The 144,179-nt window shown below is 37.8% G+C and overlaps 1 protein-coding gene across 1 annotated transcript; it reads right to left on the bottom strand.

The window, feature by feature from the left end:
• Positions 1-61,510: 61,510 nt before the first annotated feature.
• pcdh1a (protocadherin 1a) lies at positions 61,511-138,778 on the bottom strand. The gene is made up of 5 exons (XM_072375527.1): positions 138,249-138,778; positions 130,677-131,491; positions 127,590-129,776; positions 80,952-81,171; positions 61,511-65,436 (listed from the first exon to the last, which is right to left on the bottom strand). The coding sequence occupies exons 2-5, from the start codon at positions 131,469-131,471 to the stop codon at positions 65,066-65,068; spliced, it is 3,573 nt and encodes a 1,190-aa protein (XP_072231628.1). The 5' UTR covers positions 131,472-131,491; positions 138,249-138,778; the 3' UTR covers positions 61,511-65,065.
• Positions 138,779-144,179: the final 5,401 nt, after the last annotated feature.

Genomic DNA, 144,179 nt, shown 5'->3' with positions numbered 1-144,179 from the left:
TGAATAGCTGGCAAGCCAAGTATAAAGTGAAATGAGGTAATATTAGGAGCTTTAATTAAGTGGATTAAATCATATAAAAATAAGCCTACCTCAACAGGATGTGACAGTAAATAACAGTTTTGATATTATGTTTAACACATTTATGTATTGTGTTGCAGAAATGCAGTAAGTCAGTGGTTAACAAATTGTGTTTTTCAGCACGCCAGTGGGGGCCAAGGCAATCCCTGCTTTCTTACATCCAAATTCAGTTTACTCCAACAGCAGTATATTGACACTCGATTCCCCAAAATTCACTGCTCAGAGTGCAATTTTAGTCCTCTTTAGCTAATACTAACATTGTACCAAGCAAGCTGAAAGATAACAAATACGATTTTCAGGTTGAGAAATCTTCCCCTGTTTCAAACAACACTTGGTCAAAGGCTTTTATTGCAATTGAATACACAGAGTCATGTGATTTATCACAAATTAGATTTTCAATTGCTTCAAGAGTAAAGATTCAACAAGTTAACTGTCGCATGCACAGCAAAACGGTGGTTACACTGAGCAATGGAATTCTTACTTTGCAAGTTCCCTTCACACAACTGAAATAAATAACTAAATTGAAATAAAGAAAAAACAACTAGACAAAAATGAAGAAATTAACTTAACTAAAAGCATAGAAAATGAATAAATTAAGGCCCTTAACAGCACTTCTTTGAAAAAACAAAAAAATCTAACAAACAAATATCATCAAAGTTAAACGGAGGAAACACTTTTCTGTTCCCAATCGCTAGTTAAAATCCTGTAGTCTTTACCTGTGTAATTCTAATTTAATCCATACTGTTTTAAAAAGTATGCACTTTAATCTAAATTGTGATCTTCCCTCAGTTCTGACTCTCACTGGAAAGACACTGACAACCACAAGGTAAAGAGGGCATGGGGAGTGTATTCAAATCAATAAATGACTGGTCTAGGCATTAATTTACCATTAACCGTAAGAGGCTGTTTTTTTCTTTTTTTAAATAGCTGTTATAAAAGCAGCTGGTGGAGAAAAAAATATCTTGATGCCGACAAACAGAAAAGAGACAATAACTTTACTATGCTAAATAAATACAAATCAGTTTGTAGTTATTATTTGACATGTTGCCAATGAAGCTCCCATACAATCACATGTGACGATTTGTAAAAGGAAACAATAAATGTTGTATACGGACAATCACACAGACAGCCTGAAGGACAAATAAAACATTGCTTCCTTTGTAAGATTAGTGTTTGCACTGTTGAAGGGAATCAAGTCTTTGTATATCTAGTACATAACGCGATTCCTCATAATAATAGAGATATTTGATGTCTTTTATCATGAGTTCTGATGTCTGTATAAAGCAATTTGTTCAAGTTATTTGTTTACACTGTCATGTCATTTCTTTTTCTTGTTTAAGGCATCTTTCACATTCTTGATGAACACTGTGCAAACAGAACATCAAAAAATTACAGAGCGGCATTAACACTGACTAACACAGCATAGCGGAAAATGGGAGAAAGAATTGCCTCCTAGCACTTTCACAGCCCTAGGAGATTTAAATAATAAAAAGCACTGGGCCTCTGAACAAACAGGATAATTATGGCCTACAGTCTTCCTGTCGCTCGTCTGGCACGACCAAGCGGAAAGAAACATGTTATTACCACTCAAAGGTTCTGCAAGGAGAATTAGGAGAAATAAATGTTTCATCCTGAAGGATGGCTTCATGGAGAATCCCTCTGACCAAATCAACAGCCTCTGTTTATTGCTTTCATTAATTTTATAGGAAAGGGAGAATAACAATAAACATACTACATGAAACCCACCTGCTTAGAAAACTTGCAGTGTCAATAAGGTTTATAAGTGTATTCACATTCTTATGGTAGAACTGGTATTCTGCTATTGTTTACTGTCTTTAACACTTCAACTCTGTCAATCAAATTTAATATTGGAGCATGTGAAAAGGTTGTTAATCAGCCTTGAGATGACTCAAAGGATTTTCACTGATCAGATGAGCAAATTAAAGCCTTTGTCATGAAATAGCTGTCTGTGTCAGGTTGTCACAGTTCACAGGGACCCTCTCTGGTTACTAGGACTAGCTCCAACATGTGTGCAGCTGCCAGCAGTACTGTTCTGTAGAACAGATGGTGTTTGAATGGAAAGACCTTGTCACCATTAGGTGCTTTGAGTTTCTGTAACAGTCATTCAAGGTAGCCATCGCTCTCAGATAGCCACACTTTAAAACGTAACGATAGCAGCGCAATGCCATGTAACCTTTATGTCTGAGGCTGCAAAACTATCCGCATTCAAATGAAACACTTCCCTGCTGATCCGTTCCTTTATTCCTTCCTCACTTTATAATTTCAATTACAGCAAAAATAAAAATTGTGCAGGTTTTCAGCACTTAGACCTTAATATTCACTTAAAAAGTGAATTAAGAGTACCTTATTTCACTATGCCTATTAGTTGAGATATAAATCTTCTTTAGAAAGTATTAGCCCAGTTAATTTACCTATTTGTCTGTAAGTTTACACAGCTGGTTTGATGGATGGTCATACTTGAGAAACCTGATTTTCATAATGAGGTTTATAATCATGTACTTTAGTCTCTTTACTTTACTTTAGGCTTTTAGTCTCTTTCATTTAGTGACAAGGATGTGCACAGAGAAATTACATTTGGCCACTACATTTTAATTTTAATGAGCTATGCTGCATGCTCGAATTCAAATGTCATATTGCTGCATTCCTTCTTTTCATGTTTAGCTTGGGTAATGCAGAAAGACCTTTCAATCAAAAAAGCCACCTTCCACCAGTCTTTGTGTATTAATTATGAATATGCTTTCAGGGCAAGGCCATCCAGATGTCTTGTGGCAATTCGAAAACCTTTTTGCTTTTATTTTTGAATTCAGGTTGTGGGATTCCTAAATGAAACTCGGGAGGCTGGTTCCTCAAGTCCAATTACCGTGTTAAGCAATTAGAGAACCAAAGAATCCCAGACTAATTTTCAGTTGAGGGTATTTGAACCTCCTCCTTGAAAGCATACTGTGCAGTGGCATACATGCAACAAGATGGAAAATACACAACCAAAGAATTACAGGAATTTAACTTGTTCAAGAGAAAAATAGAAAAAAAATAATTCAAAGACCAAACATTGCACCATACCCATAGGACATGTAGTAAACGTTTTAAGGTGGTATTAAAAAAAAAAAAAAAAAAAAACATATCTTCTACCTGAATATCCATCACAAATTAGATTTTATTGGTTATAGTTAATAGACAGCATTTTCATCTTCTTGGACATGATTTTAGAAGCATAATGTGTCTAACACCTTCATACAAACCACACCATGCAAATTAGACTGTATCAGATTATGTGTATAATACAACCTGTCCTTAAAATCATGTGGCAGAAACAATAATAATAAAAATTTTTTAAAAAGATTACATGTCAGGGCTCAAAGTAAGGCTTGTTTACAGTGGTAATGCACTAAAAAGAATGCTTTTCTTAAATACGAGGAAAAAAGTATATCACTTAGCTCCCATCCGGCTTGTGTCTTCATAGAATGGCAACAGAATGTCATGATAGAAACACAATTTAATGAGCATCATCTCGAAATTATTAGAACTTTCTTCATGGTTCTTCACATAGCAATCTCAAAACAAAGACATGTTGTTTCTTGATAATTACTTTTTTGATTGCCTCCCGACAGCACTCCAATAATCCATTGGAAAGCCATGTAGTTGTTTTGGTTCAACAGACAAAAACAGTGATTTCAGACAACACAGTTAGAAACATGTAAAATCCAGCTCTTTTGTTTAACAGAGTAGATAACTCTTGATAAATGACCCAGCTGTTACAACAACAACACTCTGTTTTCTTAACCACCCTCTAAACCCTTGTTAAAATGCTGGAGCAGCATCTTAGGTGTGTCCTGAGGCTAAAGCTATTTGCCACCAAAAATCAACTGCCGTCTAAACTACAAATTTCATGCCTACAACAGTTACTTTAAGTTTAAATCAAACTCTTGTGAAAGTAGCAACCGTAAAATGTGTAACTTTTTTTCATGTCTATGTTCAGGACTGTGAAAAACTCCTTTATATATTGCTTGGAAAATGGGAGATATGTGCAGCTATTCATTGAAACATGTGCAAACATTAATGGAAATACAGAATGCAAGGCTAAATCAGAGTATGCACAGTTCTAATGACCTCAGAACCACCTTTATTATTCAACACAGCTCGAATCCTTTCAGGCAAACTGTCTCGTAATTTCTTTAAACTTCAGGAATAGTTGAGTTCACTGGAGAGGCCAATCCATAGCTGGTACAGGAGTGTTTCATTGAGTGCTTTTCTGTCCAGGTATGTTTTCCATTGCAGTGGCAGTTTGGGATCATTGTCCTGCTGATAAATAAGGCTGTTGCCAGATGCTATTGCATAGTGGATCAAAGTATTTTCAGTACTTTTCTGGCCTTTCAGTAGATGGATAAACTGAATGGCCAGATGCATCTCTCAGGTCCTGTGATGACTTTGATGGGCTTTTCAGATATTCTTCATCTTCCGTTGATAGTTTTTTAGGATTTAGATCTTTAAGGAAACACTGCACACATTTGTGAGATACACCAAGTTTTCAGCTAAAAGGTCTTTGGGCATCACCTTTTGGTTAAAAAAGATAAAGAAAATATATTTCACGCTAGTCTAACTGTGTTGTTATTCATACAACTGATGGAAGGTCTGACTCCTTGTAGGTAAATTATGAAAGAAAATATTTCAGCCTATTGGCATTGGACCTGTTACATCACAGACAAACACTTTAACTGAGTAAACTGGAAGAATGTCAAGCAGGAATAACTTGACTTCCATCCATGTTATCTGTGTTTTAATACAGCTTTGCGAAATTACATGTAGTACTTTTGCTAATGTCCTAAAATGTTTATATTTCAAATCTCTTGTTTCAGCTCTAACCCAATAATTAGATTTTTTTTAAAAGTCATGTAAAAATACAGTGTCCTACCCAATTATACGTCAACACATTGTGGGGTGTGAGGGACCAAGCTGGTTAGATATGAGGACACTGAGTTTCCAGAAAATGGATTTTAATTACCCAAAAAAATGCAAAAACACAAAATCAACTAACTACATGGGGCCCTTAAAATAGGTCAAATGAACAAAACTGAACTTAAGTCACTACAATAACTCCAACAAAGTAACTCCAAACTAACTGCTGAACAAAATCAAACTGACCTAACACACGGCAAACAAAGGGGACTTAAATACTGTCTGATGTCTGTCTGACACAGATAATCTAACAAAGAACTGAAACAGTTAGTTTAACAGTTTCTTTAAGCTAATTCTAATCAAACAAGATTAAGTAAATAACTCAGAAATCGAAGAAAATATAAAACATTTAAGACAAATTAACGCATTATCCCCCATAATGCAACAGCTCTTGGTATAGCCCCATCAGCTCTTCATGCATGCCACACTGCTGCTCCAGAAGCCTCTTATCCGAGAGGTCAACTGTTACAGCACCTGTAACAGAAAAATAAATTAACAAAATTGAACATCCAAAAGCCAACTAAATGTGCATGTCACAAATAGAACTTATGCATTTCAAAAAATGTCAAATAAATATATGTACAAAATAATGTGTCATAGCATATGAAAATAAGTCATTGTTTAAAAGTGCTCAGGTGCATGGGGTTACCGACCTAGCTGTATAACTGCAGGTGCGGCCATCACATGGGGCTAGAAATCAAGATACACATCTTCTGATTAGAAGACCCCTATGACAACACCAGAGCCATGCTCACTTCTGTATAGCTGCTTTTATGTAGGATTGTAATGGATACAGCGATCCACTTCCGAACCCATTCCATCTATGAATGAATGTTGTGTGACGAGAGAAGGGAAAGTGCAAAATCCAGCAAGTCGGCTGTGCACTCTTTACTGAAGTTAAAAAAAAAGTTTACTTTGGCGCTCTGCTCTTGATGACATGTTGGCTCATCCAATCTGAGAGAATCTGGCAGATCTCAACAAAATCACCTGTTTCAGACTAATTGCCAGATGTTCTATAGTTGCCGGCTGTCTGAAGTTGGTTCCCATTTTTCCCATCCCCATTTTCCCTTCTCAGTATGTCTTCCAAGGCTGTCAAATCTATCTCTACTTAGCCTGGAGTACACCTGAAAGCAGTCATTGCACAGGTTTAGCTGCTAAATGAACCTAGTCCCAAACTCCTGTTTTACCTTAAGACAATAGGAACCCCCCCTCAGCCACTGCTTGTCTCCTCCTCCTCATCAGTAAAAAGTATTGCTTGTTTTTTTTTCTGACAACTTGACGCATACATCCTGCATTCAGGTCTACAACAGGGAAAACAAGGTACTTCCTGAATATATTTTGGTCGCCTTGCAACTGGCACTGCATCCAACATCCGATGTACATCTTATGTACAAGCAGCTCAGGGTTCAGGTCAGGTGGTAGAAACTTGTCAAACACAGGCCATGCTGCAGTGTCTTTTTTCTTGTGTCTGTTTTGTTTTTTTTAGTTTTTGTTTTTTTTTTTAGAAAAGAGGCTTTCTACTGACAACCCTTTCAATTCCATAGTTGAGGAATCTTTTTTTTTTGTCGTACTATCCAGAACTTTAACATTTAATGTGATAACTGAGGCCTGTAGAGAGTCGGAAGATTGACAGCGTGTTCTACATTTTGGCCTGGTTTTTGTTTTTAAATATTGACATAGTGCAATATGTCATGTTTTGTTCATCTAAGGTTGCATTTACCTAATTTTAAGGTAAGAATGATTTTTTTAACTACTTTCCAACTTTTTATGAATGTACTTCCACACCAAAACTTAGAGTTCAAAGAGGGTTCTTTTCTTTATTCTCTGTATGTTTATGTAGAAATACATAGAAAGAAAAATGATCATAAATGACATTTTACAGTTTTATATATGATATCTGAAAAATCTTCAGTGGTTGTGGTGGCCTAACACACAGGCTTGGTTTAGTCCCTTTATAAATAAATACGGTGTATGCTTGTGAGTGTATTTCATCAGATAAAAAAATGTAAATTAGGACTGAGTGCTGAAATGATGGCTGTAAGCTGAGTGCTTTAGACGGCGAATGTAGATGGCGCCCCCCCACCTCATTCTCTGTCCATCCCGAGCCTTGTTGCTCTCACTCTACATTTCCTGCCACTGTCCTTTAAAACAGGCTGTACTATTCAGAGAAAGAAGCTTTTAATTGCTTTTTCATGTAGGTGTTTTCTGAGGGTGTCATTCCCAAGGCAGAAGGAAGAGTGCTCTGAGACAAGCTTTACATGCTCAACAGTGCAGTCAAGCCCTACCAGGGGAAGTGCGTCAGAGTCGAGAGGTGCTAGAAGTGCAGACAGCCCTGTAGGGACACTTGAAAAAGCCATAGCAGCCAGAGTATAAATAAATGCATGGGGATAGCATTTTTCCTCGTGGATGAAATGCCTTTAACCTTTTAGTCTGTATAAGAGAAGAAATCATTATGTGACATTTGACTTACATATTTCTCTTTTCTATCTTGGATACATTTTAGCTTCCATAGGTAAACCAGCAGATCATCATTGAAATCCAGATTTCTTGTAAATATATTCAGTCTATCTCCATTTCAGTGAATTTACATTTTGATGTTCCGGAGGACAATCTCTGATCAATTCCTAATTCTGTCTCTTTGCAGTTACTGTAACATGGATAATCGCCCAGCACTGCCTCCTACTATGAAGCCATAAATTATAGGAAACAGTTTTGTGTTAGTCCCAATCTAATGGAACACTGATGTATAACTGATTTGCAAAAGGACAGAAAAATAAACCTTGACATAACCAGAACAGTGTTTTGATACCTAATGATAGGCTCACTGGTTTAAAGAGATTTCAAAATACAGAAGAAAAGTTATGGGTCGCATTTTTTTAAGAATACATCAATTCTAGGTATTTTCAAGATCTGACTGACAGCCGTGTTTTTACATTGGTGTTTCAGCCTCTGGATCAAAGACGTATCTATCAATTTGACAGTTATCCATATCTGGATTTGTTACTTTTAATCCTGGATCAAGCCAAAGTTTGATTTTTTTCTTTAGAATAGTACAGCAGTGATGTCCAGAGGTCAGCTGATCGATAGAACCGTGCTACATTTGAAGTAGACAGCCATGGGAATCATGTACAGTCACTACAGAACAGCAGCATAAGTGCTTATCCAGTTTCATGGGATAAATAACGTTTAAAAGAAATCCACCCAGTCAGTTTCACATCAACTGAAGTAGAGGAACAGCTCCAGGCTGTACATCAATGTGACATCACAGATCATAGACATAGATCTCTCAGGGCTCATTTATAAAGCTTGTCTACACTGAAGATACACCCTAAAAACTGTGCAGAACAGCTTCCAATCTTAGGCCGAGATTAAGAGAACATGAATGAGCCCATATGTGTTCATGGAGAGGGAATGACCTGAAAACTGAATAAAAACAAAGACGCATACTCTTAAAATGATGGAAATTATAGAACACTTGTACAGAATTGTGAAAACTAAATATGATCTTTGGTTCATTTGAAGCTTCAACATTTGATGATACTGTATTTATAGTATGTTATGTCCTCACTCTAATTAACAATTAAGAAAGCACGAGTGCCAGTCTGAGGCATTTTATTTTTTCATACAGATAATAGTCCTCCTAAATGAATGGTTCCAACAGGTTTCGGTGACAGAGAGGATAAATGCTGAAATTGAGCTGAGCTTGTAGAAACCCACAGGCCAGCAAAAGCTGGGCAAGCAGTGAGTCATTAATATCTGACCAGGCCATTGTTCTACAATGAACACGATGGACAAAGGTTTAATCTGGGATAATATAGTGTAATATGAGGAATATTATATATCAATGACACACAGTGATATTTTTACATTAAAGTAGACAGGTGTTTCTGCACTAAAACAACAGGATGAATCATAGCTGTGTGATTTTAGTGTTGAGGATTAGGACATGAGAGGGCATTTAACAGAGTGGACAAAATTATAACATAGATAAAGCATGAGTGTGTGGGACATTTGGTAGTGACACACTGTGTGGGAGAGTGGAAGTAGCTATTAGTAAGGTGGGTGCCATAAAACACAGAAAAAAATATTAGAATAATAATTTGTTATATACAAAATAGCCTTTACAAAAAGACCATCAAAATAGGTTAAGACAACATGTCTCCTGCCTTGAAATATCAACCGTTTCATTTAATTTGTTTTAATGCACTACAGACTTGTCACGTGCACCAAAAGTATTGCACAGAAGTTACACCACAGCAGTCAAGGACTATCATATGTACATGATAGATCATCATGCATTGTAGCCTGGAGTAAGCTGCTAAAGAGCTGAGGAGGGTGCAACGCCAGCTACAGCTAAAGTTTGCAGCTCGTTATTGCAATATTTTTACCAGTTGAGATTGTGGACAAACATTACTACTGAAACATCTCAACTCTAAAGTGGCTAACTGCTTTATGTGCTTGAGACAGAATTTGACAAATCATTTATAAAATATGTACGGGGGCCATATGATCAGTCTCAGCCAGGGATCTAAAACTCCGGGCCTCAAAGGCAGCTGTCCTGCAGGTTTTAGATTTAGCTTCCCTGCTTCAACACACCTGATTCAGATTCAATGAATCTCTTCAACAGATTCTTAAATTCTGTGCCAAACAGCTGTTTAATCATCGATCTGAATCAGGTGTGTTGAAGTAGGGAAACATCAAAAATCTGCAGGATAGTGGCCCCCGAGGACCACAGTTTGAGATCCCTGGTCTAAACAGTATGACAAATCAAAGAGAAGACACATACTTTGAATAATCCACTAGAATGGCTACTAGATAAAAAAAAAACATTATTAAAAAAAACTGTAATCACCACGATCTCTGAATTGATTATTCAAAAGATGTGGCTGATCTTAATTTAATTTTCCATAAGAGAAGAACTCAATAATTTCCTTTAAAAAAAAAAAAAAAACACAACAACACATCTATGGCCAGGTAAGCATTATATATTTTTGCTAAACATTTTGCAATCAAATTTCTTTCTGAAACTACATTGGCTGGTGTTACCTACAGGGCACCATTGTAATTTAGATGCAGGACCAAGACAATAAAGTGCGGGCTCTGGTTTGATATCACGTGCCATACTTAGCTACATTTAATGTTTTTTCGTTTTCTCTTTTTTTTTCTTTTACAAACATGTTCAGCACATTGAATAGGAGAGAGAGGAAGACACATAACTGATGGACCCATGTGTGAAGAAAGTAGGCAGTAATGGTCAGAAATTATTAAGAAAACAGTCCTGCAGTAGTACACCTTGCAGGCAAGCTCGGGAAAGAGTTATAAAAGCCCTTTGCCTGACTTAAGAGTGTGCTGAGGAACTGACCATACGTGACGATCGCATCCATGTGGAGTGACTTAATCTCAATTGGACAGCACATAAGTTGACACCTGGCTTCAGCATTCATTCCCACAACCAAAACCTTATTCCAACTGTGATGCATGGTGGAGGGAGCATTATGGTCTGGGGCTGCTTATAGCCTTGGGTCCATTTAACTGAAGGAGAAATCAACTCGATATTAGGGCAACACTTCATAATACGAAGCTTCGGAGAGGTAGGGAAAGAAAATATCCCAAGCATACAAGTAAATCCAACAACAGAATAGTTGAGAAAAGAGAAAGATTGATGTTTTGGACAATCTGCAGGCAGAAATGGACGATAACTTTCTAAAGAAAGGAGCAAAAAAACAACACGTGTGAAAGGTTGCTGGAAAAGAAGCTCTGACAAATTTGACTTCCTTTACCTTGCCTGTACTTAGAGTAATACTACAGTATTTGTAATCGATAAAGAAATTGGATTGCATGAGTGATCAGATCAGAATTATTTCTAATTTTAAAGGGTTAACAAACTTTGTAGCTATATACTCTATATGGCTTTTCACCGCAACCCTAAACATTATATATAATATACGATCAAGGTCAGCTTATTTAAAACTTTGAAATATATCAATATCTAGTGGTTGTACTATAGACTCCTCTATACAGATCTAAGTGTGCCGAGCAATTTGTGAACACAAAACGAGTGTTCAGGGTAAAGTGAATTATTTCTGCCTACCTTTGGGAATTACTTCAATCCTGGCTGGCTACTCTCCAAAACAGGTGGTTGGGCAGTCACATTCACAGGAATTAATCACAAATTAAATGAACCGACCAGAAGTGCATTCACAGCAGTCAGACAGTTTGTAAGATTTAATAGAATATTCTTTCATTCTGGTCCGTAGGAAAAGAGCTCAAAGAAAAGGTAACTTTCACCATTATCACAATCACTGTTGACAAGAAGAACACAAAGCAAATATGTTTCATCCAGTATGCTACAGGAAAAAGGAATAAAGCTTTTCATCATTATTTCAGTGTTTGACCACTACCTAATCTTGTTGATTTGAAAAAAATGTAAAAGGGAAATTACATTGTGCAGACTTTTGGATTACTGTGTATCTCATTAAAGACACTTAGGTTTTTCTGCCATAGTCGAAAACTGTTCTGAACACTGTTCTAACACGTTCAATGAATCAATTAATTGTGAAAAAATATTGACATAATGGTATCAAATAGGTTGAATGCATTAAAAGAGCTGAAATCAAACATTTCCATGCTAGAAATTATTTGATCATGACTAATCTTAATAGAATATTTAAAGTATCGCAGTCCAAGGAGTTAATTGTGGATGTACTTATTCACTTTAGAATAAATTATTCTGTACTTTTTGTCATTAGTCAACATTTTCTGCCATTCAGAATGGATTTCATGGGCACTACAGAAAACAGCATTTAAACATCAATAGCATCTTCTCTTTGACAATATAAACTGTTTGGTCACTTAGTTTCTAAAAAGCTGTCATTTTTTCCCTTCCTCTAGATCACCCCCTGCTTCCGTAGGGATATCTGTATTGCCAGCCTCAATATGATTCTCCAGCAATTTATTTTATTGTTTGATCTTGCTGAATTACCCATGTATGTTCCAGAAAATGTCAAAGAAGTGTGCTTTATTAAATAACAATGCAGTTCACAGTGTGCAGTCTTAGCTGTTCTCTCGTCTTGCTGCCTGGCTGGCATGTCTGCTTCTCTCTTTGATGTTTGCATTGAAAAAAAAGAGACATGAATTTGTTCTGTTTTTGTGCCTTGGAAGGTTTTTTTCTCACAGAATGCTCAAGAAGGCTTATTTTCCTCTCAGTGTCTCAAAGAACAACAGTTGCTGTGTGTGAAACAAATGGCAATAAAATTGTCTTATTACTGGGTATTGTAAACAAGTCACAAAGCCACTGTAACGCTCTTTCCAGTGTTTCCTCATCTTCACTACTGTACACCAAGGGATTTTTTTAGACAGCACAAATATCTTTCATAGAGCCCTTATAGCCAGGAGGCACATTTGAGTAAAAGAGTCCTAAAATGCTAATTGTATGCTGTATCTGATTATACTTTGTTATAGCAAGATTCATATTTCTCACCTGATTTTTCCTCCTTTCTCCCCGCTTTGCCAGCGGGCTTTATCATTCTTTCAAACTCTATCTGATCATGTTATAAATAGCCAGGAGCATAAGCAAATCAGTCATTTTTGGTTGTGAATTCAAAGATTAAAACTGAACAGGAATATGACTTTTTATAGAAAGCAGACAGGGTATTGTGTTCTGGTGGTCATGCAACAAGAACACAATACCCTGATCTCATAATGTGCAAATTAATAACAATATATAATAGCTTGGGGGTGGGTTACAGTTGCAGCTACAACCAGAGACAGGTGAGAAATTACAGGAAAAAGCACCATCATCTGTCTTAGTAAGGTGTTAAGCTACCAGAAACAGCTTTAATACAACTTGACATTGATTGTGCAAGTCATGGTACTGTGCTGGAGGGAGAGAGCACAGTTCTTCCAAAAGATACTCACTCATTTGATGTTTGAATGATGATGTTTGAGAGCACTGTCAAGTCAGTCCACAATCTCCAAGTGGTGCTCTGCTGGTTTCAGTTATGGTGACTGCAAAGGCTGCAGCATATGATTCACATCATTTTCATATTTATCAAACTATTCAGTGACCCCTCATTCCCTTCGTACAGAGGAACTGTAATCCCAGATATGTCCACTCCTATTAGATTGAAAATGTTTCTTCACAATGAGATCACGCAGAATAACTTTGTATTGTATTGCAATGACTCTTCTCTCTCAGGGAATAAGTGGACAAAAACAATGCCAGCAAAATGCCCACAGCCTCCCTCCGTGAACTCAGCACTATTCTGTTTCCGTGGAGTTCTGTGTGCAGTGATTATGCACACGCACACGCACACACGCACACACACACACACACGCACACTTGCTAGAGGAAATTATGGAGGATGGCTCAACTGACCACATCACTTTTTTTCTGCCATGCAGTGTTTATGGTTCTTGCATCACTAAACTCATGTATATTCATCTTTCTAATTAGATGTTTATGCACTGCAACCCTATTATCTCCAACTGTCATCCAATTGTTTTTGTTTACACAGTCTGATGACCTGAGGCCTGTACCATGAAGCAGGTTTAGTGTCTTAGCAATGTGACTTCAGGTTCAAGTTTGGCTTTTCAGTTTCATAAGATGGTCCATGTCTTATTGGGTTTTATTACCATGGTAACTTATGCAGCATCAATATGCCCTGTACCTCGAGTAGAGAGATCAACACATGAGAAAGCACTGCTTCACAACTAGTCACCTCTCTTACAAAATTAAGAATTTAAAGTGATATTGATGCATGGACAGTGAGTCCCTTCTCCCCTAAACCTCTCTTAATGACCATCAACACGATTTCATTTTAAGAGAGAAGCATTTTCATGTGGGATATCTCAGCAGAAGGGAATGCTTATGCAGCCATAAACAGACTGATTACTTTAAAGCTCGTTCCTGATGACTGATAAAGACTTAAAACAAAGAACGTATATTCTTTGTTTCATTAAAATCTCAAGAAAAATGTCCCTCTTGTTTTCTCACAAAGTGATTTAGATAATTCTTTGTACCATTGTGATTTAAAAATTTGAATCGTCTGAGTCTGCTCAGTATCTTTACACACAACAAGGAGCTCGATTGGATTTTAATTGCTTATTTGTGCCATGCAGTGCACCTGAGTGGAAATATTTGTTGAGTTTCTATAATTTTTTTTTCTTTTAATTTGTCATCCATCTGGAGATGAAACATTGCATCTTAGCCCGTAAGCTTTATCATCTGTTCTCAACAGAGTCTTGTACTAGTAAATGTGACATTTCCATTCAGTGATATTCATAAAATGCAGAATGACAAATGATAAAGCATCCTCAATAGTCTCAGCCAGAGGCATGTAACAGAAATATTCATGTTTTGACAACATCCACAAATGTTTCTGCGTGACATGAACTTTTCTGATCAGATGGTTGAAATCACCAAAAGTCAAATGCAAATGAAGCCTTTCTGTAAATCACAATGGTTCTGGAGTACACATTTGCTTCGACTTTGGTAAAAGCGGTGATTTATTGACAACACATGAAAATTTTGCCATTTGTCTAAATTTCACTGTCATGGACAACGAAAGGCTATTAATAGATAAAAAGGCTTTTTTTATTACCATAAAATCAACAATTAAAAGACTTGATTAAAAAAATAAATTAGATAAAAGCAGGGGATGGGCATCAAAGCTCACAAAAAAGACATGATACTACACTGATACATAAATGTAAAGTTGTGCTTTACTGTGTTCTCTTTACTTACAGGTAGAGTTTAGTGCCAGAAAGCATGGTCAGCAAACCCTACATTTAGGGGCCTAATGATGGAAGATCAGAGCTATGGTTAAAGGTTTGTTTTAGCTTCAGGAAGTTCTTAACATAGTGTAAGTGGCAGCATGAATTCTCTAAATATGTTTAAGTGCTCTTTCATTTACTGTTTCTTCTGTTTCTACACTGGTAAACCGCTTACAAAGAACTGAAATAATGGCAGAAGATAGAGAATAATGATATCTCATAAAACAAAATATTACTGTGTGAATCCCTGAAAGAATTGTATTATTGCTTAGAAAAATTTACTTTAAAAAAGCAGATGGATTGTGCATTTCAACTTATTGTAGTGGAGCTGAAGAAGCCTCTGGTTGAAGGCACCCCCCCTGTCTACTTGCTATGTTGTGGAGATGATGTGCATCACATTTAGCAGCTTGTGTAGCTTCCTTCTTTCAATAATCAGGTTGAGTATTCAGAACAGAGCCGGACTTCTTTAACTCTTTGCTCAGTTTCTTCAAATCGCTGGCGCTGATCCTGCTGCCCAACAGAAGATACATACGATCCTCCAGCAAATTTAAAGGACACTAAGCTTTTTTCAAGAAGTAGATTCTGCTCTGTTCCTTCTTGTAGATGCCTTAAGTGTTGGATTTCCAGTCAAATCTGTTGTCCAGGCTATGTAGTCCTTCAGCTTCTTCAACTTCTCTCCCAGGACAGAAATAGTTTTCAGCTTATTCCCTCTTATCAACAATCATATTCGTAGCCTTGTACATTTTTAAAAGGAGATTACCGTTCCCATGCTATGTCTCAGTGTTGTCCACATGTTCTCTGTATTTAGTCTTCAGTCCACCACAACGACACTCAATAACTGCAGAGTCATCCTAGTTGTCCAAGAAGTTTCTGGTGTATATAGTGAGGAGAAAAACAGGAGTCAATTCCTCTCCTCTTGAGAGGTTGACCACCCACTCAATCCTTAAGTCGTACAAGTAGTCTGTGGTCTGTCTGTCAAGTAGTCAATAATCAAGACGACTGTGCCTGCATCGTGGTGGTCGTATAATTCCTTGAGAAGAAAAATATTCTAGTTTATATAATCAGTACATTGACAATAATATGTCTGTCTTTCTAAAATTAGCATCTGGTCTTGAGTGTTAGCTGATTTAGTGGATGGTAAAAAAGGTAATCAGAACATAATCAGAACATAATCAGAACGGAGGGAATAACATGTCGTGCGCTGTAGTTCTATCGTGGAGTTTTCTTTGTTTAGCATAACCACCCATACGACTAAATCAAGCACACAGTTGTTTTTTGACAATTTTTTGTCAGTCATAGAAATAAACACAAGGTAGACCAGATTTATGCACTCACTTTACAGAACCATGAACATCTGCTTATTTTGTTTTGTTTCTTTTTCTGCCTTTATTAGGAGTTTAATGGCTCTCACAATCTGTTTTTATAGTCTTAAGGGATATTCTTGGGAAAGTGTCCCAGCCCTATAAGAACACACACAATGGGGAAGTGTATTTTTGTTTATTTCTTAATGCAGGAGTCAGTGCCTTCCCAGACAACAGATGAGATATTTGTCATCTATTGATAACATTAATCCACTGAAAGCTTCGTTTAGAAGCTTTTCCTCACCCCAATTACAAAAATACAGATTTCTCTATTATTTTTTAATGTATTAAAACATTTCCTCTCTCCTCTGCGCAATTCTAACTAACTCTACTAGACGGAATGCATTGACAGACCTGAACCCAATTACGATCATCCATACTACAAATTACCTTTTGCTATGGATGTGTAATTTGTCTAAAGCAGTAATCAGAATAATTACACTCTTCGTTGGCTTCATTATCTGTTGACTGTTATATACAAACAATCCAAGCAACCCCCCTCTGGTTCAAGGAAAAAGTGAAATTTTTGTTTCATCACTTTCATAAATGCTTCACATAATTTAGGAATTTAGGAAATTTTAAAAAAAATACAAAAAAGATAGAGCCATGAATATATTTAACCTTCCTTGTTGTCACCAATTTTGTATTGGTGGAATAAGAGTTATCTTGAATACATGTAAACTGAATGTACAGTGGAAATAGTAGTTTTTAAAGTTTTGCTCTCAGATCAACATGGAACATGATGTCTCGTTTAAACATCTTGTCTTTACCCCATTAGTACACTGTAGCAAAGACATAACATTTAATCACCATATTACCTACATCTTTATTTTCCCATTGTTGCATTATCAATTGCTATTATGAAGTTAAGTGCTACTAATTGTTTATTGCAATCTATTTTGTTTAAATCATTTTATGTTTTCATTCTAGATTGCTTTTCATATTAATTTAACAGTGAGTGCAGCTGAGAAGAAAAAAAAATCATAAAATGTCCTGGGAAAGGGTATTGATGTAAACCTGAGTGTACCAAATATTGTTGGGTTCACCATCGTTCACTATACTCACTTAGTTCAGGAGGGGGGGGGGGATGAATTAAATATCTGTACTTTTTTCTAAAGATTTAAATGTGGTTTTTCAGCAAGATGAATATTTCAAGCATAAAGGCTTTGATAGAGTGCATTTTAGAGTTGGTGCATGTTGTGTTTCTGTACAACTGATTTGGTGGGCTCCATGCTTGGAGCACTTTGGCTTCAGAGTAGCAGAGTGAATGGCCTCCGTCCAGCTGAGATAATGGAATTGGTGTGTTCTCCCTGAGCTGTGCTTCTGGCTGGAGTTAATTCTGTTAATAGCACAAGCTTCTACAGTCAACCTTTTCGCTGGCTTGGGCAGTGCTTAGTGAACAGAAGAGGTGGTTCCTGTAAGGTGGCTGATGGATGTATAATGGATTAACCAGAAAGCAGCACATACAACTTACAATTGTTCTCAAAGCTGCTAATGTCTAATCATGAAGGACTTGGCTTTTCATATGTAAATCTAAATGCTTTTTATGCAAGGCCATCATCAGCATGATGACATCCCTGCATCGCTACCACTCCAGCTCTGCAAGCAATAGAACCATTTTGATAAGTAAAGACTATCTATAGAGAGCAACATAATAAACAGGGTCTCCTTGGGGTATATAGACCCCTTCAGCAAATAATTACACATGCTCTCTTAGAGAGAAGGTAGAACTCCCAAAAATCTTTAAAACATAAGGAATGAGAGACAAATTACAAATGAAAGAAAATATATCCCACAGATGGTGAAGGATGCAATTGCAGCTGTATGTTACCCTGAAAAGTATTTGCTCTTACTGATGTTGATGCTGTACATTTGACTTGGAGACTAAAGCACACATTTCTAAGTATTCATCTGTCTCTAAATAAATTCAAAAGTATTTGTTTATTTTTTTCATTACATTGAATTCTACCAAGGAGCAGATTAAGTTCCACCTTTCAAGTGACATTCAAGATACTATTCAGAATGACACTATATACTCGCAAAATGTTTTATTAGTTACACTATTTAATTGTCATTAAAATGAATATCTAATGAACTAATCACACTGAAGAAATTATATGCATTCAAGCAGGTAGACATAACCCAGATCTGCTAATGTTAAAACCATGCATCAGATAGGAGAAGAAAGTTTGAATGTTAATCCTGTTCCCAAATTGACTGAATTTCAGATACACTTGGGTTTTCACTTGCTATCATCCCAGTGTGTTAACAAAGGATGGTTTAAAAAAATGGGGAAAAAAACAACTTTCCACCTCCTGGTAAAGGCAGAGGTCAGATAAAAGGGGTTGAACTGGTTCAAGCTGACATAAGGACAACGGTAACTCAAAAAAAAAAACCTCTCATTACAACTAGCGTATGCAGAGGAGCATCTCTGAACGCACATCGACTCCAAAGCAGAAGATGACTGCACCAAGTGCCACTTATGCCAACTAAAAAAAAAACTCTTTGAAAGTGAACAGACTGGAAAAACTTTGCCTGGTCTGATGAGTCACCACTTCTGCTGCAGCATTCAGGTGGTAGAGAAAGAACTTGGTGTAAACAACATAAAAGTGTGGATCCACATTGTCTTAGAACAACGCTACTGGATGCTGGTGGTTATGTAACAGTGTGAGGTAGCTTTTTTTCTTTGGCACATTGATGCCTTTGGCACAAATTCAATTGCCACACCTGAGTGCTGTTACTGACCATGTCCATTATTTTATGACCACACAGTTCTCATCTTGTAATGGCTATGTTCAGTGGGATAACACACCATGTGACAAAGCTTACAGTGTATAATCTCAGATTTATCTCTTGAATATAGCAATCAGTTTTATTGTACCCTTGTAGCCTCCACTGTTACCAGATCTCAATACAATAGAACACTTTTGTGATGATTTGGAACAGATGCATCATTAGGATTCAGTCCACAAATCTGTAGTAACTGTATGCTGTTATCATGCCAGTTTAAACAAACATCTCTGAGGAATGTTTCCAGCAATTTGTTTAATCTCTACCATGCACATCATGGTATAGCTCGCGTTCAACCGATGCCGATGTTGAAAATGATAATTTGACCAATAGCGTATAACAATATATATGTTTTTCGCATAAATTGTACCTCTAAGACCAAGGACACAATGAAATATGCATTTTAAATATAAATGAACATTTAAAAACAAACTAAAAAGTATCTTTGAATAAGCTTAAATTATTATCAGTACTTACATGGTTCAACATTTTTTCCCCATTTTTCCTGTTGGTCGGTACTATTTTCAGTATGTCCAGTTGTAGCCAACAAGCTGAATATTGTCCAACATCTCTGCACCACTAATGTACTGACACTAAACAACAAAAAAGATACAACTGTAAAGATATTTTACAAATACTTTTATTTTAGTGTACATCGATCGACCATGTAATTATCACTGGAAGGTTAAGTGAGTAACAGTGCTCTCCTTGTTACAATTCAATTTTTTTTTAGAAAGAACTCAGAGAGCATGACAAAATGCAAATGTGTTTACCTCAACTCCAAACTCACAAAACACCAATCTGATAGGATCTCTGGGAAGCGAACATCCACAATGAGCCCAACCCACAACTAAGATGACCAACAGACTCTAGTGTTAACTTTCCAAAACAACAACTGCTCAGAGCTCTTTTGGCAGTATAAGGAGGACATACACAATCTTAGGCAGGTGACCATAATGGTATGACTTACAATGTTAAGTCCAGCAAAGCACACAGCGTGAGGTCACCTCTACATATTTCTGTGTGCCCAAAGACGTGGCAGCCTTGAAACTTTCTCATGATATGATAACCTAAACCTATGATAACCTATTGGCCGTAGAGACAGAATTTGAATTTTCTTTTTTTCCTCTTTTTAATCAGACAATGCATTGCCATTAAAATGCATTGTCTGATACAATAGCCAAAATACATTTCAATGACAAATACCAGCTGGGTAGATTACTGTGTAGCTTTAATAGCTGTCAAACCCATTCTGGGTTGAAGCAGAAGGCTCACTGTTTTGGGCTTAGGTCAGAATATGAATTCTGTATGATGTGTACACACTACAGAGATCTCCCATAATCTTCACCTTGGGTTAATTACTGCAGGCAAACATTATGGATCACCAGAGACTCTTATCACTGACTGCTTGAATACCAAGGAAATTTGCCCCACATTTGATATTATTTAAACCTAAACCATATTTGCAACAAAGCAATCTGTTCTTTTTTCCATTTATCCTCTTTCCTATGAGTAGATCTTAAAGTGATGGATGTATGTTCTTACTAATTGCATCAATTATTACTCTGTGGTGTAACAAGCGCTCAAACAATTACCCCTTCACCCTTTCCTCTCTTTCTCCCACACAGTCAGTCGAAGCATTTCATTGCACAAATATATGTCTGCCATTAGACTAGCTCATAAGAGAAAAACTGCAAGTATATTATTCATTAAATTGTTTACCAGCATGGAAACTAAACAAAACCAGCACTAGAGAGCCAAGTAACTTCCTGCTGAGAACAAGATGTTGGGATGGTGACACTCTCTATTATGCAAAATTTACAAGACCGCTGACTAAACTTGTGTTTATGGCTTACATGCTCAGAAAAAAATTACCACCTGGAGTGCTGAAAGGCACCCACGTTAAGATATAGTCAACTGTCACTGCAAAGGCAGTGTTCACTAAACTAGGATTCTTCGTCGTGATTTCACAAGACAAGTTTGCGAAAAATCCTGGACTATTTACAGCACTAGCTGTAGGTTGAGGAAACAGGCTGTGTGTATTCACTCTCACAGCTGGGAGCCTCTATGTACAAACACTACAGCCTTGTCTTGTTGGCCTCAGAGCAGATCTAAAGCAGCAATTTGTTGCTCTGCTCAGGGGCATTGCAGTCGAGGTGGATGACAAGTCACTCCACTATCAGATTTCCTGACCATATTTTCAACTACCAAAGCGGTTTCCATTGTTTCGTGCACAAGCTTGGTATTTAACGCAGACCACTGCACCATGCATTGCTAAAAGTCAGCTTCTCTCTATATCCCTTTAATATCAGTGTTTTAACACACAGTGTTTTATCTTTTATATGCGATATTATATATTTTGTTTAGAAAACAGCAATCAAGAAGTGATTACTCTGTGGGAACACTTTGATTCTCTTCAGAGTACTTCCCTTCAGTTACAGTCTCTTTTCTCCAGCCAGGATTTTGTGTGCCACATGCCAGCGACTGTGGCGGGTCTGTGGGGGAGGGAAAAGTAAGCACAATGGATGGCGGCATGTGTGGCACCTTACATCCATTTTTCCCTACAGCTGTTATTGTATGAAAGTGCTGTGGACAGCTTTTACTCTGCACCATGAATTCTCAAACAATGGCAAACTTGCCCTGCCTTTTCCACATGGAAACAATGATGCCTGACAAATGCAAGAAATAGCTCAGCAAGGAATTAAATACTCCCTTCCTTACTCGAAAAACTCAGTTTTGTCATTTACCAAGAGAGGACACTTTTACTGTAAAAATTACTTTCAGTAATTATGTTCGCTGGTACTTTGTTTTCTTTGACTCTTCAGGTGGTATGAGAGACGTTTTGTTAGTTAAGTTCGGAATTAGTTCTGAAGTAGAACTGATGCTTGTGACAATTAAATAGAGTAAAAAGTCTCATGATTGTCTATTACTTTCTTAAGATAAAATGAATGTAATCAGATCGTGGATAAACATAGGTTACTAACATTCTAAAACCTGTAATGCAAATTAAATTTCCATGGAATGTTTTAAAGTAATGCATGATTGCTGTCTTAGCCAGAGCTAATGTTCTTTTTCATTAGATTTATCTGTCAATACATGTTTGTAGGAAACAAAATAAATCTCTGTGCAGTAAAATGTAAAGAAAAATAACAGTGACTTATCCAGCGTGGCATGTGTAAACAGCTTGTTTTATCCCGACAATCTAAAATGAAGAACCGGATTGGACATATGAACTGATTTGTAATGATATTTATGTGTTGTTGTTGTTGTGTTCCTAGATTTTTTATTTATTGATTTCATTGTGAAATTCTATAATTTTCTATAAATTACTAAAACTGGCAGAAACTGATAGAAGGTATTTAAGTTCACAAAGTGTTGTGTTCAAATTGCTGAATCAGCCCAATAATATATTATATTTTACTTAATTTAGTCATTTTGTAAGTTTAGAGAAGATTTTCAAAAAGGGTTATGCTACTTCTTTGATTTTTTTTTTCTTAATCCTCTCATTCTACTTTATATTAAGTACAAATCGTTGTGTTACTGTGTACAGCTGGACTTGACCTTTTAACCCAGATGGATGAACACTGCCTCATCCATCCTTTTGTCCCTGGTTTACATTGCTGCCCAGATTGTAAAGGATTAAAAGATTTGCCTTGTGGCCTTCTTTTCCAATTTCAAGACTCAAAGCTTATGATGTAAATGTCCCTGAGATTTCAGTATTTTATTCTTCCTCTTTTTCTTTCTTTTTTGATAAATCCTCTCTGCAGCTTTCCTTATTCTGAAAGCCAGTGTCACAGTAAACTGGACAATTGTCTTTTCATGCCAAGATATAAACTGTTGTCTAAGGCCTTGAGATTCACCTTCAGCCTAATCACACCATTACTGTTTCCCCACCTGTGCAAATGTGCCTGTTGATGGGCTGTCGAATGTGAGAGCTTTGGCCAGGCCTGGAAGAAGTCATCCACTCACCTCATTTGGTCGCTTCATTGCACCCTGGGAAATTTTTTATGAGGTCTAAGTGACTAAAACACACAGTGAGCATTTTTTATCAGATCTTTACAATTTAATAAGTTGAGATGTTTAAAAGTCCGAAGTTGAGGAAAGAACGTAGCTCACTGTACATTCAAAGACAGAACAGAATGATGGGTTTAGGTTCATGATGAAATTGTGCCCATATCACAGTGCAAATGGGGCATAATGGAACAAAATCTGATAATAACACCATGGTCAAAGCAAGATTGTAAAACACTGCTGTAAATACTGAAATTTATATTATTTGAGTCATGTACCACTTACAAGTAGGTAGGGCTTAGCATTCAGTCACCAGATTGAAAAAATGATATAATAAACTATTTTCTAGTTAGAAATCAGTGAATTTGATCTGATAAGTATGGGTTTTTCATTGAGCCTGTACTTATACATACTAAATAAAGAAAATTATGAGTGGTTGGTTTTACCACATTTATGCATTTATTCTACAAATATTTCAATCTCAGCTTTGGAGTTGTGCCAACCTTTACATGACAGTGATGAGCCGAGGCCAGAGCTGATGCTGTGGTTTGCTGGGGAAGACAATTAAGTTGCAACCTACTCAAATAGTTGTCGTGATTCGGTTTCTGATAGCTGGCTTGTCATTGTCATTGTACGTTCAAAACAATTTCTTTTCAAGAATGAAGATTTTCAGTTTTAAAATAATTAAACACTATGAAGTCAACGCTGATGAAGTCAGACAACATTACTACTCTGATGTCCAGAAGATGTAAGGAGGACGAGGAGGAGATGGTTCTTTTGCCATCATCTTGATGATCTAATGGATTTAGAAAGTTTAGCCACAAGCTCTTCGTAATACTTTTTGACAGATAATCTTTCGACAGATAATCCACCCAAAATTGTTGAATTATGAAAAAAAGAAAGAAAATAGATTGATAAAACATGGTGCTACACAGTTTTCACTCATTAGTGACAGAATTTGAGCATAGCTCAACTGCTTTTTCTTTATGAATCCCATAGTTTTACTGCAATGTTGTTAGATGAATAAACATTTTTTTTTCTCTCCATTTGGAATTTCTATAGTATAGTATTTAGAAGGATTTAACGTTATTAGATGAAATCATAAATGGCAAAGAAATCTATTAATCTATTCCCTATTTTTTTTTCCCTTTTTAATGCAAACGTATGTCCTTCTTATTTAAAGTGGTGCTGCATTACACTGTATAACATTCACTTCCCTTTTCAATAATCTGCAACTTTCTCTGGAGCTTTTTTTTTAAGTTTCCATTTGTTTGATATAATCTTTGGATCTCACTACTTTAACAAGTCTTATTTCCCTAAAGCTCCACTTACAGCTTTTGAAATATTTAAAAAAATGCATGAAGTATCATGGGATAGCTTAGATTTAGAGCATATCCCATCAGTAAAATAAATACCATGGGAGATTCACTCACTTTCTTTTCAAGTGCTCCCTCAAACTTACTTTCTGGAGCGAATTCAAATATAGGTTATTGGACAGCTATATCTTTGAGAGGTAATGTACTTGGAATAAAATAGGTGTACACCTTTGGGTGTACCAGTCTTCATGTGGAGACAGCGCCTCCGATCTAAACTGTTGACTATTCCAAGTCATAACTAAACTGAATTTAGAAGTAATCTTCATCACCAAAATTATTTGTTATTTTACAGCTTCAAAATAAAACATTTTTTGTTTATTCAAAGTGAATTTGAATTTAAAAATGTCTGAAATAATCTAGATTATAGCATATGTGTATGTGTACCCGGCATATCAAGAAGGTTGGAAATCATTAAGTTATCACAGCTTCAAATGATTTCTGTTCTATCAACAAAGACGTTGTGGTGATTAAACACAACTGATAAATGTGTTAATATAAAAGTCAAATTAAATTAAGAGAAATTTCATTTTTACTCTTTGACCATGCATTAAATTAATATTATATTGTAAAAAAAGGACCTCAAATAGTTCTTGTGCTTTTGGGCTTCTATGACCTATAATGTATCACTGCACTGCAAAAGCTTTCATGATCAGTGAGCTATGACTTGATGAATGCCAAGAATAAGCGGCAGCAATTTAGAATAATTCGCTATACTTCTCCAAAAGGGCTTAGGTTAAAAGAGGAGATTACCCTAAATTGGATAAACTCAAAGTCTAAATCTCTGAAATACAAAAAAATCATGTGTTTAGGTTCCTGTATGCAACCGTTTAGGGAACAAGGCTCAAAAGTGCTTGGCTTAGTGACAGTTATTAACTGGGATATTTACCAACTCTATCCTTATGCCAAACTTTTCATGTTATCAATGCCATTGTTAGCGTACAGGGGTTAGGTACTGAAGCAGCAACTTGATGACCAAATACCTATCATACAAATAATATAATATATAATAATACATTATCATCTGTAATTGCAGCAATGGCTGAAGGCACAATAACAGAGCCTGAGCAGAGCGTCAAGCAAGAAAGTTTGCAAATTATAATGAACGATGATCAATGTATTGTTCCATGTGGGTCGTTGAATTTGATAATGGTGTCCACAAAATATTCTACAGTACTTGGAAGTTTATCCAGAAACTATCAAATTAATTCATGTTAAGTTGCAGGAAACACACTTGAAATTACTTTTTTTATATGAGATTAAAAAGTCAGGAGAATGCTTTTGCTCTTGTGCCATAACCAGGAGCATAAACTTAAAGTTCTTCACATATAAGAGACAATCAGAATGTACAGATGGAGCATGTTCATTAAAGTAAATCATTGATATCTCACCCTTAAGCTTACCAAATGATCTTTATTCTTAGCGTATCTGTTGCCAGGGACACCGTGACTGAATCAAAAACGCCTCTCAACATAAAATTTGGCAATAATTTGGCTATTGCAGAAGATATGAGTGAAGCTACACTTGTCTTATGTACAGCCTATACACACATTTTTCATGAAAAGAAAAAATCTAACTCATAGATAAAGAATAAATAAGAATATCATATTGAATTTACTGGGTAAGTTTAACAGACCAATGGTCTTTTGTTTTTCAGAGAGGTGTGGACCAGCAGTGTGTTAAGGGTATACCCCTCCTCTATCCTGAACACAACTGGGATGGAGCCAAGCTCCAGTTACTTGTTGACAGAGCAGAACTATAAGATCAGAGAGACAAATCTGTACACCACTTGAATCGACCGTAGGAACGCTTCGGACTTGATGCCACACACATGGATTCTGGGATGCTTGTAACAAAATCAACAGAACCATTAGAGCATTTTCCAGGAACTCAACTGGACTGTGGAACAGAACTCTGGAGCCTGATTCAAGGATAATGTCCCCAGTAACCATCAAGTGCTTTCTCTAATCAGTAGGGATGTGGAAAGCACCTGTCATTTGTATTTGTTGAGGCAAAAAAGACAAAAAACATTTCTGTTTGGATTTTAGTTAAATTAGAATATCAATAGGAATGTTATCAAATAAAGACTTAAAAATTTAGTTTTAATTTTTCATTGCACGTAAGACTCATGTAAGTACGAGTGTCTTAAAAGTAGGCATAATAGTAATTTAGCAAACTTAAATGTAACATAGGTTGATGTTTTTCATGGACCCAGCGATATATAAGTGTTTAATCATGTTTATAACTGGATTTATTCTTTCAGTCATTTCAGACTGAAAGAATAAATCTATTTTTATATAAAATATTCATTTATGTTAATGGCACTTTCAGGCGCCCACAACATATTTTCTCATTGCACACTTGAATAAGTTTGATGTTGGGCTATAAGCCTATCAAAAAACAAACTAACTAACAAAATAATAATAATAATTTCCCCAAAAGATTTTTAAAACAAACATATTAGATGGACATTTATCTCGCTAAAGCAAATGAACATGAAAACATCCTTCATCTTTAGCCCCTACAGAGCTCTGATCATAGGGCCGAGTTGTATGAGAATTGGTGCCATTTTGGTACCAGTTTACTATTTTTTTTTTTTTTTTACTGCACATTGAATGAAGGCATATGATAAATGTTTTTCTATTTCCTAAGTAATATCAACACAACAAAAACAATTATATGTATGATAAATCATACATATCAGTTGATCAGTTGATCAGAGATCATTTGATCTCAAACAATGCCTTTTGATGGTTTGTTGACAAATATTTATATATCTTATACTAAATGATCCCATTGTTTGACAAAAATTATGTATTTTCTGTAAAAAGAAAGGAGAGCATGACACACAGAAAAAAATAATTAAAAAACTCAAGAAAAAAATACTCAATTACAAGTGAAGATCAATATCCCTGACTGATGACTTGAGTTTGTTCATGAATGTATCACAAGTAAACAATTAATTCCAACTTTTGTTCTCACAAATCTTTAGTATTTCTGATGGTAATCTTATGTTTAATATAGTTGCTTTATAATATCATAATTACGCTATATATTCAGAAACCTGATGGAATTCAAAGAAGAGGAACTTGTGAAACAAGAGGGCTTCAATGGAACATCATCAAATTTGAACAGCAGAAATGTGGGGCATTCATTACTGCAGTGCACTGCTGGAATATGACTTTGATGTATGTATGATGTGCAGCTAGAAAGGGAAAGAAGAAGTGACACTGGAATGATAAGTACTCTGACAACAGAGCCGAAATCCTGTTGAGAGAGCCATCGCTTTTCATACTCTCCAATTACATGACTTTGCAGCATGGCCATCATGAATCATAGAACAGATCATGATCCTTTAATGGAGACATTGAATTACTGACAAGCTGGGCTTGGTTGTTTCCTGATCCTGTTATTCTCTGCTCAGTGATGTAAGGAATGGACTGGAACGATTTTTGCTTTCCTCAAATGTGTTACACAAAGTGAAGTGAAGCACATGAATTATGCTTTGATTGAAAGCGTGATTGCATGAGGAACAATGGACTGTGATGGAAAAATTTAGCTTCTAATGAAATGAAAAGAAATTGTTGGGCAGTTATGTAAAAGGGTCAGCAGTTAAATGGGTCTGGTTTTTATTTTTATTTTATGTATATTCCACAAACTTGTGGGATTTGCTGTTTAATCAGTGTATATGTCAACATACTTTATCTATTTGTATTAAACAGCAGCAGCTTTCTGTAGTTGTAATTGTCTTCTCACTGCACGATAGCCCTGGGTTTGAAATATGCAACTTCTTTTGTGTTTTGTTCATGTATTCTGGGAGTCCCCCACCATCTACCATTTTCCTTCTACCCTCTGAGGACATACAGCTCAATTCAGCTGGCAGGTAGCTGCGTGCATGTGAGTAAGTGGGAATAAGTCTAAATCTATGTGTTATTCCAGAAATTGATTTAAAACCCTTGGGAGTGTTAAAATTGGCAGAACAATACTTGAGTGCTTATGTCTCCTTTGGACCAGAAACATCAGGATGAAATTTCTAAAATTAGAAGTAATTTGAATTATTTTCTAAATAACAATTCTGAAGACAAATGAGACATGAAAATGTGGCATAATATTGTGCATATTATAGTGAAGCGCTGTGGTTTAATAATTAATTTAACAATTTCTCAATTTCTACTCACTGCCATTACTGTTGATCATTTGTTTTATTCTTATCATTTGAATGTGTGCGGAATATTTTTTCAAATTATTCTATAATATTATGATTTTCTTACCCTTACTTTATGAATGAATTATATCCTGCTTATTGATACTTGTTATGCTATCATCGTATATAGCCCACACTGACACGTGCATGACTTTTTATTTCATGTTTATGATTTTGGCAACACATGAAATAGTGCATTCAAAGAAAGATGGAGTGGTTGCTGCCATGTCTGCTAGTTTTCAAAGAGATAAACATTGCTCTATAGTATGGCCGTGTTTAATAGAATAAAAAAATAATAAATTCCGCTATCTCTCTGAACTAACTATGACTTTGTTCATGTAAAGTTTGCACAAAGTTCAGTTAAAAGGAGTTATAAAGGTCCTTAGAGAGAGCGTAACTACCCTTTATCATCACTCTCAACAGTTTGAAAGCATCAGGCACTGACATGTCAATTTGATGATGGATATAATAGGAAGGGATAAAACGTATCATGTTCACATTAACTGACAGCCCAAAGTAAATAATGAAATAAGAGCTAATGCAGTTCAATTTCTAAACATCCTCAATTTAACAACCATTAATGGTTATCAATATAATACTGATAAAGTCAACCTGGATATGTAGCTTGAAATCTTAGCAAGACACCACAATTTCAGCCACCTAATTAAATTTTTACACAATTATTTACACTTTTAAGTGGTTTCACGTAACGATCAGCAAATCTCTGAAAATATGTTGCCATTTTACAACTCTGGAAACAAGAAACACATGTAATGTGCATGTTCCATGCGTAGGTAATTCTATCTTCATTTTTCTTATGTGTGTGTGTACATTGTCTACATGCGTTGTTTAAGTGGGCTGCCATGTAGTTTCCAGATCCCTGACCCGACATTTCATATCTTTGACCTTAGAAAAAATGTTTTTCTAGACTTAGCCAAGCTTTGGTTTGAATGTGAAACCACAGAAAATGTTTATGAACGTTTGTGAAAAAACTGCAAGGACATGACTTACCACAGGTTGTCCGCTCCTTTACAAATCTAAAACACCAACATATGAAACTACTTTCTTGTTTCCAGAAATGTATTTTGCTATGTTTTAGTAACAAAGACATAGTTGGCTGAATTGCTCCATTTCCTTTTTAACAGTGAAGGTGAATAAGGCAGCGAAGCAACTGTTCGAAACACAAAGTGCATTTTTCACGTCACTTGAAGCCGCTCTGATTTTTGTCAGTCAATAACAATGCAGATATAGGCACAAAGTGAAGCTTTGAGCAATTATCAGTCGAACACTACAGGCAAACAGTAAAGTACTGCCTTCACACTTCTTGCAACCCACATAATAGTTTCAGGAAGGACTTGTTTATTGTGAGACAGCTGTGTTATTTTGCCAGCTGAGGAACAAAAGTGTAACACCCAGTAGAAAAAAAGAAACAAGCCCTGACAGCCATGCAAAGACATAAATCAGTCATAGTGTACTGCATATCTGTATGTCAGGCATGACTCCTAACCTTATTCACAACAAGCATGTTGATTTCTGGTGTGGCATTCTTGCTACCAAACACTTGTTTTCCAAGACTGTTTTTATTCATGGTGTGCTTGAGTTGTGTCTGTGGTTTCAAATAAGGAAATCCTGTATGCACCACTGACAGAGTAAGAACAGCAAAGCTGGCAAATCTTTGTTGAGATATGAGTGTCAGAAAATCTCACAAGAACTCTCACTGGGGTATGTGTGTATATATACAGTATGTGCATGTGGATATATATATAAATAAACATAACATATCAAATGTTCGGATGTGTGAGTAAGTTTATCACTTGAAGCAAGACTAAGAAATTAATGCCTAGAGGTTTTGGAGATAGAATCACTTATTAGAGACCTTTCAATAACTACTAATGCATCTAGTTAAGATCCAGCTGAGCTGGTTTAAAATGTTTCTGGTGAAACACTAAAAGAAAGTGACTGGAGTAGGTGTGCAAGATGTATGATGTATTGTCTGACAGACAATTAGCTTTTTTAGCATTGTGAAGATGTCCAAAACCCCTTTTAGACCTCTAAAAGTAAAACCAAACAAAGAGATATGATGCTCTGCTTCTTAAAGATGTTTATGTTTACCGAGGAAGCAAGACTTGTGTTCATTTGGAGCACAGAGAGGAGGTGGGTTTAAACTCTTTGACAGAGCCATGTAATATTTCACAATATTCCTGTCAGAGTTTCAGTTAAGGGCTGCACCACCTTTCACTCAAAAACTGGCTGGCATTCTAGTCAGAGGCTAAACATTTTAGCCTGTTGGTTTCCAGGGAAAACAAGTTTGTGTGTGTGACACTTCTTTCTAGAATCACATTTTTGTCATTGTTTACATTTATAAAATGGCATTAAATAATTGAATTTAATACGATCTAAGACTGTGTTTCATAGAGAAGTGCAATAGTATGACTCAAATAACAGTGGGTGGCAACTGTGAATAAAAAAGGAATACTTGAGTGGCTTTAGGTTAAAATGGCAGTCTTGCCTGACATATTCAGTGTCAGACAGTCGAGACCTTGGGTTTTGCATGTGTGCATAATCTTACAGTGACTGATATGTATAACCTGCGGCAAAATGATGAAGCGAGTGTATTTTCCGGTTTTGTGCATATCCATGGTTGTTTAGCCTTGAAACAGTGTTATGCGCCTTATCCCAAAGGCTGTAAAGAAAAATGAGCTGCATTAGATGAAGAGGACAATGTGGATAGTAATGTTCATTGTAATGAATGCAAGCCCAACTTTTCAATTACAATTTAATGTTCAAAATATGTTTGCTGTACTTGACCAATAGAAAACAATATGAAGAACCAGGCGGTATTTTGTGTGGCCCCAAAGAGCAGTCCTTCAGTTCCAGGGTTGGTTGCTATGGCATACATCTGCATTCCACATTTTTAACAACCCAACATAACACTAAGTCTTATGTTGCCACTGCTTGCCAGTGGTGCTGTAGCAGGATGCTATCAGTGTATTCAAATATTTACAATGCCAGTAGTCATACATGAACAAGTAATGTGGTTATGAGTTGAAGTTCTACTTGTTGCTACATATTCAGCTCATCTCTCACTCAGGAATGCTGTTGTTTCGAATTTCACACACCACACACACAAACACAAAGAAAAACAGAGAGCAAAAATAGAGGCACGAAAATAGTACAGAAAGTCACTCAAAGAGACGAGTTAAAGCACAGCGTTTCAAAAAATTTGTTTTAATACACCCACAAATTCAACTCTTTGAAACACCTGTCAGCAATTCTGAGTTTCTGCCTCAGGGAATCAAACTCAGTTTCGAGCTGAATCTCTGAAATTAAAAGGCCCAGCGTTCAACATTGTACACTGACTAGTGAAGGCAGGGAGTAGCGCTTAAAAAAGCTTGTTTATGGATGTACGAAGTCAACCCTGACAGTGTTTATCAGTTAAAAAAGTAAGTTGTCAAAACACAATGAATTAGCTTTTTTACCAAATGTCATGTATTCAACCAAAGTATGAGAGCCGACACCCATCTGACAGTAAACTGTAACCAAATTCTTACACATAAAGCTTATTCTGTTAAGAAGATTATTTTCAGGTGTTATGAATATCTTATTAACTATGTTTCAAGCGACGCCTTTCTATACTTCTCTATATGATTGAGGTTCTCCAGTCCTGTGCATTCTGTGGGGAAGAGAGCATCATGGGGCTAGCTTGACAAGCTCATCCATCAGCACAGCATGCCCAAGTCCCCATCAAATGCCTGCACCGCTCCATAAAGTGGAGGAGGAGAGGTGTCACTCCCTAAACAGGATATATGGTCTCTCACTGAGAGACAAATTAGACGGTAAATACATTAGAGTGGAAGTAGCCTCTTCCACCGCAACATGTTTGTAGTGCTCCTGTGCCAAAAACAACACTGCAGGACTATTAGATGTGGATGCTTGCCTGCCAATAAGACATTCGCATTTGCATTAGTTTACCCCCAGCATCTTACTCACATCAGATGGGAGCATTTACAAAGTGACATCTTTATCCAAAGGAAAGTCAAACATAAATTACCATTTCCCTTTTAAATTCGGTGCAAAGATCTACAGTACATTCTATGTTTATTATATTAAACATTGTATTGCCACTAAACTTGATACTTGGTTCCCTCTGAGAGGCAAACACCTCCCCCCTTTCTGTAATTTGACACTGACAATCACTTTGTGCACTTTTTGTATATCATTAAACTGTAAATTGGATATTTAGATATTTCTTTTATACATATGTAGTTATATATATTTGTATATTTTGTTCTAAATTGATGTTGTCTGTATAATATATGTTGGAACATTGTAACGAAAATAATTTCCCCCTGGGATTATAAAAGTATTTCTGATTCTGAGTCTGTACTGTAGTCATGATCATTTTCAAACAATACACACAGGTAGAATCCAGTTTGTCATAAATTGTATGTATGGTACAGACAATTCCCAGCACAGGTGACTTGATGCATACATTCTGCTAGACACAGTTTTGCTTTTTGCAGCTTCTGGTGAGAAACTGTAAAATGCACTGGAGGAAATTTGATCTCCCACCTCAACATCATACACACAGACCAAAAAAATCTACAATGACACAATTCCTCATTGGTTACCCATCAGTGAACACAGCTAATAGTGTTCTTTGGATGGCACAACTGGGGAATGAGCCCACTGTAGGTGTCTGCAGTGATGGCAAGTGATTTTTTTCCCCCTTTGTACTACCTATACGATACAGCCTCTGAGCCTTGCCGTGCATTGACGGAAACCATTAAACATGGACAGTCATCTGGATAAAGTGAAAAAGAAAGCCAGTTTGCCTGGAAAGGTAGACTGATAATTGGAATGGAGCATGCAACAAAGCAGAGCATGGGGAAGTCATAGTCGCTATTTGTGGCACAGCTGAGAGTCTGTGAGTTTTGTGAGGAAATTACCAGTTCCGGGGCCAAGGAGTGAAATATTGTTGTGGAGCTTGAGGATGAAAACAGACAAAGCTCTCCTTTGAGTGCGTAATGTAACAGTGTATTACAAAAACCAGGACAAAAACCAGGCAGGCATGAATATGCAATCAACGGTAAAAAGAAAACTAGATTCGGGAAAAGATTTATAAAACTGAATGCTCATAATTACACTTTTAAAGGTTTTACGAATACATTTGCAGCTGATGTAGATATTTCCAAAATAGTGACACAGAACAGAATTATTCACTGTTGAACAGCCAACTGAGGGCCAAGTTTGAATCTCTTGAGGCAAAAGAGTTTGCCCCTTTCATCTTATACAGAAAGCCGCAACTCCACCTTTAGGCTGGCTTGTATGCCAAGCATGTTAGGAAGCATCTGTTTGTGTGAACAAATGTTCTCCGTGATGATGTTCAACAATCATCTTGCAGGAAGAGGAAACCAGGTATCTATTTTTTTTTCAAAAGGTGTTTGTTGTCTGACAACAGCGTGTTATTTCAGTAACAGCTTCTACACTTTGCTTTTTTTCCCAACTGTGTGATCTGAGTAAAGTCTTCAAAATAAAACTAAAAGGGCAGCATATGCAAAATGAGTAACATCAAACAAAAACATGTAGAAGCTCGTAACTGAATGTACACCATTTTGTTGAACTGATAAAGATGGAAATATTGGTGAGGCTTAAATTTGCAAAGAGAGATGCAAAACTATCCATTTCAAACTAAATATTGACAGGACAAAGCATTGTCTGTAAGATTGTGTGAGATGACGGAAAGGTCAAACACCTGACTTCAGCCTACTTGATCGTCGAAAGGTTAGTGACTGTGCCAGATAGTTACAAGCTGTCAATCTACAATCAAATAATTGGCTCATTTGAAAATGTCACAAACAGGGTTTATCAAGCACTGAGATTGAAAATCTGTGCTTTCTTTACTAAATCTTTTTTTCTTAACATCAAATTGACAGAACATACTCTTTGTGATGTGACGGTTAGATAGTAAGTTGTTTTCTGCCATTCCAGTTGTTGTCAAATCTGACAAGAATATTCAGAGTAACAGAATCTGTCAACGCTAAAACAGACAGAGAGGAATGAGCATAGCCACAAGAAGGAAATCAAAAGGACCGAGTTCAGTGGATGTCAAACAGCAGGAGAGCACCCCCCATGTGTGACTCATAAAAAAGAAGTTTGCTAAAAGATACCATTTGGCTTGACATGTTTCTTTATATTTTAGAGCTTAAATGTAGAGAGAGATTACAAGTAAGATTTATAAAATATGTTTAAAACACATCTAAAAACAACAGCCTACAACCTATAAAATAAAACCTGAATACAGACTGAAGAAATGGCTCTCAATGAATATCTGTTCCTTTTTTAAGAACACTCCATTAATTTTGTATTGCACCCTCACAGCATTTTTAGACTCAAGAGACAATTAAGTATATTTAGCACATTTATTGGACTGAGCTTTGATTGTCTTTGTCTTCCTTAATGATTTCAAATTGATTAAACCAACAGTCCTGATGTAGGTCCTAAGAATTACAAGTCTTATATGCTGAGATAAATTGCAGTGATATTCTTTAATAACTTCAATCAAGAGGCAACATTATGTGATAATATATATATTTAACACTGAAACGGTATGTAGTATTTTAAGATAGTCTGAGAGACTATAGAATACAATCTACTAAAGGCAGTGAGGATTTTAGAAATCACCATATTCATGGCACAGGAGGCAATTTGCCACCAAATCAGAGGACTGACAGGTCACCAGGGAGACTTACGAATTGAGGTGACAAGTTGGGTGACAGTCTGATCAAAAAGAGAATAGCCTTCAACTTTATTAGAAAAGTTTTAAAGGTATCTTTGTGACACATCACAGTGTCGTGATCATTTACTAGACTATACACCTTGAAACACCTTGTTTAGATACAAACTAAAAATATTTCTTTGCAACTTTGATTGGTTTTTATTTACAATTCATGATAAATTCTGGGGAATAGAGATAACACACAAACCAAACCACTGGGTTCACATTTTGTGCTGTGCTGTCTATGACTGTGGTTCTACTGTTCTACTTGTGGTTTCATTTCAATGAACACAATAAAAGAGAAAAACACATCCATCAACACAGCTCAGTCGATTCCAGTTGTGTTGGAGTATCTAATATGTTAGATGATGTTTACTTAATACACTGAGCATGGATCTTGAAACATTTCTGTGTGAAGTAATGTCATATATTAAAAATCATTTTGTTATGTGTCTTTAAAAAAAAGACAAATTCTCAATGTGAACAATCATCAAAATTATTTTACAGATAAACAGGATCTATTCATATCAGTATTTACTGATAAATGTATGTTATGCCAATGATAATCACTAATTACCACAGAGAAGACTGTCACAGTTTATGTTTTGTTAAATCTTGTTTTAGGTCTTTTCATGTTTTCAGGTTCTTTGTCATGTTTTTAGATTCAGTTCTTGTCATGTTTCTCCCCTGCCATCAGCTTCACTCACATCACCTGCGTTCATTATCATCAGCTGCACTCATTCAGTAATCACTCCCTCCATAGCATTTAGTGTCCTGGTTTTCTCTCATTCATGGCAGAATCCTCACTTTCACCAACCCTTCATGTCATGCCACAGTTGCCAAAGTTAAAGCTTGTTAGCCATAGTCTTTTCTCCTCTGTAATTTATAGTCTTGTTTTGTTTGGTTATTCACAGTTTAAGTATTTTTGATATACGGCTCTGCCGCGCCCTCTGTTTTTGCCTTGCTCCCTGTTTTTGTGTCTTTGGAATAAACCTTTTTTGATTTTGAAAGTGCATCTGGGTCCTACCTTCACCTCTGTTCCGTGACAAAGACATATTAAGCATTTATAATGTATCCAAGCAATTTGCTTGAGGCACAACCATGAATTTCTTAACTACTCTCACAGAGCATAAAGGACGGTTTTCCACAATACTAGAAGACACAGATGGATGATATGCAGCCGCCTCTTCCTCCTCCGTTCTTTCACTGCATCCCCCTTGGCTACACCAAAAACACACCAACAGGAAAAAAAATGAGAAAGGGGTCATTTCAACTTTAGTCCTCTGACGCAGTCAAAGACCTTAAGGTAGAACCATCTCATTATTAAGCTACAAAAACAACACTCCTTCCTTTAAACTCTGTGAGCTACCAAGAAAAAAAACTGTGTTGCAGCATTCAGTATCACGAAAACATATCAAGTTATAACCAATGTGTGCAAGCAAATCACCAATTATGGCAAAAGGATTTGTTTTGCAATATTTTCACTATGTTGTGATTTAACTTGAAAATCAAAATAACAAGGATTGTTGGACTCTTTTCCACTGAGGAGTCCAACATTCATTGTAACTTCATTTTCTTTCACCTTCTTTCTGTCAACAACTCTGTATTGTTTGAAATAGAGAGTCACTTTTCAGACATCAGTTTTATTTGTTCCTGTGTACCTCTTTCTCATATTAAGTGGAATTGTGATAACAATTATTTGGCACGGATATATGTTCTTTAACATTTTACTGGAGATGTTTTTACTCTTCAGTGCTGCTTTTTCAGGAAGCAGCCCTTCACTCCTGATATGAATCTCATTTTGGCAGAGAGGTAGCACAGCTTTGCATGATTGGCTGTATTGCTGTCCTCTCACACTCCCACAGACATGCATTTCATTTGTCAGCAGCATCCAAAGTCTTATCCAAACACTGCAAAGAATCTCTGAGTAAATGTTCCCTTTTGGCACATTCCAGAAGCAAGGAAACAAGCTCTTCTTCAGACAGATTCTCTAAGAACCTTTCTCATGAAGAGAGATTAGAATGCACTGCAGAATAAAGAAAATAAATGATGTGAAGATGACTTGGCATGTAAAAACATGCGGACCATGTTGCGGTATTACCATACGATAAGAGGGTTGTGGAAAGTTTTCATTCAATCCTTTCTTGTGAAAAGAGAATGAAAGAAAGCAGGAGAAACTTAAGTAATTGGCTTCAGAAGTTGCAGCTTTCTTGCCTTCCGTTTCTAGAGTGAGAGGCGGAAAGCTGCCATGCTTGTCAAATCTTCTTGTCTCTCAGTGTGATGGCCAGAGAGAGCCAAAATGGCTTCCATCTACTGTATATGAGTACAGGGGAGATACAGGTTCATTTGAGTGTGGAAGAATGTCTCATTACGAAAGTGAAAATATGTGGCACTGGCAGCTACTGAACAGACATTTTAAAAAGGTATTGCAGGTTGAACAAACGTAAACTTTCACAACTAATTACACTCGTATTTGCTCTCTATATTTTACAACAACATAATGTGAGATGTTTTAAATAACAGTGAAGGTGACAACATTTGCATTTGAGAAAAATGTTCTGTCTGGCAGTGTGTCATGTGGCATGGATGTAACAAGATCTGATTTATGGTCTGACCGCAGTAGAATCTGTGATAGTGCTGGTTAGAGACAAGATCCCAAATGACTACAATCACCAAAGAAAAAATAAATTTTTCCCTCTTTACTTGTAAAAAGGCTTAAATATTTGGGCAATCAGACACAGAGAAAAATTCCCCAAGATGGACGACAGCTGTCGGTTGTTGAAAATTGATCTTTAATTTCTTATGGATTCAGTGCAAAACAGCAATGCTTTTTTATAGGAGATGTGCATACATTAGTATGTTGAAGTTTGGAGCACTGGAGTTCTTTTAATAGGGAGAGAGCCTCAGGGAACACACTTGTGAAGGACAGATATTTCACTGCAAAATACCACGGTATAGTGTATTACGCAAAAGTCTCGAGCTACCCCTCATTTCTTTATATTTTGCCTCCAGCGTCAAACTTTCTTGTAATCTTTAAGACTGGTCTTGAGCAAAAGTTCACCAGGCTTTTTGAAGGTCCTCAAAGTTTTCGTTTTAGACACTAGCTGTTTTTTCTCTGATTTTCAGTTGAGTCCTTATGCCTGAGTATTGTCAGAGGAATGGGTTTTTGTTTATCAAACCATTTAACATTGAGCCATGAATCATTCAAGCATTAAACAATACACCAAACTCAATGGAAGGATCAGTGTTGTGTCTATGCATGACAACACAGCAAAGAATCCATTTTTGATTACAATGAATTGCACTCCAATTGGCTTGTATTGGACTATATCATTGAAGTGCCTTGATTATGGCATTGTTGTAATTTGACGCTATATATATATATATAATTGAATGGAACATCCAAAGAAGAGCTTTGGAATGTCTTCAGGAAGCCTGGAGAACACTTCCTGAAGACTACTTCGAAAAATTACAAGAAAACTTGTCTAAGAGGGTTCAGGCTGTGATGAAGAAGAAAGGTGGTCATAGCAAATATTGACCTTGAAGCTCGTTCAAATTGCCTTGTATTCGATATTTCCATTTGTGTTTTCACATGTTTAGATTAATCTATGCTCCTTTCTTTCCCTTCTTTGCAGCAATACAAAAAAGAGGGATGGCTTAAGACTTTTGCTTGATTTGTGAAACTCAAGTAAGTATGCATCTGATGGCTTTTTGTATAAAGGAAATTCTACTCAAATTAGACACCAGTACATTTTGAGATTAAACTGATCAATACCTTAACAAGGAAGGAGGCAAACAAAAAATAATTTTGTTTCTAACAAATTCTATGGATTATTAATTTATTATTATTAGTGCCTCCCAATATCCTCTCTCCATGGGAAAACGTTTGTCCTTCTTTTTCTGTGAGTCTATCTTTGCATTTAAAACATCACTTTTTTTCTACTTCAGGTTGCTTAGTAGAATCCAAACAGCAAACTGTAATTTTTGTAAACCAAAGCAGGTAGTTTTGAGATCTCTTCAACTATTCACATGTCATCACTGTTTAAAGATTAAATATTGTTTAATGAGTTATCACTGGAATAAGCAATTGCCAAACGCACTTCGAAATTCGGGTCTGTATATCCAGGAATACTTGTAATCGACTGTGTTCTTATTTCCAAAACTGATTAGCTGCTACCACTCAGTGTTTGGCAAGCAGTATCCCCAACTGTTCATCTTTCAGAGTTGTAGCAATATATTGGATTTATTGTGATTTTGTTTTGAAACATAACACACTCCAAATGCTTTAAGAAAGTCATATTGCATCAAGTTATCCTTAGTAAAATATGCAGTGCAAATCTACAAGCATGAACTTGAGTCAAGCTCATTAGGCAGCAAAAAATCTTTAGCCTTAAATAAATCCATTGGGAGGAAATGTAAAGGTAGATTTTTCACTTGGCAACCAACCAGACTGTGTGGCTTCACTGAAATACTTGCTGCACTGTAGGAGATAAACAGTCAGGCTAAAGGATGTGAGCAGATGCTGCAGCCTAACATTACATCCTGACTCCACTATAAACACAGCCAGCCCTCCACATGCCCCCTACACCTGCACTACACAGAGAGCAAGACTCAAGGGAAAGCTCCAAAGTAAATAAGTAAAACTATGTATTAGTTTTGGAACTTGGTCATAGAGTGGATGCTTTTGCTGTAAAACCCAAATAATGACTTCTTTGACATAAAAATAAAACAAAGCAGTCAAAGCATCTTTTGCATTACACATAAATCCAGTATCAAATCACTTGTCAAGTGCTATACTTTGAAATTAATGCAGATTTATGCAACTATAACAAAATAAATATTGTTTCCCAAATATCACTTAACTTAATGTACTGGACATTTGGTTACACTTAATACACAGGCTCTCTTATTTTTAAGAAATAATCTTTTGTAATGTCAGTAATCATAAAAGTATGATATATGACGGCAGAATCATTCACTCTATCAAGCTGAATCAGTGCGATCTCTTTCAAAACATTTTCATAAATGAATTGTACATGAAAAAAATTAAATGTTCATGAGGACTGAAGATAAAGGACTTGATCAACAGCAGACTTTTACCATTACAGAATTTCACATCATATAATATTGAAAGAGAAATACATTCTTCATTCACTCTGTTATTGTGGTGGATGTTCTTCTGGGAAAAACTTGGTTGTAAAAAGATGCGGTGCTTCAGTTCTCCTTATTGCATCCCATATGTGCAGGGCAACAAAGGAAAGACCTCCTGAGAGGAAACAAGAACACTCGGTGGTGATATAGGAAACAGAGTAATGCTGAGTTGTTAAACTTCTAAAGACTACATTTAAATTGAGGAAAAAAAGAGAAAAAAGTTGCACCGGGGAAGTAAACAAGATAGAAGACCCTATTGGCTGAGGTGAGAGTTGTGTTGAGGAAGCGCACAACAAACTCAAAGCCAGCGGGAGGTGGGGGGTTACCACAGATGTGAATACTTGGGGGGGGAAAGGGGAAATGGTTTATTTAGTAAGGAACAGTAAGAAAAAAAAAAGTGAGAACTCGGCACATAATGTGACAGAAAGAACAGGATACCTTTAATTAGACAATATTGACAGTGAGAGGTTGTGAAGTCTAATTGGATATATTTAGAAAAAGAAAAACACCTCTGAAAGAGAGATCTCTCAACTGAATAATGTACTTCATCATAGCTAAAAGAAACCAGGAAGGTGAAAGAAAGACAGTAATTTTGTTTTAAATCACTGTGGGCAACATTTTAGATTACAAGTGATCAGCTCTTTTGTCTGTTTCATTAGCAAGAGAATATCCTGTCAATTAATTTCTGTGATACTAGGCCCATCATTTTGTACCCAATCAATAAAGAGTTGATGACCTTGTAAAGTCGCTCTCTCATTGGGCACAATCAGGTATTTTCCTTTCTGCAACCGTTTGGTAATTTTCTCTATGACATTAGAGGTAGCAAAATGTAATGCTGAAAAAGGAAATGTCAATACAAATTGGGCAATTTGGCATCAAAAATTGTCCTGAAAATGTTTTACTACAAAGACTGCTTTATTTCCCTTGATTATGGGGATGAAAAGCTTTAACTGAGAGAGAGCATGTTTGAAAATGTAATGCAAAAAGGCTTTTTTGTACAAATTACTGAAGCAATAAAGAAAATCAAAGTCCATGTGGAAACATTATGTTTGTCAGGATCGATGGTGCAGGAAGGAAGGACCCTAATGCAGTACTTCTCAAAAATCAAAAAGGTTTATTCCAAATGCAAAAACATGAACCAATGGCACGTCAGAGCCAGATCTCAAAAATATTAAAACTGTGAATAACTTACAAAACTATGGAAAAACAAGACTGTGAATTAACAAAAGATTATGCCCTGACTGTGACTGAACCTGGAAACTAAATGCTGTGGGGAGGTGATTGGTGATGATGTGCAGCTGTGAAACGGAAAGCAGGTGACATGAGTGAACCTAATGTGACAGGGTGAAAAACATGACCTGAAACCTGAAAACATAACCAGAAACATAAGAAATGACCTGAAAATAAGAATATTAAAACAAACTGTGACAATGTTATCATAATGAATTCATCAATATGCCTGATTTTTCTTAATTGCTTAATTATTGAATAAACCATTAAATGACACGTGATACATGTCATGTCATACATATTCATAAGAATATCACAGATAAAGAATCGGCTGCCCCATCTAATGTTCAGTTCAAACTTAGCCAAACTATCATCAAAATGTCAAAATTTCGCTGCATTACAATAGATTGACTAAATAACATCAGTAAAACTTCTAAAACTGGTTTACCACATCTGATTAAAAAAAAAAATACGTCACACACACTAACTTTCCCCTTTTTACTCAAATTTAAAGTGAACAAAGAATAATGTTCCTATCATTCAAAATTGCCGCAACATACATTTTGCTGTTATTCAACTGTAAGTTTGAGCTTGTAATGCTCCAATGACTTCTTAACTATTGTAGACTGCATCAGTAGTTTCAAACTAACGAGTAATAACTCTAACTAACTAATAATAAATTTTGTTGTTTTTTGTTTTGGAGATGTAAATTTGATATAATTGATATGACTATGTGGCTTAGTTCCATGCAAAAATACTCAAAAGGAAAGGTTACTGTACTTTAAATGGGGAAGCTGAATCAGTTAGACAAAAATTGATTCATTTGCAAGAAAAGACAAGCAACAAGTGTATTTCTTACATCCATTACCTTTTCGAATCAATAAAGCCTATAACAGTAGCAGTTACAAAGCAACATTAACATTTGCTCAGAGTCATGTTTCTGCCAACCTGCTAACAGAGAAATTCTACTGTTCCCTCTTTTACAGCTCGGTTTTTGGTCTCCTCTTACCATTTGCAAGCAAGTCGTCTGTCCAGGGAACTGTCTAGTAGTTAAATGTCTAAAGTCAAATGCTCGCTATTCTCTAGTCACTCACTTGAAACAGAGCAAAACAGCATAGTTTTAGACCAGAAGATTTAATCCATAAGCTGGAGAAAAGCTCCTTAGCAATCAGGTAATTCCATGTGGGCTCTCCTCCAATGATCGACTTTCACTTTACAAAGATATTAATCATTGCAGCTTTAAACTGATGTCTAGCTGACTGTAAGTGCTACATGGCCCACGTTGTGACTCATTAAAGTAAAATAGGGGTTAGGCTACCAAAGCCATAGAAAGTGAATGACTGTCAATGTTTTACATTAACAATACTCTCAAATCAATCTTGAATTCTAACTAAAATCCCGTCACAGAAGGAGAACATCACAATGTTTTCCCCATTTGGGATACTCTCTTATTTGAAGTTTAATTGAACTGGTTAAAAATTTCAAAGTAAAATGAATCTAGTTCTTGTTTCCCTTTAACCGCTGTGGTGTTCAAATAAGTTGAACCAGTCATTATCTGTAAATGAAGTACTGAAATCTTTCCCCACAGTGATTTCCAAGCAGTGACTTCAGTAAACTTACTTGATAAAAGAGAGTAATATCTCAGGGCTTGTTGATCAATACTTATACTTTAATACAGAGGCAGCATTCACCCTGAATGTGTTCGTAGCGGCAAATTTGGAGAAATCACTGCAAACCCAGCAGTTTGTATTCTTGACAGAATTCCTCAAAGGGCCTCAATATATCGCTCACATAGATCTCCAGATCAACACAATTTTCAGTCAATATGTAAGCAACTACTTACTTCTCTCTGCGTGAATAGAGCTGACTCATCCTTCCACGATCCCACTGTGCTCCCAGGGCTCCATTCAATATTCCAAACAAGGGTGTTCTACTCAGACTGATATTACAGCCAGAAATAGCCTATAGCAACGATAAAGTTAAATAAATAAAGAGACACATGAATAAATAAAACTGTATAAATGAAAATTTAACAAAAGCAATTGCTAATGCTCATTTTTTATTTTTTTTATTTGCAAAACACTGACCCTGCTGCACTCTTCCTTAAAGGGGCTCACACTGTTAAGGGAGGACACAGACACGCTTGTTAGCTGACATGAAAACAGAAAATGGTTCACACAAATATGTATTAACACACACTAGCATATAACTCCAATATATAGAACAGTCACATCTCTCTCTTTCCCTCCATATCCTCTCGGGCTAGAATGTATTGCCAAAAATGTTTCCACTGCATTAACTAAGTCCACAGCCAATTAATAAAATCAGGCGGAAAAAAAATCTTGTGCCAAACACATCCACTGCAAAATCCTAGAAACCAGTCGTAAACAACTGACTGCAGCACCAGAAATAAATTTCTGATCATAGGACCAGAAGTAAACAGCTGACTACGCAACTGGAAACAAACAAGCAGCAATGAGACTAGAAAAAAAATGACCGACCCATGGAGCTGGAACTAAACTGGTGATCACAGGAGGGTGGATAGATGACCAATTATCAAGCAGTGAACAGGCAAAGCTCCAAGGGCTTGACAGTCATGAGATATGTGCTTACCAACCCTCCATCCAACTCCCCTACCCTTACGACAAGCCGATGCCCTTTCAGCTGCCTTCTAAAAGACTTGTTCTCTGTGAATTTCCTGTCCACACTGATTGTTCCCAGGGAGATGGGTCAGTTCCACCTACATTCTGTGACTTTATGGTATAGTAAGCTGGTGATCACTGTACAGTAGTATGTGGTAAGAATTCAATTAATTATCTCTCATTGTTAAAAACAAAAAAAATCCAAATCCATGATGTTTAGATAAAAATAAAAAAATATGTGTTGTAAGCACAACTATCTTCTTTACCTAGAAAAAAAAATAGATCCACGAGTTTCCTCTGAGTCTTGATTGATGAAAATTTGAGAATTCTCAAATTTAGTTTTGTTTGGCAAACTTAAAAGCTCAGTTCATCTGAAGTATTGATTATCTCTTTATTATAGCTTAAATAAAACAAATAATACAGGTACCCTGTATCCTGCAAAAGTGTTTAGAGAGCTTCTTATCTCATTGACAGTACATTCAAAAGATTTATATCAGGATTACAACAGTTATCTGCAGGTTTGATCACTTCAGTCAACTCATTCTTTTAATTTTCAACATAAATGAATATCAGACTTGAGTTTTCATTTAAAAAGCATTACATTTACCTGCTTCTGCCATGCAACTATCGAACAGTTACAGAACAGTACTTAAACTGCTCTTCAGTCAACTTTTCTTATGAATTTTAGATATAGGCCTTGGACATGTCTGTTAAGCCAACCTTTTTTCTGTTCTTATTTCTTTTCCTGTAATCAAGGGTTGTTTGTACTCAAAGGATATGTTAGTGAGTACACATTTATTGTGTTACTGCAACCAAATATCGTTAGGATAATGAGACGATTAGTTATTTGCGTCTGCTCAAGATGACAGTCGGCTCTCACTGCTCAGCAAAGTCAACCCGCTGCCTGGAAATGTCACTGGGTGTTTCTGTTTTGCACATGATTCCACTGCCATCTACACCAAAATACCCTGAGAGAGGCAAAGACACACCGAACAAAGGGGAACTAACATCTCCCTCCAAGAAGAAAGTGAACCACAGCCAATTATTCCATCACCTAAAGGCCTCTGTGAAAGGTTGACGGATTGTATGCGGCAGGTGATTAGTTTTAAGTGTCAGATGATTGGGCTGCGAACCCTGCACTTAAAGAACTATTACAAGCTCTAATGGAAGGAAAGCTAATATTCCCCCGAAAAACTCCCTAACAAGCTTTCTTCCACTTTTTTAGTTAAACATAATGAAACACTTCAAATGTTGAAACAGCTCTCTCTGTCAAATACCTGGAAACCCTTTTTTGCATCACAACCCATGCACTAGGCTTAACAGTTAACAGGATAACTTGGAGTTAGAAGTGAGAACATCTGCCATACTTATATTGCCACATAAGCCAGATAATGTTAAACTGTCTAATAACCACTGATGTTGCGAACTACTAACAAAGAAAAATTCTGCTTATTAGAGTTAATATTTGATTACAAACCTCGGCCTGTACCAATATAATAGACCAACACTATCTTCCAACAGCAGACTGCAATGCCCTGAGGCATTACTGTGTTCTAGACATGGCTCTTGGTTAACATTTAATTTGCTGTGAGATTTTTCCAGTTTTTCAAGTGACTTTGGATGTTTCATACTGTGACCTATTTGCATGTGCATATATCCATAAAGAAGCAATCTGCAATCTTGATTTTGGCTGTTTAGTGGGTCATTAATCCCCACCATCATGCAATATTCTTCTTCTTCACAACAAATACTTGCATTTTATCCCCCCTTTTCAACCCATGGTTTTGTGAAAAGCCTATGGCAGGCGGCACTTATGTGTATGTTTCCACTCCAGCTTATGATGCACACCTCTTCCAATCTATCTAGCATTTGTTTCCCTTCTATTCCAGTCTCTACCTGGTTTGAATTGGGTGACATCAGTCTCAAAAATATTTTTCCTGTAATTGCACTTGACAAACAACCCGCTGGCCCAAGTAACTGTTTATTGACTTGTCTTTTTACACAGCACTGCTGCTTCTCATGGTGCAGTCACTGTAGTTGCTGTAGACGCATATAAAGTACTGGCTTGCACTCATCCCCACCCAAGCGCCACAATGTGTAAATGCAATGATCAATTTCAAATTTCTTGTGAGCTGTGGGGAATGCCGACAGTTATAAAGGCTATTCCAAAACAAGAGAATCTGAGCCTCTGTTCCTTCAGCATTTTCCCTCAGCTCTATTGGGTAATGTTTCCCCTCACTTCACTCTCATTTTCTGTGTCCCTCTGGCAGAAACAGCTAAAAAAAAAGGGGCTAATAATAAGATGAAGAAAACAGGCATTTGGAAGCATCTACAGTATGTGCTCTGGTTTGCCTGCCTACTCCAGATTAGTCCAGTTGCATAAAGCATGTTATTGATATGCTCATTACTGTTTTTGGATAGTTTGCAAAAGTTCACATTAAAGGGAAAATAAAAAAAATCAGGTCTTGATCAAACGCCATGAATTTTGCAACCATAAATTTATGTCTATAACAGATTTGACTGGATTTTTTAACTGGATTTCTTCTTAGCTAACAGGCTAAGAAGAAAAAAAAGAAAATTCTCCAATAACCTCTTAACCCACAGAATCAATTGCTAATGGTAATGAGGAAAGGTGGAAGCTGTTAATGTAGTTTAGATATCCACAGACATCTATGTATATGCTGAATAGATCTTATCAGAATGCAAACTGTGTTAATGCCATTTGGACCCATAGTGGGGGCTCATTAGATTACTGCATAAATGTCATGTTTATCAGATTTTGAGCACTAAATGGAAGAATTAAATAGATCCTTTAAGACTACAAAGAGTTAGCATGCAAGTCTCCTCTGGCAGGCAGAGAGCTTGTGTATAGTTTGGAACAAAATTTGTAGCTGACTAAAATCCAATACTGATTGCTACTGGCCTGCATGCCTTTGAGTGTGTGGGTGGTTTACATTAAAATAAGTGAATATTTGGTACCACAGTCAGCCCAGACAGTATTTGGACAATGAAATACTGTTTGAGTTTTCGTCTCTATTCTCTCTCTAATTTAAATGTTCAAATAGATGATGCTAAAGAGGTTGGTTCGTTTCCATTTTAGAGTACATTCACTTTCAAATTAATATTCAATGAAGTGCTTGTTCTTTTCTTTTCATTTTAGTGTTGGAGCCATTATGTGCCTGCGGTGCCTGGAGACACAAGTGGCTCTCCATAAACAAGGGGCTCGTTGTGAGCCGAGGCCAGCGGCACTGAAGCACCGATCACCTGTTCAGCTCAATAGCCAACTCCTCTCCTCTCTGCTCTGCCAAGCTACACCACAACCAGCTGGTGGCAATCTTCAATTACAACACCTGAACCGCATTAACTTGTCAGGCCCGACCCTGAAAACCAGCAGGTGTGTGAGGGAGAATTGCAGAGGCTCACTGGGAAATGAGGACTAGAATTAGCCTATGTGAAAGGAAAGGAGAGTTGTTTTATTAATTTTCCTTGTTCAAGATTTTTGCTCACTGAATGCACAAATTAGAGATTAGTCATGAAAAATTGGGCTCTTAAAGAAAAAGTGCTATAAAAACAGTTGAGTTTTGCAGCTTCGAATACTATTTCTCTGAAACACATTGTTAATACTGATGTTTTAATGTGCAAATTAAATTATAAACCATCACAATTTGAAGCGTCTGGTAGAATTTTATTACTAATTTGGATGTAATACACACCCCATTTATCTAACTGATGTTTCCTACTACTGATGTGGTAAATTATATACTGAAATTGGAAAATTATTAGATATTATTGCCTAAAGAAATATGAATTTTGGCATTATAAAGTGTTTGTTTCATTTTTTTGTTCTAATATCCTCAGGGATTGTTTTTATTTAGCTTAAGAGGAAAATGGTATTTTAATGGTATAAGAGAAAAATCTATAAAAGGGGTATTTGTTTTTTCTCTCTGCTACATTCAGCATTTGGTCACCTGTGTCATATACAAAAAACCTTTTCTGTTACATGTAACAAACATGTCTCAGGTAAAATAAATACAATTTGAAGTGATGGACAGCATAAGGCTGCGGTTTTGGTTTGAGGACCTGTTGTAATTAACATCTTTCTCCATAAAACTGACATAAATTTGCACTGCATCCACCTACGCAAGCACTGACTGCAGCGGTAGCTATTTAACAACTGAGTGTACTAATAGTGAATTAATATTACCCACACAAACAAATTAAAAACTTAACTGTTAGTAAACAACTGTTACAGCCATGGAGAACCAATTGTAGCTGGCAGTCAGATATTAAATTAGTTAATTGATTAATAAAAAAAAAAGTTACAAAACCGCTAACATGTTTTACTGTTTAAACTGAACAACTAATAGTTTCAAATGTGGTTCTACTATAATGCCCATATGTCTGAAAAGTCCTGCTACTCAGACAGAGACAGAGACTAACCACTTTATAGTTGTGATGTCTCAGGAGTATTTTTTGCCCACCAGACATTCTCATTGGGTAAGAAAATCCACTAAAACAAGCTGCAAACATTCGCGTCAGCTAGAAGTAGCTTGTGTTGGCACACTTGGCTCCTGGCTCCAAGGTGCAGTATATGATGGTCTATTTCCACTACTTTTAAAGCATGGGCGTTATTTTGCTCTAGATTTTTACTCTGAGTCACTCATGCATAATACACTTGCACAGACTGGGTTGGTGTAACATAGTCCTTATTGGTACATGGTATTGCAAGCCTGATTCTGTTGGAACACACAGCATCCAAAGCTTGAATCTGTAGAAAAGTTAAATTTTCAGCTGTTTCAGTCCTCGCTGCTCTGTTTTGCAAAACTATGTACTTGGTACACTTCTATGAATTGTTATTGCGCTATGATAGGGCAGGACTATGACTCTATAAGACTGACACTATACCTCACTTCATGTCCTGTTCAATCTCATGTTAATCCCATGTAAATCCTGTTTCCTGTTGCTTTCCAGGCGTGTCTGAATGAAGTGGGAGGAGCATTAATGCAAAAGCCATTAATATTATGTTTGGCTTGTCTGAAAAAGACTTAAAACTCATGAGTTTGTCTGCATGACTACCCCATAAAAAAAACAAAAAAACGTCTAATATCTCATCATTTTTAACCCTGAATTGTGACATTAATATATTTTGGACAAGCATAGCTACAACAGGTTGTCTTGTTAGACTTGACTGTTCACAGTGATATGATATGGTCATTTACTTTCATCATAATAGAATGAGTGCTGTGTACTTCTGAAGAGTTTATTTTAAAGAATACTAATATCTCTAATTAACGTTAACCTTCTGTCCTTGAACCGCAAATCTGAATGTTCCAACAAATTAAAATTCAGTCTCACTACAGAATTATAGCAATTCTTCGATTTTGGTGCCTCATCATTCAAATTAATTAAGAAACACCACCAGTTCTCTTAAGACTAATTTGCTTAAGTAAGGTTTTGAATAAGGGATTTCATTTCTGATATTTTGTCAAAGGGACAGAGTGACAGCTGAATGTTTGCAGAGAGGATTTGGCCAGAACTCAGTCTGTCTCATGTGTGGTATAGATTAAGTTTATCTATGGCTCCAGCTGGTTAAAGTCTTCAAAAAACATCAATTAGCAAAACATGTTTTGGAAATTATGTCTTGAAGATGTATGTTTTGTGGTTTATTGAAATATTTAAAAGTCCATATTATTTAAATTATTCTGAAATCAGCAGACAGGTTTGATCTGAGCTGCTTTAAGAAATTGTGGTTTGATTTCAAAGGGTCAGTTATTACAAAATCATATGCAAGGATTCCATTTGTGCTGACAGAGTTATTTTAAATACAAATAAAATAAATAAATGGCATAAAAGAAATTAGATTTTAAGAGAATAATATTCACTGAAGTAAAACAATATCATCTCAAAAGTAAAACTTGTCAACAGATAATTTGTTTGAATTCCTCATGTTTTTCTTGCTAACGTCTCCTCTGCGTCTCCCTCACTGATCAGACTTGTGCCCTACTTGTCAGCCTTGTGGTTACGCTGCCAGCTCTTTTGTTTGTGTTGCCTGACCTTCTGCTGCTTTTCTGACACAAGCTTTATTAGCTGACAATTTTTGTCTTTCTTTTCTTTTCTTTTTTTTTTTAGACATGCAACCTCTTGGCTTGTTTTTGAGTTTTTGTCTTCTTGGATGAATCTTATCTTCAATAGAAAAGACTCATCGCCAGTTTTGCTACCCCCCATAGAAATACACAGAGTGAGTGGGAGAGAGGAATAGAGCGTGCAGGTGACTGTGTCACCACCCGAAGCAAGTCAGCGTAAATGGTGCAGTAAAACATCGTAAAATGGCACATGCCTGACTCACTTTGACTCTTCAAATGCTCACAAGCAAGCTAATAGAGGGCTGCATTTCAACTTCGCAGTAGGCTAAATGGGAAAAGTAACACTGAGGATGTTGTCAAGGACACATATTTGATAACAGAAGTGTTTATATACCTAATGTGTCTGCTTTTGTAATATAAGAGTATTTTTGTGAATTTTATTCCTCAGTTTCATCCAAGACATAATGACAACTGAACTTAACCTGACATAAATGTACTGTGTACTGTGAATCACTGTTTACTTTTCATTGTTTAACAGTTAAAAAGTAATTGATCATCTATGTCTTTTAAATAAACGTTTTTTAACTAACTAAATGAGGTCAAAGACAGAAGATAGGGTGAAGTTGTGTGTAGATGGGGAAAAAGGCAACCACACTGCAATGAGAATCTGACCACATTTACACCAACTGTAAATTGCAGTACCAACACGTTTTTATTTCCAACTTGTCACTTACTAATGTTCGGTAGGATCCTTCAAGTCACTTTTCAACACACAGGGTATTGCGTTGTAGTCACATTTTGAGCCAAAGAGAACAGCATATTGCCAGTTATCCTTCTGCGACGGAAAGTGATGTATTGGCTTCAACAAAAGCGAATGGCGAACATAAAAGTTGTGTTCGAGTCACACTTTGAGCTGTTTTTCACTTCCATTTGAATTGATAATTATTTTTTTTATTATTCTATACTTTGTTCATTCTAACTGCACTGTCATGAATATAGAGTTTGTGATTAAGATTTGTGATTGAAAATATTTCAGGTAATGTTGGGCGTCATGGTTAGTTGTTAACATCAACAATATAAAGCTGACATTTTGCTGACATTTTCAACATTGCAACTGTAAGCCAACTTGTGACTTATGTTCCCAGTCTGGGATAACGTGGTAATCCACAAGTGATGCACGTTTGCCCCTGTCTAATTGTCAGTAAGTGAGGAGTTAGGACATGCTTAAGGGTAATTTAATTAAATTAGGAACCTTCATAAGCGAGACTATTTGAGCCCAGCCCATCTTTAAAAAAATCTAAATCACCTTTTAAAAATGGTCAGAAATCCCTACAAAAATCAAAGCACAAGTGAGAAAAAACAAGTAGCTTACAGTGAGTGCAAAGGTTTAATCAGTGTTTTATTTTACCGACTCAAACCTGCAGCTTATTTTGTAGTGTGAGCTTGGGTGGGAAATATTACAGAGTAAATGATGGATGCACCTCTTCAAAGACCGATGCATTGACAACTTCCAGTGTCTGCTCACGTACAGAGTGTTTTCTTCTCTATTTTAGTCCTGCATGTGTTAGGGCAGCTTATGGGCAAGATTAAATTAATGATGATGTTTTACATGAAACATAACAGGCGCACTTCTCCTGAAAACTTTTCACTTAGAGAAAATGTCACGTAATGATCATTTCAGTTTAGCTCATCAATTTTAACGCAGAAATAACCTGCAAGGCTGAAGTAAAAACACTGAAGAAATATAAAATGAGGACTCTGAGTAGGCTAAAGACTCCAAATAGCATTTCATTCCAGTAATGTTGGAGCTAACAATCACACCTACATAAATGGTGTTGAATAGATGAGCAGAAACATTGCTTTGTCTTGTCTTTGTAGCTGAGGTAGTATTGCGTAGACAAGGGTGTATGATCTTTCATGCTCTTTTAATTTCCTGTGAAAAAAATCATGACAATGTCTTGAACTTTTGTTTTTATGTTCTGTTTATTTAAGCACAAAGCACTTTTGAAAAAAACATCACAAGTAACCATGCAGCGTGTGATCCGTGTTACCTTTTATATTCACTGTAATAAAAGGCATACATTTTTTAAATAATTCATTTGTATAGCAACCATATACTGCAGCCTTTTATAAACATATAGGTCCCAGGTGCATGGTTTATTATATAGAGTACATGTAGCTTAAAGAAAGATTGCTATTTGAAAGTATTTAATTGGAGACTGCATTTCAACACAGCCAGCCCTGTCGCTAGTTTTATTCTAATTGCCAGCAGCAACGCACTTAATGAAGCGAGTGGTGAAGAGTGTGGGTAACAGAGTGAGAGTGAGCAGGTTTCCACGGCAACAGCAGCAGCAGCTGAGTGGTGATTTCATCTTTAGGAAAAGGCTACAGAAGAGCAGTGTTTTCCTGCAGTACTTCCCGCAGCTCCATACTAAATATCTATACAGTAATAGATGGGTTTGTAAAAACTGTTACAGAAAGGAAATTCCCGAAAGGTCTCTACAATCCACAAGAGGAACATTTTTTCTCCAAAGCCCACACTTGTATAGGCCACTTCTGAAGTGCACCAGTGCCCCAGCTTAAAAGTAACTCTGCTGGGATGAGCTTTGATTTCTTGCTGTCTTAAGGTTTGAACAAAGCTATATATTTTTTTTTTCCTGGTTATCTTGCTGATATATATCTCTCATGGGCGTTGCAGCTGTGCGTAATGTGGGTGTTGTAACACTCCCACTTTCATTGAAACACTAGGCTCCTCCAGCTCCAACCCCACTTTTTGTGGGATTAAACAAAACTGGAATATTTTTAGAAAACGCTCCAGTGCAGGATTACTGAATCTGAAAATACAGAGAAGTTAGATTGATTGAACCAGTCTGGCTCAAACATGTGAAATAAGCATGACTTCCTTAAACTGCATCTCACCGTGGCAGAAGCTGCATTGAAATTACATGCCTGTACCAAAGAAAGTGACAAGCTTCTCCTCCAGTGACATGGCTACCAGGGTAACGAGTCAAAAACTATTGGAGATTTTAAATATGCTTCATTCAGAGGAGAGCAAATGTCCAATTTTTCAGGTATTGTTGGGTTGAATAATTCATAAGCTTTTTCTGAACCTAACTTTTTATTGCCTAATCCTAACCAAACTGCTACTTGAAATGAAGTATAAGATATGTTGAAAGGTGGCTATCTAACAACACTTTTGCTAAGAAATCAAATCAGGGTCTCTTGAAGATTTATGGCTTATGCAACTCCCTCACCATCAGACTGAATTGATCAGCAAGCTTCAGTCAGATAAACAAATTCAAACTTTTAAAGTGAGTAACGTTTGATGCATGAGGTGAGGGCCTCAGAAGATTGAACAAAATGCATTGTATCAAAGACCATTCAGAATTAATAGGGCCAACCATAAGCTACCATTGTTTTTTTGCACAATGGGGAAAGGTACAAGATTTTCTGTACACATTTCTGTACTCTTTTAAAATCACTTTACAACACATGGCTTAATATGTGTTTATTTTATTGATTCTTGCTTATTATTCCTTTCTTCTGTTCTGTCATTTCATTATATTAACACTATGTGCATGAGTATGTGTTATTTATGCATATATCTGTTTACATTCTTTATTTGTTTGCCTTTATGTGAACTTTATACATGTTTACCCATGCCAGTATAGTTTTTTTCCAGTCCTTCATAGTATGGTTTATTAATGATGTATGTATGTCTTTACTCTTAGTCCCTACCTTTATTTGTGTCCCTCTGTATATTTCTCTAAAGTTATCATCTAGGTATTGCATTATCATGTACAATGCACATTGTAATTCTTTTTAAAGATTATTATATTTCTCTATTACACTCCCTTTGCATTTTCTCCAACTATTTTTCCCCAAGACCATTTATTTGAATGTTTTCTTGGTTACATTTCTCTGACTGTATACTTTACATTCCTGTATACATTTCTGCTTCATTATTCAGAGGGGCTGTTTTTAAGAGCACATCATGACCTTAACATCTCACCTACTGGCTGATCATCAGGGGAGAGTTCCTATTTTACAAAATGGATGAAAATGGCTGCATACAAGCAAAATGTAAATATTTGAGAGGGAAATTGCCTATCATTTTTTTCCTCCACACTGAAGTCTGGTAGTGTGAGCTCTCAGGCTAGGCAATGTATACCATCTGATATGGTAATACTGTCTATCAAGGGTTATTGAGTGTAATTTGTGTCTGAATTTTATATATGTATGCCGGATTTCAAGTAATGATCAAATAAAACCAAATGTTACGAAGGGCTGTCAAAGCAGGGGTAAAAATGGAGTTTTGATGCTCTCTCTCTTTTTACCAAAACATATAAACGACATTTCATTAAGACCTCAGGATATTGTGGGGGGGGGGGCTTGATTCTTCTTTGATAAAGGGCCATTGGCTTCAACTTGTAATTATCAAAAGGGTGATAATAGAAGAGAATTCCTGCTGCAGGAAAATGTTGTATGCTTCCTGGGTGAAAGTGCATCCACAACTGGCTGCTTAGCCAAAGTGCATCATTCAAACAGCAGGAAGTCCCTAATTGTACTTGGATAACAGCTGGCACACTTTTGTTATTTTAATTTGAGGGTGTCATTTTTTATATTTAATCAATAAAGATGACTTTTGTTTGACTTCTTTCACTGAATATGTATTAAGCTTGCAGGATAAGAAAAAGAACAGCTTGCTAGATTACTTTGTTTTTAAGTGTTTATTGTGTTTGCTCAAATTGAAAGAGATCGAAATCTGTGCTCTGTAGCATCTTAACACAAATATACCTTAATAACTGTCACAAACAAAAGAAAATGTTGGACAAGCTGCATGGAGTAATTGCAGCACTATAGTTTCTTGTAAAGTGTAAAACAATATAAGATTACCTTCTGGTTGTTATGGTTGATGAATGTAGCCAGGTTAAATTGAAGTGGTTGGTCAAAGTAAGATCAGTTGTGCAGAACTTTGGTATTTCATTGGCATGTCTCATATCATGGTCTTCTTTGTACAGCCAACTACCTTTTCTTCTCTTTAGTTGCCTTAGGTTAACATCTGAATAACTCTCAGGTCACATTTATCATGTATTGCCTTTTTTTATTTTTGACTTTCCTACCCTATAAAGTAGGGTATGTAATTATAATGGTAGACCAACGATTATTCTTTTTTGTTTTTGATTCATGTCTTTTCACATGTTCTACCGTACTGGCTATTAATAGAACCACAACTGTAATTTTGCTTTCTGGTGAGATAGTTGAGATGGTAATAGAAAAAATACATATGCGTATACATAATATGTATAAAGTGATGAAGTAATGACGATGATCTTTCCCAAACAAGTAGTTGTAGCACATAAACCTTACCAGAAAATTTTCTTACATGAACCTAACAAAACAACAAGAGAAACTCAACGTAAACAGCAAGTGAATAGAAAAAGGAGGACATAAAATTACTTTCCAAAGCTCAGGTTTCATGATTGTGGGTTATATGACTTTCCACCAACCTCCCCTCCAGCTGCCTTATGAGGACCTTGTCCTCGCTACTTAAAATTACTTCTGGTATATCAGCTGTCAATTTTTAATATCTCATCAATTGGTGCATCAGGTACATGTTGTCCATACAACAGAAACAACAGAGGTTTTGGTTGAGCGTTGCTGCTCAGCATTTGACACCCTGAGAATGACAGCAGGTCAAGAATTCAGCTTGCTGACCTGAACTCAATGACTCTAATAAAGTATCATGTTTGTTTAATTGTTCATTTCTTTATTATTAACCAACATGATGGGTGGGTGGGCGAGTGATGAGGGATGGGGTCCTCACAATGTATTCAAGTCTGGTTACTTTGAAAGAAGAAGACATTTTTCTTTCCTTTCATCCAATGGTTTCCATTCATGTGTTTCAAGTAGGATGCACCATTCCCAGCAGAAGAGGAGAAAGGAGGGGGGGGTGGTAAAGCTGATGTGTTGCACTTGCCTAACCTAGTAACCAATAGATTAAATAAAGCAAAAAACTGCTCAAGGGAACAAGTCAGAATCTACATTGATTTAGGGAGGGCTTTTTCACAAGAAGAACATTATGACCTTCTATAATCCATGATCTTGGCTGTGCTAAGATTTGTGAAGTTCTCTGGGGAAAGATGCTCAGCATTAAAACAAGCCAGTATATATCCAGTTTGGAGAAAATAATTTAATTGACTTCCCGTTTATTCAACAAATCTATTTTTGTTTCATTTGTTTAAAGTACAGTCAAACTGAAGATATTTTAGTCTGCTTCTTTTTAAATTTTTATTGAATTGTATGAGAGTCCATAACTGTGTTTCATCCAAGAGTTTGTAACATCACAAAACATCCCATAAAAATATCTTTCTGCAGCCAAAATGGTTCTCGATGCTTGTGGATCAAATTAAGGTAATTCATTGAAAGGACACAGTTTGATAACCACATTTTTTAACAGTAAAACAAGCTCAAATGGTACTTCAGTTTATGCCAGCCCACTTCACTATTAAGTGAACATGATCTGTAAAGCTGAATTATAAGTCAGGCTGCTCATGAGATATGTATGCCATTATTGATTCATTTTAACATCTTCAATTTATCATCTTACTGGCCTCATTTTTATAGGGTTGTCAATTACAGCATGATCTCAGATCTCTCACATTTGTTTCGAGGTGACTCCTCTGAATAGCAAAACACATCCATGAGTCAAAAAGCAGATAATAACCATAATACTAAGACAGAACATCCTTCAAGTAAGATTGTCTCCAGTAGACCATAGACACATCAATAATTGATAGACAGAAAGCCAGCAGACACGACAGTGCTGAGTGGCCCTATTGCCTGTCACCGGAGAAATCCCTAACAGCAAATGGGTCCTGCGGGCGCTAGTTATGATATTGTTCACTTAAACAGAGAAGCGAACAAGTCTAAAAGAGTAAAAAATTTGAAAATGTAGCCCCTTACCTTAAGTTAGAATTCAATGAGGAGTGGAAATGTTTTGAAGCTTAAAGAAAACCTGTATCAGGATTATTGAGACAAATATCACAAAACATATCTGATTGGTAGAAAATAGTCTTTAGTTGAAAACTTATAAAAATAAGATGTCCTTCACTTGCCAGCTTTCCATAAAACATTTCCCCTCTTGATATTTCAACAATTGGTGTGTAGAGAGTGCATCTCCTACTCAACTTTTAACTCATACATGCAACATCAAAAGCTTCATATTCTACCATGGCAGTCCCTGTCCAACTGTAAGGTTAGATGCTATCAATAATATTGGCTTTCTCTCACTCTCTGGGACACGAAGAAGGCTAAAATTAGCAGTAAGTCAGAGCATGGCATCAGAGCAGATAAACTCAGTGAAGTTACTCATGCAAGTTATTTTCCAGCAGTTAGTTGGACATTTTCAAGCTCTTGAAACACTTTCACTATCATCCTGTTGCTTGGAGTGAGACACTATTCAGATGAGCTTAACTTAAATTTTAGGCTGAGTCACAGTTATTTACACATTTCAGTTTTAATCAAACTTTTTTGTGAGTAATGAAGAACAACTACAGTGATAAGTGTCATTTAAATTGTCAATGTATATAGAAATTTTGCTGGGAAATTATTGTTTTTCCTAATAATTTTAGATATATTTAATGGTAAAATACTAAAGTGATTGTTAAACAACTTCAGATTTGTCCATAACTGCACCTGCGTTTATGTACTGGTGCTTAAAGATTCAACTATGTGCCAAAGCCTTCAGTTAAACCCATCAGCTAAATCACTCACAAATGATTTGCTACTAAGACACAATAACTACTTGCCTTGTCTTTGGGTTTAAGGGAAAGGGACGTTTGCTCTCTTGGAACATTCATGTACCAAATCAAACTGGACTGGAGTTCTGCCACACTGTGACTAAACAATCCGTTATACACAAAAGCACTCTAAGTTGTTCACTTGGATACTTTTAATCCTGAATATCTCCAAGAGGAAAAGAAGACATGTTTTTAGGGTCTGGGCATGTAAAAGGCAATGTTGCGTTATCGCAAATTAGTGACATGTGTTCCTTTCTTTCGATAAGCCATTTTGTGCTACTAAAGAGTCATCATCAATTTACTAAGTGTAAATATGTTCTTTGCTGTTTATTGGAGCTGATCCTCATATATGTACTTAACAAGAACTGATGTCAATTTAATTGTGATGTGTGTATATATATATATATATATATATATATATATATATACATAGATATATTGGAAAACTTATCATTTTAGGAAGAAAAACAATGATCCTTCACAAGACTCGATTAAATGAAATGAGCCATTTTTGCGCAATCATTTTTCATGGTCTCATGTTTTGTTTGCATGTGTGAGATGCAAGCAGATAATTATTGTCTATGCAGAAACAAAGCCATACATTGACTGAAGTCTGAGCACAATGTTCTCTGGCAGCTATGACTGAAGACAATGTGACTAATGAGTGTAGATTAAAGCGATTATACAGGGAAGAGAGTGCTTTAATTTCCAGGGGAGTTAAAATTTTCAGGCCACTGCAGTTGCTCAACAATCTCAACTCTGTTTGATCTTCGAAGTGAATATTCTATGGACACACTAGCACAGTCCACTCTTATGAGGGTTTGACCATCAATCTCAAAGGCATGAGTGCTAAGTATCTAAACAATGTTGAATAATTTGTTCTTAGCCATGCTGGCAGCAGGACAATCCTGGTTGTTGGACCAATAACTTTGTTTTATTTAATTCGATTTCATCCCAGATATTTTTCCCTTAGTCAGAGTTAAATTAAAATTAAAAAATGGGCTGCATGGTGGCCTTTGCTCTCACAGGAAGAGGGTTCCTGGTTCAAATGCTGGCTGGGGCCTTTTTGTGTGGAGTCTTCATGTTCTCATTGTCCAAAAATATGCATGTTGGGTTACTTAGTGATTGACCCAAGGAGTGAGTGTGCGTTTACATGTGCAATTTGTTGTTTTATTACTGTGTTGTGTAGAAGTGTGTGCAGTCTTATCCATTATGCTAATCTCTGGTTGTGTCTGTTGTCTAGGTATCTGTAGCCCTCCACCACCTCATCCTTCTGTCCCAGCATGAAAAGAGTGTTTGGCTTGTTCCTGGTCCTCTTAAAATCCAATATCATGCCACAAAGTGATTGACCGCGTACCTGTACTCTGTCTCTTGTTTGTCACTGGCACACTCCACAACTACAGAGTCATTTGAATATTTCTGGAGTTGACAGGACTTTGAGTTGTAGAAAATGAAAAAGAAGAAAATGTGTTAGAGTGCAGACCCCTGGGGTGCTCCTGTGCTGCTGACCAGTGAATAATCTGGGTGGTTGTAATGCATCCCCCTATATTGCTTTGAAACTTCCTATATAACAGTGAAGGGTGAATTAAATTAAAAACATGATTCTTATTGTGGTGCCTGCTTTGTCCAGATACATGTGGGCTGTCTCAAGCAAGAGTATGATGGCATCTTTAACCCCAACACCGGAAAGATAAGCATACTGTGGTGGGTTCAGAAAGGTGCTGACTTGATTACAGAGGTGAGCCAATAACAGTCTCTCCAGGACTGTCATGATGCTGGATGTTAGGGCGACTCAACTGTTGTGAGTCAAGGAAGATGGATGAGATTTTTTAGGTCCCAGAACAATATCTGCTGCATAGTGAAATTCATACAGCTGGCCATGATATACAGAGGGTGAATCCTAATGACATTCCCTAGCTTTTATACTACCCACTGATCAAATGGATCTGTATATATCATATATATCATGATCAGTTTTTCTTTCTTTAATACATGCTGAGCCAGAATTGTTCACTCCTGTGGGACTTACTTTCATGAACTTTTTACTTCCAATAATATTTTTATACAGAAAGTGAAGGTTTTTATGGAGATTTATTTCAGATCTCATTAATAGTGCAATTTCTTGAACCACATATTTCTAAAGACATGCCTTTTTCTACCTCTAAACAGCACTTTCTTATCTATGGGGTACAAAAATTTTAATCCTATCTGTAATTTTCTCTAATATATCATCAACATGTAAAAAGGCACCAGGGTCCTTTGACTGAGGGATATATATAAGCAATTTGAAAATTGCTGAAAATCACAGATTTTTTTTTTTCTAAAAGTATTTCTTCTAACTTTTTTTTTGTTTTGTTTTTAACTTCAATGTGAACATTTTGATTATTTTCATTCTACTGTTGTTGCATTGCAAAACTCACCTCCCTGCAGTTCTGACAGGCAGATCTTTTATGACTTCTGTAAAGGACCATCCACCCCAGTGACTTTTCAAGGATTTTACTTTTTGTAGTGTGATTATACCTCTGAAACCCTAAAATGAGTGTTGTCTTAAAATTTAATAAGTGCAGTAACAGCAGCAGAGACTGGACAGCATAATGTCATGCAGACTTACTGTTTTTTTCTCATTGGAGATAGCAGTCAAACTTTTTAATCACCTCTATTGTATTAATGTAGTTCACACATGATTACATATTATGGAATGTGTGCAACAATGATTAGTCCAATTAAATTTGTAGCTTATGCACCAGCAATCAAATATAGCAGGTATGAAATGAGCGTAAACATCCACACATTGAATGGGTCTTAATTGAATGCTTTCAACCGAGCTACTTTTCCACGAATAAAAAAAGTCTGTCCTCTCAGACGTCTCAAAATTAACATTACAAGACAGCAGGCTTGTAAGTAGGCCCTGCACGAAACATGTAGCAGTATAGAGCTCATCAGTGCTTTGAATAACTATTGTGTATCCAGATAAAAGCATGATGGAGTTTGTTTTCCTCGTTGAAGCGGTGAACACAGGCTCCGCGACTCTCCTACTCCAAAATCCTGAATACTTCTTTCTCAACATTCTAGGGCTTCCTGACTCAGAAATGAGGTGCTGGTCCCTGCATGACAAGAATACTAGTTTGTCTTAATTAGCTCTGGAGCGAGACACATTTTTACACAATATAGCTTCAAGGCTGCGAAACCTTTTAAAGAACCAAACAGTCAAAAGTAATGAATAATAATAGAGAATGAAAGAAAACACTGACAGCAATCCTTTTTTTCCCCTGAAGTGATTTTATTACAAAGTTCATGAGGACTTACAGTATTACAAGAGAATTTGTCAACATGCGGAAACAGAACGAAGCAGAACACAGGAGTTTAACAAACTGGTAAGATAAGACAATCCACTGTTCACAACAAACAGAAAAACTGATTAAGTCCTCAGGAGGTGAGAGCCGGTGAATGACTACAGTGCAGGCATAGAACGGCCACATTCACACTGACTCAGCAAAGGTCAATCCAACCAAGGCAAGATGTGCACATCTCAAGAAAACATGTTACAATTTTTATATGCCATCGGCTTTTCTCAGAACTTTTAGAAAGCTTCACTTGTATGTACATAAAACTGTACAAAAACATGGCATCACAAGCATTTTATCCTATATAAATATACCAACAATTAGGATAACAACTAGATTCTCTCTTGCAAAGACATATTTTCAAGGCAATTGTCTTTGTTCTAGATGAACTGTGAAAAAAATGAAATGATCAGTCAATTTCAGTTCATTTGGGAGCGGGCCTTTTGAAATATGAACCAGCACTGACATTTCAGAAAGTAAAATTAAACGAGTAAACAGTTTCTACCAATCATCTTTGGAATTCATGCTAAAATCACCGTCTGCACAATAGCAGACTTGTTGTGAAGAGCTATGTACACTACACCACCAACAGATTTCTTTATTTTTTTCACACAACCAGTTTGCCGAGAGTCTTTGATCAGTGAGGAAAAAAAAAAGTCCCTTGCCAAATTTCATTACAGCAATTTGTCCATCTGTCTACAGAAATGATCACCATACGATACACAGTACAGAGGCAAAAGATACTCAAGTGAATTCAACATTAAATCAATGTTAAGTACAAATTAAACATTAGTCAACACACTTCAGAGTGTATTTAGGTGCTTTGTGACGGCCTCTTACTTTATCAAGAAGAACAGCTCTGTGTTTGGGAGAGAGGTAAACACAGCTCATTCAGCATGAGTTCAAAACAAAGGGTAAACTTGGTGATATATCCTTCCAGAAGTGAGCAGCAGGAGGTCATTACTGGCCTGGGCTGAAGAGTTCGACCCATCAACAAAGAGGCGGGTGGGTAGAACCAGGCTTGTTTTTGTTTTGCAGAGGACTAAGTGTAGATCAGCTTCCTAAAAAGACTATGAATTATCTGTTAAAATCGTGTAATTGCGATCAGAGACAAATTAGGGGATGCATTCTAGATTTACTGAGGTGATAAGTAGGTTTGAAATGGGTTAAGATTTTACCCCAGAGCTGAACCTGGATGCAAAGCAGCTGTGAATCTCAATAAAGTCAAACAATTTAAATGTAGTGATTGAGGCTATATGACACTGGTTTTATCACTCATTTCTATCTTTCTCACTCGTCATTAATTCCAGGTCAGTAATCTTGCCCACTGCTCTTGGTTAGTGAAGCGGCTATCAAGAGGCCTGAGATGGGTGCTGTGGGGGGGTTGGGTGGGGGGTTAATCACAGTGTACCATGGCTTGTTGTTTGAATTTTACTCCAGTTGCTAAATGGCTTTGAAAATGGCATAATGTGCTTCTGTCACCCTCCAGGCAGGAAATTCACCAAGCTTATTTAATCATGGCCATGTCCAGTAATTTCCATATGTTTTCGCTTTAATTATTCTAAACGTAGTTTTAAATGGCAGCATGATGAGGTAAGTGCTGATAAAAATACCCCTTTTAACTGATTGTAGCTCAGTGGGTGGATTTGCGTTATCTGGTGGGTTCCTTGTCCCGGGGGTGTGCTCACACATGCCCCAACTCAGTACTCATTACTCAACCTAATTAGGAAATGTCCATTCTAGGCTCCTCCACCCTTACTCAGAGACACACTCACAATGGAAATACTCTGTAGAGGTGAAAGGTATCTACAAATCTAATCAAATCGATGTTAAAATCAAAGACACCAACTGGCGCTACGACGTTATATCGCAGGCTTCTGGAGTCATCATTAACATCCAATTACCAACTAATACATAGTGTCCTTCAGACATATCCTTCAGATTCACTTGAAAAATCTTTGCAAAGATAAATGAATCCCATAGGCATACCCTATTTTTATTCTCTTTTCAATAGCCAGAGGAGAAAACATGCCTAATGACTTATTAAGCATGTTGTCCTCAATACAAATAGAATTATACTTAATTAACAAGACTTGCATAAAGCCAAGTTTGAATCTTACTGTTAAACTTTCTGTTTATGCTCCACACGCGTGTTTGCAGGCAGCAGTTACTGACATTAAACTAAATATTATTTTCACATATTGTTTTTGTGATCTATAACGAAAGGTCACCACTTAAAAATATAAACTAATCTGGATTTAGTGCACCTATCTAGTTTATATTAGCTTGATATTAAGTTCCATAAGCACAGACTCTTCCCAGTGGTCCTCAACACTCAAGTGTCCTTTCATTTAAATAGTTTCCCACTCATTAGATCTACATACATTTTTATGGATTGTGAGGGGAAACAACTACAAGCTGTGCTGGGGCAGACTTGGACTTACACTTAGAGCCCATCTGATTGTCAAAACAGAGAGGAACCTTCTAGTACACTGATATAATTGCACCGATGGAGTAAAAGCCAATCAGAATGTGTCTGGTGAGTACTCTGCGTCTGGTCATCATGACCCTGGGGTTCTGTGGCCAAGTCAACCATTTTCATGATGAACGACAGGTCACAGTGCTGCGAGTCAGTGGAACATAACGTCAGTTTAAATGCTGCCACACAGCTCTCTCCATCAGTGGCAGAGCTCTACAGGGAGCAGTGGTAAAGGCCATTCTACTATGATTAGGGGTCAAAGGAGAGCGTGTGCTCTTGTGTGTATGTATGTGTGTGTATATGGGTGACAGCGTAGAGCAGATAAATGCCCTCCACAATATCAAGCTCCACTCTGGGAGATGGTCTCAATCAAGTTTAAACAGCAGCAGTAAAGTAAAAGCTTAAATATGCAAAAATTCAGAGGCATTTTTTTTTTGGCTTATGCCAGACAAAAATATATGTAGAACACACCATTCAAATGTATTTACAGCTCTGTACATTAAGAACGACCATTTCATTTGATTCTTGGTCAAGTGTTATGCCTTTTGATGTGGCCGGACTGGCTGTCTATTAAATTATATCTAGAAATGGCACAAGAGCACTGATCACAACTTTCAAATTCAAGAGATCACTTCACAGGATGGGACTTGCCTAACTACAACAATTATTAGTTACTACTAAAGTAGCAGTTTCCATTTGCATTTCCTTTTAATCTTTCTGAATTGTATTTGTTGAGATTTTAAACAAATATATGAGTGAGTGCATTAATTAACTTTGTGGAATCATTCATAGATATGCTGATAAATTAATAATTTAGGTAGGAAATGACAAAGTTCATAGTTCACAAGTGTTCATGCCAGTGATTGGATGAGTCAGAGCCTATTGTTACCTACAAAACGGCCGTTGGCTTTAGCACATGGACGGCCTGTTTCTTTCTCTGAAGTGGGTGTATATTTTCTTCATTAGAGTATCAATCGGATAAATATATTCCTCACAGGTAAATTTCTCGTTTTGGGGTGTGGGCAGAAGGGGACGTGGGGGGGAACTCTGAGGCTACGCTCAGGGGCATCTCGTCTAATGGGCAGTCCTGATTGGCGTCATGACCACTGTTGGAATAGGCACTGCGGGAGGGCGGAAGGCGAGACCGGTGCTCCTCGCCACCCAGCCTGGCGCTCCCATTTGCTAGGCGTCCCAGGCTCCCTCTCTCCTGGTAAGGCACGAAGGTGGAGAGTTTCGGGGGGTTCCTGGTCTTGCGTACGGGAGAGGGATGCCCAGGCATCCAGCAGGCGTCTGAGTGGCCCAGTTCGCTGCACTCGGTTGTACAATTTCCGGTCATTGCCACATCAGGGAGCGAGCGGATATCTGTAGGCAGGTGAGAGGAAACAGCACATCAAAGAATGCTTCTAGTAGTAAAGATTTGAACTGTACTAAAGAAAGTTGAAAAAATTACATTTTTGCGCAGAAATGGTGTCATCTGAAACATCCCATGAAACCCACCTCCCTCCTTGAGGTCTCTGCAGCTGTTGCTAAGCAGTGAGCAGCAGTTGCTATGTGGCTGTCGCTATGCACTGTGTAATGAGCGCTAGTGTGTGTCTAGTCCACAAGCTGGTGTGGTAGATGCAAGAGACAGCATGCTGTGTCTATGTCATTTAGAAGTACCCGACAGAAGTTTGTCTGGCTTCATTGTAATATATCATCATATAGTTAATATGTTCAATGGTAATACATTTTAATTACATGTCATTTGCATGCTGTTAATAATACACCAAATGTGTATCAACACAAAAAAAACAAAAAGACTTGGACAATAAACAATAAGCAAACACACTGGAGACATGCAAGGTTTTGGTTACAAAGGGAGTAGCTGGATGCCTTAGGGAAAAAACCATTGCTGAATGAGTTATTGATTGACAGTGCTAAAATGAGTTTCCTGCCCTTGATTATCATCCATTTTTTATTCAACTGTTTCTAATTAAATAAATGGGTCCACAACCCAGTGACCTCATTTTAATGTACAGGCTGAGAAATCTCCAAAATAAGTTTGCTTAAGCTATCACTCAAGTATATCACACACTTCTAAAAGTACCAGACATTCGGCATGTTTGTTCACCAGAAATGTGCATCTGGCAGCCAACAGACTTGCTAAGCAGCGCACCTGTTGACAAGCTAAACATACAGCCCAGATTAAATGGAAATACCACTCAATTTATCTTTGTTATCCCTTCAGCCTCATACTGGGACAGGCGGATCAATGTCTGAGAGAAGAGCAGACCAATAAGATCTGTGCATCTGTGATGTCATTGAAATGTAAAGTTCTGATTGCTGTGATGAATGCATTACTGTAATGCCACAAGGCTGTCCACACCATGAGAGAACATGTCCATCATGGATGCTCTGTCTTGTTTTGTGGCAACGAGACAGCGTGTAAATGAGACTAAATGTATTCACAGAGAGGGCTGAGAGCTCAGTGCTGCACACAAACACACACACACAACAAATGGAAAGATGTTGCTGCATGTGAATGATGCAACCACAAGATATGACGTATTCTAGGCAGTGGTGAGCGTTCACAGTTAATAGAAAGAATGCCAGCTTGACAGTAAGCCTATGAGACATACCATCAGTATTGTGTTCATGACCAGTGGCAAGATAATTAGCCCACAAATGTCAGACCTTTGACAGTGGAAAAACTGCTTCTGATTCACCACGGCTTCAGTCAATCAAAGGACAAAGTAAGACAGCATTTGTTAAGACTTTCAACCCCTTTACTGTTCGATAACATGGAATGGAGGCTATTTATCTTTAATTTCATTGTCCCGTCTGGTTACTATTTGTTTCTCATGGGTAATCCAAATACAATTGTCCCATTGTTTATTGCAGAAATAATGATTAGACAAAGAAAAATGGATAACTTGAGCTATTGTTCCAGTTAATCTCATTGTTCCTGTAATCCTAAATAGCTAGATGTTTAGGCTGTTTAATGCATTTACTTCACAATTGACTAATATTCTGCCTTTTTCATGCTTAATTATCCCATTATGCGTAAGTAAATTATTCTCTCTGCTTACTAGGTCATTGTCATTGAGGTAGGATTCTTTTCAAATGAAAGACTTATACTTATATCCTTAATTTAGAACAAAAAGGGTAAACTGAAACAGGAGATGGTGGAATAAAAAATGAAGACACGAGATGTATGTGTTCTTTCATTTTCTCAACACTACTAAGAGAGTCGTCTGTGAGCATCACAGCAGAGGAATGGACTGCAGAGAGCGCAATAGATGTTCATGGAGTGTAAAAGAGAGGTTTGAGAAGTGTGCTTCGAAGCACAGGCACAGCCATGTAGGCATCTAACCCAAAAGGATTTCACACTTGATTAAAACCTCTCCACAGCTTTCAGGAGGTTTATGCCTCACCAAGAGGCCCCATGTTATAATCAGCGCAGCTTCACATCTACAGTTCAAATCAGTGTACAGAAACAAAAAAGGTATATTCATAGAGGTTTTCTAAAACACATCATCATTTAATTGCCATTAAATGTGCGCATGTGATCCGGTTTGGTATGAATGCAAGTGCACCTTACTCGCAGTTAGCTACTGAAAGGGACAATTTTCTCTCTTAAGTCTTAAGTCTTCAGTCCTACAATAGAAAAGATGAAAGAATCTAAGGTTAACACTGATTGCCATATCTTGATTGACTGTAAGCTTGGTAATTGGTTTCAGGTTGAGTGTTTTTAAAAAAAAAAAAAAGATAACATGGACTAATTAAAATTAATGCCAAGTAAAAGAAAACATTTTATGAAAAACGACACCATGCACCAGTGACAAGAATTCACGCTGCACATTCTGAACCCTGCTTATTATCATCATGGGCCAGAAAATCAGCAATGACAGCTAAATACACGTCTAGCATGCCAAAGTCATGTCATTTTCTTCAACTGGTGCCAAATCCTATATTGCACGTCATTGAGAGAGAACATCCATGCTCTCATGCCAGCGATTTTAGTAGGTCACTACCTTATCTGTTAGTGTTTTATCCATATTTAATTTAATTTTATTCAAAATGTTGCTTTGGGAAACACTCTGATCTTAACAGACATTTTAGTACACGAAGCCTATCTTGAACTGAAAGCTGCCATTGTGCATATAACATTCATTTAGAGCAAGTTATTTCCATTCCAGCTCAGAGCAGTTTTTCACCATGTAATAATGAAGATTTTTTTTGTGTTGCTCTGACAGCATGTTATGATAGGATGTATCGTTTGGGAAAGCACAAGTTTTTACATTTGCTTGGACTGACCTTTCTGTCATGCTCAAATCCATTTCCACAAAAAGATCAATTCTCATAATTATACTTTTGTGTCTGCCTTTTGCTGTGGCCATGACCCATCTGTAGCTGCAGTGTAGTCCACTTACAGTGCGACAAACTCCTGTCTGCTCTGCAAATAAAAACATACTCCCACACTGAGCTGAAATGATCATTGTTTGAATATTCGGTGGACATGATGAAGCAAATGAATCAACCTTGGGTTAAAGGACCAGCCAAAGGCACTGTGGGAAAATTGGTATTTCTTCGCATAGTCAACCCTGTACACCTACTGTACCTATATCTGAAATAAATCTGCTCACACTCTGGAACAAGCCCTTTAGACTTTATAGTCTTTTATGTCATGGATGAATAGCCAAGGTGGGCAATGGAAAACAGATGGACTAACCACAGCACTATTATGCCAGTGGCTGAAATAGGGCTGAGTGGAAATTGAGACCTTGTGATTTGGTTTTGAGGAGCAGTGATTCAATGACATTTCCTCCTCTCTGCACAGCAGAATTCCTCTCCTGTAGACTGTGAGATAGGTTGCACCTGTACCTTTTGTCCAGTTATTAGGTTCCGTCTCATCTGCTTGGTTACAGCAATATCATTGAAAAGAAAAACAGTACTTTTTACCTTCTCCCACCTCCAGCACCACAGTAGATACTCACAGTGGACCTTAGGGAAGCTTCTAAAAGCACCTTAACTGCAGTGGCAAAACATGCACTCCACAGTGCAGTTACAGAGTGGAGGTACATGCAGAGCTTAACCTGCCGGCTGACAGATACATGTGAGGGGTGGGTTTGCATGCTGCTTGCATCAGGGTGCCAGTGGGAGGTGTTGAGTGTCTGAGGCAGGCTTCCTCATCGTCTGATCCCCTGCCCACGGGCATGGGGGAAGCTGCCTCTTCCTGAGATTTCACACTGCTCTTCTCTGTTTGATTGCAAATGCTGCCTCTCCCCATCGGCTGATTTCCAGCATGTACGCCACACCACTATGATCGATGGCTAACAAACAAATATGAGGGACCCACAGCTCATGGAGGGATAATGTGAGAAAAATGTTTGAGAGAGTGCGATAGATGAAAATGGTAGATTTGTGGCCCATGCAAACAGTTTATGTAGTATGTAGCAGTAGCAAATGGAACAAAAAACAATGGGCAAAATGAAGAAAAACAACAAGAAACCCAGCTTTTGAATTTATTCAGCTGTGACATGTCAAGTCTTGTTATTCAAGTAAGCAAAAGATACCTAAAACATTTTTCTCCCCTTGCGGAGGGCTACATTTTTAAAAGAAGGACACTTGCTTCATCCGAATAAACATAGTGTTGACATGGACATTTCCCTTGTTCATTGTAACTGAGCCAAGAACATTAGGGGTGTTTGTATCTCTTGAAACACACTTTAATATCTTATCAACAAAATCAGAATGTGTAGGAAACTTGGTCACCTTAGATATACAGAAAGAGATGAGAGAGATATGTGTTGAATTGTCCCTCTTATGCAAGAATTGCTTTAGTCTTTTATTGCTTAAAAACAAAAGAAAAACTTGGTGCTTCCCTCTATAAAGCCATAAAGGGAATTCTGTTATTCTGAGGTGCAAAAGGTTAAATGTTTTTTGGACACAGGTTAAGTTCCAAGTCAGACTGTCTACATAAGGTGATGGCAGGATAAGAATTGGTTTGAAGCACAAATGTCAAAGTCTCCTTCAGAGACGCAGTGAGATCTGAATTCTTGGCTTCCTGAGCAGGCGAGCCTCTTGCTGACAAAGGCTGATGAGTGGACATGTCGGCCAGAGGCACATCAGGAAAAGATGCTGTAGCTGCTTCAGTGGGTGCTGTTGCACCTCCTGTCAGAGCCCTTGCCATCCACCATTTTGTATTAGAGTTCCTTTATTTGAAGACTGCCTTTTGTATCACTGCATTTGACAAAGCCTTAGCACCTGCTGACAGATCACGCTATGCACCAGCTCCTCCAATTGAGAAGCTGATATGCAGTGTGATATGTCAACCAGCGCTAAGGCTTTGTCAAACTGTGACACACACATAAGGCTTCCTCTGATAAAAGCAATTCAAAACATTGTTGGAGGACTGTGAGTAAGGTGTGCTAAATGATTATATAGTTCCTATCCTGAGTAATGTAATTGTTTCTCTGCTAGTGTGCTGAGCTGAGGTGTTTGTGAAATGCGTGAGTGGAGAACAGCTTCATGCCTCTGACCACAGCTATATGTTTGACTTGCAGGCCAATTACTGACTGGAAATGGCATTCTGAACCTTCACAACAAAATATGGATTTAAAGCACCAGCCAATGCAAAAAACAAAGCAAATTATTCATTATGAACATTAATGATTCAGCGTTATGATTATTCTAGTAAACTCCAGCAACTCCAGAACCCAGTTTCTAGACTTTTCATTAGCTAAAAAAGTACCAGTTTTATTCATGTATTGAATAAAATTGACTCTAAATAGTCTCCTCATTTGCATTAAGACGTTAAAAAAATTACAGCACTGTATGCCATGACCATATTACAAAAGTTAACCTTGTTAAGAAATGCAGCCCTCAAAGCTTTACCAATACCTTTCAGTGGAGTAGCTGGGAGGTTATAAAGAGCCTTTTTCTTTATGAGAGGACAACTTGGACAGAGATCGATGTGCATTTTGAGATTGAATAGCATTAGCCATCAATGTTTCACTCTAAATGTGGAAATTAGCATTACTTCTTCAGGCTAACACAGGTATTTTATTAATGCTGTTCATTTAAATCTTTACTGTGGGCTGTTCCACACACGATGAAGGGTGTCAAACTAAACAGAGGGATGCTGATTAGGATTAAAACGTAGTATTAGAATGAACACCTACTTCTTTATATATGCTTTAAATATAACTGAAAATGCAGTCAAACATAACAGATGGCAAGTATTTTGTCATGTAACACCACAACAATGTGTAAGATTCAATAATGGTGAAAATCGCTGGAAAGGCAACTTAAGCTTGATGAGTGGCTTTTTCTTTTTCTTAGCAAACAGTGAAGTCTTATAATGTATTTATTCATGCCTGTGTAATTACATTTAGGCCCATTGTGCTACTTCCTGTCTGTGTTTCTCTCACTCCTGAAATAGGAAACCTTCAATTTCCCATTCAGGTTTCTGTGTGATTAAATTAGAAAAGCTCAAGGAAATATAGAAGGGATCCCTGTGGTGTGGGGTTGTAACTGGACGCTATATAGCCTGATGTATACACATCAGGCTACATACACATACACTCATATGTATATGTATAGAGGCTAGAGAGATGAAATGGAAGATATTGCCATGGTAATTTAAGTAATTTCAATCATCCAACTCATTCTCTGTGTTATTGTGTAATACTTGTTTGAATAAACACTTCTGTATTCTTGTCTAGACCCAAATGTTCCTTCTTCTTCTTCCTCCTGTCTGAATGCTGAATGTCTTTTTCTATGCCGTTTGCTTTTGAAGCTTTCTGACTGCTTTAGGCCCTTTATGTGGCCCTTTTAAACCGGCAGCTCAATGCCCTCATGCCAGCAGGTACAATCTGTTTAACTTCGAAGAGCTTAAAGAAAAGGATGAGAATTCAGTCTTAAGTCATTTAAGGTAGTTGTTAGTTGTATTCAAGCTGTTTATTTAGTTGAAGTGAATTTTCCTTGAGGTATTTTCATATTTGAGCTCTTATCAAGAAATGTACCTTGAATACTGAAGAAATATCAATGGTTCTATCACTCCACAGAATGACCCAGACAATTCTATTGTAACCACTTATGAAAAAAAACTATACATGAACTTCATCTCTTCTTATCAAAGAATAATCTATTTTCCTCTCAAAATTTTCCCCAAGAGTATATTTTTATGCGTGCCTTTCATGCTTATATCTTTCACCTTATATCTTTCACTGACTGGTCTTATTGACATATTAAAGGGATGTCTTCCATCATCCGTTTGTTGTTCTCCCTCCCCTTTCGATCGAGACTTTATCATGTTGCTAATTCTTCCTTTGATCACCAGAGTCTGCTGTGTGAAACATTGGATGAGCCCACATTAGCTTCTAATTAGCCTAAACCTGTGCAGGGCTCGAGACTGAACATAGAAATGGTATACACAGTTTCAAAGAGTTGTTCTGTTCTGTAGAAACACAAGTCCTGTGGGCTACACAACCTCGCCCATGGCTGTGGTTGTTCCATGACAGCTTTTATCATTTGGTCATTTATCACATTCCTCAACCAGAAACCGAGTGGTCAGGCTCAGATTTATATCACAGAACTGTGTGGTCTGGATATATTGCAGGTGAAATGCATGCATCAGCACAACTGATATACAAAGATAACTTTTAAAATTAACAGACACAGCAGATATTACGATTATGCTGCCAAGAGAGATAGATCATTTCCATGCCCAATATGGACAAATATCAACATAATTTCCCAAAATCTGATATTTTGAGTCATGTAAGCAGCCCATGCAGGGGCTAAATAACCACCCTGGGGAGGTGAATCTTTATTTGACCATTTACTGCAGATAGAGACTTGCTGCATGACTGACAATTCCCTGGGAAACTCAGCATACTAACGCAATCAGATGGAAAGCTCTATTCACACAATGCCCTGCACAATACAGTTATGTGTTTGGAGCAGGACAATTCAAATTTATAACATGATGGAATATGAAAATTGCCTTTTGTGTTGCAGAGAGGCAACAGGAAAAGAAGAGCAGCAATCTCGCTATGGTGCTCTGCTCACTATGCCCTCTGCCAGGCAATACCTTTTCTGTCAAAGCTTTGATTAGGGGAATGGGAAATAGCACTTGGGATCAAGAACATCCTTGAATGTATCATTTTTAAAGGAAACTGTAAATTTCAAACTTTAAATGTGAATTCAAACAGAACTGCAAAACACAGAAGGCAGTGGGGGGTCATCAAGTCGGCTTTTGAGGCCAGCGTGTTTCCTCCCTCCTCTGGTCTTCCTCACTGATCTGTTGCATTCTGCTGCGAGCATTTGGTGAAGAATTGCTAACATTCGTGTTCTTTGATGTTCAAATCCCTGAACAGACAACGATTTAGTACAATAACACCATTAACTTAATATGCGCTCAGATATGGAAAAAAAATAACCTTTGGGCAGAGGCGGGGACACTAAGGAACACTTAGTGTTCATGTCTGGCCAGTGAAGACCACACCTGCACTTTAATGCCGTACTATGTATCACAGGAACATTAAGTCAGTGGCATAAATGTTTTATCAAAAATACCATACACTGACAGAATAAAAACTACAATATAAGATGATAATATTAAAATTTAATGCACTTATGTACAAATTGGGTCAAGTGCACAACAGTTGTCTGCATCTGTTTCTAGCTTTCGCTCCCTGCTTGGCTAAAACACAGTAAATTAGTAAATGCTATGTTTGAACAATATTGGCCTTATTCATCATGTTTTGCTCTGCCATTTGAGTATGGGTAGTTGTGAGCTGTAACATGGCAATCAAAGTCAAGGAAGACAAAGCAAAGCAATAACAGAGCCGGAAAGAAATGCACAATGAGACTGAAGATCGGTGTTGTTTATTCTTTTTTTTTTCATTCAAGTGTCTCCTCATGCCATCTGTTTTTCACTGCCTGTGGCGGCAATATGTTTGATGGGTACCCCATCTCCAGGCTAGACACTGTTTCAGTAGACAGCTCATCCAGATAAGTGACAAGTTTTGGGGCCTTACACATGGCATAACCATCTAAAAGGGAGCTACCCAGAAGGAAAGAGAAAGAAAAAACTATCTATCTTATCATCTGATAAACTATAACTGATAGTTTGGAATAAATTGCATGACCATCCAAATATCTTCAGAATGGATCTGGTAGGAATCAGTCTAGACTAACAAGTGCTGTCTAATCAGACCAAAGATCCCACAGAAATATATGGAGTAACCATGCTAACATTGTCATGCAATATTCTGTCAGAATTATTCACTTTTTGGCTTGAGAACAAGGACTCTTTGGGGATAGCTCACAGAGTGTAAGCTTTAAAGCTATGAAAAAAATGCCAGAATTTTTTTAGAATTGGAGAAGTAATCACTGAGATGCTGCATTGATCAAAATCTCTGTTAAGCCCCAGTGAAAAATGCTTTTGATTCAGTGCAATAGGCCAGTAAAATGTCAGTTATGTCACCTTAAATGCATAACATTGTGATATGCTTGGCCATGAAAGAAAGCAAGACTAATTCTAGTCAATTTTATTTAGCTTAAGGCATGCAGACTATTGACTGAATTATATACCATGTTGACACAAAACTGCAAATTAACCATTGATTCTTTTACAAAGGAAAAAAAAAGAAAAAAGAAAAAATCTGCCACTTTCCATTCTGTTGTTAAGAGGACCTTTTTTAGTTTCACAGGATCTAGTCCCTCAATGAATTTGTTAGGTCCTTGAACTAAAGGGAATTCTGAATTATCTTTAAGAAAGCCTTAAAGCCAGAACTTCCCCATTCCTGTGAGATTCACTGGAAATAAGGAAATGCATGTCAGACCCATACAGTACAATTCAAGTCCCTCAAGTGCCATCCATCATTGAGGAGCAGAACACTAGTTAGAGGGAGGTTCAGCGGCTCACACTATGATGGAGAGATGACCCCCAGGGCCTTTCTGACGCTGGCTCGAACAGCCAGACCAAGTGAGGTTGAAGTGGAACTGGCCCCGAGCCAGCTAGCCTCCCCGATGAACAACGCTCTACCTGCTCTACGAATCACATCTGGGGTGAGACCGGGTAAGACCCACTGAGAGCAACAGAGCTCTACCTCCACTTTCTATTTCTGCCTCCATAATTATCCTCAAAGTTTTGCCTCAAGATCCCCTGGACCTGCTGTAAAAGCAGCATATCTTATGGATCTGAGTGATACTAGGCTGATTGAGAAATTTCACTTTATAAACTAGTACTTTCAAGCTCAAATTTATATACACATAACCACCTCCAAACCTGCTGCTTCAGCATGCTGCCGCCAAGACTCACTGGCATGGCAAGAGTAGACAGCATACTATCCAATGTTTGCCAAAGTACAGAGAGCCATCCATTTTTGTTAAAGTAATACATGAGCACATCTAAAGCTTAGGGATACTGGCTTAGGCATTCTGGCTCGCTCATTCATTTTACAGGCTTAGTGCTAAAACCGGACATGTTCAGTGGTGGCATGGTGTTAAAAAGCACTATTTATGGAACCTAATGTGAGCTCATATACATGCACTTTTCTTTCTGCCTGTAATTTTAAACACTTATCTGGGTTTCCATCCATATTACAGTCAGTCAGATAGGACATGAGTTAACTAAAATGGCAATGCCTAAAAGAAATGCCACTAGGAAATGCTTTAAACATCTTCTACTCTATTTTTATCAGTTACTCTTAAAGTGCTTTAACTATTTAAGCAAAATCTCGTCCTCTTGTTTGATAAAAGTCATAGCTCAGCAGACAACAATGAAAATGGTCAAGTAAATTAATCAAAGTTTAAAATAATGATAATAAAAATAATGAAATTATTAAAAACCACTCAGATATTTAAACTGCAAGAAACCGCAAAATAAATATCAGGTTTAGACATAAACATAATTTTATCAGTGATGTTATCACAGTCTTTAAGTAAGCTGGACACAGTGATGAAACTGCAGAGAAATCGCTTTTATGTGTAAAAGTCTCTATGAAATTAAATGAGAGGAGTGGATTTATTGGGATAATGGGGCTTCTACTGGGGTTTCATTTCGATTTCACATGTGGCTGCAATCTCTGCTGCACAATAATTCATTTGACTCTGAAAGACAATAAGCCAATTCCATACTTTTCTGAAGTTAATGGTCTGAGATTTGATAGCATGCCACAATGCCCCTTTCAAAGATCTGGCCTGTCTTCCATAATTTGACAAATACTGTAATGTGTGTGGCCGAAGTTTGGCTCGTGTGCCTTGGTGTCATTGTTGGTGATCATGCAAGCGAAAGCACATATTCCATTTCAAATTGGGCGAAGGGAAATGTAGACACATTCAAAGAGATGACGTGTTGACATGTCATCAGTGCCACTGGATTCAGCTGCATTGTCCCATGAAGTAATTTGTAAAAGGGCTATAGTTTACCACTGTCGATGGTGTCAAAGCTTTATCCAGGTTAGAGAATTTAATTCTGCTCCAGTTAGGCTCTTCCAGTGACCTATTTGCTCTGAAATAAAATTACAAACAATTGGGTAGTAACAAACAGCAGCAGATAATGTGAGCATAGCATAACGCTGGTATGAGCGCTAGATTAAAGGCGTATTACTCATGACAACTAGCCTAAAGGACCTTTTTCCACAGAAGCATCCACAAAACTGCAAGTCCCATGACCTGTCCCTTCTCTGGATGGTGGCAGCTTCAGCAATGCTGGCTTAGGTAACAGCGCTGGTTCAAGCTTTCATAGTCTAGCACAAACCATAGTACAAACCGGCAGGGACACTGGCAAGGCCAACACCAGCATCAATACACAATACAGGCACTGGGGCAGTGACCCAAACTGGCACCTAAAGGATTTACACAATTTCTTCCTTTAAATATTTATTTGTTAAAACAATTTCTCATGCTCTGAACATCCAAACAAGATGTTAAGAGAAACTTCATAAAACAAATGCAGTAATAGCTAAAATAGTTGAACCTCGTCTGATACTGATAATGGCAGGGACTAAAAGCAGAGGAAAACCCCTGATAGGAGTTTGAAAGGGACAAATATGACGCTACAAGTATCACAAGTGAGATCCAAGGTATGAAAATCAGACAGCATTACTAAAAACCGCATTATCATGCAAACGCTATTTATTCCATTTTATCTCAGCCTTCTCAATAGCCCATATGGCAGTGGGTCCGCAGAGAGGAAGACACAGGGAGGAACCTCACGCTGGGCAAGCGGCCACATCAAAATTCCTCCATCTGTGTTAGATTGAGTCTGTGTGTGTGAGTGTGTGCGCATGTTAGTACCTGTCTTCAATCAACTTGTATCAGTGCTAGCCCTCACATCACAGCCAAGAAGACTAACAAGTGATGCCTGGAAGAGTGATTATTGTTAAAGTTGGACCGGACACGGAGGGATTACTGGTCAAATCTGAAAAAAACAGGAATAAAGATGGAGCGCATCATGGGGGCCGGATGACTAACGCACAAAGTTCTACAGCAGCAGGAGGTTAAACTAGGCTATTTATGTTGTTTGTTATGTGACTCCAAATGTGTTCTGGAGCTCAAAATTAATTCACTGGCTTTGGCTAATAACAACGATGTATGAAAAGCGAGAAAAAAACCTGACATCAGTGTATGACTTTTGATACATAATTGATGAGAGCAATTGAAAGAACTGAGTGGTAATAAATCATATCAAGTCAATTCTGGGATTAAAGTTGGCTAAAGCGGCCTGATCACCTTATGTAACTGATCCTTTTGATAATTACGTCAATTCATAGTGTTTTTAAGTCATATTCTTATATCCACACAAGATACTTTCTCTCACTGACTGAGTTATCAGCAAATTGAGTAAAATAACATTACTGCTATCAACTGACCAGAAATATACAAAATACAGTAGATGGACAAATGGTCAAGACTAGGCCTTACTCTGATTTTACAGGCATGACAAATCCTGCATTTTAACAGCAACCAGACACATAAGATAAGCAGTTTTCATGCGGTGTGAAGCAATCAATTTAAAGTGAATTACAGAGCTCACTGATTATGATGAGAGTCTATTAAAATAAAATAGCACTGTAATCAAAATGATTTACAGATTTGAGTTGTGATGCAACACCCTCTCCTGCAAATAAACACATGAATGTATGCATGGGTGCATATACACACACACGAGCGCGTTCAATGGACACGCAGTTTTGCACGCTACACGTGTGAAAGTGAGAGTGAAAAATAAACATGGGGAGACTGAAATTGAGTGCACTCTGACGGCCTGGAGATAGGAATTAGGAAAAGTGGGAGGAGGGAGCAGCTGCTCAGGCACACAAGCAAAAGAACTCCAGAAATTAATTGCTGCAGATCAGGCAGCATGCACATCATATATCAAAACATTTTATTACTGTAGTTTGAATTTACAGTTACTTCCAAAGCAAGGAACCGTAACGGAAAATGTTGACGTCTACTTCAATGAAACTGTGACACTGTTACAGACCACACACACACACACATATTTTTAAGCTACTCAGTTAAAGAAACCAAGGTTATATTATGTCAGTCTGCAACAAACAAGAGCAAACAAAGGAAAACACCACTATATCAATAAATAAAGTCATAACTAATAATACATGCAGGTAATGAACCACATCTAGAAATAATATTTGGCATTGGTGTGTGTCATAGATACAATTGTTTAAAAAAAACAGACAATTGAGACCAAGACAGAACCACTATCTGGAGTAGCAATCATTTTATCAACTAAAGTGGATTCCAAACTACATCATATTCCACTATAGGCCACTGGCATTCTCTAAAAATGTAGATTTTTTTAGTGTCAAAATTCCACTTGTGCGACAAAACACACATCCATGTCAATATTTCTAGGTCTCAGTGATGCAAACGCTGACAGTCTGAGGTTCATATATTGCGTTTTATCCAACTTAAATGGAGTGGCACATCATGCTCACCTTCCTATTTTTTGCCTGTCAGTCATCTTTACTGCAATGAATAAAGCTGTGCACCAGTACAACCTGTCACTCCGCCACTCAGATGCTGAAAAAAGACTTCATGTCACTTTTCAGGTGGAGCTGGAGAGGAATTCCTCTGTCTCATTTGAATTTTCTGTCTAATCTTTATGTGTGTTTTCTGTTATTTCCCTAAAGTAGGAATGATATTTTAATTAGGTCTACCTTTGGTTAGCAGCTCATCTTTGCATCTCCCTGTCCTGAATGCTCATAAGGTGAGCTTTGCTTCTTTGTCAGAGGCTCTTAATCCCCGCTCCCTGTCACTATCTCACATCCCCCCCATCTTGTGCCACCTTTTCATTCTTTAACTGCTCCATCTCCATTCATCTCCATTCGCAATCTTGCTCTCCTGCTGCTGACAACAAAGAGCGCCCTGTCTCACGAAAAAAAAGACTGTGTTCTGCAGATGGGAATAACACAATAAACAGCCACAACAACGGAAACAAAAGAGAGCAAAATGCATGTATTGCACATCCTAAGTGCATGGAGAAAATGGAAATGGTCAGCTACCGACTCCTGGGTGACCAAAAAGCCTGTATATGGAATGACTAAATCTATCTATTTAATGGGATGTGAAGCAATCTCTGACCTCTACAGGGCCTAAGGGAAAAACAATATTGGCAAGGCTTATCCTCTCATGTACACGCACCGCTCTTGGAGCATGGTGTCACTTCTTGACACAAAAAAACATTTCCAATAAAGATGAATAAAAAAAACTAATGAGACCCAACATGACTGTCAAGCAAAGAGGCGATGCGTCACAATGGAAGAGGCTATACCAATAATGGTATCTGCCGGTTTGGCATGACAGTGATACACTTTTGCCTTTGATCCTTTTTTCTTTCTAAGGTCAGAAAGATTTTTGCACACATGATGTACACAACTGTTCCACTGACAATGGATACATTTGTATCTATTTCACCTACAGTGTGACAATCTCGGAGTTAACATTGACAAGCAACTCAATCGATTTCTTGCCGATATGGGATTGCGACCCTTATCCTGAAAATCCATACCTTCTGCATAAAAAGCAAAGCCTTGTATGATGTTGAGATAAAGCTGGATTAATGCAACAAACTAATGATCTACAGATATATTGAGAAGTATGAGATGTTTTTGTTAAGCAGTGAAATATCAAATATGCAAGAAAGTCTAGTCCAGAAAGCGGTACAGTGAGAAATACCATAATAATTGAAAATGTACATGTGAATCGCTTATCGCATGTTACAAAACAGGCAATGGATTATATATGCAGCTTAAAGCACCAAAATCAAAAATTAGGATACAGAGTTCATAAAATGTTAGATAGAGTTTCAGTTATGATCTGTTTTTTTATTCTAAACATGGACCTCAGCTGTGACCATCAGCCTGTGGATGAATTACTGTGTGAAGAAATTATGACATCTGCAGACCTAAGCTGCTGTGTAATCTACGTCCACCTAGAGGCAAGGAAATGTTTACAGCAAACACAGTGTTGTCTGCACAGATGTCATGGTTCAGATTTATTTAGAGGGCAAATGCTCCATTAGTTGGGCTTTTTAATTAGCACACTTGTCTGACAGAGGACCTGCTGATGAGGGGAAAGGAAGCACTGCTTACCCTGGCCCCAATACCACACACACGCACACACTGAACAGATCTGCTAAAAGACCAATAACATTTAATGCAGTCATCAACAAACACTGCAAGTCAACGTCACAGGTGCCACATCGTCTCAACTCTGAAATAGACACATTAGACAAAAAGAATCACCCCCGAATGTCTCCATCACCAACGACAACTCACACTCAAAGAACAAAGCCTATTAGAGACATTTACATATTGAATATTCATGGAAATAAGACAGAGTGGAGGGTATTGTCGCTGTACCATTTTCCGGATGTTCGGTTTCTCCAATGCTCCCATCTGGGGTGGTTCTCTCATAGTGGTCCTCAGGCAGGGTCAGGGGTCCGATGCGAGGACCAGACGATGACTTACTGCTGGGAGTCTCCGATTCCTCCAAGCCGCTGTCATAGTAGCTGTGCTGAGAGGCATCCTGTAGATCCTGCACAGGGTTGGTGGTGGAAAAGGTCACTCGACGATGGGCATGCTGAAAAACAGAGAGACAGAAAATGTTTCTTCAACATCAAGAGACAAAATTCCAAATGTATTTTTCAAATACATTTTCTTTGTGTTTGATGTCTCTCCAACGGTAAAAGCTACAGCTCGAAAAGCACCAATTTAAAACTCCAGTCTGAATACTGCTGACCCTTTAAAGTTCACTCTTCAAAAGTCAGAAAATAGTATCAAATATTAAACACCTTTGAATATTGAGTAGTCTTTTGCACAATTATTATTCTGGAGACTACACAAGGTATAAATATGTGAAGAGAATGGGGTTATTGACTTCAGTAATAAGTGTGAAAATTGGCAGCAGCAGAAATTAACAAAAGTACACTGCATTACAAAGCATTTAAACACTGTATATACTATATATACACATAACAAATGCATTATGACATGTTGAACTTGTCTACAATGTCAACACTTTTCCAGAAAGAATTCTGTCAGGTTCATATTGCGGTCTGCCTCTAAGACAATAAAATAGAAAACAAAGCAGTTGTTGATCTGAGGTGTGTTTCATCTTATTAAAAAGTTGAGATGGAGGTGGAGTATGTACATTGAAGACTTGTGAGTTATTTGAAAAGTTTTGCAGGTGGACAGAAGCTGACTTTGTGCATACAGCAGTTATAAAAAGAGATTCTCGTGTATGGAAACAATCTTTACTCATATGCATGAAGTTGGATACAAACATGATAAAACAAGCATCACAGGGAGTCAAAGAAACTGAGAGTGTGAATCATATCATTATTGCTGTTATTATCATTATTAGTCAGACAGAATTGTCACCGCCAAATGAATTCTGAATACAATGATTGGTGTACTAATCAGTAACCCCAGAGATCTGTTTTCTATCTCAATGTTTTCATATTTCTCTTTTCCAAGCGTTTGATGTGCAACCCAGTGGAAAGTAAGACAATATTTTTGCAATTTCACTAAAACAGATTCTAAAGAAGATATAGATAAGACTAGCTACAAGAACAACTTTGAAAGGATAGTTTGGGTCAAAAATCATAATGTTATTACACACAGTTTTGCTACTCTATGCAGGTATGATTTGATCGAAGAATAAAAAAGTAAATGAATGAATGAAAATACTGATGGATTCCCAAATTTGATTGCTAGAAGTGGAGAAGATCAGCATGTAATGAATCATTGGAGATCACACCCTTTATCAAATTGAATGGCTTGTAAATACAGTTAGGAGACCATTAAATTTCCTTATCCAAAGATCAGTTTACTAATGGCTACTTACCACCGATCCACAACAGAAAGATGACTCCTTGCAGTGAAGGTGCAGTCTCACTCTTCACCCCACCCCCACACAGGAGCTTCTCTCGTAAAAGTCAGGAAAGCACTGATACAGCAGAACAGGCCTGCCTCTGCTATACTAGTCAGCCCAGATCAATACAACTGGCCAGTGCTTTCTACCATTCAACCACTTTTCAAGCAAACAGAAAAGAAAAGAAATGCTTTTAAGGCTTAGGTAAGAGCCATCAACACCTTAATACCATCAGCGGGCTTAACAACATTTCTAGAAAGCTGTTCATCTCCCCATCATCTCAACCATCATATTTCTCACAGCGCACTAATGCATCTCTTGGACTTTAACCCAAATAATGTTAATTAGAGTTGTAGAGTGACTAGTGTTTTGTTATGTTTGGATTTAATGTTTTTTTTCCCACTAGTACTGCCACCTTGCTAAATCAATGAAACCTACATAGTAAAGAAAAAAAAAAACTATCTTGGACTTTTCAGATACCAACAACATAAAATAGAACTAGAGCTACATTTCCAACCAACAAGATTCTTTTACACATAAGGAAACTGAATTTTATGACTTTTTACAGAGTTATTTATATTCTGGCATATCTTCATATGAAACATATTCAACTGTAGATGTATGCTTATTAGCCATGCATCACACTGAAGAATGCACTCTTCATTACATTCAAGAAGAACACAGATGACATTGATCGATCTATGTTATTTGAGGAATAATGCAATACATTAAAGTAAAAATAGACCTTACTAAACAAAAATTCTCAACACAGAACTCCTCCAACACAATATATAAGATATATATATATATATAAGAATTTGTTTCTTTACTGTCTCTTCTGTAATATTTTTAGAAAATCTTCAGTTGATTCAAGCAACTTGACTGGACAAATTACATATTCCAATGGTGCAATCTTAAAATAATTGGTTGTCTTTAAGGCTCGACTACTCGGTAAATGCAAGAGGGACATTTAGTTGTCCAAATATGGATTCCTGCTTAAACTTCTCCTCAAGGCAACACCCCAGAGAGTCAGCATGATATGATAACTAGCTAAGGCTGCAGAGATGGGAAATAGATTCCCCTTTCAGTCAGAGCAAAAATCCTTTGCCAGGCCTAGGGGGCTGCAGGGATGCAGCAAGACAGACGGATGGAAGGGGAGGCTAAGCAGGAGAGGGGAGCTGGTCAGGCAGACAAGGAAGATGCTTTGGCTGAAGGGGACAAGAAGAAGGATTAGATTCTGGGAGACTGGAGGCAGGAGAATGGGATTGTTTGGCCATTGTTATATGAGTAAGAAGCTATGGGGCTCAGAATGGAAGAAGGGGCATTAATTATGACATCTGAATTCATAACCCCATTTAGATTGTGCTAACATGGCCTCATTTATAATAATGCAATCCCACAGCAGATGGAGATGATGCAGCAGGATTCTGTCTTTACAAGAGGAACAAGACACATTTGCTTTTCTGTTGATAAACAGTAACCATGCACTGCCTACCTAGAGCCCTTTCTTTCTGTAAGACTGTCAGACATGTTATCTGTAATTTACTGACACAGAGTAATTTCAAGCCTATTTAGTTAGAAACAGAAGCTGCAAATGAGATGAAAATGTTGTTATTCCTTCATTTCATTACTGTATTCATGATACCATGGTAAAGTAAAAAGTTAAAAGTAAACTAGGATACATTTTATTATTTGAAACTTCATACTGGGACAAATTAATGCAATTCCTCTCCAGTAAATATAATATAATAATATTTTACTAGACATTTATGTTGCCACCCAAAAAATCAGACACCGTTTCAACTTAAGATAAGATGGACTCATTTGTGTATACAGATATAAAAGTACATTCATGATCATAACACTTTAACATACATCTGTTTCACAATACAAGTATTTATTAAGGTCTTGCTTCTCAAACTTGAAAACCTTGGGAAGGAGGTGGACTCTGAACAAATATTAATCGCAGATCTCTCCCTCTCCATCTCTCTCTCCAAAACTCCTCCCCGTGGAGGAAGCTGTCTTGCATGCATAAGATTTAATTCACATTATCTCAGATGTGGCCAATAATGAAGCCATTTAGAGACCCCTCCTGGCTCTGATTGGTTGTTTTAACTCAAGCAAGGTAGATGTTGGCAAACCACATAAAGGGCAATGGGGGAGCTTAAGGAGCCTGAATTTATCTTACAGATTTTTTTTTCATATTAAATTGAATTTAGTAGTTTGTCTCATTCCAAGGTATAGTCACAGTTTCAGATAATCTGCTTCGTTAATTAAAATGTTTTTGTCTAATTTTGCTGGCAATTCTGAAGAATTGGCTTGTGGGCAAGATCATCTTCGTTTGAATTTGAATTAGAAAAGGTACATTTATAGACTTCAAATGTGCTTGAGAATGTTATGTAAGTTGAGCATGGTTTTATTGATTTTGTTGACAACAACAACAATGTGCAGACCTTTTAATCGATCAGTCTAAAGCTTTTGATACTGTGGACTAATCCATCTGTGAACATAGATTTTATAAAGCAGAACTGTCAGACCATGCAGTTGGCTGGTTTAAAAATTACCTGACGGACAGAACTCAGTGTGTGCAGGTATATGGCCGCACTTCCAGCTCACTCACTTTGACAAAAGGAGTGCCACAACGGTCAGTCTTGGGGCCACTTTTGTTCATACTTTACATCAATAACATCAATCGCAATATATCAAATGAAAAATTAAATTTCTATGCTGATGACACATTCATGTATACTTCTGCTTCCACACCTGTCCAAGCCCTTGCTTTTAATTGCTTTTAACACCGTCCAACAAAGTTTGAATGATTTAAAACTGATTCTAAATACAGATAAAACAAAAGTCATGTTTTCTAATTCAAGATCCAAACTTTCAAACTTGCCTTCGGTTATCATTGCTCAGGGAACTCAGATAGAATTTGTATCTATCTACAAATATCTGGGCATTTTAATTGACACTTCCCTTTTATTCTACTGCTCAGATTTAGCTTGTTAAAACAACTAAAACTGAAACCAGGCATCTTCTTTCGAATAAAATCATGTCTCTCCTTTGAATTTAGAAAGAGACTGGATTCTGCTACATTCATGCCTGTGCTGGACTACGGTGAGATCTTGTATATGCATGCCTCCTCTCAATACTTACAGTCCCTGGATACCATGTATCAAGGAGCGCTGAGGTTCGTCACAAATTTTAAATCTCTTACACATCGTTTGCCGGATGGTCTTCTTTGTCTGCTCGTACACTCAATCACCGATGTATTCTAATTTATAAATCTATTCTAGGTCTGCTCCCATCCTACCTTCTGACCTACATCAGTCAGAGGAGCGCAGAATATAATATAATAATATAATCTTAGGTCTCAGGATCTTTTTTTTACTGTCTGTTCCTAAAGTCAGAACTGAACTAGGGAAAAAAGCATTGAGGTTTGCTTGGAATTAACATCAAAAAGATCTTAAACTTAAAGATCTAGCTTCACTGGACTTTTTTAAGAGGATGTTGAGCGACTTGGAGGCGGACGCCTCTGGTTGCAGATGTTTTGACAGATATTTTTTATGATTGTCAGTGTTTGTCTGAAACTGTTTACTGTACTGCTGCCCGTCTTGGCCAGAACACTCTTGAAAAAGAGATTTTTAATTCCAATGAGGTTTTCCTGGTTAAATAAAGGTTAAATAAAATAAATAAAAAAATGCTCGTTGTTAATTTACAGAATATCTGAAATAAATTAAAGCATGGATTCATGAGCACCTTCTCTCTGTCTTTCTCTGATGTGCTTAAGCTAACATGTTTCATAGTTAATGCACACAGTATAGAGGTGATATGATGAATTATAAAGACTTAACAGCTTCTTTCTGAAAAAAAGAAAAGTTTAATTTATCAGATAGTGTATCAGATATTGAACAAATTGAATACAACATAGTGATTTAATAATTTAGCTTGAAATGAAGACTTGTTGTTTTTAATTAATAAAGACTGAATTAGACTGAGGACTTGAAAATTCTATTCAATTCTATAACATTTACTATAGTAAATACAGATCTATGTATTTAAGGTAAGGTAGGATCTTGGGATTAAGAGGAGAGATGCTGGTTGCCGTACTGTGTGCCTGTGGGTGGGTGCGGGGTAGTGCTGTGTGATTTAAATACAGGACTTAAACTTTCTTTTCCTTACTCTATATTTGACACATGGCAGTGATGTGACATCCACAAAGCTGTAAGCCCTGTTAGTGAGTAGCAACAGCTGCAAGAAAACATACAGTATATCAACCACCTGTATCGCTAATGTTGTCTGGTGTGATGGAGGACTTCTGCACTGGGACTAGATATTGCTTTGGTGTAAGAAGATACATCTCCATTATTCACCCAACCTTTGACTTGCTCCTTTGTGCCTTTATTGGAAAAATTCACCACCAGTTTATGAATGCGCTTATGCCTAACAGTTATATTTATATCTAATCCCTTGCAAATAACAGTCTGCACCGTCTGTCCAAATGACTGGATTTAAATCTTTAACTTTGTAAAATATTATATGAAAAAGAAAGTATGTATTTTCCTGCAGCTTGAAGAAATAAGAAGAAGTTTCTGTTGCAAAAAGTTGTTCCAGAACAACAAGGACAGCATCTTGATGACTCTGCAGCGTCTCTATTACAATTGCTGATTTGCACTACTGATCCCTGTTGGGACAGCAGGCCCCCACTACTGCCGTTGTCTCGCAATACACTGAGTTCTCTCTCCATTCAAATTGCCCTGGAGTTACTGGAGACCACTCTGCCATCAGGTGCCCTGTCATCCAGCCAAGCCGCACTGAGTGTACAGGCCTGCTTAAGCAGATGTAAAAGTTCTTCCATCTTCTCAGCAGAGGCCCAGAAGAGTCATAGGAGAGAGATGTGGTGTTTTAATCTCTGCGCGGTTCTTCCAAGTTTGCCAAGTTAGTCATTTTGTGTCTGATCTACCACTGAATATTTAGTGATTAAGCTGGTGACGTCGTTGTGTGCATTTTCACTAGATGGTACTGCACTGAAAGATGACGGTAACTATTGTAAACCACTTTAACCATATCATTCTTCATTATTCAATCTAAGCTGAGATTTAAAGGTTGAGAAAGCATCCAGTTTAAGAGGCATTAACCTCAGAATTTCCCTTGCACTCCATGTGCAAGGAGTAATGTATTTGACACAGTTAAAGTGTTGCCAAAGTTTTCCGTTTAATCTTTTATTACACAAAGGTGTTGTTTGAACTAAGTCAGTGTGCCCAGTGAAACATGCTGAACATTATGAATTTTACAACGAGGAGCGAACCACAACAAGGGCGCGATTTTTCTAACTTTGAAAAAGATCAAAACAAAACTAAACATTACCATTGCTACATTGTGGCGTCTTGGGTGCAATTTGCAAACAGAAACCACTGCTCCTGCAGACACAAAAAACAGAAGAGTCTCCTTTCCTCTAACGACACCAAACTAACAAAATGGTGGGCTTCAGGTGGTAGGCTGTATTTCACACAGGGACTGGTGGAGAGAAATCAATAGGCTAACCAGTTATGATGCCAAATGGCAATGGTAGACTCTCCTGCAATAGCCACAACTTTACAAGCTGCAGCTAACCCATGTGGCCCTGTTTGTCAATACTGAGTTGGGGTATACCGCATGTGTACTGATGCTAGAAGCCAGACTTTGCCTACTGAATCACGGTTATGTGTCTCTGATATTATGAAATGGGTTTTTTGCCCATGTTAAAGGAAACGGCTGATGTCTCAGTGCCCCTGTGATATGAAAAATTCAATTTAAAAGGATGAGAGAAAGAATGGTGCACGGCCTGTTTTCATTCCCTCACACTGAGATATGAGAATGATGTTCCATTGTGTGGAGGAAATGATGCCAATCGTGCTGCAGAGAAATTCCTTCATAATTCAATTCAATTTCTTCTAAATCCCAATGGCAAGCTCCTCTGCCAAAGAGAGGCCGAATGACAGAGACAAAAAGGGAGGGCTAGAGACTAAGATGGAAGAACAGGCACTACAGATTGAGACTGAGACAATGGAGAAATGGAGACAGAGTCACAAAGAGCAGCCACACTTTGCGAAAGGTAAGAGGGGGAGACAGTGATACAAAGTGGAGGAGAAAAGGATAGAAGAAAAATGTTTTATGGAGATTAATTTTAGTTGTGGTGACATTTCAAGTTTAGCCAACTAATACTGTACAATTAATTCTCGGTGACATCTTACAGAAGCAGGAAGTAAAAAAACAATGTTGAAATCAAATCCAAACAGGACAAATCACAATTTATGTGCGATAGTTGAACCAAGTTGAACAGTGGTATCCAGTGAACTTATACATAATATACACGTATTAGCTATAAACTGTGCTTCTTTGATAGCCTAGGAACACCCCCCCCCCCCCCTTCCCAGTGTGAAACCCAAAATTTCCATTTAGTTACAGTGTCTGTTCGTACATCCTGGCTCTGGCATTTTGGCGTGTATGCAGGAATCAATGAGCTGCCGCCTCTGAAGGCACAGAAAAAAAATGAGCTGCACCAACAAATATGACAATGAAGAAGTGCACCTCTCAGTGTATGCAGCAAGCATAAAACCATAAAGACTGTAGCAGTTGCAAAGGGAAATGCATATGGAACTGTTTTTATTTCCCATATCCCATTATGTCCTCCATTCTCATCCTATCTACTGCTCTTTCTCTTTTTACACACACACCCACACACACACTCACACAGTTGTTTTTGTAGGTGCAATAGCTCCAAGGCAAGCAGCGTGGAATTGGAGTCTTCAAAGAGTCTTGGATTATCAAAGAGACACAGCTACCAGAAAACTAGGGGACACGCTGGAGAGGGGGAGGGAAGAACATAAGCGTGATGTGGGGAGGGGAAAGTGCAGAGGAGTCAGCATGGGTTTGGGTGGAGGATGAAGTGATCAGACAGTGGAGGGGTGGGGGTGAGGGATGGATAAAGACCAGAAGTCCCTTTGTTCATATACTGTAAATGGAGAGAAAAAAGTCTGGAGTGAATGCATTAAAAAACAATCACATAGACCTTAATGGTCTTGATGGGCAAGACTGAATTTGGATTCTTCGCCGTCTGTGCTGTTGCCTATTCCAGAGTGCCTTTTTTTTTTTTTTTTTATCCTACACATAGAATTTTATTTCAACTGGAGCACTGGCCTTGAAATATCATAATGTTGTCACAGTAAAATCAAGTATTACTGCAGCAAGACCTACCAAGTGTGAACATAACTGCCACATCTAATGACAAATCTGACTGTTCGTGCAATTCCATAAGACAGGATGTGGGAGTGTTGGGGTGAATGCATCACCCTTTGACAAAAAGCTCTCAGTCAGCCTTTCTGTCCCTCAATGAGTTATGGATGTCTTTTTTTCCCATTACAAGAACACTTCTCACCATAAAGCACATTTCAAGTCAGTGTATAAAACTGATTCTGGTTGGTTCACTGCTGGCAGCTGCAGGGCATTCTTCAGCAATGATCCTGTCCCACTGTCACAGCTACCACACATAACCCTCCCACCCTCAATGACCTGGTTTGAACTAAATTATGTTCCTTTTGCTTCTTAAGAGAGCATAAAATGCTTTGCACACACAATGTCAAAAGAAAACCATAGCCTTAAAGGTAATCTTCTTCCTTGCACAACTCCAAGGAAAATAGAAACTTGAGCGAATAAAAAAATCCCTCTGCCTGCCCCCATTTGGTAATTTTGGGACATACCAAAACCCCAATGGTGGGGCAGTAATTTGTTCTGACAAAGGTGGAGGAGTGCAGAGGAGAGTCATGTCTATGCAGAAGAAATTGTTGAACACGTGGAGTTGTTCTCTGCTGTTTGTATGAGGTCACGCCATGTTTTTTTTTTGTGTTTTTCCTTTCCATCGATGTGTTTGGTCACTTTTTTATTTGTGTAAAGGTCTGCAAAGTTACCAAGGCCAAAGTCCACATGAATTGCTTTGAATTGTGTCACTGACAACAAAGGCTTTAATGTCTGTTACGTAGTGTATACACACTGCAATGTAAAATACGGTATTTGCATTGTGTCTGCCAAGTGACTAGTCTGGCAGCTCTCAAACACAGAAAGAACAGACATTTTCTAATTTGCCTTTTGTGGCGAATCAGATAACCATGAGCACAGATGGGGCTTTCATCCTTTAATATCTCGCTCTACGTTTAGTAGAATGCAATTTTTAAGTAACTAAACCAGCATGAGCCATCTCTACCACTCAGTTTTGGTATGTGATGCTAAAAGTGAGCATACTGTATGTCACTTAATTGATTTTTCAAATGTTAATACTTTTTTTATTAGGCAGACATATGATCCTTATTGCCATTGCCCCAAGGAAAAAAACTGCAAAGAAACGTATTTCTATTGCTTTTTTTCTCAGATAAGGAGCCTGAAAAGTAAGAGCTTTAAAGAGGCACAAATTAAAACGGAGCATTTCGTATGGAAGGTGCCAAGAGATGCAGCAGGAATGTACAGTCTAGGAAAGATGTTTTATAAACATTGAAGGATAAAAATGTAACCTGGAAGAATCCTGGGACAAAATAATTAACCTGTAAATGAGCATAATATGGGCTCTTTAACTGCATTTGTTAGCCAAGGCAGACACGTACTGTACACACATGCAAACGAACACATTAAACTGCTTAAATATAGTCCAAAAAATTGCATATTCACTGCTATTTCTAAGGCACACTTCCTGTTATAATGAAGCAATATCATTTTGATTATTCTAAGTATAGCAACTATATAGCTGAGCTCCATTTTAAATTTTTGTCTTATAATCAAATAATCCTTGTGTTTGTGATACATTCTGATACTATCGGTACCAAACCATTTATCTGAGCTTTTGTGGGTGTAATGTGCAAGTTAATATAGATACATAACATTCATACAAAATCAGAGCCAGGTTATGATATACATGAAGACATAATGAAATCAGATGATGGGATGGAGAAACAGAAATGTACTATTCTCTAGAGCCAAGAGAGATTTGGAGGTGAGGGATAAGCTTTTGGGAAGCTAGAGAAAGGATCAGTGGTGAAACTTAATTGGGAAGGGCACAGGATTAAAATTTTGATTGGTTTAGGGTTTAGAAGGTGATGTCTTTCTACTGACACTCTCATTGTCTTAAACTATGGAGACTACATATGCTAATGTTAATCAGCTAATGGAACAGAAGGCAATTTTTAGAGTTATGAGTTTGCAAGCAAGGCCTGAAATACAGGCAGGACAAAATAAGTTGGCAGGTCAAACTTGACAACACAATGCAGTAAAGAAAAGGGTCCACAACGATGGAGAGGTAAAGCAAGAGCTGTTGCTTGTCACATAAGAAAGGGATGTGTTTTCTTTTGATCATTTGGCTTTGGATAAACCTTACAGTCTTATATATTTCTACTGAAATACCATTGCCTTTTAATCAGTACCTAACTGTTGATAAATGGGGCTGTTAACTAAACTGTTATATATTTATGTAGTATTTTTCCAAGTATACTGTGTGAAGAAAGAAATTAATAAACTATATTCTTTCACTTTTCCAGTGTAAACTTTTAACTGATCCACTGACCAAGACGTTAATGCTGGTTTAGAAGCTAATGTACTGTATCTGCAGTCTAATTTGCAGAACAAATAATATGTAGAAACTACCACAACAGTTGCATTTATAAGAAAAGTAGTTGTGAATTATAGTGGCTATAATGTACCTTGGAAACAGGCCAACGGTAAATGAGAAGCAGGGAAGGCTTAAGATGCAGACAAATGTTTAGAAACCTGCACAATTTAGAGTAGAAAGACTAATCTTTGTTCTCATTAGGACGGGGGCTTGACTGTGGTTCTTTATGGATGTTTATCTGTGCTTGTTTTACTTTTATATGCAAATATAGTACACTGTTTTCTGCCACGGTGCTCATATCGTATGGAGTGCCTGCACAACTTGAGCACTATGAAAACATCAGCGGAAATCTGTATAATATGTAGCGAGAGTCATTGTCTTTCACCTTCATGACTCCAGATGCACATCAGCGCACATGAAAAGTATGGAGACGTTGATTTTAATGCTCACAGAAATTTGGTTTCAGCTTAAAACCTGACAACATCTGACCTCAGCAGGATATTTTGGGAGGCACATATTTGCACTGTGTGACTCTGCACCTCTAAAACAAAAACATCACTTGCCGCTTTTGTGAAACCCAACTGGAGAAAAACTCAGTTCTCCACTGCTGAAGAGTTCGCTGCTTTTTGTGGGAGTGAGAGTAGCTGCTGTCAACATTGACTATGATTGGCAATTTATTCTAATTAGGCCCCTATTGGTGCACTGCAGGTTAAAAAATGTTTGCATCACAGTTATCTAATGATACAAACTTGAGCCAGCATTTGGGTTTGAACTTTAGTGTAGAGTTTCTAATTTTCTATGCCAAAGGCGAGGGAAAACAAATTTTACATAACTGTCAGAACTTGGCCCCAAAGTTTGTCAGCTCACATCTGGTCATACTGGTAATGATGCTGAGCAGACGCTTTGGCAGCTTTGCAAATTGCACTGACAGTGTGCATTTGGCCTTTGGGTTAAGAGCCCTCTAATGGTCAACTGCAGCTATATTTCTTCTCTGAATAAATATCCCAAGTGATTATTCCAAATTTAATATTGAGAGATGTGGTGATAAATGAAACATAATTAAAGCCAGACAGATTTTAAGAAAGGCACGAAAAGGACTAAAGCCAATGGACCCATTTTCTAACATGCTAATTGTAAGCAGAAACGGGTCACAGCAAGCAGCTCATTTGGAGTGTTGGCATGTGTACTACTGAAATAAATATCTCTTCTTTTTAGTCCAAGAAGTGCGGACTGCTTTTCTCAGCAGCAAATCACAGCCTTGTCAGACATGAATTATAACTGATTATCGCACTTTACATCTTTTTCTTCGTCTAACCTTGCAAGCAGTTGCTTCAAGTTCTGAGAAAGCAATCAATATTTACTGTTTTTAAGCTCAGAGCAAAAGTTGCATGGTCACCACACCTTAATAGCTGTCTGTGTGCCAGTATTAACTTCGTCAGTGTATCCATGTCAGCAAGGACTGGTAAGCTCAATTGCACAAGGTTTATGTCAAGAACATACTTGACGCTTCATTAAGTAGACACTCACTGCAAATTGTAGATGGCTTGTTAGGTACTTCATACATCTTTCTCCATTTCTCCATTCCTTATAATGGGCTATAATGTAAAATACACATCTTCCTAACTGTGCTTCTGGAAGATGTTTCAGAAATTGACGCAAGAAGGGAGAGACACGAAGAAGATTGGCTGATGTGGAAGTAAAAAAATCAAGCATAAGAGAAATTAATTCTCAATATCTACTCCCTGCTGGGTACCTTATTGTCTCTCAAACTTCCCAACTACAGAGTTGATATCTATGTTGCTGCTGCATTTGGCTGAAAAACAAGCATATACTTATATTTGTTTGACATGCAGCATAATTGGATCGGAGAAAGGGATGAAAAATCTTTCAACCATACTTAAAACTTACTTTAATATGTGCACAAGAGTGTGCAACTTGATATTTAAGCATGTGAGTGTGTGCCCATGGACATGTACGTGCTGCTATAAATAGCCTCTCTCACGGTCTCGCTTGTCTCGATTTGTTACCTCGCACCAAAGATGTCCCGACTGGCAAATACATTCAAAGATCTGGATGATTTTGGAGTGTCTGCATCTCATCTTTGCACTCAGAATACTTTTTAGATGCAACTTGATGGGGAGCCCTCATATGCTGCCATCTTATCAAGGAACTGGAAAATCATGTTTAATTAGATTCATAGTGACCTTTTTCATCTCTGGGTACAAGCTGCTGAAGCAAAATGTGTTCTCAACATTGATCTTTCCACAACCCGGGGATTGAGAAGACCAAGGCGCAGTGAAACAAGGCAGAAAAACAACATATCGAAAACCATCAGATGAAGAGATTACTCTGTTTGAGTGAGCTCCTCAGTGTGTTGAAGCCTTCAGGAGTTTGAATGTTTTTTTGCAAGAAGAGCTCTGTAATCCACCAACTGAGTCTCAATCATAGCGCAAACAAACTCACACACAAGTATCAAGTCCTGCCCTCTGTCTCATCGCTCATTTACCAGACATGCACGTGTAATCCTGCTGCTTTTCTCATTCCTAAATCCTACCTCCTATCTCTTCTCCCTTTGCCTCCTTCTACCCTGCTTCCCCTTTCTTCAACAACATGGTGCCAGTGTGTAATGATCTTCCTGGAGAGATCAAACAGAAGATGACTTAGACCTTCAACTCACTGCGTAGCATTGAAAATTAGAACACTGAAGGAACTTTTCATTGAGAAATCCTTAAAAAAAAACATAAGCATATTTGCGTCATAGTCACATTGCAGCATTTGTAATACTGTGGAGAAATACTCCAGACACAGTTGATGCAGATATGGCATGATATTGATGACAAATTTGATTCTGATTTGATTTTAATCTACTGATGAAATTTTGGTGGAGTGCTCCACAACGGGGTTTGGACAAGGCCACAAGCAAAATATCAAGTATGAATACTCTATTGCCATGTCCTTTCAGAGCTCATTTGAGTCATATCTGACATATTTATGGCTCATCATGTCACATCGTTGCCATCAGAAAACAACCACCATGAACCATTTAAATACTTTGGGCCATGCTGTCAACTCCTGTAAGAAACATATGTCTGATAGATGCATAAGAAGGGGCACTCAACTTGATTCTTTCATAGCGCTGCAGAGACGTTGGAGCTCAAAGTTGCTGAATTTCCTGGCAGGAAGGGTTTCTGTAAGGATGCCTATTTAGTCAAATGAATAATTAACTGGTTTGCTGTATATTGAATGACAAGCAAAATGTACACAGAAAGTACAGGGAAATGCTACAAACAGAGGCTTTATCTGGATATAGAATGGTACAGTGTCTTTTTAAAGAAGTACAAGTTAACAGTTGCACCCAAGAAATCTATAATGATCCTTTGTGTGCTCCTTAACAGAGTTGCCTGGCAACAGAACTAGAGCTCTGCAGTGAATTAAAGTGTCAAATGAAATACATTTGTAATCCAAAGGAAACATGGATTAAATTCTAGACAGTAGGTGTGCCTCTTGGACAAGATTTCAATAGCTAAGGTGGGCGAAGTGAATTAGAAAATGGCAAATAATTTTCCGTGCCTGAATAACTTTCTGAACACTGACTCATACCTGAATGTGGACGCTTGAATGAGCACAAAATAAGCACAACTAATTAACGGTATAGTTTTAAAATGGACTGTCTTAATGGATGCAGTTATTTGTGTGCCTTCAGCTAGAATCTACAGTCTGTCACAGGGCTGGACATGAAGCTGAAAAATCATGATGACACAGAAATTTGTGGGATACTATTTCCTATGGAACTGATTAACTCATATACAAGCCCCTGTTTGAATAGCATATTTCCTTTGCACATTTGGAAACTAGAAGCTGCATGATAAAAACTGGTTCATGGAAAACAATTCTTCTTATATCCTTTATGCATAAACAAGATGAGAAATCTGTGAAACACTCTCTCGAGCCCCTTATCTTCTACTTTCTATCTCAAATGCCACACACGTATACAAATAAGCAGCCTGCTTATTTCCCACTAAACAATGTTAAGCATTTACACAAAGGGACCAAAATGAGTCACTGATTGAAGATAGAATCAGTGCCCGCGCAACCCATCGTAGAGCCTCTCAATCTCACATATGCATGATTAATACATCAAACAACATCAATTCTTCTTCCTCTTCCACTTGTCAATGAGCACACACACGCCCACATACACCCACATACACATCGTAGAGGCAAGCACATGCACACGTGAGCGTCTCCCTCTATGCACACACAGACACAATGTACCCAAATCCTTACAGGACTGCACATGAACGCGCAGACACTGCCCCCTCCATCATGGTTAATACATCAAACAGCATTAGCTTCCTGGGTTCCTGAAGCTTAGACAGACATGGTTCTGACAACCCATGATTCCTCACTGGCTGCCTCCCCCTCCAGCTTCCCCACGTTCTTTATTCCCTATGAAGTATGTTTGGGTGGTTGCAGAACATGCTGCCAAAATAGATTCACTTACATATTACCTTTGCTTTTTGTAAGCTTGTATAATGTCATGTTAGAAAGCCATCTCTGCGATGAGTTGACATTGCTGAGGAGCTTAAGAATCTTTGGAGATGTAACAACAACAGCGAGCCCTGATCAACAAACCCTTTATTTTATAAGATTTCAATATTTTTTCTGACATCAGTAGGTATTTATAACTGTAGATATCCAAGAGTTGCTTTTGTACCAGCATCAGCTCACGGAAAGAAAATGAAGCCCCTGATCAGCATAAGAACAAACAGGCCATCAAATGCATTCAAATCTAACCTTTGCAATTCAAGTAGTTAATTCTAAATTCATTTTTTGGCTGGTCATACTATAACATCAATGAATCACACTGAATGAAGAGAGCAGGTGGCTCACTGGATCATGGTCTAATAAAATGACATTCATCTGTATATCTTTAGCATAAAATGGTGTGTAATTACCACGAGAGGTCGGCTTCCTTATAATGCAACCCTGCATACAATCTCCATTTGATTTTATCGTGCTTTCAGCAGGACATTGATTTGAACTTGATTTTGGAGATCTGGGCATAAATTAGTAAACAGGGGTCCATGCATATCCTGTACTGAACCTCAACCACAAAGGAAGCATTAGGCATAGTCTGTCCTCCTAAGTATTATTGACAAACCGCCAGCTTTTGTGATACTTTCACCATAAGATGAATAAACACACAGTTTCCACTTTTCTCCATTTGACAACTCGAGGAGACTTTATGAATTTCTGAGAAAAGCCTTTAAATTCAAAGCCAAATACTTTCTTTATCCCAATACAAACTCCACCATGCTGTTATCTTTAAACTGTGATCTGATTCTGTTTTTTTTTTTCTTTTTTTAAGAGTTAACATGTGATTTATGAATGAGCTTATGGGGCTACAAAGACAGATTCGGCACTAAGATTTTTCCACAATACTTTCATTTGCCTAAAGTAGTAACATTAAGGCACTTAGCAGATTGCTTCATGAATTTGAATGATATCCAATGTGCATAGCTCCTCAATAAATGCAAAAACAAAATGAAAAGAGGTTGTGTATGTTATGGATAGCCCACTAAGCTGCTGATAGTGTAGCTTAAGTGCAGGGAGACTCACATGTGATCCGCTATACTGCAAATCCTCAAAAAGAGGATAAAGAGGCTTTAAAATCACATTTACAGCACTGGGGCATCATCCCGCTGATAAATACAGATCATGGTGTTTGACCCTGTCCATCAGTACATTGAAGAAATCTTGGCTCCTACATCACAGAGTCACAAACTAACCTCTCTCTGTAACAGATACATGGCTTCACTTCAATAACTCTAAATAATAGTATCTGTTTGTGAAGCAGAACCAACTGGGAGCAAGTCAACAAGTAGTCTAAAATATTTCAGATACTTGCTCAGTTCCTTGACATTTTTTGATGTTTCAATGTGTAAGCAATCAATAGGCTTAGTAAAAGCCAGCATGCCATATGTGTTCCCTTATAACATTTAACAACAACAACCCTAAATGTCAATACTGATCACCATCTGCAAGACATTTTCAGTACTACCTAAACAAACTCCACCAGATTATAAGAGTGCAATGGCAGCAGGTACATGGATCTTCCTCTTCTAGCAATGGGTGAATTGTTATTGCCTAACTAATGACATCCAGTATGTCCCCAAGACGTCCTGGATGCTGAGGCAAGCTAAGCTTTAATAGGTTAATGCATCAAAAGGGCCTTTTTAGTTAATTTCTGTCCGTTTTTTTGGAATTTAAATTCCACACATATATGTATGTATGTCATTAACTATTCTGTTAATTTTGTAGGTATTCACTGATTGATTTCTATCCCTATTGAAGGTTTTCTCAAGGTATATAGCTGTTTATCAATTCTTAGTTCTAATTTGCTCGAGAGAAACCACTCAAAGTTGCATTAGATGTAGCTTTCGAAGTGGCAAAATTTTGGCAAAACAACAGGAACTAAATTTTATTACGACTCTACACGTTTTCATATGAAAGACATAGTATATACATGTCTTTCGTAGAGTAAACGGGGACACATTTCCTTAATGTTAATATTATAGAGCTTGTCATCAGGGAACTAAATAATTAAGGTGGATGGTAAAACACCATATGTAAGCAGACATGTCATGTTTATTTATTTATTCATGTGACAGAAACTCAAAGGAGGAAATTCACTAACCTGTGCAATGTCACACACTGTAACATCCCCATGCTTTAGTTTGCAGCTGTACTTTTAAAAAAAGATGCATGTACAGTACAATAGCAACTTCATACTTGAGTGACAACACTGATTAATGGTCTCTGAAAAGCACAATGAGATGTGCCAATTTTTTTCTTTAAATGAAGAGGAGAGAGCTGCAAAGCCTAAAAACTGGTGTTAACTAATTTATTATTTTGAGCTACTGAAGCTTCAAACCAGGTCAGACACCTATGTGTCATATGATTGACACAGACATGCATAAGCATGCATTTACTCACATGCTCACTCCACTGTGAAAATGTGACATTATGGCTTTGAAAATAATCTGTAACCACACTACTCCTTTTCATATACTTGCTGCTGGTGATGTTGTTGCTGTTTGTTTGGTGTGTGTCTCTCCATTTATGTTTCTGCAGGTGCTCCTGACAATCCTGTGCATGGCCACAGTGGGTTTTCTTTTGGCTGTTGGTGTCTCTCCTCACTCCACCTCTTTCTTTAATTTCTCCTGTCGTATTATTAAAAAAATAAAAATAAAATAGTGCTGCAAGATATGATGAAGAATACTTGCACTGTGGACTTTGACTTTGTTGATGCCTGTGTCTCTGAGTACAGCCATAAATTTTAAAAAAAATAAATAAATACTTACATGCAAGTTAAAGCAAACAAAAATACATTGAGCTCTCCTGCACCTATTCCAAGCAAAGAATAAATGTCAGCAGATAAGCAACACAACTATGTCACAAAGAAGATAACTTCACTGGTGGTAACTAGTCCTTCTGTTACCAAAAGCTAACAAAGTGTTTCAAAATGACTGTTAATCCATCTAAACCTGGCGGTGGGTAGATGTAGAGTGTATATCTGATAGTAAGGATGCATTCTTTTAAAACATCCAACTTAGAAAGACATAGACAGCATCATCAAAGTTACTTCTGAGCTGCTATTGCTATATTTCTAAGTTGTTTTTTTTTGGCTTTTCTCCTTGTTGTATTTCTCACAGAATTCCTGACTCTACCAACCGATTTTAAGAGGCTTAACTATTGTAGAAGATAATAAAACAATGGTATTTCATGTTCCTGTACTTCTCAACTGTTGCTACAATGCTACAAAACATGGGATTTTTGCTAATTACAGAAAGGTTCAGCTGCACTGACTGTAAAACAACATTGCTCTTGTTGTGAATCTGAACTATCAGAATTCAAATATCGTGGAGCATCATAACTATGCTATTTGACTGAGATAATGAACATCCAATCCAGGAATTCAGCTCTATTTTCTTCCTACAAACATTAGAGGCAGATGAGGAAAAAAAATAGCTCAATTTCCCCGGTGGCATTTTAGTGACATTTTGATGTGAAGCATCTCTGGTGAGCTGGGCAGAAAAAAATCTGGTACATATGTTCAAATAAAAAATGTCCTGCGCCTGGTAACCACCAACTGTATCATCTATCTAAGATGCAGTGCTGAATGCAAAATCCACATGCAAACCCTCAGTCAATATAGAAAATTAAATGTGCATACTTTTTTGTGCAAATTTTTGTAGAGTTTCCCACATAACTGAAGTGGGCGTACACATTGTGATGATGGCTAATGCTGCTCCTGGGCTTGTTGAAGCAGTATCACATAGGTTTCTGTAAGTTTTGGAGGCCAGTTTTGATGAGGGTTAGAGGAGGTTTGTCATGCTATTCCCCTTTCCAAAACTGAATGAGAACAGACCTGGATGACTCATCGGCAATACAGTAGTAGGCTCCTGCTTTATTTATGAGAGCTGGTGGTTTTCTCCTGCTTGTCTCCTAGGCCAAGTGATTCATGAATGGACCAGACAGACTGAGCCTGCAATTGTGGAGGTGCACTGGGAGCAGTGGATATTGAGGATTAATTTCTTTCGTGTCAGACTGTTATTCCCAGCCACGATCAAATCCATCTCTCTCTTGCTCTCCATCTACAGCCACTTTCTCATTTCTCAGTTTAATAGTGCCAAGCACAATTATTTGTCAACTACCTGACAAATGGTCTAAATATTATGATAGAACATCCCTCTGATATACTGTAGTCTATATTATGTTGTTAGTGGTAGTGATGATTTAGATACCATTAGTCAAAATCTGGCTTGTTTTTGAGCATGTATACTAAAGGGTTTCATTACGTGAATTGGGAACCAAGTCAGATAGAACAGTTGGCCTATTATCCTTCTGGATGATGCAACCGAAAGTTCAAAGAGTGAATGAAAGTCGAATATCTGGCAATGTCAATGCAGCAATGCCCACTTTTGTCTTATAACAAGATCATTTTTCTTTCTCCCTGACCAAACCTTGTTCCCTTGGTGATCAAATGGGGAATGCCCTTTCATTTAATTGACCTAAATGCTGAAAATCATGCAATATTCTATCACAGCTGGAACACTCTCAGAGAATATTTGACATAAACCCTGTGTCTCCAGTTTCGGTGACACAGTAGGTTTCCAGAGCGATCTTGGAAGGAGATGAATGTGTCCTGGTTTCAACAGCATGTGTCCCTAGATATTCAGTTTTTGGCAGATTGTTAAATATTCCTTTCTAAGTAATGTTCCTTCTGCATCCTGACCCACAAAAATCAAACCATAAAACAAACAGCTATAACCCCATGTGGGGTTATTTCTGCAGCTGCTGATGGTTGCTCAGCTGCTGGCATTGCCAGTCAATCATAACAGAAATACTTTGAAAAGTTCTCCTAAAATTGATTCTGAAGCAGCCCTTGCTGTCTGACAGGAGACACTGCTGACATTCTGCATTTCACCTCACAAACAACCAAACTGTTTAACAAAGTGCTTAGAAATTCATATTAAGCAAAACAATGAAATTCAGAAAGAAGGGAAAGCAGACAGAACCATAACCTGTCTGAGAATACAACAGGCCTGTGTAATGTCTGCTCAGTTGCTCATTAGTTGTGTCGTTTCTTGAGTCCGGCTGTTTTAACAGTTATGTATGTAGATATATATGGTTAAAGTGAACTCAGCCAATAAGTTCAGCACAAAAGACTTCTATTAGACCAAAAGGGCATTTGCATTAATTATAAAAGAAGCAAGCTCTGCAGACTTTAAAAGACTGATGAGACTATTTTCCTCTGGCCCACTTTGTGTTGTTATTAGATAGCTTCCTGGCTGATCAATGTGTTAATTTGATTTATAAAGAACAAGATGTATTGAACTTAGCAATTACTAAGAGCTGTATGAAATGACAGCAGATACGCTCCATGCACACCCACAAAAACCCATTTTCTGATTGACTGTAGCTTTGATCTATGAGAAAACATATGCAGATCTGCACTTTACATTCTAATCCCATTTAGTGGTATAATTGGTTTTTGCATAGTTGTATCATAGTTCAGCTGTCACTGTCAAATCTCGCTATTTTTACCCAAGGTTTATCATGAATCTACTGTATCCCAAAGTTCAGTGGATCAAGGTTGCTCACATCAGTTTTGCATTGTCCTCTGACATTTTCCAGCAAAAATGTCTATCACCGCAACAGGCTTTAGAATTCAAGCATTCCTGATACGGCTCTCTGCCACAGTAAATATCACAAGATAAGCTTCTAGCTTGCTGCAGGGTGGAGCTAATAACCCTCCAAAACAATGGATTAGGGCTATTTCCCCATTTTATCCTGGCAAAAATGGAATTCAAAGAGGCTTCTTTGCTGGTGTCTGTGTTGCATGACTATATTCTTCAATCTTTTATAATAAAAAGAGACTTGACCTGGAGATTACTCCTTTTGTTTTATACGGTGAGATTTGACAAGACAGGTTTAATTTTACAGATAACACAGGAACAAAATGCGGTGTCTGGGCAATATATATGCAATATTGCTTAAAGACAAAGAAACTAGAGAAAATAGCACTTTGGCTAATTGGTACCTTCATTTCATATCTTTGATTTAATGTGATTATCGTTACTGATTGATAGCGCTACAGTTTCAGACTGTAATTTGACAACTTTATATGTTACTATATAATGGGGATTCTGTAAGTGACTTATGTACAGTGCTTAATTTTTTGCCCTGACCACAACTATGGTCTAGACTTTAACAAGAAGGAGGGCATCAGTCTAACTGGGTTCAGGTTAATGTTTTTTGCTTTATTTGCCCTTTTTTAATGTAGAGTGTCACAGTTCTAACAGCACAGCAACAGATTTGTTTTGATATGTGCCTTTCATAATTCAGCTGGAAAAATAAATGGCAAGTTTGCTACAGTAAATATCTCTAAGAATGAGTTTTCATTGTGGGTAGATAATTCCCTGTGGAAAGGATAGAATGGGTTTGCTTCATCTCCAGTAAGACCTAACTTTATAGCCAGGAGGGTTATGATGAGAACAAAACCAACAGGACTCAGGTAGCCCTGGAGCAAACAGTGACCATATCATAAGATAAATATTAGAGGAAAAAGATGGAATAATTCCATGCAGCTCAATGGCAGTCAAACAACATGACCCAGCCACTATTCCTTATCATGACATCCTCTTCTTAACAGCCAAGCAAATATGAAACAGAATTTCCTTTCTTTTTCTTTCCATCCTTCACTTTCTTACCCCAGTTCTCCGTCACTCACTGTCTGTGGTCTGCTGGGTGTAAGAGCATGTCTGACACATTTCCATTAGTGGGGAGACTATTCAATTACCATAGCTCAAGATATTTAAACCTTGCCAATTACAGAACATCTTCCCTTTAAATTATGCATACACAGAGCTGATAAGGTTGTGTGTAGTGATTTCTCCTTTTGACACATTGCAAAATGTTCTGCTGTGTCAGACTCACTTCCTCCAAGTGAATGCTGCTATTTTGTTTCATCAACACGCCCATGCAGGCCTTAGATATCACATATGTCATATTAGACACAAGAAGCTTGCATCTACAAGTGTTGCTGCCTTAAAGTAGTATTCAACTCCAAAAAGGACCTTTCCTGTATTAAATTTGAGAATGATGAAATTTGCTTATGCTTGACACATTTCTTTTACCAGTCATTGCCTCTAATTTTTTAATGCCCAAACCAGCAGACAAATTGTGCCCTCCAAGCACATCTGATCTTGTATCCTAGCAACCCCCTCCATTTCAAACACTACTCCAACATTCTCACATCACCCTACTTAGCAATCCTACGGATCACTTCCTACCTTCTGCCTTATGCCTCTGACCTGACCCCAACCCCAGGTGAGCTTTTTTATCTAAAGCAAATTACACACAAAACAATAAAGACAAACCTCAATTTCCCTCTACTTCTCTCTCTGTTTAAATTATATTCAGAAACTCTACAGGTCATGTTTCTAAGTTGCACACACTTTGACATTGAGTGCAGAAAGGTAGTCTGCCTTTCAGCTATCATTCACTTAGAGTAAGTGGAGTTTTTTGTGACATGTGAAAAAAATATTTCCCTCCTTTGTGCTGCTGAAATTAGCAATTTCCATCCTCTCCTTCAACCAGATGATGAGAGAGGAGCAAACAATGCCGGTTTATAGGAGATTTTTTTTCCCACAGAGTCTAAAAGAATGTTAACTGGAAGCAATGTGCAGAATTACCAGTTGAAAAATTGAAGAGCTAACGAATTAAGTTGCGAGTGAAAGTCTGTATTAATTTTCAATTAAATAAAGTGTTTTTAATAGTAGCTGACTTATGAATTCTAACTAATATATAATATTTTTGATGTTGCATTGCTCTCCATTATCAAAGAACTTCAAATTTAACCATCTATTTCTAGAACCTAGAACCTGTTGCTAGGAATTTTATGGAAGAAATCTAATTGGTAAATTAATGATCAAAATGTTTAATACACAAATAATCATGTTATGTCCAACCCACAGCAAGTCAACCAGAAAGATTTCAACCTGATTTTTTACAATACAATAAGAAATTTTCATGATGTCATAGTAAAGTAAAGTAAAGACACATTTATGCCCAGCTTTGCAGTGAATGAACCTGTATGCCCAGTACAACATCCAGAAGTTATAAATTAACCTTTTGTACTTTCTGAAACAGGTTTAATCCAAAAAGATTATTAAAGCTGATTATGAAATAATTGGTTACTGGAGAAACGCTTAGATGGATTACTGGATATTCCTCTTTCCCAGCAATGACAAACAATGAGATAAAAAAGAGATGTTACCTCCTGATTCCAAACAGAGGCGCTGAGTTGTTTGCTTGTAAATCTTATAAGAACACAGCGTGTCACTGCTGTTGGTCAATGATGTTTGATAGCTGATCTATACTTAGTTTCACATGTTGCATGATAACTTAATACTGCAGCCAGTACAGCAAAGCAGTGCACTAAACTGCCATTTATGGTGGAAAAACTGGGTTCTCAAGTGTTAAAGGTGTACATCATGTTTTTACTACTGATGCAAATAGAATGTATTGTGCAATACATTATGAAAGTTTTCATCATTCACGTTTTCCATACCATAAACACCCTGCAACCTCAGAATGCTTGCCCAAGTGTTCAAGTGATTAAAAATATATACATACATAAATATTTATTTTAAGCAAAAAAAGCCTCACACATGAGCTTTGATTGGTTCTTGTGTATTTAAAAAAGCAAGACATGCTGCAATGTACTGGTCAAGCTCTTCCTATATGATTCAACTTAACTGTTAAAATTATTATGGGAAGCCTTGAAGATCAGAGAAAAAAATCAATTCCCTGGAAATACTCATAGCAGCTCTGAACTGCACTGCCCAAGGCAGGCAAACTTTACCAGATTCTTACAATGAGGAAACACTTATGACCAAAACTGGCCCGCATCACAGCAACATCATGTAACCTCTGATCTTATCCCGCAGGAAATGACACATTGAAGGACTACTTTGATAAGAGGTAACGGCTGATTTCCATGAGGAAAAATACTTTGCTTTAGATCAAATATTGTCATAATTCCTTGAATCCCCTCATTTTTCTTAGACGTCTTTACATAACAGCAAATGTCATCAAGATACCGATTAAAGGTGTCAGGATGTCTTCAATGGGGCTGTGGCATATTATTAAAAACAAGTCGAATTTAAACTGAATGAGGCGCATTCTCTTCCCCAACCTATTCAATCACTATTATTGTGACTGACAGGAGAAAACCAATTGAAAAAAGACAGAAAAGAAAGAAAAAGACGTGGAGGTTTGGAGTGCATTTGCTTTCTTACGACTCACTGGACATTTTGATAAACATGGTGAGGTCTCAGTGCAAACTCATAAATCATTTCAAATAAATGAAGAAGATTAAGGAACTGTGTCTCCAAGAAAGCAGAAAAACAGAAGCCAGAGGCAATGGTACTCTCTTGTGAAAACCTTATGTCTTTTCTAGAAGTGAGGAAAATTAACTCAGTTATGCATTATTACTTATGAAATGAAGGAAATTAATTGAATTATTTTCAAGTCATAAGGGTAATTGTTTCTGAGTCAATGACTGTTTCCAACAGTGAGTCAGACAAGCTGAAAGACACAAACAAGCTCCCAGCTGGAGCGATGCATCCCCAAAATCACAAAATCAAACTAATTGCAAATTGTTAGAATCAAATATATACCCTCGCAATGTTAAAAAGTCACTGAGCTGAAGATATTGGGAAATACTTTTTTTTATCAAAACCATGAAAACAAATGGCCCTTTTATCACAGTCTGAGATCGCACACATTGGAGCAGCAGTTCTTGGTTTAGCCAGATGACAACATAACGGATGAAAAAGGAGTTATTACTATGACCCTAGTCATAATTGAAGTGCGACATCCTGGTTATACAGGTTCAGCATTACCTTGTTGTGCTGTCTCAAGTGCAGCCAAGTCCCCTCTCAGTGAAGCCCACAGCCATGATATGAGAAGCTGAGTATTCTGCTCCAAACAATAATCCATTAGCTTAAAAAAAGCAAACAAAGTTAGGGACAATATCACTGAATTACATGCACGGTGAACACAAGATCAACACCATGTGTTTTATGGATGGCTACAGTCAAACGTAAGGCTTATCACACACTTGCAGTACATTGATTTAAGACTGTTGCTTATCCAGCTCATACAGAATCACTATTAAATGCAGAGACTATTTTTAACATACTCTTTAAGCTTTCCCAACCAGACACCAAAATGTTCAGGATTCTGTTATGTTGTGTTTGAGCTTATCCATCTCTGCAGACTGTGTGCTACCCAGTTAACAATGTGGAGATACTCAAAGGAAGCAGAGTGAGTGAGGATAAATACACTTCCTGTCAGATAACATATACCGCAGTGACTGTCTATCATCTGTGCAAATCTGGTAACCAGCAAAATATTTCAAACATAAATTAGCATTTGTGGCTTTTGAAATAGTAGGACTACTTTCCTGGAGCTGGTGGACTCTGATCATCAACGGAATAGTTGGATGATATCTAGGTTTTTGGTGAAGTGTATGTGTTCTGTCAGGGGTCAAAATGTTGTGCTGCTATAATTGGCGAGACTCATTTTGATGACTTTTGCTACTTAAATCGTGGATTTCACATATCCCTGCCGCTTTTTGGGAGTTAAACGCAATGCAGCATCGATGACCAAATGTCACTTTACTAAACATTTAGGGCTCCTATACACTGAACTGATGTAAAGAAACAACTCCGACAAGAGGCCCTGCTGGGACTACTTGTGTCGACAACATCTGAACAGAGAAAATAACGCTTTAACACACGACAAAAAACAATGTGCCAGCCTGGATTTATAATCTAGAGTTTCACAAAAAGACATAGTTTCCAGTGCAGGAATGGCAGGTAGTTTGTACATAATACAAAAAGTGGAACAACATGTCGAAATAAATAAATGTTCTTTGTGTTTTTAATACTGTCAGAGTTGCTCATGATTATCTGTTGTTCCTCAGTTTCTTCATGCCACATGACCCTGTTGTTACGAAAGTGTTGCATGTTTAGGAGAAATAAAGATGACAAATGAAAATATACTGCTGTGCTATGTTAAGTTAGTCGTTTCCTTTCTGTTGCCACTACTGCCTCCAGTTTCGTGCACTCATTCGCTGTGACCGAGCTCTCTCACCGACACCCACAACGCATATTCCACAAGTTGAATCTCTTGAAAAAATACACTGACAGAGTCTGACAATGACGACGGGGAGCACACCCCAACAATAAAAGACAGACAGACAGACATTCACCGATGCTCCAGACATCAGTAACTGTGTAAACTTCCAGCGAATCTTCTGCCTAAAGTATCAGATTTTTCACTGCAGGAGATGTTGAACTCATTTTCATTAGGTTTTACTTGGTGTTGTTTTGCTTTTGTGTTTTTAATATGTCTCTGCTTTTTTGGTGTAGTTTTCTTTTCTTATTTGTGTTATGTCCTGTACAACACTTTGGTTGGCTGTGGTTGAGTGTTGTAAATGTCTTTTATAAATAAATTCGATTTGAGTTGAACTTTACCAGTGACTCCTCATTCAGCTGTGATCATTTAATTTAAATTTGCCTGCACAGGCTAATGAAGGAATTTGGGAGCAGCATATATAGCTTTGCTTTGTCTCTATTATTACTTTATTTAGATTATGCTTTGGTAATTTTTGATTATGTTTGATATTTTCCTTTAGTTAAAAGAAGACACTCGGAGATGCTTGAAATCACGTCAAAAAGCTTTTTGGTTGATAAGCAAGAGTGGTACAAAAGAAATTCTACTGTTACAACCCTTTTTGTGGGAGAATTCCTTTAACTGTACTTGCATTTCTGGTAATGCAGAAAGCCTTCTGTGATTGTGAATACATTTTGCATGAGTTCTTGAGTTAAAAACAGCAGCAGTCTGTTTACCATATTAACCCTTTCTCATACCTAGTATCAGTTTGACTATGTTGAATGCAAATTTCTATGGGGGTATTCAAAAATGTACCCTTTGGTATGCAACAGTGAATACAGCTGCACTGGATTCATATTGTCTGAACTGGAGTGGAAGCTGGACAATTGTCCTACTGTAGGATGCCCTGAGGCACAAACTGTGCAGTCATGGAAATATCAATGTGCTACACTAAGCAAAAGAGGTCCTAAATGTAAACCTACTCCAGCTGTGCCACCAAACTTCGCAGCAGCTGGATCCCAGTGTTCGAGCCTCAGCAGATCTATGTCTTTACCAACACTTTATGGTACATGTATGTAGGGTTTTTCTTAGGTAGACAATGGTCGTTTGGGAAAGCATTCACTCCTGATTATAACAATAAGATAAAGTTTGAGAAACTGTTCAATAATCACTGTATGAACCAAGAGAGAGTGACACATGCATTCTTATTTGAACACAAATTGATCAGGAAAACATAATAAGAGAACTCTTTTTCTATGTACAACAAGTATACAGTACTTGTTAGCGTAAAAGGGACATTTTACCATTTTGATTGCTAGCTAACTCTGATTGCCTTGAAGTATTATACTTAGTAGTAACAAAGTCAGAAATATAAAAATGGACAAGCGCCTAAGGGAGTGCTCCAGAAAGAACCCCATCCAAAAAAGAGCCAGATGTCTGCAAAACCCATGATAGCTGCAAATAAATAAATGAGCAGATGCGTTACCAAATGAATCTTCAAGCAGTTTGTGAAAAAATGTTGAATACTGATATTTTCATAGGTTAGAATAACAGTTTAAAGTGAGTTTAAGCAAATGTTTCTGCAAACATCTAATCATAATACACTAGTGTAATAATCCACAGAATTACACAAATACACATGAAAAAGTGTCTGCTGTTATTACTCTAAAATGACAATGTAGAACTAATGAAAAGGCAAGCGGGAAAGCTGCTTTGTTTTGTTATATCAACAACAACGTCCACATTCTCGGCCAGTGACACAAAATAATCAATTCAATAGAATAAGAAGGCTGTCAGTTATTCTGACCCCAAGACAGAAGGGCATGCAATAATTCTTGTGGCAAATAATTAGTTATATCACACAATGACATGGGTCACCCGTAAGGGCTTGATTATAACAAGAGAACAATATAAGAAAATGTGCGGTTCAGTGGAGCTCTCAAAGGGGATTGCTTCTTCATATCTTGTCAAATTCCAGATGACATTTCATATGACTGCAAACCAGAAACAATCCTTCCCTGTATGAGCTGCTGCTGCCTCAGAGAGTCATTATGTTGAGAGCTGAAATTCCACACTGCAATGCTTTAGTCTTGACTCTAAGAGCTTTGTTTGTACTGACACTTAGCAGAAAGGAGGAAGGGACAGAAATCAGATTTAAAAATCAATGCTGTTTGCAGGGTTTATTTGTCTAATATATGCAAAAATGTCAGAAATGTGAACAGAAAATATGAAAATTATATAAAGACACTATGAGCTGCCTTGTTTGCTATTAATCTCTGCCTCTAATTGATAGACAGAATTTATTTCAGGTTGTATTATTCATCACAGTTTCTATTACCCCTGGCGAGCTGTTCTCTTAATGGCACAGTGTACAGCTGCTGCCTAAAGAAAATGGTGTAGCAAACATGCAGATTTTGCTATTTTATTTACTCTGACTCCAATCTGTGTTGTATTGACCATATGTTAAATAACATAGCCTACTATTTGTTATTCCAATTACATCCAGTACACTGTATTTTTTAGCTCGGCCTGATGGATTTGCATTCATCTAATGTGTAGCAGTGTACTGCTACTTAACAGACTAAGAATTTGCATTATAATGATTTAGAACACCAATGCATTTTTAATGCTCATAAACAACAGTGTGCACTGTAGCTTTTTTTTCTTTTTTTTTTTTCACAGAATATATTCTCCACCCATAACTGTTTGTACGGCTGCGGCATTTGTAGCCGCTGCTTGGTAGGAAATTGCTCTTGCTTCTATATGAGACTAATCGTGATGAAAAAAATGTCTCTAAGCAGACACACAAAGACAGATGTTTGAGAAGAATTTGAGGCACCCCAGAGGTGAGCTGCTGAAGTAAGATACATTGATTTTGGGTACAGCCATGTAGAAAATGCTTGTAACTTTGCTTCTGAGACAAACATGTGTTTGCCTCTTCTTGCAGAGGATGATTATGCATGTCTCTTCTTTAAGTAGGGCTTCAGATTTTTTTTCATTTTAATTGCCCTGATTGTCTCGAGATGCTGTGCGTCATTTTTCCTTGACATGTCATATTATCCCTTATCTTAGATACCTTTCGTAGAAGAAATAGTACATGTCATCACAGTTTTTAACAGATTTGACAACACACACTTTTCCTAGAGGATGGTGCTATCAAATTATCACTGTGTACTAACAATAAAGGGACTCAGAGAGGACAGGATACCATGACGGCCAATGACCTTTTTTATCTGTTTGTTTTGTAAAAAGAAATACGATATGCTAACATTTGTCAATAATGCTGTATAAATTGTACAATGAAGGATGACATTTGCAAAATAGATAACATTTATATGTATATATTGTGCTGCTCTGGCTTTGTGGTCATCATATCTTGATAGCTACACCCCTGATCAGTCTGTTTGTCATTCTGTCTGTCCAATACAATTTATATGAAAAACAAAGGAAAATGTATATCTCTCTATAAACTTAAATACTGCATATCTACCTAAAACCTTAAATTCAATATCCATCGCTTTGTGCTCTATGTCATCTTTGTTCTTTCTGTCTGTGTAACTGTACAGGACAACTTAACTCACAGAATAGACCCACAATAGTGGAGATAGTCAGCTGAGTGTCTTAAAGTATTAGGGTGGCCCTAAGCTTGTATCTTATCAGGTTTCAGTCCAATACACAGGGGGAGAAGGCGGGGACAAAAGGAAGCCATGCAATTAATTGTCTTCTCTGCTTGGCATCTCATTTCAACACTGCAGAAGGTCTATTACAGGAGCAAGACAGTCATTAAACCTCAACAATAATCACTGCTGAGCTATGCCTTCATCCTTCATGCTACTTCAGTGTCTTGTGGTTAATAACACCGACCTATGACAATTCTACTCAAAAGGAATAAAAATTTTGATACAAGCAAGGTAATTTATACTATTTAAATTACATTTTAGCCGCAATGGTGACATGAAATAGAAGCATAGAGGTAATTATGTTGTTCTAGAATCAATTTATCAATTAAATGGACGAAATAATCCACCAAGATGACTGTGTGATAGAATGTAATGGGACCTCTTTAGTTGCATACATCTCCAATGCTTTTAAAGCAGAGGAGCACAGAGAATGGGGATGATAACAGTGAGAGGCCAACAAGAGCACGAGCATCACAAAGAGAACAAAATAAAAGTAAAAACATGGAGCTGAAGAATCTCAGGCTGAAAAAGAGCTTGGTAGGTGAGAATGAATAAGATAGGGGTTAAGGGCACTCAAGAACAAAATGGTGGGGGGAACGGGGAAGAGACTGAGGGTGAAAAGAGAGTCTGAGAGGCATAAAACTGGCAGTTGGGAAAGAAGAGATGGTTCATTTGTCACTGTCAGATCAGTTTGTTTCTCCTTCATAACTGCAAGGACGAGATCTGGCCCACAACCCAGCCCCAGCCCCAGATCCTCTCCCTCCCTGAGCCAACCTCCCATCACCATCTATTCTCCAACTTCTGCCAGCACCTGCCCTCACTGGAGATGCGGATGCAACCATGCTACAGCGCACACTGCATGCTCACAATGTTGTCTGCCTGTGTGGACATGCTCACTGAGCCTAATCAAATGTATGCAGTAACAGAAGCAACCTATAGCCTGGAGTAAAATCCACTGTCCATAGGCACGTCTAAATTATATGACATTCTTTTCAGATGAAAATTTACATAATATGAGGCATATCCTTTCAATTGTAGGTGATTTATGTAGGGGATGCATGTTTAACTTAGACTGAGTATAAGATAAATTCTGGACAGCTGCTTAAAGCTCAGCTTGACCATGGCCCCTCATTCTTCTTTATATGGACCTCCTGCGATGAAGTGGAGACATCATGCTGATATAGCACTTCTGGATGCATCACAGGCAGAATTCAACAAACTTTTATTGGCTGAGTATCTAGCCCAACCTGGGCCATGTAATGAGTACCATGGTGGTGCTTCCTCAGTAAAAATCTCTCAGTTGGAGGTTAGAAAACACTTTCTTTGGCTCAGAAAGTATAGTGTGGTTGGCAATCATATTGCATGTTCAGCCCCCTGTGGGTAATGTGTGTAAGCATCCTTCACCAAGTGTAATTAACCTGATCTGTTTGGGGTGTGTAGGTAGGTCTGCAATTACTGCACCTCACTGTGAGATGTTTCTGCTGCTCATGCAGTTATTTGACTAGTTTCCGAATGATAGGAATGGTGGTGATTGTTTACTTTCATTCCTTGCTTTGGAGTTTTGCCTTTGTTTAAAGCAATTGCCTTCTAGCAGTAACTGTCTCATGTCAGCTGGACTTTTTCCTCTCTATCTTCCCTGCTATTCACTACTACTTATACAACACACACCCTGTGATATGCTCTATTTTAATCTGTAACTACATGTTGTAACTGTGTTTCACTACTGAAAACTGCAGATTTGCTCACTGACAATCTTTAAACTTCTAGATTAGATTTTGGGATTGATAGTGAAAAGGGAAACTGAAAATAGCTGACTTAGGTGACAGAATGAAATACATTTATATTGTAGGTTTATTACAAAACTATTAGTACGGCAGATGCTCTGTTTATTCATACCAGTTCAACAGTTAGCAAGTTACTCAAGAAGACTAGAAATACCAATAGTTGTATATGAATTTGACATTAAGCAATTTGTGTTGCTTAATAACTCATGGAAATGTTTTATGTGTCAAAATGTCCTCGAGTGAAACATTTGACATAAATAGAACTGCTATTCAATGTCACAAATGTTAATGAAAATCTTTGTTGTTCAACTAATTAGGTAAAAGCTTTGTAAAAAATCAGAATGGAACCTTTTGATTTCCTTGTACAGTCTTGAGCATGTCAAAATTAATGAGATTATTTCCTTTTTGACAATTTTCTGCTCTTCCCCTGTCTTTACTCTGTTCCATTAAAAAAACATAAGAGCAGTAAAGGTTTCTAATCACAGTTTCTTGACCCCATTCACTGACTGACAATGCATTTAAAAATCGTTCTAACAACACCACATTTCTTATTCGTTTGGAGAAGCCCATCAAGACCCCTCATAGAGCCAAAGGCAAAACAAAGGCAAAACATCATTCATTTTAGTTTTTTTGGTTTTCGTCAGAAACCTCTTGGCCAATGCATAATGCATTTAGAGTTACATCATACAATAAAGGCTTCAGCGACTGCTAAAAATTAATATAAGACATCAATAATTTCAATTTACAATTCTTAAAACAGTAAAACAGTAACTGACTGCAACTGACAGTAAAATACACATTATTGGTTTAAAAAGGAAGAAGTGGGGGAAAAAAAACCTCATTTAAAAATAAGAGATTAGAATTTTTTTTGCTTCTCAGCTATGGTTGGATTAGCCTCTGCAAGCTCTGTGGCAAAATTTGTTTCTGGGCATTTATTGACCCCCACTGTGCACAACAGGTTCTTTCTTTCCACATAGCACAACAAATATCCAGCACTGTTGAGGAGAAAAGATGAGTTGAATACTTGATTAAACCAATAGTTTTAAGATTTGTGTGTTGGCCTGGCAACAAATGTTCTGCTGAGATTCAAGGAACAGATCTTTCTGCTATCTAAATATGCTAAACCTTATAAAGAAATCTAGAAACAAGACCTACTGAGAACGGATATAATGACTAGTTGCAAACTCATGTCGCGTCTAACTACCTTGCCTGATGGAGGCAATTTGACAAAATCTCCAAAGCCACAGTTTCTCCAAGCTAGAGATCTGCTATACAAAAATAGAGATCCATTGTAGTTGCCTCTGATGATTGATAGTAAACCTGGGTCTTTTCCCCAATTGGTAATCCAAACATGCCCCCAGCTGTCTTCACACGGGGCTACAGGAAATCTGCAGCAAGAAAACTACAATAACCAGCTTTTTGCCTCTTCAAATGGCAATACATTGCCGTATCTTTTAAAAACAAGATTGCAGAAAGAAGTGCTGTGCAACACATAAAAGAAAAACATGTATTCATAAAAATAATGCATGAGTTTGTTATTTGTCTTTGTTAGAAAAAAAAAAAACTCCATTCATTAGGCAGGGTTAGGGTGAATATGGATAACGTTTTGCTTGATGATGCGGTATATATCAGCAGCTGTTGATAATATCAATAATTGCCATAAAAACCTTCAAGAAGACCAAATTTTTCAAGGAACATCGCAGCAGTACTCCTGAGCCCATTTTCCAAAAGATAAGACTCAAAAATAACAGCTTGAGGCCGAGTCAGTGATTCACCTTTGACTTGATTTAGGATTTAGAATTTCAAAGTCGCTATGAAAAATTTGTCTGACTCTTGAAGATTTGGGTCAGTCTCATCAAACATAATAAGCAGCACACTAATCACATGAGAGGCAGTATGCAGAAACCTCACAGCTGTATGCGATTGTTCCAATCGAAGAAGGGTGAAAGAGCCCCCATTAGCTGGAGAACATGTTCAAGCAGTTACAAAAGCCTCAGAGAAAACTCAGCTGGGATCTGTTTATGCTCAATAATGCCTATATTAATTTATATTTTTTATGATACTTTGCATCGTGTGCTGGTTGTCTAAATGGAAAAAGTAACATGTTACCACATAGAGCAGGTTTCATCAAACATCAGTGAATTCAAGGATGGTAAAGATCAGCCATGTACCATAACAAATCAAATATACATGCCATTTAAAGCAAAGCTTTACATGTAACCATATCTGACACTGAATACATTTTCTATTGAGCACATGGTGTTTTAATGACAAATCAAATATGTTTTATGTCATGTGTAACTGTGCACCTTTGTGGCTGACTGGTCTTAAAGGTGTCTGTGGGCCAGAGTACTATCCTAATGGATCTTAATGGGTTTTATGGTGCGCTACAGTCTTCAAATGTGGTTGCATGTCTGATGGGGATGCCACTTTCTGGCCCCCTTGGGCCCTGTCTAGGTTCCTAATGTGACCTGAAGAGAATAATACATAATACCTTACTGTTTGTATAAGTAAGAGTTACACAAAGTGCAGAATTTTTTCAAATTTTCAAATTTATTTTGGGGGGGGGGGGTAGTTAGAATAGTAAGAGTAGAAGAAGCCCAGGACTTAAAGCAGTGGAGAGAAAAAAAATGCCATGGCATATTATTGAGGGACACTTTGGTGCTAAGCTGCTTATTGATAAAAGCACTAATCTGCCTGGCAGAAGGTAAGGAGGCTGGCTTGTGTGGTGATATAATATCTTAGCTACAGGCAATGCCATCAGGAAGCTGAGCTTCCACACAGCTTTACCTAAAGGAGTTATTTCATTTATTTTTTATTTTTTTACATGAAAGACTGAATCTGACCATGTGCCTCTCACCGAAAGCGCATGAGTCTAAGGGGGAAATGAGAGCAGGTCATTGTGAACCACTGGATTTTCATCAGACATTTAATCAAATTTGATCAATAGAGAGAGACCATCACTTTTTAATATGTGTATAGATCACTTGCATTACTTTAATTATTTTCAAAGAGCAAGTCAGCATTACTGAGTTTTTCATCACATCAAGAGGGCTCATGGCTGGCAAGAGTAGCTGCGCAAAAAGATCAGTTACAGTTGCCATTGAAGAAGGCCTTTGTCAAAGCCCCCTATGCCCTTTTATCATTATAATGTTACATTATTTGAAATGTTGAACATACTATAAGTATATTGTGATTAGGAAGTGATTAGGAAGCCTCCGGGTTGCATCCCTTTGGAGGTTTTTAGGGCATGACCAACTGACAGTAGATCCCGGGGCAGACCCAGATCCTGCTTGTGGAATTATATCCCTTCTGACCCTGGAACAACTTGTGATCGCCCAGGAGGAGCTGAAGAGTGTCGCTGGGGAAAGGGTTGTCTTCTTTTCCCTCCTGTTGCCTCCACGACCCAACCTCCGATAAGCAGGAAGAAAGTTAACGGATGGATAAAGTGGGTTTAATGGATAAAGCAATGTTTGTGATAAGTGCCAACACTATTAAATAAAGTATTTGCTACGAACAGCTGAAAGCTTATATGGGATACAATGACTCCTCATTAAGCTAATATTTATGATGCCGTGTATGTTTAAGGATCAAAAGCCAATGTTGTTGAGACATTTATCTTGGTTGGAGAAATACTTTATCCTGTGGTTGAAATGTTAATCACCTTGTCATGTTGGATCAGTCCTGGTGCATGATGCCAGCAAAATCTGTTTAAACAACAGGAAAACTGGAAGTAACAAGTGTCACACCGAGTTAGCACACTTCTTTGGCACATCTTCCAACCTTCATAATGCTTTGCCTAAAAAATACAGAAAATAACCTCCTGCCCATACTTCTATTAATTGTAGCTGTAAAAGCTCTAGTAAATGGACATAAAGAAACTTTCAGATAGGAGTTTATCTGCTTCTTAATAGTGCTTTACATACTGAAAAGTTTATTACTCAACTGAATACATGTTTTTCACCCATTATCCACAGCTGTCAATTCTTCATCATAACTTCTGGCCAACTAACCTCAAAGGGATAACTCTGTTCATTCTGTTTAGGAGTGAGGCACAAATTAAATCAATCCTCATGTCCTACTTGAGTGGATGGTTCACTCATTAGGACAGGCCTGATAATTTAAGTCATTTGCATCCCTTCCATCTCCTTTGCTCTCTTCATGTTGATCATTGCCTTATTCAAAAATTTATCTGGAGCATCCTGAATCATTGCCTCGTCTGTAGTGAGAAGCCACTTAATATTATCTGCAAAGAATGTCTATTTCCATTGTTTTTCTGGAAACAATACAGACTAAATACAAAGTGATTGCACATTCATGTTGAAAATGTAAATTGAATATGGTTTTAATTTCTTCATTGTTAATTATTCTTAATTCTGTTGGTAAAAATGCTAAAACAATAAGGTAACCTTTAGTCTGTTACTAGTGTTACTTGTTGCCCAGAACACAGGGTTTAGAAACAACATAAAAAATCTAAATTAACTGTCGTTTGCACCAAAATATAAATAGAAACAACCCTTCCCACTCAAATCTAAACAATTTAAGACAAGAAATTCTAGTCCATACTCGTTTTAACATCTAATGCTTATTTTCAGCTTAATTTGAAAGCTAATTTGCTCTTTTCATTTAAACCCCATTATATGCAACTTCCTGCCAGATGTGCACTTGAGATGTACATAAGGCGTGGTTCAACTTCACATCATGACCCATCGATTCAGACTTTTAAAATAAATCAATATGATCATCTCTCATTAACTACTTGAAATCAGCAAGTCAGCCACTCAGTTGATCTGCAAGATTAATAGGCCAGATTAATACATTTTATTAAGCATCCCATGCAGTAAGTAAAATTTGACCTAAGTCACAAGAAATTAAAGCAAGAGCATCCCTCCAAGTTTTAACCGTTGATCTGACACTAAATGATTCAGATATTATGGAAAGTGGCACACTTTTTAAAGTGTAGTAGAAGTAGAGAAATAGAGAGCATCACAGCGGCCCATGAAGGGTGCCAAGAAATTGTAATTGTGCTGAGTATAGCAGCTGATGTATGCATGTAGTGTTTCTGCATAAACCTTGATTATTGAGCTGTGCCATCTTTTATACAGTGCAGAGCCAGACTGCAAAGCTGACATCCATCTCCATCTACTGTAACTCAAGGTAACACATGCTTTCTCTATTCTGGCATGATAGCCCACTTCAAAGGATGTCTGCAAATGCAATGTGAATATCACTGGCCTCCATTTCCTCCTGCTTGGCACACTTTTTAATAGCAATGAGCAGATGCACCAAAGTAGATACAAATGGGTATAGTTTAAGGATGTTAGACAATAGCCTGCTATATTTACACACTGAGACAAGCAAGATGTCATTATAGTTAAAACAATCAGTTTGTTGTAACTGGAATCAGTCATATCAGGTTCCCTTTTTATCACTGGTTTAAACACTGGTTGATACCTAAACCTCAGTTGTAGTTCTGTCCTGTGGGCATGTTACACACACAAAAAAAGTATTGACTTAATATCGTGTAGACCTTACTCTATTTTTCCCCCCTCCTAAACCTTTCAGAAGACAGGCTTTTTTTTCCAAAGGCACAGCAGACTGCTGTGCATCTGGGTTTTTGGATATGCGTTAGTGTGTAGTACTGCCTCTAGTGTTGTGATGTTGACTGACTATTTCTGTCAGTGAGCTAAATATCTAAAAAGATGCCTCCTGGTCTGTTATGAATGTACACAGGTTTGGCTGCTGGAGATACATAGCTGCAGTACCAAGAGGAAGGTCAGGGACAAAAACTGGATTTGAAGGAAGAAGTGAAGAAACTGAGTTAGAAAATCAACTATACACCATATATGTTTATGTGTTTATGTTTATGCATTTGGCAGATGCTTTCATCCAAAGCAACTTAAAGGTAGGCAGATAGGGTAAGGGGCTCTTGCCTAAAGACCCCTACTGGAGATAGTACCTTTCATGCAGGGGATTTGAACCCTGGTCTCCCACACGAAAGGTGGCAATCCACTACACTATCCAGCCACGTATGTACATTTCGTATGTTTGTATATCACTGTAAATTTTTAAGAATAGTTTCCTACCTATAGGTTTTCTACTGATAATACTTAAAGGGGAACTCCAGTATTTTTAAACCTAGACCTTATTTCTGGCATGAAATACGTTTATCTACTCACCCAGAACAGTTTGACGAAAGTCGGTGTCCTTCGGAAGCTATTTAGATAACTCGCGATCGGCGTATATACATATAACGGAGTGAACAGGCCAGTGACGATACAGCCTCTAAATAAGGCATTATCTGTCTTTATTTCACCAATACTTTAAGAAGAATGAATGAACGAACATGTACTATTGCTCTGTTAGCACATAGCTACTGTTATGTGGCTACTTGCAGCTATAAGGGAGCTAACAGAAGGAATTCTACACATACCTCTATGTGTGTGTGTGTGTGTGTGTGTGTGTATTCTAAGTATGTCTGTGTGTAGAATACCATGTTACTTTAGGAAGCATAAAGATTTTTTTAGGACGCTTTCACTCCATGCCTATCATACTGAATACATTGTCAGTGAGTCTTTGTGCTCACCCATCCTAAGCAAAATAAAATAAAAGCACACAGTATTTAAATGTAATTCTGGCACAATTAAAGAGCTCTGGAGTCCTTGGTTTTGTATTATAATGGAAAATAAGCATAGGAGGACCTGTTCACAGAATGGCATTTAGTGTTTTCTGCTATTCAATACACTGGTGAATGACACTAAGCTTACTGTTATACCAACAATTTGAATAAACTCAGTGTTTTCTATTTCTCTTTTATGTTGTCTCAAAGATCTTGCCAACATTTATTGTATTTCACTCAGGTATACACATATTGATGTATATATTCATCTGTGATAAGTTTAGTCTCAATTTCAAACCCACATCTCGGCTACAAATACTGACACACACATGGTTTGACATCCACTGTAGCAGGAGTTTTGTGTCATCTTCCTCTGCTTTCATTCAGCATCAGGCAGGAACATTCAGACACAGCTTCCTCCTCTTGCTTGTCTTTGTTTGTCATTCCTCTTCTTCCCACAACCTGTCCCACTGCAGCTCACATGACCTTATCACCTGTCTACAGGGTGCTCCTCATCATCAGTTAGTTCCGGTATTTGTAGAGGACAGCTCACCGCCAGGCTATGTTCCCTTTCTGCCTGCAGCAGTTTGGGCAGTCTTCCTGCTACATATTTGTCAGTGACACTTTCTGCCCAGCATCTCTTTGTCTGTTATCTCTATGACTGCATCCTCCCTGAACATCAGTTGTTGTCCTGCCTGTCTCTAAGCCCTGTGTGTCTGAATCCCCTCCCTTGTTGAGGGCTATAAGGCTGAAATTGTTTCTCCCAGTGGTGTCTGCATTCAAGTCCAACGTCCTGTGACAGTTACCTGAATGTTGAAAGTATCATCTGGACACAATATAGTTTGGAGCTATAAGATTCAATATTTATAGAGGGATGTGGGAGGAAAGGGAGATCATGCAAGAGGCATCATGGCAAACAAGTCCATTGTGTACATTATTGTGGATACTCGTGTTATGTGCTTTCTGCAGTTGTGTATTCAAAGTTAAAAATGACTCAAACCTACAAAAGAAGCTTCTTTAGAATATGCTCCTGTCATCGTTGTGACGATGTTTGATCCAGCCATGCCCTCAAGGCTGGATCACAGAACCACACATCCATTACTTGTAACACATACATTCAGTGTTCATTTCCATGTCACAAACATCACATGATCTAAGCCTGCAGTGGTAGATTTCTCTCTCCAAGCTTGTACATGTTGCTTTAGCTGTGCTCATGTAATTATGTTTTCTGATGTATTGAAATACAAAGTGTTCTAATGTTGCTTAAAGAGAACAAAGTTCACATTTGAAGTAACTACCTTTTATTGCAATGTCACTTGCCGATTCAAGGTGTAGAATTTACATATGAAAAGAAGGTGTTTTAGTAAACTAAGGTCATCACAGTGTATTTCAGTGGGTTTGCTAACCCAAGACATATTGTGTATTCGAGACATAGGGAAATAGTGCAAAGAAGTAAAATGGCAGCAGTGCTTGAGACTTAACAATACACAGCAATTTTTCAGGATAATGTAGTGCCAAAGAAATGTACTGAATCCTTCTTTGCCACACAGGAGGCAAAACAAGCTACACAGGCAGGGTAAATTACTTCAGCATTACCTCACTTTCCTACTAGCCTTCCTTTTCTGGGTAATCAGCCAGGACAAATATGTGCAGCGCAAAGATCTGTGAGCGTGCAAGTGTCTGTGCGCGTGTCCCGTCTCTGAAAAATACTGGAGGGCAGACTGGAAACGGAGATAGGAAAAGATAAGAAAGGTAAGTAAGCAGCACTCTCTGCTTACCCAGCTCTATACTGAAATGTAGATGACATGTCTTCAATGATTTCTAGGTTCTACTGGTTTTGAGTACAAGTCAGAAAAAAATAATGTGTCACGTTCTTGTAGAACAAGAGCAAATCATGCCTCTGGCCTCATCTGAAACACACCTCTGCTGACTTCAAACAGCTGCATCGAACTAAATTGGGCTAATCCCAGCTCAAAGGGATGCCTAAAGTTCACAAAGTGTGGTCCCTGCTTAACAAAGAAGCAGGTTAATTAAGGCTCGCACTGACTTACTCTACCCCTTTCCTACTCTGAGAATCCACCGCATTGGCACTAGGTATCCGCAAACAGGAATGGAGATGAACAAGTAGCCCTGAGGAGGACCGCAGTTATTTATTGTGGATGAATAAACCATTGAGAATTGTGTGTATATAGAGAATGCATTTACAGCTTTTAAAACAGCAATGATTGCTATGTAGCACATGATCCTCAATTTTTCACACCACTCACTTTTGTTCAAATTTAAAATTCTCATTAAGCATGGTGTGAAAAAAGGTGTCGGCTCTCGGACCCAACAGGGCTAATTATCAGCTTTAATGACTAAGGTGAGTCACTGGTTTCTTTAGCAACCATCATGCAATATCACACATTCAAGGGTGATGAGGGGGGAAACTAGAACAATGCACAAACCTAAGCCTGTCGTCATCTGCACAGACTACTGTTTGAGTCTTCTAGATATGACAACACATATGTAGCAACATGAAGCCTGATACAACAAACTTTGAACCAGCTCAGATTTACAAAAAGAACCTAAAGCTAAGAAAACGCATGCAAATAGACGAAAATCTTCATCAATTCAACAGCACTTGTGCTGAAACACACAACACTCACAAAAAGACCACCGCACTGCAAAAACTGTCAAGAAAAGCAAACACAGAAAACGTGACCCAAATAGCAAGACAACAGCTGCAGTGTCTCCGGGGCAAGACTGGGACATGCTTGTTTTTCAGTCATTTGTGAGTGATATATTTTTTTATTTTTTTTATCCATGTATGAAAATACAATTTCTCTGCTGTCGTTTACATTGCAAGACAAAAAAATAAAAAATCTAGTTCAAGCTCAATCTATGCTTGCACATGTAACATATGCTCCAGCTTCCATTTAGCCTGACATGAAAAGGAGCAGGTGTGACTGGTCCATTTGGTATGCCATTCACATGCCATATGGCTTTAATCAAATGTAACAAAAAAGTTACAAGTAACAATTTACAATTGCATCAGGTTTGCTATCATTTTCATAGTTCTGGCAACCTATGTATGGACTCAAGTGGTTCAACAGTTGCACATCTACTACAAGATGCTCCCTGTTTTTTGTGTTGTAGTACTCTTAATACCTATGTAGGTGAGCAGCATCCAGTAACAAAAGTTACTGACACAGACACATGTAGAAATGCTCACAACAGCATGGGTCACTTCTGCAGACTTTGGCATCAGCCTGTCGGTCTATAACTTTTTTTGTGTTGCCTGAAACACTTTCATTGTCGTCTGTGCTATTTGTTGTGCGATTATTTGCATGTGTTGGAGCACAGTTGTTGAAAAGCTAATGGAGATGTTTACTCAATTTTCAGCAGGGAGGTCTATATGCATGTATTTTCTGAAACTGTAGCAAACAATTTAAATAAAACACTTATACTGCACCAACGTTGAATGAGGTAATACGTGTCCATGTTGTGCACATATCAAGTGTCTGCATTAAGTATATCATGGTGTGAATATGACAACTTTACTTATCAGTCACAATACCTGATGACTAACTATTACCTATCCATGTCTCCTCATATTAACGTCGCAGCAAGTGCTGGACATTATACATTTTTCAGTTCAGGATATTGCCATACATATTTATTGCTTTGAAAACCACATTTCCCTGGATGTAAATGTCTGCCCAGGCTCAATAACAAAATAGTGGCACACACCTGAGAATGGTTTAACTTGCCAAGACCCTGAGGAAAATTCCCAGTGTCCCTACTTTAATTACAATATTACCCAAACAGGTGCAGGCTGTATGAAAGCAACTGTAAAGACCTCTATTGAGATTCAGCACAGGGGAGCTACAGCACCTTATAAATGAGTCAGTACTTTTTTGTTTTTCTAAGTGTTGGTTGGTTCGCACTACTTTTTCTTTTTTTTTTTTTTCAAATTGACCATTTTACACATAATTAGCATATAATTGTAAAGTGTTTTGACAAAGGACCACAGAGAAATGGAGTCGCTTTATTGGCCTCAAACAAGCACATCATCTTCTTTTCCATTTGTGATGCAGAATTGCTCTGTTTGCAAAGAGGCTTTTAAACAGCAGAAAAAAAGCACTGTCCATGGCACTGAATTTCATTGGTTCTAGAGAGATACTGTACATGGCAGATAATGACTACAACTGTGGAATGAAGGTTTTGATATTTTGATTTTGTCTCTGTATTACACATATTTCAGAATTATATCTATATATCATTCTTACTGTTTGGAGGCATTTTTTGCCTTTGATGGACAGGCTAGTGGAGAGAGATGGGGGAGAAAAACTGGGAGAAGGAAACACAGCAAAGTTCAGCACAGTCGGGACTTGAACCGGCGAGAATTAGCACTGCCAACATGAGACATGCTCCTTACAACTTGACCATCAAGCACCCACTTTTGCATTTTTTTGACCCAGCTCCCTTCAACTGTCTTTAAAGGAAATATGTCTGTTGTACAACAGTATATCCCGGAAAATGACATTCAAGGAATTCTGTGCCTAAGTGGGTTAATCTAAAGCAATTAAAGGGCTGAAAATTTCCCTACAGGGTCTTGGGAGAAGATCAAAATGTTTCTAAATTGATGGCAGCACTCTCTCGTAGTGTAGGGAAACAAAACAAAGACATGCCTTGCACATATAGATGCATGTGCTTGGATAATACTGTGATCTAATTAGGACATCTTAAATATCTGTTGAGGCTTTGGCATCCTCATCAGTCCTTTTGTGGGTATATAGCACTTAAATATTCTACAATTCTTCCTCAGGCTTTCTTCAAAGCTAACATTTATAGGAGAATAAGTTCTATAGAGTAAATATAACCTTTGATGAAAATTAAATGATTTTACAATGAATAATGAATGGTGTGAACAAATCTAGAGTTAGATAAGTAAACACAACAGAATAGTTACTGTAAGTAAATATTAGGATTGTAGTAGTCATACAATGCAATACATACTTTACTGACACCACAAATCCACATCTAATGCTTTCACCATTATTTGCATTAATACATATGAAGTAAAATACAGTACATTACTGTACTGTTGCATGTACACATTAATAGATATCGTTATTCTTATTCTTATTCCCATTAAACCTGCCACTTTTCAATATGTGTGATTTGCTGCAATGTAATGGAAATGCAATTATGAGTCCTGTGATATGCTGCCATCTGTCCTGCAATCCTAACTCAACCTCAGTTAGGACAAGAGGAACTCATTTTTCAAACATGTCTGTACTATCACAGTTCCATATTCAGTCTAGTACTCAAAAAAACATTTGCACAAGGGTCCACATGCGTCCATGTTACAACTCTCTGATAAAATCTTTCGATCAGTTTGTTGAATATTATTTCATATTTCATACAACTGCAGATTGTAGGTAGTTAGGAAACTGTCGACAACTGAAGGCTGAGAAAGTTCAAACCTGGACACCTGATCATATTGCAAATGAAAAGTCATTGTCGAAAGCAGAACAGTTAATTAAAGCAAGGGCACCACTCTACATCTGTCACATCACTTGGCAGTTACTTTAATTATATATTTTGGTCAATCTGTTCTTCCCGATGTGAGAGGGGATGCCATACATGAGACAACATCTGCTGAAGTATGTCACACGAGTTTCAACATCTGTCCATGTTTTTACACATCCTGTCAATCACTCGAGTCATGTCTCATATGCATTTATGTTATTGTATTGAGAAACAACATACATAATACTGTCAAGAGCTGAGAGCTTACAGCTGTGCCGCAGTTACAATTAACAGCCTTCCTCTAAGCAGTGACTCTACACACAAATGCTGAGATTGGCAGTACACACAAAAACCCAGACACACCCCGTGGCTTGCAGTCATTTAGGTCCCTAATGCTGTCCATCAAAAAGACATTGTGAATGTTCTCTAAACTGACTATACCCACAAAGGCTTGTGATCACCTAAGTTGTCAGCTAGCATCTGCTGAAACTACCAACCAGTCAACTGTGAGACCGGCTCTGAAGATATCACCACAGAAATGTGTCATCTACATGTGTTCAGAACTCAGCGGCGTGCTTTCCTCTTCTATTTTTGCTAATTTTCATGTGCCAAACATTATCTGCAAAGCCTTGGAGTGTCAAACTGTTTTGTACCTGTGACAAAATGATGTAGGAAGAGTCATGAAAGCCCATGTCAACTTGTGTTGGATGAAAATAAATTCTATGCATCAGTGTCAAATATTTTCAGCACCAAATGATAGCCATCTTTTGAAAACTGCTGCGACAACATGAATATAGCATTGTTAGATCTAGTTGTTGTGTGATTCACAAAAATATCACTCAGTAAAGTTCAGAGGTGTCAGTTGTGTTAGGTTGCTAATCATACCCTGCATCTATGACTGTGGTTGTTGTGAAAAGGCGCTGCACTGTGCTGTCTCTGGAGATGGGAGGTCTTTGAAGTTATGCAATGGAAATTTTACCTTTAACACTGTTTTTCTTTTCTCTTTTTTTATGAACATTGATTGAGCATTCAGTATATCATTAAATAAAAAATAAAGATGAGTTTCAATAGCTCAAGCACTGGGTCTAAATGGGGGGGATCAAGACATCTGGACATGTTGGTGTATTATATAGTGCATTATTCTATTTAAGGATAACAGTAGTCTGCCTAATCCCGTCCTGCACACACACACAAATATTCACACAACTGCAAATGACACAGAAACCTAAAGACACACTATCTTTCTATCCCAAGACTATATTTTTTTCTGTTTGTAATCCCCCCTGAGCCTATTAATATTTCTGTTTCCATGGCAATTTCAGTCTTGTACAGATAAGAGGAGATAAGAGCATAAGGAGTAGAGAGATAAGAGCAAGTGACCTGCAGAGATCAGAACACTGGAGGTCAGACAGGAGAGCAGAAGGAAGTAACAGAGAAATGGACCTCGCTTGCTCAACTATACTGTCAAACAGATAATACATAAATAAATATAACAGGCCATCACAGTCATCTGGTAGTATGACAAATGGACAATTGTGTCAAATTTTAACCCCCAGAAAAGTTACAATGCAGCAATATCAAGAAACAAAATGTATTCTATATTGCATCTGTACCTTTTTCATAAAACACATTAATATTGTCCATGATTGGCATCTATGTATGTATGTATGTATGCATAAACTATGTATATCTATATATCTATATACCGATATATATAGATGTATAGATATACTGTATCTATGCTTCAAAATTAGAATCAACATCGCTCTATATTTTTTCCTCACAATAACAATTCTGCAGCGAACGAATGAGGAAAAAAAATAATGACAGAAAATAAAATCTGCAACAAATTTTTCAGTACTATTTAGCTTTTTTGCAGGCCAGACTGATGACACAACAACTTAAGCCATTCACATCATGGAAATCAGATATAATGTTACTGTCTTTTGAGTAAATCACAGCAAATCACTGTAGCTGACAGCACAGTACTAAGTGACAGTTTAAAAGCTGTTGTGCACAGTGACAACATTTATGGAAGAACTGAATTATCCTTTTTCAGAGCCCTAAAACAATACAGCACACCAAGAATACATTCCTTTAAGACCATCTAGACAGCATTTACTTTTAGTTGGGGCTGTGTTTACCTGTTTGTTGTTATACTTCAGTTGACTGGTCTTGTAGCTGTAATCAGAATACTGGTCTGAGCCGGTGGAGTTGTCATCTCCTCCTGTTCCGACAAAGGTGTTGGCTGCAGGGAGGTCCTGGACGGCCTGGTGCTTCTGAGATGCTGAGGGGGACTGAGCTTGCAGCTGGATGGAAGGTAAGGGAGAATTGGAGCGGTAGTGCCTGCCTATATCAGGGCTTCCTGGTGAATATGTTAAGGGAAGGTGTATCCTTGGGCTATCATTGACTCCATCAAGGTTAAACTTGAGACTTTTTTGAAGGCTGACCTCCTCCTCTTCCCCAAGTGGTTTCGGGGATTTCTGGGGTTTGCCTTTCCTTCCTCGTTTTCCTTTGGTGTTCTTTGGTGCCTGCTTGGGTGCATATAAGTCTTTTGTTTCTTTTTTGCCAGCCTGATAGCCACTCTTTGTTTCTCTTTGAATGCGGTGTCGAATAAACACCACCACCAAGATCAACATTACAACACCTGCCACACCTGCAAGGCTTCCAAACAAAATGTTACTACGTTGTGCAGCAAAACCATTGTCGGGATCACCAGCAATGTCTCTGTCCAGTGGAGTGTAAAGACTGTGTCCAACTAGGGCTTCCACTAAGCTGACATTTGAAATGGTTTCATTGACATAGATGTGAACCAGGGCAGTGGCGTGGCGTGCAGGCTTCCCCCTATCACTAACTCGCACCACCAGGCGATGTAGTCCTCCGTGTTTGCGGGTCATCTCCTTTGCCAGCGTGATCTCTCCACTAGAGGGGGAAATGCGAAATAACTGGTAAGGGTTTCCCCCAGCAATACTGAAGACAAGTTCTGCATTTGGCCCACTGTCCAGGTCTTCAGCCTCTACAACCTCAACATGGCTATCTGGGGAAGCTAGAGGGGACAAGAGCCTGAAGGAGGAGTTGGAAGGCTTTGTAATCACAGGATCATTGTCATTTTCATCCAGTACATTGATGGTAACACCCACATATGAGGACCTGGGTGGTTCACCCCCATCCACTGCCTTTAGACGGAATGTGTAGCTACTTTCTTTCTCCCTATCAAAAGAGATGCTTGATAGAATTGTGCCTGTTCCATTTTGAACAATAAACTTCCCCCCGTCGGGTTCTACAGAGAGGTGAACATGAGCGTTTTCACCTTTGTCCATATCCTGGACTGTCACCATACCAACTGGACTGAGCGGAGGCATGTTCTCCAAAACTGAAAAGCTGTAGCCACTAAGCATGAACTTGGGGTCATTGTCATTGCGGTCAAGAACTCTTATCACAACAGTTGCTGTTCCTTTATGAACAGATGAGCCTTTATCTGCTGCAGTGACCCGAAACTCATAACGTTCTTTATGTTCACGATCAAGCGGGCTTCGAGCTCTTACTTCGCCTGTGTTTGGGTCTATCTCAAACAAACCTTTGATGGATGAGTCTGCAACAATATTATAGAGGAGCTCTGCATTAGTGCCACTGTCAGCATCTGAAGCAGTAACGTCCAAAACCTTCTCCCCTGGTTGGTTTTCTTCTGCAAAATCAACTTCAAATAAGGTTGGGGAGAATATTGGGGAGTTATCATTCACATCAGTCACCTGGACCTTTAAGGAGTTTGTACTGGAGAGTGCTGGGTTTCCAGAATCCACGGCAACAATCTCTACTCTGTAATCCCTGACTCTTTCGTAGTCAAGAGGCGTGGTGGTCTGTAGGAAATATTTCCTCTTGTTGTCACTGGTCGAGTCGCTGGCTGGGCGCAACTGAAAGGGCACATCTCCCGCCACCACACAAGTCACAACGGCATTCTCTCCTTCATCTTTGTCAGACACCTGCACCAAAGCAACAGCTGTCCCGACTGGCATGTCTTCTGATATATTAGCCACTCCTTCACTGTGAGTCACAAGACCAATCCCACGGATTTCCACAGCAGGAGCATTGTCATTTTGATCAGTCACCTCGATGGTTACAAATGTCTTAGAACTTTTAGGTTGAGGACCCTTATCCCTTGCCACTACGTAGAAGGACAAGCTGCTGATTTCCTCCCTGTCCAGTGGTCCTTTGACATAGATAACACCAGTGGATCGATCAATCCGTAAGAGTTTTGGCACTGGGTCTACTGCTTGGTGAAGGGTGTATTCAATTTCTCCATTAGGGCCCATATCCGAGTCATTTGCTTTGACCTACAATTAAAACATAGTCTCTGATTAAAAGTGTAAATCGCATGCCTTAAATCAGAGTTAGATGTAAAGCAAACCCATCTAGGTTTTCCTACGCTAATAATTGGTTAATTAATAAACTAATTACTTAATGAAGGGGAGTTTGATCACTTCAAAGAACAGCATGCACATATGATTTAGGAAGATGTCTTTATTGGATTTCCCCTTTGCTTTTGATACTTATGCCACTGCTGCTGTTTTTTTTCCCCCTTTCTAGATTAACAGGAAAACATACGGTGAGATATTAGAGCTGCTGTTTCTTTCATGACAGTCAGTGAAGATTTCACAGCAGTATGCTGAGAAAATCCCACACAGAGCATCTTACGCCTACACTTTGACATTGTGCTAGTCTTACTCTGTTTCCACAAGCGCAATAGCACAACAAGCAATAAGCAGCTTAATTACCTATAAAAGCACAATGTGCTAAAGCTCTGATACTTCTAATATGACTTTAAAACGTGTATTAGAAGTAAATGAAACTTGCATATAACTTGTTTCAGAGAAAGAACACTTTGGTTTTCCCAAAGCTATACTTTAGAGGGTAATTTCTTTTCCACATTTAGATTAGTTAGTGGTTTTTACTATTTCAAATGGCACAACTAGAAAAAAGAAAATATGCATCTTGATACTGGATTTACAAATGAACACTTTTATTTCTAAAGCTTCCGTAGCAATATGCAAAAAGCTAATGTTCTCAAAACATTTTGACAAACTATAAATTAATTGCTGTATTTATTAGCAGCTGAAAATAGTATCAGCAATTGTGTAAATAAAGCAGAGCAAACAAATTACTTAGCAATCCATTACTTTTTCCATTTACATAAGGTAGAAAACGTATTTATATTTACATGAGTAAAATCTTACCTGCAACACAGAGTGGCCCACTGGACTGTTTTCTGAAACTTCTGCTTCATAAGAAGACTTTTCGAACTTTGGTGAGTTATCATTAGCATCGGTTACGACTACTCTAAGCAAAGCACTGCTGTAGCGCTGGGGGTTCCCTCCATCCACTGCCTTGATGGTGAGGTCATAAGAATCCTTTAACTCACGATCTAAGTTGCCGAGGACAATGAGCTGTGGGAGCTTCCCTCCCCTGTCATCAGCCACTTGTAAACCAAATAGGGTTGCTGCATCTGGCCCTGCAGTCAGCGCATAGTCAGCCACTCCATTCCTGTCTGAATCCCTGTCTGTAGCTAGAGGTATAGAGAATAATGCCCCCATTATGGTGTTTTCGGGGACAGAGATGGTAAGCACAGAGGAGGGAAACTGTGGGGTGTTGTCATTGATATCCTGCACTTCGATGCGTCCTTCAATAAGTCGGGGGCTCTGGTTTTGTATCAGATCTGTCACTGATACTTCAAATTCCAGGTAGCAGGGCTTGCCCTTTGCCAGGGACCGGCAGTCCCTTAGGGTCTCTCTGTCTATGGGAATCTCTGTTGTGAAAATGTCTCCTGTCTTCCCATCGACACGAAGATAAGGGGCACCCACCTCTAGCTTGTAGAGGTGACCTGAATCTGGCAGCCCCTGGTCTGCTGCCAGGCTACCAATAAGAGTGTTGGGAGGCTGCTCCTCCTGGACGCGGTACAGGATACTGCCTTCAGCAGAGCCACAGTGCAGCACCACGACCCAAAACAGTACTACTCGGAAATTCAGTTCCATCAGGTCATCAGAAGATCTGCCTGAAAAAATGACAAAGAGAATCAGGGTCAAGATTATGTTAATTCCTTTAAGATAGCATTCTTCAATATTCTCCAATAAACCACTTTCTATATGTCACAATTTCCACAGGTGAAGATTACATAAGTTTTACTTTAAAGTGACATATTGGAGCCCACATCAGCAACTCTTAGAGAGCACAGATTAACACTTATTCAGCCGGGACATGAAAAAAAATCTTCATTATATTGCTGTGTTGTAGCTGTATGGATGTAAAATGTTTTAGTTTTGTCAATAAGTTGCACAGAACTTAAAGCAGGCCTCGAGGCAACGCAAAAGGGATTTTTTTTCCCTTCTTAATGCAGTAATAACCATATCCCAGCATGGTTTCTTCGCTTTCCCAGAGCTTCAAGAGTTTCAATGGATATCTCTGTTTTATGAATTTCATGTTGGAATTAATGTCGGAACATGAAATTATATCTTATGAGCTCCGAAACAGAACAAACTAGAAGGCCAGTGTGAATTGTTGCAGCAGAGTAATCAAATAAAAATATAATACAAAATCTCAATCTCACAACCTAAGAGACTCATTATTTCCGTATTACACTATTACACATTGAGCGGGGAAGCAATCTAGCTCCAAAATAACCTATAGTACAAAACCTACCCTCAAGAACAAATCCTTTCTAACCTGACAAGATATTGTCCATTCAGAGAGATGAGCTTTTCTATGTTTTCTCCCAAAAAAAGCCCTTTAACGGTAGTTGAGGGTTTTTATTGTTTTTTTTTTCTCAATGCAGATTATGCAACTTTGTCATTATCGTCACATACAGTCTTGAACAATGAACAATTCAAAAATTTATATCTACACTGCATTGCTACAGGCTAGCTCAAACACTGCAATCATTAGGATTGATATCGAATCTTTCAACTCTGTAATTACAACTCATTACTTGAGTGTCTTCTTTGATTCTTTGATTTCTGTCTTTAATTTTCTTTTTTTCTTTTCTCCACAGCAATAATTCTAAATGATAATTACTGTGTTTTTACTGAGAGTCTTTGTCTGTGTGTACAGAGTGGCGATTATCACCTGAAATGGGAGCAAAACATTGAGGTTAAGTGTCAAGGTCTAGTGCACTGGAAAACCTAAAAGTGGAAACATTTTCAAACTTTTGCCTGCATGGTGCATCAGGGAGTGCACTGACGACTGTAATCATGCATTGCTCATTTTGATGCTGTCAGTGCTGCTGCCGTGTGTGGAGTTTATTTCCGTGGGTTTGTGTTAGTGATGCACTGTTTGAAAATACTGATCGATACCGCCTGTTATGGCCCAAGGATTAGTCAGACTAGACCAATCCATATTCAATACTGTTTCTTAGCCACTGTCTTAATAATAGTAGAATAATTCAATTTCCCTTACTTTACTTTAATCACTAAGCTCAATAAAAGATCAATTTTGCACAGCCTATTAAAGAATGTTAGTGCACTAACTTCTTAGGATAAAAATTTATGTTTAATTGAAGTGTTATATTACTTAAAACCAAAGAATATGGTTCCAGTTGCTGTCAGAAAATGTTATTACATAGGTGTCTAGTATAGTTTAGGAATTAGAGAACGAACAAGCAGAATCAAAGCACACTCAGTTGCTGTGGCTTATTGCTCATATAGATAAGCCTAATTACAGTAAGCAAATAATGTAATTCAAAACAGAATAAGTACAATGTGCATCTGCTCTTAGAAAACAGTGTTGTGTTTCAGAACTAAGTAAAGCATGCATATCAGACAGCAAAACACAAATGTACAAAAATCCAATGACTACATTACAATTGGAAGTGCAGGTTATTGATGCACTAATTGCTCAGTCATTGACGTGTCCCCTTTCAGCATTTGCAGGGGGAACCTCTGGTCAAAGCAGTCATAACCGGTGAGTGTGCTTTGTGTTGATGTGTGCAAGAAAACAAAAAGACAGGCTGAAGTAAAATCATAATCAGCATGTAAATTGGAAACACATTTAGGTCAACACATCAGCATTGTGAAACCATTTCTAAATCTAACTGTAAAGATTCAATTTAGCTCTTATTGTATTTTCACAACAACATGTTCAATAAAGAAATGTAGAGGGAAGAAATGTGAATTGCAGAGGCATTTTATGATATTGTCAGTGGAAAAATATAATTATACTTCACTTTTAAAATTGCAGAGTATGATACATATAGGTCTAATAGTTTGTGCTTTAACCTACTTGACACATGCATCTTTTTCCATCTCTTTCTCTTAATATTCACGGTTGAAATCGAGTTATCTTTAGAAAATGGCCACTCAGAAATGAAAATCATAATTGATTCCATAATGTTTTGTTTAGCTGGGACTGTCCCCCTGCTATTACAGCCACTTCTACAATGAATAAGCCTGCTTTGATAGTGACATGATTGTTATGGTTGATGACACTCATGACTTAATGTCTTCCAGTTGGCCTCATGCCTGTCTTCCAGATGGCACTGTGCCTGGCAGCCCACTGAATTGGTGCTCTTTTTTTCTTTGTTTACATTGACATTAAAATTCATGTTCTTTGTAAAATTGGTGGGTTTTTACTCATTGAATATCATTAACAAACTCCCCTTATTATTATTTTTATTTCATTTTCTCAAATTCCACAGCTACAGATCTATCAGGAGCTGGATGGCATCAAATTTCTTTTCACCACCTCAAAGTACTCCGAGAATGTGGCTGGGGGAACTGTACAGAGATTTTTCTCTACTGGATCATATGAGACTTCTAATACTGCTGTATGTTTCACAGGAGTTCATACCTGGGCAGTAAAAATGGATCAATTTGAACTGCTGAGGAGAACTAGGAGGGACATTTTCTGCATCTCAGCGTTATTTCTAAAGAAAAAAAAAGACAACTTATCATCTGTCATCCCAGATGGTGTGGTAGACCCATAAGACTGTAAGCTGATTTAGGAAGATCACAAATCAACCCAAATTAAATGGAGAAGGAATAAGAGGTGAGTGCAAATGTTTCTGTCTTGTAGAGTTTGGGTCACCTGCATGAAACATGACAAGTATTGACTGAGACATAGGTAATGCAAAACATATATATATATATATATATAGATAGATAGATGTATATGTGTGTGTTTTGTTTTCTTTTGTTTTTTTTTGTGTGTGTGGGTGCTTTTTGGTAATGTCGCAACTGGGGAACTTTCACTAATACTTGGGCAAGCCTTCATACAAGCTCTGTTGATGCCTTCCACTATGATTTTCCGTAATGTAAAGCTATTAGGGCGCTGGAATGCCAAGAAGACACGTACTGTACAGCATTTTTTTCCTACCGCAATTTGCTGCAAAAAGCAATATGTACTGAGCTAGACTGAGATTACTGAACATGATCCAAATATTCTAAATAAATGGCTTTTCAAATACAATCCAAGCATCAATTTTCTGACTGAGGAGAGATCTTTAAATCTAATAATGAATAAGCACTCAGCACAGGCATATGCTGTGATGGTTTCAACATTGAGAAAAACTAAAGGCATCCTGTGTGACAGAATGAAAGAGGACCCACAAAGAAAGTCTGCCTGATGGGCCCACTTCCTGATTTTGAGGTCACAACAAAAAATACTGTCAGTGAAAAGCTGTTTAGCATGAGACCAAGAGGACATCAGACAAATACTGTCATGTTGTAAAAGCAGTGCCTGGTTAAAACCAAGATTATTAAAACTATCAGGGTTGTTACAGGAAAATACAAGTCAACACAATAATTCATGCTCATAATATCACATGGGAATGTGTTGTTATTTGTACTAAACTTTCACTAAAATGTTAAGTAATCTGAATGTGAACAATTGATGCAAGGATAGGTTACTATCCCATAACAAAGTGCCTCTTTTCCTGTTACTTCTGATCTCTTCTTTAACTCACAGATCTACCCATTGCCTCCAGTGCTATATTTAATGAGGTGAATTCCTCCCAGGAACATCTTCTCCTTAAAAGCTCAGCAGCCGGTGCTGCTGCTTTGGTCCTTATGAAGGAGAAGGTGAAAAACCTCACTTGCCGCTAAGCATCAGTCAAACTACAAGTCTGATTGAGTCCCTCATGGTACCCCCACACAGTGCACCTCCCAGCTGACCCCATTGCTCAAGAGAACATTTCAACTTCTACAAGTCAACATCATGGCCAATTTCAAATTGTGCAGTTGTTCCCAAAAAGACACTTTCTGCTCTAATGAGGCAAGTGCTGAACTCAGCCATAACATTGACCTCTGAGAAACTGGGACCACCCTAGCTTACATGCCAGACCCACTCCTACATGGGCTGGAGGAAAATACAGATATAGCTCTACCACTGTTGAGAATCCTGTACATTCACTCTGACTTTGAGACTCCATATGCATCTTGCGGAAGAAACTTTTGCAATACAGGCACTTGTCAAACTGTCTTCGGGAACTCTGTATTATGAGGTAAGTGTTAGGGAGTCATTCTAAGGACAAGGAGTTGTGATACACAGTAAGTGCAAATGAACCAGCAAATATCCTCTTATCAATGAAATGCAATACATATAATAATAAATTTCAAATGTATTTTTAAAAAACCAGCAGGTGGAACCAGCAGATCCTATGTTAACCTTATTATGCTTGTATAAGTATGTATGATTAATAGAGAAAATACAGGGTTGAAGATAGAAGTAAAATTAGTGATTTCATTCAACATAAGTTCTATGGAGACAATATAATTTAATTCCTGATTATAACACTATCAGTAAAGTTCTATTTTTGCATTATTTTAAAAGGCACTTAAGTAGATGAAAAGTATTAAATGTGTTATAGAATATATTTGGATGGAGAAGCAAAAAGGACAAGAGAGTTGTGTGGCTTAACATACAAGTGTGCCATGTCATAATAGAATAAATAAAAAAGGATGTAAAAAAATGAAAAATGAAGAACAATGTAATCATGTTGCAGAACATGTGTGCCTGTTCTGGTTGCCATAGAGACAGACTATCCACAGACTGAGTCAACTCACCAAATACACGACACTAGGTGACATTTGCTCTTTAAGTTGGCTGCTCAGGTCCAGCAGATATGACTCAAGCGCAGACCTAACTGAGGCATAATTGTAAATAAGGATCAGGCTTGTGTCAAGAAGAGTTGGTCATTATCAAATGAATTATTTGTACTAATTTCTTGTTTTGCAGTACATACAGGAAATATTTCTTATTCTGTAGTGCCACCGGAGCCCTGCATAACCAGCATTTTCACCTGTTACCTGCCACAAATCAAGTTCTTGAATTCCTGCTGTAGGTTGTGCTCGTCGTTGCTCAGCTAGCGTGGAGAGATAACGGATGATTTAATGATTTTCTCAAGTGATGTGATTTGATATATTGGCTGACTCTGCGCCTTTAGCTAGTATAACAGGTAAAATCCATTACCCTCCCTCCAGCATGATTTATGATGTGTAGTATCCTAGCTATAAGTCTCCTTACACAGCTGATCTACCAATAGAATTTACTGCAAAATGTTAGGTTGTACACTTCTACTGACTGCAAACTCTGGCCAGTGGTAACGAGAAAGCAATGGCCTTTGGTTGGGAACATTTGCTCAGGGCATGGCCATTTAATTTTACTATATGTAGGCTGAGTCACACAAAAACACTGATGAAGGGTCACTGCAATCACACACTTTGAGAGTGTGTGTGAGAGAAACTCCCATTAACTACACTGAGATCAAAGAGACTGTATTCAGACATTACTAGATTTCTTTGGAGGGAGGAATGTACACACTGACAGTTCCCATCATTTATATTCGTGGTTGGTTTTAGTCACGCACACGCACACAGATCAGTTTCCTGGGTTTTCTTATACTATAGATATATAGATAGATAGATAGGATATGGGGTAAATTGTGGGTAGAGGCCTGTTTTGATCTGCTCTGTTTTGACGGCCTTGTAGCCTCGCCTACTGTATGTGTGGGAACTTGGACCGACATCACAATGTAGTGCAGACTATTAAAATGTGCCTGGTGGTCGGTGAAGTGGCGAGAAACAACACCCAGAATCCCACTGGGGAGCACAAGAGACTACCCATGCGGATGCACTGATCAAAGATTTTATTCCTCCAATTAGAAGCACGAATCTTCCCAAAGGAAGATTAAAAAAAAAACTGTCGACTAATTATTAAAAGGCTTCCTCAGAATTATTTCCGTCGATAATGTTTCACATGAGTAAAGAGCGCCAAATAAATGACGATTAGTCTGATGTTGGCAGCAAGTGTGAAGTAAAAGGCGAGAGAGGTTTGATACAATTGGATCACATTTTCTGCCTCGAAGAACCATAATGGTATTATAAAATGCAATTAGCCGATCGCCAGGACAGATCAGATTGAAGCGCAAGCACTCGCGATGTCGCTTAAATGTACCGATATGCAGACAAGCCATCACTCACACAGGCTGGAACTTCAGTCTCCCGGATGTGTCTTAATTGAAATGCATCGTCTAATCAATCATGCGGCGCATCCTTATTGTGGGTGACATATCTGGACTGCTGCCTCTCCGCCACAGTATCCTGTCAACCTGTAACACCTAGCAGCTGCTGTCTTCGGCTGCGCTTGACTGTTTTACTGTAGGCTAAAGTGCTGCACGGACAACTTGTTGTATTAAAAGATCTACTGAGTCACGGCCAGCGAAAATACAAAGCGCTTCAGATAAGTAAGTGATATTATAAAAAGAAACTTCAGCTACCATGCCAACCCAATAAAAACTTTTTGGGATACAGTAATATCAGTACCTGAGCCAGAGACTTGTATGTGAACGCTTCTCGCGTTGGGAGCCGATATGTCCAACGATGCTGCCAGGGGCAGGTGTCCAACCCCCAATCCTCCGTCACAGTACCAGAATCAATTCAGCAGCCACAAAATCCAGCCTCAGTATTGAGAAGTTTCTTCATCAAATTCGGAGTCCTCTTCCCGGCGTCTTCCGGAAATCTTGCGGAACATACAGCCTTCTGTCAGCAAGAAGTTAGGGGCAGTTTTTGTGGAATTAGGTTGCTTTAAAACAGAGCTGAAAAACGAAGAGCGTTACTCCATAAGGGGACCCCACTGCGTCCCATTTTCAATCCTCAAATAACTGATCCCTGCCAATATATGCACTGGCTGTCGCATCCCTTTTTGTCCAAGTTTCTCAAGCGCTTTCCCTTGATGTAAGTGGCTCAGAGCGCACTCTAAAGACTCACTGGATTTCTAAACCACAGCAACACAAATGTCATTTCTGCAGCGTTAAACGGAGCGGCAAACCGGTTCTAAACAAGAAGCCCATCTGAAGCATTTCCAGAGAGCAAGTGGTGAGATACTGTGGGGAGGTTAGTTGCTCCCCTCTCTCCGTCTCTCCTCCTCTCTCTACTAAGAGCGTGGGAGGAGGTGGGGCTCCTATCCACCGCAGCGCACAGCAACTTCACACTCAACATCACATTATGCCACGGCTGCCTGCCGGAAAATTATGTGATTCCAACAGTTTAAGAATATCTCATCAAACTGGGTCACCTCAGACGGGGGAATGTACCTTATTAAATAAGCGCATCATGCAATCACTTGTGCCTCTCTTGTACTATTTTTCTTCTCGCTGCAAAGCGATCACTGTTTCTGTTGATAGAAAAACTGACTGAACGGCCTGTCTAAATTTGATGTAACAGGTAGTGTGCACTGACACTTTACTTGTTGATATGCATTTCATGTAGCAAAATGAGTGGCCTAAAATGGGAGCTTTTTGGTCACTATTTATTCATTTGGCGCCACCCTCAGGCGGTTAAAATAAGGAAGAGAAGTAGTGTCTGCTTAGAAAATTAGAGGGGTTGAATGTTAAAACCGTGCTTGTTGCACACTATAGGGTAATGTTGTATTATTTCCAGTGAAGACTATCATAGAAGTGATAAATGTAAAATTATATGGTATTTGTGCGCATTGAGATACACAAGTCAGAACTCACATAAGTGTTAAAACCTCAGCAGTGTAATAAAAAGAAGAGAAAACAAAAAAACAATTCTTTTGCTGGCGGCTATAAATCAGCATGGCTCAGCAGGGAGTGAAATCCATCCCATGCTACAGTAACTCTCTTCCTTTCTTCCCCTAAACACTGACGCCAGTGATCATAACTGCTTAAGCATAAAGCAATGGACCAGGAGCAATGAGTCAAGCGCGGGGTTTGTCACAAAGGAAAGCCTTGAGCAATGCACACCCGAGAAAACTTGATTTCCTATCTTCCCCAGCCATTCTCTAGCAAGAGTTTATCAGTGTTTCCAGTCTGTGATCCTTTACTCCTCCCCCATCTCTCATTAGCAGCAAACACACAGCTGTTGGGTTACCTCTCCAGGGCTCCCCATTAAGAGCTGCCACTCAGGCTTACAGTGTCCCTGAGCCAATCATATTAGAGCTCCCGCCCACGCGCCGCCACTGCTATATGTTGCTTTTCAAGAGCCATTCTAATAACGTTTAGGTGTTTTCACAGGAGGTCTGAACTCGTCTGAGAAGAGAGTAGTTATGGTTAGAAAGAAGAACGTTAGAGGGAGAAAAATGAACATTCCATGCAAATAAATTGTGACAATTGGGTAATAATTAGGAAATTATTTGTTAGAGTGACCAACAGAACAGAGTGAAATTAAAAGCATCATCTGTGTGATTCATAGGTATGGGCACAGCAAAGTCACAGTTTCCTGTTTAATTAAAAAGTATGTCTTTTGAATGCACCACATATAGGCCTGTTATTAACGTGATGTGAGTGACAGGGCTTTTATCAGGTATGCTGCATTCACATTAAGTCAGACAGCAGAGGCGGACCAGGGCTGAAAATCAACAGTGGCATTGTGTGCTTCAGGTGAGTGTGGGCTGAAACACAGCTTCATGAGTTGCCTTTATTACTCAGTGTGGAGAGCACAGGCTGGTTTGTTTCTCTCTCACCTCTTCCTGGTGGTCATATTTAGATAAGAGAGGGAAAACCAGGAAAAGGCAAGGTTAATAGGTAGAGGAAAGATCAAAAGAAAAGCAGAGAAAGGCCTCAAACTCTTTGAAATTACCCAAAAGAGTGCACACCATGCAGTATCTGGCCAGCACATTGTCTGCAGCCAGTATACTGAAAATTACAGCCTCATACTTTTGCTCAGATTTTTTTCCAAAGTGGACCTAGTCCAACCAACACGTTCAACAAGCATCAATTTGCCAAGTTTTCTCAGAAATAGGCTTTTTGAGGCCCATCTCCATTTACATCTATTGATGCTGGAAACTTTGAAGCTCGGCAGGCTTGACTACTCCATTGGCAGACTGAGTTTTAGAATTGAGCTCATGGTTTGTTTGCTTTTGTGCTGCAGCATGTGAATGTGATCTGTACATTTACATCTATACGCTCATACCGTTCCTCCTTTTCCAAACATACTCACTTTGATGGGAGACATGTAAAACACCCATCCCCCCCCAAAAAAAAGAGAAAAAAAGAAAAGAAAACATTGCAAAAGCATGAAATACAAAAACATATCTAAAGCAAGGAAGCTGTGATACGAAAGACTGTCAGGTTACAGGTTGAAGAGAAAATCCAAAATGAATTAAAACGAACAAAACAAACTGCTCTAGAAAAATGTTTGAATGTTTACAACAGTCTGATTTCTCAGCATCCATTCCAGTTTTAACTTATTCCCCTAAAAAGCCAACTTACAAAGTAAACTCAAAATCTTTCATGTGCTGGTCTAATAAGAAATTAGACCGCATATGTTTTCTTTGAGCTCTTCTTATTCTTCTTCAGTTAAGGGAGCTTTATATCTGTTGACTAGAGTCTGTCGTTTGAAGGAAAGAAACAATCAAACCTGTAAGCAGACATGTGTCTCTTTGTGCATCTAACACACACAGATGGAAATCACAAAACTTAACCTCTCATTTCCAAGAAGTACTGAATGCAGCATTTGAGAGATGAGAGTACCCACTGTGACGTACGGACAGACGTGCTAAGACATTTAAGCCTCAAAGGCTTTATAGTAAGGCAGCAGTTGTGCTGTAAGTGATCCAGTGCAGATTTACTCCTTGAATGTCACGAGGGAAACTAAATAAATGAAGAAACAGACAGAAAGACAGAGACATGGTTCCACTGTGGAGAAAAGTATCTACTATCTTTCTTCCCAGCCCAGTCTCACCAAGTACATCCACATGTCCAAAACATAGTGGTGTCATAATATATGCTGAAATGGCAGCATCTCCAACAGCTGTAGGGGAGTGTAATTGTGGCCTAATAGGAATTACAACCCATGTATAGTAATATTTTTCATCTGTAACCATGTATTTTTGTAACATATTGACATAACCATGTGCTCTGATACTAACTCAATTTGCAGGTAAGAGTGCATTAGAAAGGATTTGCATGCAGGTATGAAGTGAAACAGTGCAATGACTGGAAAATATCAATTGGGATGAATCTTGAACGAGCAATTTGTTGCACTAAATTCCATGAATTAGCACCTTTCACCAACTCCTCTTTTCTGTGTCTGGACAAATATATACTACTACAGAGTCACATATTATCCCAAAGGATAACATATGGAGGCAAACTGAAAGTGCATCTGTGCAGGGAATAAGTAAGGAAAATGTGGTCATTCTACAATTTTAGATCCTTTGCTGTGAAGCTGCAACATTTATAGCTGTGAACCAACAGCTATTGTATGTTCTGAAATGAGATTAGGTTGTTCTTACATTTTCTTTTCTATTACTGCTGATATCAAGAATATGTCACATTCAAACCTGCAGCAATATCATGTGGAATTGAAGCAGTCACAGATGTTAACAGCTGTTACATTACCAGTCTATGATGAATTTTCAATACATAGATGTGAAATGATCCCTATTTTTTAAATAAACACAATTTATTTAAAGGAAAGCTAACAGAAAGAGAGGTCCATTTATTTAGCTGAGGGGGAGATGAATGAAATAGCCCAGACTATTTTATAAAGTGACATAAAAGATATACAACATCAGATCTAAACAACTCTCTAACAAGCCAAATGTAGATAAATGATGAAAAATGGTTAATGGTTGGCAAATAATATAAATGGTTGGGATATAGCTTGATGTGAGCAGCCGCCGAAGCCATTAGAGAAGCTAGATTGAGGATGATGAATAGTTTCTCTGAAACTAACCATCATGCTCAGTGACATTTTATTCAATTTTTATCAGCATTTCCTAAAATTCAATCATCTTTCTTTTGTACCACGTCCAAATTCACAACAATTTTTCTGGAAATTTCTGGATTTAATTCATATTCTTGTGTTTAAAATGTGTAGCTTTCATTAATGTAATTCTAATTATAGAAAGTCAAGCTTCCTATTTTTTTTCCCTTGAATGATCCACAAGACTTTGTTGTGGTACCTGACCTGGATGCATTGATGGATGGGCACAATATATCTACATCAGGTTTAGATTTGTGGAACCTTAATAAACAGATTAATACACAATTGTAGGGACAGAAATGCCACTTGAACATGCGCTGTAAAATGACATTTTGTCTGAAAATTCCTCCAGGTAATATGTTTTCCAAGTCAATAAAAAGTAAAACTTGAAATAAACAAGCGAATAACAGAGAAACCATCATTCTCCAACAGCTGTCGTTATCTAACTTGTTAATGGTCATCAGATTTCCTCCTGGCAGGATGGCATCTGAGGAGATTTAAAAGAGGGGTGCTTATAAAGCTGTCAGCAGCACATGGACATTCACCATCACTCCTGTCATGATTTAGCTTGGTCTATCTGTGTGTGTGTGTGTGTGTGTGTGGGTGGGTGTGTTTACAATTACAAAGGCATAACGATTTACACTAACATCTCAACCAGCAAATGTCGAGTTTGTTATTGTTTCCCAACATGTGCATTTATCTTTTCTATATAGTATCATACATGAGGCAGGTGAACTTAGCAGAGATACAGGCACTGATGCATAACAAAACAACAAGAAATTGCATAAGCCAACAAAGCCAATAGGAGCTGAAACTCAGTCTTTATAAGGTGGAGCAGTAGTTCTTCAGGTACATTCATTCTTTCTGTGTAAGGTCTGATGCTTAACTCCCCCCTACCATCCCCAACGCTGTATATGTTGGCATGCATCTCATATGCATCCTCAGCTGCTTCTTATTTAGTGGACAGAATATACAGTGAACTTTAATCAAAACAAGAGAGAGCATTTGGACTTATGTTTGGCCCCATGTGGTTTAGTTAATTAACAGAATGGGCTCTCCAGCAGGCAGAGTATTAAGAAGTGGGAGGATCTGTATCACTCTTCCTTGGTGTAGAAAATGCAATTTCTGAATTCAGGAAAACATGGTACTTTGGAAATAGCTCCTTCATCTTCACTAAAGTGGACTTCAAACAATCAGCCAATGAATAGATTATGAAAACTAATAGTGTAACACTTTAGTAAGTGCACTGAGTATATGATTCTGTAGGGAGAAGTAATCCTGTTAGTGACATGTAAACATGCCTGTGTCTTATCCTAAGACATCCTCATCTTACACGGTACATGTTTTAGGGTTTCTCTTGTCTTTAGACATGTTATAAGCTACAGTAGTTTGCATTTCCTTCTTCTTGCTCATCTTCATGCTATGTTTGCCATTGGGCAGGGATTATATTCACATGATCCTGACAGTAAGGGATGCAATAGCAGCAACAATAACATTTCTGTAAGTAAAACAGTAGGCTTTAGA

Source organism: Leuresthes tenuis, unplaced genomic scaffold (assembly GCF_036924035.1).
Source record: "Leuresthes tenuis unplaced genomic scaffold, fLeuTen1.0.hap1 SCAF_21, whole genome shotgun sequence".
NCBI lineage: Eukaryota > Metazoa > Chordata > Actinopteri > Atheriniformes > Atherinopsidae > Leuresthes > Leuresthes tenuis.
Note: the sequence above shows the minus strand (reverse complement) of the source record. Positions and strands in the feature narration are given on the sequence as shown.

Coding starts and splice junctions, on each gene's coding strand:
- pcdh1a (XM_072375527.1), bottom strand. CDS start 131,471: ATGGAACTGAATTTCCGAGTAGTACTGTTTTGGGTCGTGGTGCTGCAC. Junction 129,777..130,676: donor TGGGCCACTCTGTGTTGCAG/GTAAGATTTTAC, acceptor TTTTAATTGTAG/GTCAAAGCAAATGACTCGGA. Junction 65,437..80,951: donor AACCGAACATCCGGAAAATG/GTACAGCGACAA, acceptor ACCTGCCTACAG/ATATCCGCTCGCTCCCTGAT.